At 39.2% G+C, this 121,896-nt stretch overlaps 1 protein-coding gene across 1 annotated transcript; it reads right to left on the minus strand.

Annotated features, from left to right (window-relative positions):
• Positions 1-61,573: 61,573 nt before the first annotated feature.
• On the minus strand, positions 61,574-121,543 carry CPE (carboxypeptidase E). The gene is made up of 9 exons (XM_064449760.1): positions 121,197-121,543; positions 81,567-81,763; positions 79,570-79,737; positions 78,518-78,635; positions 76,621-76,803; positions 69,834-69,973; positions 67,349-67,448; positions 65,462-65,580; positions 61,574-64,329 (listed from the first exon to the last, which is right to left on the minus strand). Exons 1-9 carry the CDS (start codon positions 121,492-121,494, stop codon positions 64,231-64,233), a joined length of 1,422 nt encoding a protein of 473 aa, XP_064305830.1. The 5' UTR covers positions 121,495-121,543; the 3' UTR covers positions 61,574-64,230.
• Between the last annotated feature and the right edge of the window lie 353 nt (positions 121,544-121,896).

Raw genomic sequence — 121,896 nt, forward strand, 5'->3', positions numbered from 1 at the left:
TAATAGCCTTGTACATTAGCCATGCTCTTTAACTGAGGGCTCATTGACCTAAATTCACATATACTTTTGCATTTTCCAAGACCTTCCGTCTTTTGCACAAGTGTTTCAGATACATCAGATCCAAACAGCACTAAACAGTGACGTTTAGGCACCTAAACTGAGCCCAAGGCGTCCCGTAGGCACAAAATAAGCATTTCAGTAGCCAGCCAGCTGAAAAGCTTCCCAGAGACTACAGCTAACATCATGATAGAACTAAGACACAGAAAGAAGGAATTTAGCTAGAAATTCAGAAAGGTTTTACTGAAAACCCTGTCCTGATCTGTCAATTTAAGACTGGCAGCTGTCAATTAGAGCTAGGGTGGAGTGGAAATGATAACTTCAGTGAGGTCAACAGTAAAACTGTTTTGACTGTCATGAAACCAGAATGATACCTCCATCCTTTATCACAGAATTCATTACAGATGCTTTCCTATGACACTATCATTTCAAAATAATAGCACTTAGGAGGCATTTTTCACAACAATGTATGGCAGAATACAACTTATAAATTAATGGAATCCAAGCCTTCACTGCCTACAGTAAATGACTCAAGTTTTTCCCAAAGCAGAGTTTTTATCCTGAAAACAAACATTAACTTCTGACCTTTATAATTAATCAGCCTCCAAAACTCTGGTAGTACAAGACGTCCTTAAGAAAATACATTTCTTTCATCTCTGTGTGGTGGTGTTACATAGCTTTTCCTGAACAAATTGGCAACTTCTGACTCACTCATATTTATGACAAAGACTCTGAGTAGGCAACTTCTAGCACTGGTTCTCAGCATTATATTTCCTTCTCTACTGAAAATAAGGAAGTATATTACGTAAGGATACAACAAAAGATTAATAACTTATTGCCCTTTTGGGTAGTCTGGGATATTTACAAATCTACATCCTTGCTGACACAGTAAAAATACGAACTAGTAATCTTGAGAGACTTACTGTCCCCAGGGCAGCACTGCTTTTAATTTTATTATTGTTATTTATCTAGCCATGGGAGAATTGCAAGCTGGAAGAGCTTGCTTCAGTTAATCCATTTTCTACCCATAGAGGAGCAGGTAACATGTACACTGAGACTTCTGAAACATTTACTTCCCTTTTTGGAGGCCTGTCAACTGTTGTGTGTGCAACAGTGCTACCAAAAAGATTCAGATGTCATTTTGTTTCCTGTGATTCTTTCTCTTTATTAGAAGGAATATTCCCCTGTGCTGGAGGAGCACTTTAATTCCCAACCAGAGAAGAGCTCTAGGTAGTGCTCAGCACCACATCTGGCTGCAGGATCCTCACAGTGGAGGGCTTCCTCCTTCTGCCAGAGTTGTCATGTCACAATAGTGGTTAGTATTTTGCAAAAGGACAGGAAGTGTGTAATCGTGGCATAATGTGAGATTTTATTTAAAACAAAACAAAGCAAAAATAACCACACCCCCAACCCTCAACAGTCCTAGACCTCATAAAGAGAAAAATCTAGAAGCCATGAAACCCAGCAAAAACTAGGAGACAATAAAGAGACTATATTATTTCTATAGCAAAGCTCTTCTGATTTTTAAGCAGGTCAGATAATTGCAGAAGGGCTGTGATATATTGGGTTTACCCGCTTGGATTAACAATGCAGTGTTCTTCAGTATTAAGCAGAACATTTTCAGCAACCCATCTGCATGAAAAACTGACGGTTGAAAACCCTGTCTTTCTGCCCACCTCCACCACTATTCTCAAACCATCTCTCTATATCTAAGTTTGTTCATCTATGCAATGGTTATAACACGTCTGTGGTATGAAAAGGTCAGTGTGAGTCATGCATATGCTTTAAAGTGTTGTTAGAGTTTTATACAAAAAATGTTGTACAAGTGTTTGCCTTATTGTACATATTTTAGAAAGTCTGCAAAGGGAAAAAGCTGCCATAACACTAGCAACAATAATTTCAGTTTTGTTCATTTCAGTGATAACAGTTTTCATCTGAAGGACTGAATCTCCGGCGTGTTTGCTTTTATAGACTTGAGATTAGGGTTTCATTTTTAACTTCACATCTGTGGATCGCATAAAACACTCATTAACTTACTCCTTTACTAAAATAAAATTATAGAGAATCCTGGATAAAAGAACACAGGCCCTTTCCCTTTAGAATTGGCAGTTCCCAATTATTTTTGAGCAAAACCAAATGCAGAGCAAAATGTTTTCCCAAACAACTGAATTTCACTGGCTGGCTCCATACCAGTGAAATCACAATGACCTTTTCTATTTGGTAGACAGTAATAATGTAAAACTACCTGAAATAAGGAGAATAGTTAATTATTCTTATCACATCACAGACATGATGCTAACGCTTTATTGCTAGTGTTCCAAATGTGCACAAAGCAAATGCACAGCTCTTGCAAATAGCAGCACAGCTCGTGCCTATCCTACTGTCTCAGAAGTGGCAAGAAATTTTCTGTGCTTGTATTAAGGACAATGATTTTACTAGATCTGAATTTTCTGTTATGAAGAAGTAGTAATAAGCCAAAACTTCAAATTTTGATAATGTTTTTAATTTCCTTCAGGGTTTAAAGTATTCAGACCACTAAGGACAAAATGTTTATTCAAACCTTGGCTCTGAGGAAATATTTCTATCTTTAATATTAGAAATTTATTCCTATCTGAATAAGAAGATCTTCTGATCTTTCAGAGACAACTCTGACAACACATGTATTTTTATAGAGTTACTGTGTGTACTTCAAACAAGAGATGATCCAGTCAGAGGGGAAAAAAAAAAAAGAAAATTAACCCCAGAAAACTAAAACTGCTATTTATACCACTGGTAAAGGAACTGGGGTCCCATTTGCCTGTGCTATATAGGCTGTGTTCGAAATCTTCACTCAACAAATTTCTCATTAACAGAGGTACAATCTAAAAATAACAGATGGTGCACTTCCGAAATCTTGTGCTCTCAAAGTAATCCATAGTCCCAGCAATACCCACAAATATATATTCACACATATCCTGTAACCCACTTTTTATTGATACATTTAAAAGTAAAATAAAATATTTTCTTTATATTTCTCATGTTTATGCAGCTACAGTACTTCTGATATTCAACTTACTGGAAAAAGTGAACACTGCCAGAAAAAAAAATCAACAAAAACCTTATATGATTTTGAAAAGCCAGGGTAGAAATATAACTTCTGAGCTTTCCTTATCCAAATATATTGACTATTAATATCTACCAATGTTAATGTATAGGACACACTGCTTGACATGAAATTTAGTGACAGTTTTTCCACCATCAAGAGAACGACAATACATTTATATAAAAAATATTAATATCTTTGGCTTTTAATTTCCTTCCATTTACTTTAACTCCTTCTTTCTAAAGTTGCTCCTATTCATCCTTTATACTAATAATATTTGGATCTCATAGTTATTGTTCTGGAATAAACAGTGAACTTGCAGAGTTCTTTATTTATAGCTCAGGCACAATCAGCGTACGATCAGGGTGTCTGGCCTCGTACAATGGTTTCTATATAGCACATAATTTTTTTTTGTAATAATAAATCCAAGTCATCCATAAGTTTTCTTATCTTTATAATGAATGAATGGATATGAGACAAGTCTTGAGAAGAATCAGATGATAAAATATTAGGAATTAATTAAATGCCTGTAGAACTAGTTTCATAGAAAGGGTTAGAAACAGCCATTAAGACACATCTGACAACTTCTAAATATTATATTTTGTAATGCCTCATTTTAGTATACCCACAACATAAAATGGGTAGAATATTATAGGGTCAGATCTTGTTATATAGACTATCAAGTCAAAAATATGTTGAGCAATCTTACCACAAAAATATAAAGTGGAGAAGATTGACTTGTGAAATGACGACAATTAATAATTTGCCAAAATATGCAAAGTATAACAGATCAGTTTAGTTAATGCACATACAATAGTTCCAAATATGCTTGCAATTGTTCCATTTATTCATTCACTTTAACCTTTGAAAATACTAACATTTTTCCACTTAGTTTATTTTCACTGCTTTAAGTTATGCCACTTCATTATTGCTGCAAAATATCACAACTCACTTATTTTCAGGGATTAGGATGACGATGAAAACTCGTGATGAAGTTGATGGTGAAAAGTTCAATAATATTATAGAATATTAACTCTTCTGCTGTGTCATCCTTCGTGCAGCTGTATTGACCTTACTTTCCTTATCTTCCACCTAGCCATATTTACAAATACCCTTATGTTTGACCATTCCCTTTGCTTCTTAAGGTATTTCTTCAGCGTTTTCCTTCTTTTCTGGTTTTCAGACCAAATGCAGATATTATCATATGTAATTATATGGAAATTAATATCATCTGATTGATGCAGCCAAATAAATCCTTTCTTTTCTTATCACAGCTCAAAGTCCAGGTATGGACACTAAGCTCTATGTTGTATCATAAATTTTTCTTTCACTAGAAATATTTTTGTTGACTTGCATTTTCCTAGATTAGCTCCACCACTTCTATACTACCAACAAATTGTTAAATTTCCTAGATCTTATTATATAACTCCCTAGTGCTCTAGCTTGTTTGCCAGTAAAAGCATCTAATTTTCTTACTGTTTCAGTAAGAAAACTACTGGCCAGAACATTACTAATTTCACTGACTGCACAATAATAAATAAACTTTCATTAACATTGTAGATTTATAGGTTGTGTCAGCTTGTAGATAGCACCAATAAACATCAACCACATGAGATTTCTAGTTTGTAAATCATTTCTCTCTCTCTTGTTTCTGCTTTTTGTAATACTTGGAGAAGTATGTGATGGTGTCCTGTACTGGTTAACACACTGACAATCAGCAGAGCAATTACAAGTCATACATTCAAATTAGCACAATGAAAACATCTAGATTGTAACATATGTGGTCTTGCTGTCCAGCTCACTGGCTCCCACTGCAACTAAGTTGCCCCCCCAAAAATGGGGGGAAGGGTTTGGGGCTGGTGGAACGGGTTGGAAATGTCAGTTCTAATTGAACAAATTATTTCAAATCATGCAAAAAAAAAATCATTAAAAAAAAAAAGCCAAACAAACAAACAAAAAAAAATCCCAAACCCAAAGCTTTTATTCTGCTACCTGTCTGAAGCTGGAAGGATCTAACCGGCTGGAGTGCCGCAGCCCCTGTAAAGCCTATTCCCACCAACAAATGTTTCTAAGGAGATGTTTGTTCCACTTTTGAGTGCGTCATTTTACTTTAGCAGAAACCCCTAGTAACCTCAAAAAGTTGTATTTAATCTGGATGAAGGCATATTTTAATGTGGGGGTATTTTCTTTTTAGCTGGCAGCCATATAATTGTGTCTTTCTACGGAGATTTCTGTACAGTAAAGTTATTTCAATCATTTAAGAAACCTCAAGATTTATTTATTAAAGGGTATCTATCTTTCATCTTCATTGAATTTCACTCTGCTTCAGTCTGATAATTGGGTTTTCCCGTTGTATTTTTTGTTTGAAATGCAGCTTGCCTGCTGGATTAGATAGCAGCTACTGATACCTGCTTCATCAGCTGCACTTCACTACTGAGGCACACTGATGGGAGAGATAAAGCACTGCACCGAGCTCAGTCAAATAAACTCTGTAGCAATGTCGTGGTTTAACCCCAGTCATCAACTAAGCACCACACAGCCACTCACTCACCCTCCCCTCCCCAGGTGGCAGGCAGGAAAGAATCGGAAAAAAAATGTAAAACCCATGGGTTGAGATAAAGATAGTTTAATAGGACAGCAGAGGAAGAGAAAATAATCATAACAACAACAATAATAATAATAATAATAGAATATACAAAATGAGTGATGCAAAATGCAATTGCTCACCACCCATTGACAGATGCCCAGCCTGTCCCTGAGCAGCAATCGCTGCCCCCCAGCCAGCTCCCCCAAGTTTATATTCTGGGCATGACATCATATGGTGTGGACTATCCTTTTGGCCAGATGGGGTCAGCTGTCCTGCCTGTGCCCCCTCCCAGCTTTTTATGCCCCTGGCAGAGCACGGGGAGCTGAAAAGCCCTTGACTAGTGTAAGTACTACTGAGCAGCAACCAAAGCATCAGTGTGTTATCAACATCGTTCTCATACTAAATCCAAACCACAGCACTATACCAGCTACTAGGAAGAAAATTAACTCTATCCCAGCCAAAACCGGGACAAACAACTATTACATTGCCTCCTCCCCCCGCCCCAGAAATGGCAATGAGCCTGACAGAGAGGTGGCTGGGAAAGACTGTGACACCTCTATCACAGAGAGGGGTGCTCTCCACCAAGGTGACACTGCTGTGGAGCCCTGGGGTCTGGGGTGCATGCGGGGCCAACGGGACTTATCGCTCATAAAGGGTCTGTCTGTCGCCTGAAACTTCTGCTACCTTTTCTTCTGTTTTCTGCATTGGTGCTTCCATATCTGAGCAGGTAAAATGATCTTAAAACTATTTTCCCAGGGTTAGATTTTGATTGCCTGAAGAATAAAACTGGGCCTCTCTTTCTGTGTAGGTTAAATTTCTGCAAACCGCTAATACTAGTTCAGCAAGCAGTAGAAACAACTAAAACCCAAATCTTGATCTTTTTTTACCTCTTTTCCCCTCCTCATTCCCCCCCCCCACTGCAAAAAAAAAAAATATTCAGACAGTTCTATTTCTACTTTCCAGATGTGTACAACTGGATTAAATTCTGCGGAGAGCTTTTAAAAATCATAACAAGCCAATGGGTCATGGTCTTCACAGAATAAAGGAAAAAAATGTTAAAGCCTCATTTCTGAGACCAAGCAATATGGCTGCAGCAGCTGCAAGGTCACAGAGATTGAAAGAGAACCATGAAAAAGAAACCACAGCCACAAGAACGACAGCAGAAATTACTTGTAATTTTTTTCCATCATAGCGACTGGAGAACTGCATTCCTTTCTGTAAGCAAAGCTGGCTCGATTGCTATACCACCAAAATTGTTTCCCTGGTTTGGGAATGAAAAGTCTTTCCCACCTCTGTGAAAAGTTTTTAATATTTGAATCAAGATGATTGGGAAGATTCAACAGAGCAAATAATGCTCTCTGAAACTTGTGAAGATTATTTACTGTGACAGTTATTCATTCTGAAAATAAAAGTGCCTTGGATGAAAGAACAACACAGGCGACACTGGAGATGTTACCCAGAAATATCAAAACCTGTTTTCCCTCACCAGCTTGGATTCTTTCTGCCAGTTCTGTGAAAGGTAGCAAGATGAAGAGAGATGAGTCAAGCCTATACAATCAGCAGGAAAAGTCTGATCTTTTTTCCCCCACCTCTTTTCAAGAGCCTAAATAAATCTAAGGCATGAGAAGCAGTCTTAAGGTCAGAGTAAAACACGACCACCACAAAAAGCTTTGTGAAAAGGTATTTGAAGCAGAAACATGAGCTCGCTTAGCATTTATGACTTCAACTTTCTGTGAACAGCCTTAATTAATAATAAAATTGCTGATTTTGTCAATACTGACACCTTTGAAAAATACTGGATCTCTTTACATGACTAAGTAAAAATAATGCTATGTATTTTAGGTAAATTTTCATATACGATCAAGTCTAAATGAAATTTTTTCAAATAAAAATTACTTTATTTACTAAAATCAAAGCAGCAATGTGTTCATTTGTTTTTCTTTTTATACCGTCTCTGGGACTTAAAAACATGAGAGAAAATTCCTAGACCCTTTTATTGTACTCTACCAAATAAAGGTAAGAAATCCAGAAAGCATCAATAAGTAACGGTTTCTTTTAAAAATTATTTTGTTCCTTAAGGAACTATTTTAAAATTCATATGAAAATATAAAGGTATACAAAGGTACCCAAAGTGGTATTTTCTAATGAGATAGAAAATTTAATTGGAAGAACAAATCACCCTGGCTTAGAATAACATTTTACGCTATATAAACTTGCATTCAGTGCACGAAGAAACAAACATTTCTTGAATGTACAAGTGTTTCTGCAATGAAATTCTGTAATTATATACAGCTAACATGTTTGTTATTGGCATTAAGACTTTAATGTAAAAACTTCATGCTTCCCGTCAACAATTAATCCTGTTTAGAGGAAGATAAATATAATAGCAACACTATTTCATACTAAACGCTTAAATGTCTAAGGCTGCAGGGAGAAATAGCTAAAACTATAATCACTTTAACTTACTCTCTCAATGAAGGTTTTCCTTTAGAGGTTTGCTGCTCAGAGTGCCTTAAGCACTTTGCCACCTCTGGCAAGTCCATCCCACGACTGCAGGGGTGGCCGCCGTGAAGGCTCCACACAGAGTCGGCCCTGGTGAGTGAGGTGAGAGACAGGAGCAGGCGGTATGTGAGCAAGTAGAGCCTGACACCAGCACAACCATGCTTTGGGAAAAGGGCAAGGGAAAAGCCCATCCCATCACACTGGAGGACCATCCAGGCAGCACGATGCAGCTGAGGGGAACTTGAGCTGAACGCGGAAGAGCTGCGTGGATAAACTGAGTCCAAGTCCTTGCTAGGTTCTTCATCACTGCATGAGACTTTCTTTCTGCTTCTAGCTACTACATCTTATTAAATACCAACATGGAGACAGAGATTTGGCAAAAACCTGGCTTTACTAACCCAGAGAGTGGTCACTGGGCATCAGTATCCATTTGAGGAAAGAGTTTGCTCTGTCAAAGTTAGCAAACAGCAGCTTCAGTGTGTAAGTTTTGTCCTTGGTGATTGATTCTGCATTTAAAATTCTGAAGGCATTCATATTATTTCTCTAGGAGACAGAAATCGTCCACTGAGTTTTTAAATTCTTAAATCATAATTCAAGTTTTAAGCTAGTTAACCACACCTCAGGCCAGATCTGTACCTAGGTCAAAATTCACCGCTGGCAGCCAGACTCACTAGTATTTTATGCCTCAGTTATGATCTAAGGTGTCATTATCACATTTTAAAAATTGCATTTCTAAAATACAGGTACCTAGTCATTCTGTTATATGCTTAACCCCATTAAAATGCTCACAGCTCAGAAATCTTTGATCATGTAGAACTGGCAACAGCTGGTTTACAGAAAATCAGTATCAAAGTTACTAAATAAAGATGATTCACTCTCCGCACCGGTTTTATTTTCAGAAGTGTTTGATTCTTGATTCTCCGACTTGTTCTTACTATGCATCATTCATGCTTTAATATTAAGATGTTCAAAGTTCTCCGGGATACAAGGTCAGGAAAAGTGGCATGTGGCAATGTGATATGTTGCTGAGCCTCAAGCAAGTGATAGAAATGAAGCAATGCCTAAGATTTATTCACATTTTCATGGTGACAAATGAGAACTGTATGTATTCGCTGGCAGGTAATTTAAGTGGAGACAGATAGCTATGGGGCAAAGCAGAGCATCCTGCTGCAAAGGGTCGCATACAGCTCTTCCAGCATATGAATTTAGTCTTTAATCTTGTCTGGCCAAATCTGGCTTTTTTAAAAAAAAAAAAAAAAAACTCAGTTAAGGAATATAATAATGAGATACAAACGGAAAACCTTTTTACTTGCAAGAGTTGTACAGTGTTACACTTTTTACTCAAAATAAGAAGGAAACCTGAGTATGATCCAACCATGTCAATGCAAGGGCAACTATTTGAGTGCTTAATCCATTGTTCACTGAAACTGGAGGAAAAAGACACTTAAAAATTCTTTAATTCTTAATGGATATTGAACTGAGATTTAGGGAAATGTACCCCCCATGCAGAGGGTCCCAAATAATATCACGAACATAAGAAAAAAAGAATACTTTACTGGCAGAAAACTTGCTTGTGACAAACAGTCACTACTCACAGAACATAGTTTAGAGATTTTTTAACAATTGGCTTTGATTTAAAACTATGCTTAACTGTCAGTTATGTGTGAGATACATAGGTTAGTGTTTTACCCTCTGTCAAGAATTTAAAGTCTTAAAAAATGAGAATTTAATCTGTAAAAGTAACTCCTATAGGTATTTTTGAAGGTAACAAGCAGTCTTCCATCATCACCTTTGTTATCCTTCAAATTTAGCAAGGGTTATTCTGAGAAGGATACAACCTTAAAATTATACTGGCCTGCTGTTGTGATTTACTGTCTAAATTCGTGAATAATCTTCCAAAGACTATATTTTCAGGAGTGCCTTTTCAACCAATATGTCACTTGGGATTGAATTCAGGTGTAGTGCTAGCAAGCAAATACCACAGGCATAAGTTTAGGGTCAAATTTCAATTTGATGTGGATGCTAATCTTTAAATCGGCCTCATGCAAAGCCAGTGGGAGATCAGGAAGAAGTTTATTAGCTCACTGCAAGAAATCAATATTACTCTGGCCTTGTTTCCATATTAATACCTTGTTTCACTAACTGGCATGGTCTTGAATCACAAGCTAAAAAGCTTTTCTTCATACTTCTGTTTTAACATTAACTTTTCACCAGTTTTCTGCATATGACAGCAGTAGAGTTAAGCAAAAATGTATTTTCATTTTAGTATTTTTATTAAGAGAATGGAAAAATGTCATATGGGATTGTGAACATTTGTGGTTAGGCCCTGGCAGATGTTTTAAGATCTTAGACCAAAGAACTTAGAGCAAGGTAGTTAAAGGAACTAATGATTTTGAAGCAACTTGCTTCCGTAGGTTTGATGCAGGAAAACTTTATGGCAGTGTTAGAAAGTTAACCTTTCTTGGTTCTCTTCATCTTCAGCAGAAAGTTCTGACTACAGATCAATTAAGATCGAACTGACAATAAGCTGACCAGCAGCAAGGCATAGTTTGCACTAGTGGCAAAGAAGGGCTACTTTTATTTGCAGCTCTATGAGAAGTCAACTAGAATCTTTCCTTTGACTCTCGATTGCTCTGACAGTCAAAAGCTACTTAGCACTTTCTTTGCAAAGTGCTTCAAGACTAACAATACCTTAAACCTTTAGCAAGTGCTTAACATCCAGAAATTCATCAGCTGAAATAATATCGAGCAAGTATTTGGTGACCCTTTAATTTTCTTTCCTATGTAAATAATTCTTTTTACAGACTTTCATACAACTCAAAACATACATATCAATGTCCTGAGGTACTGCAGTCCAAATTAACTAATAGTGTTGCTATTCAGTATTTAAGCTGAAGTCATGGTTCATCAAAGTCTGACCTCTGATGACAAGATTCTCAAGTTGAGTACAGACTAGTTGATAAGAATCAAACTTCAGATTTATTTCAAGACCATTAATCTCAGATTTGTCTTTCTTTATCAGGTGACACATTAGTTTGTTATAGGGGAAAAAAAGACTTGATTATACCCATCTTAAACAAAAACCTTTCCTGAAACAAAATGATATCTACTAGCTACTGTTAAAGGCAAGCACATTCCTTAAGGCAATGTCAAAAATGTCAGAAAAAATTTTAAGTTTCCTCTAGAGTTAATTTGCTTTAAAAAAAAAAATTGCTGTCATTGTTGCCTTGAATTTAGAGTTATACGCTAACAATATAACTACCACCAGTAGGCACATGAATGTCAAGTGGAATGAAAAGATCTTTTAATAAGAGTATTTTGGATAAGTCCTTTTCAGGCAAAGTTATTCTGCCCACTGTTAGCTTTCCAGCAAGAACAAAGTGTCCTCCTTGCTTTAACCTTGGGCGTCAGCCGTACTCAGTAGACAGCTGGATTGCAGTGCTGAAGAAAGGCAAGGAAAGGATCCATTTGCAACAACTATAATTTATCAGAACAGTGAGAACTCCCCTTGGGTGAAATGGAAGGTAGCTAAACAATAAACTATCAGCTAGACCTGCAATTTCACTTTAGCACCAAGTACTGAGGAGATGGGTTGTACTTCCTATCAACAGTTAAGCAGAAGAAAAGAAAGCTGCAAAAGATCAAGCATATATCTTAGCAAACACAATACGATCTCAGTCCTACAAAGTACCTGGGTAGAAAGCTGAAACTGAGAGAATTTCACATGAGTAAGAAAATTCAGAGACTGCTTCTGTTCCAGCCTTTCCAGCTCTTCTCTTCCAGCTCTCCAGTTAGAGTTCCTTTCCTTTTCCTTGCTTTTCATTCATTGCTAGTTTTTTGGTTGCTATTCAAAAGTAGCAGGTTTGGGGTTTTTTAAAACAAAATAATAAGAAAAAAGGTTGAGCAGAAAATTTCCCAAGTATTTCAATGAATTATACACAGCTTTAGTTGTTTACAGGCTGATGGTCAAGTAGGTACAGCTAGTCTTCCCTCAGATGTCCATCCTTTCATTTTCATGCATTCTTGCTAGAAAGAGAATAAATGGAATTATCTTGAACTATGGAAACTGCAGAATGGATAAGTAAAAAGCAACACTAAATATTTTGTGTGCTTAATTTTATCACCTATAATAAGATGTTAAGCTTTGGAGACTTTAAAAAAATGAAAGGAATGAGAAGTGCTGTGGGCAAAATTATATATTTCGCTATTGAGAAGCAGCTAGTTTACTGAAGTAAATTTATGTTCTTCAGGATAAAGTATACAGGTACACTGGTAGAAACAGAATTCTTCATAAATCCAAAGACTGGACAAAATTTATATCCAAACTTGAAAATCTGAAATATGATAATTTTAAACTTGATTCATTACAGAATTAGAATCTTCTGTTCTTTGGACTTCTATGCATCTCAGCTAGCAATCTTCTGCCCCTAACACTTGGGTAATTACAGCTGTTCATTAGAGGAGCCACTCTTTCTGCATGCGAAGAGGACTGGACACCTTGGGAAACCTGCTCTGTGTTCACAGTTTTTAGGGTCTACAAACAACAAACTCCAGCTGCAACACAGACACAGAACCAGAGCTCTAGACCAACGTGTTGATTCTATTTATGTGGTAATTATATATAATCATAGCAATAGGAATCACAGAAAAATACCTCTACATTTTCCATGTCTCTCTTCTTCTTCTACCCTTAATGTCAGCCAGCCCAGTCATTCATTCCTCATTCAGTATTACTTCCAGAGTTGGGTTTCATAGTCAAGAAGGGCTTCCTTTTTTTTTAGCTAGATATTTGCCAAATCAATCAAAAACTCTCAAGACTGTAGGGAACTCCTCTTACCAAGATGCCAGAGAGTCAAGGTTTTCATATTTAACATTAAGAAAGTTATTAAACTTTCTCTTGGTCTGAGGTCTTAGGTGTTCCATTTACTTACAGTGTAGAAGGATGACGTATACTAGTATACAATATCATATAGGATAACATATTTGAAATAAAACCAGCTGATATAAGGTATTCAGCATCTCTGTGGAAGTTTGTGCAACAAACCAGAATTTCTTAAAATGAAGACAAATGCATCTGGGATTTGCTACAGCTGGGCAATCTGATGGGGCTTCTTTTATGATGAGCGTGTAAGAAATTGTTTAGTGTGGCGATAAATACAGGAATTGGTGAAGAACATTACCACCACGACATCAGGAAGCATGTCATATCACAGCCACCAGTAACATGCCCACAAGCTGGAAAGAATGACTTTGCCATTACAGATCAGACTTCTTTTACCAAAAAAAAAAAAAAAATTCATCCCAGAAAAGGGAAAAGGGAAGGAATGATGTCTTCATCTCCCTGGCTATAGCCCAATTTCACTGTAAAGGTCATGCAGTTTCCCATCCATTCATGGTGCTAAAACACCACCAATGCTTTTTATTTCTCCCACTCACTCTCTTTCTCATTGCCCTTTTAACCTTGCTAATAGGGTGTAATTACCCAGGTGAATTCTAATCTTGTAAAACATAGCCACGGTCTGGATGCAAACCAAAAGCGATGCAAGATAAGTGGAAATGAAACATTTGCCACCCCCTGATAAAGAATAATAGTTCTTTGCTTATGGTAGTCAATCATCTGATTTACAATCCCCACAAACAATCTTGTTAGGGGATTTTTGTTGGGGTTTTTTTGTTGAGGTTTTTTTTTTAATTTATTTCCTGCTATTCTTTTGCTCTCCCAATCTGTATACCTAGCTTTTCAGAACAAATTATAAAATCTGAGAGCAAAGAGCTTCATGTTCTTCCCTGGAGATATTCAAAACTCGCCTGGATGCGTTCCTATGCCCCCTGCTCTAGGTGTCCCTGGTCAAGCAGGGGGGTTGGACAAGATGATCTCCAGAGGTCCCTTCCAACCCCTGCCATTCTGTGATTCTGTGATTCTTGCCAAGAGCATTTAAAAACACGAAACAGAACATCTACAAAAATCTTTTTCTAATTAAAAAAATAATATGGAATGATATTAGCTGAAAATTGGCCAGAATAAATACTTGATCTTGTGACTTTATATTTTCTGTTCATAACACGCAAACTAAATAAAAATTTGAAAATAATTCTTTCATTGATAACATGCAAATAATAAAACTAAGCTCCTATTTAAAAAATTTCATACATTTTGGTACGAAAAGTTTCTAATGCTTGACACGTAACAATCCACTTTTATATTTTTAATGTAACTATCTGGTGAGCTTCACTCTGAAAGATGTTCTGAAAAGTTAGACTTAAGGAATTTCTATCATTGTCTGGTGCAGGAAGTAATATTTACAAAAGCTGCAGGTGAATACCATTATTCACATTCAGATGGACATACTATACAATCAGAAAAAAATACAAAAAGAGTAGGAAAAAACCTGCATGTTTAAAGATTCCTATACACACACAAAACCACTTACCACTACTGATGCTTTTCAGCTATTTTCTAACTTCAGGGTGCTGAGTTTGGGGGAAACATTCATTTTGGGAATAGGATGACAGTGTCTCCCTCATATGAGATCTACAGTATCTCTGCCAGTCCCCCAGACTTTTCAGTGCAATTCTGTAGTTTGGCATCACAATATCAAGACTTGACTTTACATGGAATCTCAAAAAATGTTTTCTAAGTACAGCATGTATCTCAACTTTTTACAGGCAAAAGTTTAATGATGTTATAAAGAAGCAAACTCCTACTGTTTATAGCCTGCAGTCTTATGAATTTAAATATTATTTTAAAACCATTTATGATCATCAGTAGACACTACCTCTTGATTTTTGACCACTGTACAGATAGTTTCCTCCTAAATGGGAGAGGTCAGGCTGTCCTCAACTAAAATGACTACAGTAGTTAACCCACAGACTTCTCAACTTCTCATCTAGGAATCAGGCTGCCTTCATTTCTGGTAGACCTTAACGCAGTGTCATCCTCAGATCTTATTCTGAGGTACGAAGCACTGTCAGAAATACCATCTTAAGCACTACCCCATGGCATCCCTGGCCCTTTCCATGGCTGACCATTTATTTTTACACTGCTGTACAGTGGTTAACTGCAACTCAGTTGTGCCAACGAGCCAGGTCTGGGACTGCACTGTGAACCACATGAGTAGCCTGAAAACAAAATTTATTAAATAATGCCTACTAAATCCTGTTTATGTTTTTTCACCCTGAGGTGTTTTGCTGCAAAACCCTACAAACAATTGTGTTGGCACTGCTGAAGAGGTGGCAACGCAGTGAGGGCTGGGGATAGCGATGAGATAATGAATACTGCCCAAGCTAGTATTGCATACAATACTTCTGATCAACAACATGTGTGTAATGACCTCTCTGGAGAAATAAGTGGATAGATAAGTACCGGAACAGCAGAAGACAAAGTCTAACCTGTGTTGAGGAGGATATAAAGGCAAAGACATTTGCAAAGAAAAGATAGGAGAGAGGGGAGAAAGACATTAGAGACAGAAGGTTAAATCCTTTCTCTTTTTGTGGCAAGAGCACACCTCTTAGTACATGCATGTCATCCTAATACATAAGAAGTGATAATAGCGTCAATAGATTTACAGAATTAAAGCCAGACACATGTTTAAGAACTGTCTTGAAATAAAGTCACAGTTAGCACCTTTGTTTAGAAAATGCAACATAATGCTACACTCCTTTTTCTTCCTAAACTGCTTCCTAAGTAAATTACAGAGGCATTTTACATTAATTGTGTTTATTTTTTAAAGAATCAATGTTTGAAGCTACAATATAAAAATCCCAGTTCTTGCTTTGAGAAGTACTTTTTGCAGAAAAAGCAGGAAACACAAAGGATGCACCAGTTTTTCTGTAATAAAGGTAGATCCCTCCACTAGCCTTTTCTCTGTGCTGTAATCTATTATTAAACACTTAAAGGTATTGCTGATAGAATGCACTATAATAGCAGCGTAGCTGGAAAAGAGTTCTACTTCTTTTTCAGGATAATTTATTCAGTATTGGGCCAACTGGAAAGGTTTTCAAAGACTGTCAGCACCATTAGCTCTTTTCTGTTGAGGCAAAAGCAAGAGTATTAGATCCGTATTGATTTGATGTTATTCTGAGACTGTATGAGATTTGGAAGCTGAAAAGAATTAGATATGTGTGTGTACCAGAGGGGTGGAAAAAGAAAAAAACAACAACAAAAAAAAGCCAAAAACAAAACAATACAGAAAACTTATACAGGCTCTGAAAGCAATTGATCTAGGATTTCTTATCAGCACTTTGATTTCATTCTTTGTATTATTAATACATCTGGATGAAAAGTCCATTGATGCTTAATTTAAAAAAACCACCACCACCCCAAATGAATGAGAGCCTAATATCATTTATATTTTATTCACATTTATTTGATATGTGGTCTTTTATGTATTTAGAGGTCTTAGGTTTACATCACAGAACTAATCAGTGTTACAAATTACAAATTCCTTGCAAAGAATATTTTTGAAGGGTTTCTCCAATATAGATTTTGGCTGTGGTTGCCTCATACATATTATCCTGAAGTGTTTAATTACTAATATGTCTAGGCTCAGTCAACAGCCTGTTGTGGGGCGCATGTGTTAATTTCGTCTAGATATATATATGAAGTATTTTTGACAGTCTATAGATGACTAATTACAAGTCTCAGAGGTTGCAGACCCTTTGCACTGAAACATATACACTTTATAAAGAAATTATACTGTTGAATAATGATAGCTTGAGGAGTTTACTCTTAACCTGAATTATTTTGTGGAACTATTTTATAACACATCCACACAAACAGCTGTAACCATAACTGAGATGACAGCAAAGTGAACACCGTCTCTGAATGGTTCTGGTAACCAACCAAAGCCTCTCACATCAGTTTTCACTTGAAAAAGATGATACTCTCAGCCACTGACAGGAAGAAAAGGCTTTACTTCCAGTCATGGAGTTGTCTGCAAGTTAGTCAAATACATGGGATGAAGACTGGACTACAGACATGACTTTTATACCCCAAGGAAGGGGAGGCTCTTTGTAATTTTATGGGAGGTATATCAAAATTTTCCACTGAAAATTTAGAGTTAAACAGAAGGGAAAAGCTGGATCTGAATGGAATCCCGGGAGGGCTCCAAGAAAGAATTTGGCTATAAGTGTGTTTCACAAGGAGCGGGATGCTTCTGTGTAAAGCAGCCCAGAGCGAGAGAGAATCCCAACCCCAAACAGCCACAAAAGCATCTGGCAGAGAGCTAGACCGCACGAGACATCTTTTTTGTTTGATCTGTCACCAAGCAGATTGTAATGGTGGGGTTTTCTTTCACTTCATTACCTGTCCGAATAAAATTTGTAAACTATATTGTTTAGTATGTATGAAGTGATAACGTATTTTTATCCGTATTTTATCTTGTAATACATTACCATCATTTCCAATCAAGCAGTTAGCATCAAGATATTCCTCACCCAAGATGGAGCAAATTTACAAAGGTAGATTTCCAAACCTTGAGATGTTCCCTGCTCCCCAGAATATTCCTTTTCTGCCAGGATAAAAGCAGTACAGATCTGTCTGAGACCAGGTTTTTCCAAGACAGGAAATGGAGAAATAGAACAAGAAAGAGGCATGTCTGATTTCCCAAAATCTCAAGGGAGTTTGCAGTAGACTAGATCCTTATTTAGAGAAATAACTCTGATTCGTGGGACTATTGATACTGTGTCCAGAAAGAAAAATTATTATAATAAATATTCATCAGTACTTCTTTCACAACTTTATCTTTGAAAAGTGACATCAGTGTCGTCACATGCTTTTATCTGATCACTGGTGCAGAATCTGACCCGCATTAGGAAGATAAAATTTTCTTATTGGCAGACAAATGAGCTGTCAGGAAATTCTCAGCCCTATAATAAATGACATCTTGATTTGTTCATCTTTAAAGTGAAGGAAGAAGTTCAGAGTTTTGGTAGGCGAAAGACAGCATGTTCAGCACGTTACATCAAGGACCTAGCATACAAGGGAGACATTAAAAGTTAAGCCTGCAATAGCAACATGAATTTCACAAAAATATTCCTGGTACATTTTTCCTAAATATCAGGCAAAACTAGATATTTATGATTAGTGTATTTATTTAACTTTCAGGAGTGTTTACTAAATATATCCTATAGAGTTGAACTGACTTCTTTACCTCCTTTCTTGAAGAGTCAGCTTTCTTTTACAAGTAAAACCTAAATTTCCCGTCCATTTTACAGTAAACAGTCTTGGCTGCTGTCATGCAAATCAATAAATAAATTCATACGTATATTGTTACATGGCCTTCAAACCTGTCAGACAATATTGTGCAGCTTTACCTGATTTAAGCATTTTGCTGAAACACTCTGAAAGGAAAGCCCTGCATCTTTCATGCTACTTCCATGAGGGTTTTAGAGACTTAAAGACAGTGTGAGAAAGTTGTAGCTGGATAATAACCATGCAGGGTGACATTTTTCTAGCTTGATTGCCTATTAAACCTACATATTCATCTATTTTACATTTCTCAACCCCTATAGGCATGAGACAAGGTGTGAGCCACAGCCCACTGACCTCAATAGGTGCATTCCATTCACTGAAATGGTGTTGGACAAGACTCAGAATGAGCACTTATTCACTCTTTTACTGATGTTGCAGGTTCAAATGTAGAAAGCCAAACTAGATTGCCAGTTTTGAGAAGATGGTCCTGTAGGACTATAGTTCTAATTTACTTTTTTCAAATAGGTATTTGTTAAACACCTGTTTTATACTGTAAGCCTACACTTCTATAGTTAACAATCTCAGACCTATGTGAGATTACTACCTTACTACCTATACAATGTCATACTTGCACATGGGACCTGAAACACAAATATAAGGATAATGGAGTATGGATTTATTGACATCAAAGGGAGCTGTGTCATTGATGTTAACGATGTCACCATGGTTCCTACTTTTAATCTAAAGTTAGATGAGAAGCATAATAAAAGAACGAGAGCGCATGCCACTGGGCACCAGTGGTAAGGAAACAGAACTACTATTCTTTAGCATAAACTTGCTGAAGAAAATAGTATTGTTTTAAATCCCACTACAAATCCATAGCAATTTTTATTAATTACTAAATTTATGACCTTGTTGATGGTTCAGATCCATGTGATAAAATATGCATTGACAGTATGATACTTTGGTATCACAATCTTAAATGACATACTCTAATAAAGAATATATTTTGAAAATATAATCCAGTTCTATTATTCATATAACTTATAGTATATAATCATGCTTAGGATTTTTTTTAATAGATTGCCTCAGAATTTAAACTGCAGTCAATCAATCGAATCATTTTATACATGTAATAAAGTGTGTTTTGGGCCCCTGGTACTTTGATAGAATTGCACTGGATCAGATATATCTTCTCCCTCAATAAAAAAAGAACACTTCGATAAATCTATTTACAGAAATTATGTCAACATCAGCCAGTGGCACTGCAAAAACCAGAAACCTGTGAGTACTTTGGTCTTCCAAATGGTTCTTCCCTAAAGCAAGTGGATTGACATATACTTAATAAACTATTTGCTTCATTGCACTGCCAATAATAATGTGTTCCCATGTACAGAAATAGGCTATTACAAGTATTTTACAAAATGCTCCAACTTTTCATCCTAACCAAAGATGTATTAAAAAAAAAGAAGTGAAACAACGATTTATTAAAATAGTATTGCTAAATTTTTAGATAAATCCCAATGAGGAGGCAGGTGGATATTTTGTAGAACTAAATACCAGTGAGAAATAGAAAGGAAACTCCCTGTGAGTGGGAAACTGGATGGATGTCAATATCTGTGCATGAGCTGGCAAGCTATCTTGAATAACTGAACTACTCTGAGTAGTTCTCCTGGTAGTTCTGTAAGCAATTAAACAATAATTATCTACCCATATCTGAAAAAAGAAAATAATGTATTTTTTCAAAGTTAAAGATCACATGGATGAGTTGATGGCTTTCTGACAGCAGACTACTAGCAACCAACAAAACTAATTCCTGGTATATGCTTCAAAGTAGATTCATCTTGTTTATTCACCTTGTGAACTTAAAAAAAAAAAAAAGGAAGAAATAATTTTGTACTTGGCAGAGACATTGTTCTGACCCCTTATGAGCAAATGAAGTCATTATGCAAATGTACAATCATGTCTGGCACAAGGAATTTACTACAGTAGAAATATTCATTTCATTAGCTTATCACATTGTGCAATTTGTTTTCCAATGCATGCTTCTGCTTATTATTAATAATAAATAAATCAAACGTTCTGTTTTGTGAAAGTCTCACAGCTAGACCTTCATAAATCTAAAATGCCGATAGCTATCAAGTATTGCAGATATGCCTTAGTGAGAACATTCCAACTGTTTTGGTCATACTGTAATTTTTGCTTCAGAAATCTGGTTTTAATAGGATTTTACTAGGGAAAATTTTGAGTCGTAATGCTTGAATTTTAAACTCAGACTTCAAATTACAAAGTGAATGTGGGAAAATAGGTGGAATCTGTGCTGCTAAATACTCCCCATAAAGTTCACACCCTTGAGAATATTTCTAGTACCACAAAAACATTCTCACAAGTGAAATAATGTTTCTTTGTTCCATGTTAATCAAAAGTCTCCAAGCGAGACGCTTTTATAGATGGAGGGGGAAAAAATCTTTGAAAGAGAAAAACATCAGCCAGTCCATAAATCAAAAGACATTGTGGCTTTACGGAGAGGAATAGTCACTGTAATTGCTAGCATATTACAGAAGAGGAAGTAGAGGTGTTCTAAAGGTTGCATGGGCCCATCTTTAAATTTTCTTGTACTTTGTCAAACAAACAGCACATGTGCCTATTTTGAAAATGTGATTTTCAGCTCTTCAGAACACTCTCCATGTCCAAAATATCAGTGAGCAGCAGGACTGAAATATAAAGCTATCTTTTTGCTCTGGAATCGTTTCTAGTGATCATAAAATCTTAAAACATAAAGCTGGAAGGGAAATAGAAAGTTAATTAGTTAAGCTGTCTACCTCCACCAAGCAGGATCAAACTGCATGTCAGCTATTCCTGACAGATATTTCTCCAACCTCGCTGTTAAAGCCCTTAGTAATGAAAATCTTTTGCAAGAACCTATCCTAATACTCATTTAGCGTTATGATTAGCAGTCACATTTTGCTAAAATCTAACAGAATCCTTTCTTGCGGTCGTTAACGTATTGCTTCTTGCTCTAGCCACAGCAGACAGCTTTAGAAGAAACATTTTACATATTTGAAGACTTAACATGCTTCCTTCTTGTCTGCTCTAGGTTCAGCAAAGGTTTAAGAAGCCCAGTCCTTCCCCAGTTTCATAAGTTCTGATCATTTTAGCTGCTCACCCAATGACCGTCTCCAAGAGCTCATCCCTCCAGAAAGGGTGGTGCCCCAAGGCTGACGCCACAAACCAGCTCCAAGGCTCTCTGAGTAGAAGCTAATGCACACCCTGTCACGCCTGCAGCACTCCCCACTGATAGATTTTACTATAACATTAGCTGTAAATCAGCTGTAAATCCTGTCCTCTGCCCTGGGGGAGAGATGAAATACCACAATGCCCTCAATGCTAATGCTTATCTCAAAGTCTGCTTGAAAGTGCTTGCTGACTCTCCCAGGAGGATGCCATCTACAAAGATAATAAGAACACTCTCTAAGCTACTATCCAGTTAGCTAATTAAAAGAGTTGACAGTGGGGCGCAGAAAATTGCTGAGTATAGTTTTTGAGTCTGAATTAATCTTCTAAGAATTCATCTTAGGTCTTGACTGCATTTCCTTTGCTTATGAAAATATCCACGGCTCTACCAATAAAACAATATTTAGAATAGAATAGAATAGAATAGAATAGAATAGAATAGAATAGAATAGAATAGAATAGAATAGAATAGAATAGAATAGAATAGAATAGAATAGAATAGAATAGAATAGAATAGAATAGAATAGAATAATTACAGTTGGAAGGGGCCTGCAACAATCATCTAGTCCAACTGCCTGACCAGTCCATGGCTGACCAAGTTAAAGCATGTTGTTAAGGGCATCGTCCAAATGCCTCTTAAACACTGACAGGCTTGGGGCACTGACCACCTCTCTAAGAAGCCTGTTCTAGTGTTTGACCACCCTCTTGGTAAAGAAATGCTTCCTAATGCCCAGTCTAGTCCTCCCCTGGTGCAGCTTTGAACCATTCCCAAATGTCCTATCGCTGGACACCAGGGAGAAGAGATCGGCACCTCCCTCTCCACTTCACCCCCCCTCAGGAAGCTGTAGAGAGCAATAAGGTTGTCCCTCAGCCTCCTTTTCTCCAAACTAGACAAGGCCAAAGCCCATAGCTGCTCCTCATAGGACGTTCCTCCTAGGCCTTTCACCAGCTTTGTTGCCCTCCTCTGGATGCATTCAAGGACCTTCATTCACATCCTTAGGTTGTGGGGCCCAGAACTGCACACAGCACTCGAGGTGAGGCCACGCCAGCGCTGAACACAGCAGGATAAGCACCTCTCTTGACCGGCTGGCTATAGCGTGTGTTTGCACCCCAGGATGTGGTTTGCCCTCTTGGCTGCCAGGGCACGCTGCTGCCTCATACTGACCCTGCTGTCAGCCAGCACCCCCAGATCCCTTTCCGCAGGACTCCTCTCCAGCCACTTCTCTCCCCTGGTGTTACTCCATCCTAGGTGCAGGATCTGGCATTTGGACTTGTTAGATTTCATCCCATTAATCATAGCCCAATGCTCCAGTCTATCTAGATCCCTCTGCAAGGCCTCTTCCCTTGAGAGAGTCAACAGCACTTCCCAGTTTGGTATTTAATACCTTTTCTCTACTGACAAGAGGTATTAGCCAGCCCTGGGTGGAAATTAAATAGATTTAATATATTTTTGACAGGCCTGCATTGACTACAACTTACATCATTTTGTTACTCTCCTTTTTAAAAGTACTTAAAATACTTGGCTTCATTTTGAGTTCCAGTATTTTTCCATGCTGAAGCAAAGCTGACTCATCAATAATAATTCCTTTTCAGTCCTTAGACACTAACTTTATCATTTTGTGCCCTTCTAGAGTAATAGCCAATGTCCCTGATGTCAAAAAAATATATTCAGTTTTTCTGCTAGGCAAACTGTAAGTACTAACAAACTCTCTGCTTGATCCTGTTAGATCATGTCAAAAAAAGAAATTATTTAATTTTTCACTTAAACCAGAATTAGATATATTGACATAATTCTATATATTCTACATAGCTACACATAACACTAGTAAATTATTTTAAAATAGAGGTTAGAAGGTAAATAATAGTTATATTTTAGGAGTGCCCAGGTAAGAGGAAAAAAATGAGTATTGGAAAAGAGGGATAAATATGTAAGATAGAAGAAGAAAAAGAAGAAAAGGAGGGGGGAAAACTGTCAGCTAAAACTGTCAGGAGAAAGAATCAAAAAGAAAGCAGAAGGCATGACCAAGTAGTAAACTCTATAAAAATCCACTTAGGCAACAGACAACAGAAATAGCCTCAGTCACATTTTTACAGGAGAAAAAAAAACATCAGCATAACAACAACAAAAAAAAGGTAAAATAAAAAGAAAGGCAGATGAAAATAGAACAAAGTATTATCAAATCTGGATTTAAAGTGGCTTTTAAACTGTAACCATGTTCAAGATTTATTCTTTAGGGGAAAACTACTAAGAAAAATGTTCAAAACTAAAATAATTTTAACAACTTCAAAAGTGTTTAATTTTTGTTTTGCAGCTTCAACTAATATAATATTTCTCATTTATTTGTCTACAATAAAACTAATTCCCCAAATTAGCACAGCTTCACCAAAACAGAGAAGAAAAAGAAAGAAACAGATTTAAGGATACCAAGGTCACTCTTCCTTATGTTCCTTGGCCACAGACTGCTTCTGAATCCATTACAGCAGCAGAGCTGGCAGAAATATTCTGCTTAGCTTCTCATTAGGACTACTATTGGTTTACAAAGCCTTTTTCTACTGGAGAACTAAGCCCTATGTTCTTAATTTTTTCTTTGCTGCAGCCATATTTAAAATATAGGAAATTCTTATCTGGCATGAAGGAGGCTGTCCAATTTACACCTAACACATAATATGCAATAAAAAGTTGACATGTGTCTATAAACAGTTATGCATAGAACACCCTGACTCTTTTATGTATGCCAGGCATCAGATGTTGTAGCATCATCTTATACTCCTTCTGTGGAAAGCTTCCCTCAAATTTCTGTGATCCTTACACATCCACAAATCATTACTAAAACATTTATCTTACAATCTGCAATGTTCTTCAGGTTTTTTTCTTTCTTCACATCTCTGAGTCTCATGGAAATTTCCAACAGTCCTGAAATAGTGTTTTGTACAGTCCCCCAATCATTGTACTTGGCAGATCTTTAATGACATTGCTGTTGGTATTTTGAAGATCATCCAGTGACTTTTGCAGAGTGCCTCTGTACCCCAGAGACAACGCGATACAGCACCCTCTCTGAGGGTGGCACTGCACCATCCTCGCTCCCTGATAAAGCAGCACCAAGCAGAGCAGTGTCTTACCCAGATTCTTTTTATGTTAGTTTTACTTATTCTGATAAGTAAACAGGACAAGACAGAATCCAAAGCATGTGCAAAGGCAACCCTTTAAAAGATCAGTTAAGGAAACATAAAACAATAATTGGAAATTAGAGATTATGATGATAAACTGAAGTTCTCCTAGATCACATTTGCCAATCTGATAAAACAATGTTGTTCCATCCCTGCCACAAATTAATATGAAAGCATTGCCTGCAGAGCCCAATTAATCTGCTGTGGTGAGAAAACCGATCAACAAGCACCCACTAAAATTAAGAACACAAGTGAGATTTTTCAAGAAAGAAGTAAATAAGGCAATAGGGAGGATATGAAATTGCTGACACTGAATTTTTGCATCCAGCAGTCCTTTTGCTTGAGCCAAAAGGCTATTTGCAGACAAATAGTAAATACATAAAGCCAAGTAGTAAGTGTCATGTCATGATGCTGTTACACCGCTTTTTTGTGTGAAACAAAATGCTTTGCAAATGTTAACTACACTTCAGAAATCCTTTATGAAATAAATAGTTTTTAAAAATAATTTAGAGAGGGAAGAATAATATCACACAGAAGCTAAACAATACAAGGTCACACAACAAGTCAGTGAAGGGACTGGTCTCTTAGTTCTGCTCCTGAATTACGCAATGATTTCCCCAAGATACCTCAGAGTGATAGGAATAGGAGTATCATAGAGGAGAAAAAAAATTCAAAGTATGTTCTCAGTCTTCGGTTCCATGAGGCAGGAGGGTCGCTAATTACTACCAAACTTCTCCATCTGGTATTGAGCAGAGGACTTTATCAATGTTCATTTTCCAGGTTCTTACATAGTCACATTTCCCCTTCTCTATTTCTGTCTGTAGCAGCTTCACTGTTCAGATTCAATACTGAGGACTCTTGACGGGGGGAATCTGCAGGGCTATCACCAGAAGCTTTTCAGGTGGATGTTAACATACTAATACTTGGGAAACTACTTGCAAAACCAAATGTAATGGAGATAAGCTAAGAAAGAAAGAGTAAAATTATTTTAACATACACTCTGAAAAAGAATCAGTCACATTTACTAACAGAAGTTGAATTAGTGACTTTCTCACATCTTCCTACTCATTAAGGCAAATGTATGATTTGCTATTCTGAAAGCACGATAGCTTGCTGATAAAATAGGGGAGTTATGACACTGGTCATCATGGAAGCAGTTGCCATAGCAGCAGTTGCCATGTCACTTGAACACAGAGCATCAGCAAGGTTTGGGAAAAGCACGCTGTGTGCTGCACAGTACTGGCTTGCTCAAAGTTTGACGTCTCATTCTTCCATGCTTGCAAAAGAAAGATACTTTAAGTGAATTAGGAGATGTGCACCAGCCTGCCAGACTAAACCTCAAGTAATTACGAAGAATAGAAAAACTGCTCCAGAGTATGTGCTCGGTTATGTGAATATGTGATTCAGCGTACCTACAGGATATAAACCCATTGGCAAGTAGTGCAGAGGACCTGTCGTTGGTGCTATATGGGTTTTGGGGTGCTTACGCCGGATGAGCAACACAGTAACTCATGTGCTCCTGAACTCAAAGCAAAATGTAGTGAAAGGAGAGGATCACAAGAAGATCACTTTGAAAGGCTATTTTTGATCCAAACAAAAAGGATAACATAGACACATCATTAGCTCCAGTTGAGATGGAGATCAAATTGCATAAAAATCATGTGAAAGTTCCTTTACTAGTGTATTGGAAACATTGTGAAGAAATCTCAAAACTCTACAATGGCAACATTTCACAATCAATTTAAGGTAATAAAAACTGTGGTGACTTTGTGTGGTGAGCATGCTGAGGCAAAGAAATGCTTGAGGGCTGCCAGATGCACTTTCTACTCTAATTCTCCAATTTCAGATTCTCTTGAGTATTGAGTTGGGTGCCTACGGGAGACAAGTCATTTTGCTGCTACAAACTTTTTATGAAACTTCGTTCCTGTAGTCCAAATTAACTAACAGGATACACAGCCTGTGATTACAAATCTTCTTACTGGAATTACTCTCAAAACTTATTAACCCCACAGTCCGTGTCAGAGAGTTGGACGAAAACAGGACAACTTTTCTGTGTTCCTTTAAACATAATTGCCTGGTTTTTAAGGATCGGTGTAAACTTAGGTGTCTCTGAAAATTTAATTATGGAGGGAAGGAGGTCAAGATCAGAAGATAAAAACCAATTTCTCTTGCACACATATGCTGTGACATACAGTCTGTTTCAGTTCCTTCACCAGAACTATTTCACTGCAGACAAATACTGTGCAACATTAGAAATGATCTAATTATGCTAGTTATGGAAAATCACTAGAAGCTAACCATCTTTTAGAGTAGGTGGAGCCTCCTACATCTGAACTGAATTAAGTAGGATGAGATGGACCTCCACAATCTGCTCTCCAAGTCTAGTCCTTGGGAACTGTCTTCTATCTCCTTTTATAGGAGCTAAAAATTGATAGGCCAATTTCCCAGGGGAGATAAGCAGGGAAATAGTTCTTTACTTTCATCAGGATTTTAATGAATGTCTGTCCCCCCTTTTAAAGAAAAAAAAAAACACAATCGAATTGTCAGATTTAGATTAGAAAACATTGTAATGAACGTTTATAGTTTATTAAACCATTACAAGGACATAGCATACTATTTATAAAGTGCCAGATTTGTACAAACACAGAGATTTGGCAGTCAGCATGAGCAATCATTTCACTTTTCTTCCCACTTCTGGCCCTGACACTTTGAGGTGCTGAATGCTTAGGCATCTTGTGGAAAGCCTGGACAAACTTTCACAATTAGATCCTTCCAGGATCAGTCTGAATGGTAACTGCCAAGTAATCCTCCTAGCCATTCTCCTAAGCTACTGTGAAGCTGCAAGGCTGCTCCACAGAGCCTATTTCACCCCAGCAGCAGCACACCAGATTCCTCCTACCATGATTTACAGCCTATCTTTGGGCTTTCCCAGTGCCTCCTGCCCACTTCACCCTGCTGGTCTGAGAGCCTGGGGAGCTAGGAACCCATCTCGACAACCAGACATTTAGGGTCCTCTTCTTTCTCTCTGTACAGTGGGAACTAAAATGTTGCATTGCTCCACTGGATACCTCAATAACTGCTGAGGTAGGGCTTCAAATCCCTCCCACTGGAGGTAAAGAGAGAGGATATTTAAATGGATATTTAATAAATAAATAAATCAACTTACTAATATATTGCAGAAAGCCTGCTGGTTACTTCGGGATTTTTAAAGCTTGCTTTTAAACTGAGTGGAGGGAGGGGGTTCCAGGGTTTATTATTCCCTGCCCCAGAACCACCAGTGTGTGGAGATCAGCACTCCTGTTGGAAAAGAAGCAAAAATCTGTGGGACAGAGAGACACCAGATAAATACACTACACACAAAAAAGTGTGGTGTTTCCTTTAATACCTAGGAAACTGAAAATGACAGTATCAAGCCACAGAGTGACTTCCGTTTGTGAAGTAGCACCCTTTAATATCAAGGAGCAGGAGTGTCTGCCTTGAGGTGGAAATGAGGCAGGGAGGCAGAGCCTGTTGTGGGAGGGGAAAAGTACCATCTTGGCTTCTTCAAAGGTCATCCTTACTGAGCTCTTCATCAACAGGCAACTTTCTAAAAATAATGCAGCAAGCAGGATCACTATCAGAGAAATGTGGAAAATAACCCTGATGTTAGTATACCCTGCTCAGAAAGTCATTCCTAGATGCACTAAATTTATTGTGCCATTGGACATGGAGACATCTTTTAATCAAACAGTAAAACATGGAGAATGTGATAAATTCAATCTAAATGGGGCTTATATTTGCCATTTTTCTTTCCATATGGACAAACGCTTCTAGATGCAGAAGAGTCAAAAATCTGTAATTATTAATAGCTTGCTTGGCTTCACTGTTGAGGTTCCTGGACTGGTTTTGGTTTTTTTCATTCCATTGACATTTTTAAATAGAATTAGGTCCAGACAATATGGAAAGAGAAAAGTAAAGCGAAGACTAGCAATCTTGCCTCTCAGGTACTGACATTTTCACAGCTACCACATATTTACAGTTGACACAACATTTTTGGTGTAAAAAGTCTGATCTTTTGTAAGAAGCTACGTAACTTCAGATTCTGCAGTTTCAGCTGGACTTTGCAATATGTGCATTAATAAGTCCATCGTAGGCACAAAACTACACAGACATGCTTGTGCAAAAGGGAGATGAACCCGGACAAATCAGCTACCAAAGCACAGGAGATTATGTGAACTGTAAACAATTCCAGCACAGCTAGTCACAGACCTCTCAAACACTGCCTTCACTAAAGTTGTATTTCTCAGCCTGTTTTGCATTAAAAAACATTATATTTATTTATTAAGTTGTAAATGGAAACCATTGTGGCAATATGCTATGGAATGATCCTTGGATTTATTTCAGAGAAAAGGCTGATCCTTAAGTTAAATGCATTGAGAAATGCAAGGGTATTATACCAGTTCTATTTGAAAGCACCAATTAATGATAGTGTAGGTTCTCAAATTGGATATTTAGGTCGAATCTAAAGGGGAAAGACCTCATAGGATGTTTCAAATTACAGCATTAAAATAATTGTCTGATGTTGCTTTTGTTAGTTTTGTGGGTTTTTTTGTTTTGTATCTTTTCAAGACCAGACTCGGAATTGGTTGGGTTTTGGTTTGGGGTTTTTTTGTTTGGTTGGTTTGGTTTTGGGGTGTTGGGTTTGTTGTGGGTTTTTTTTTGGTTGGTTGGGTTTGGTTTTTTTGTTTTGTTTCGTTTTCTCCAGCAGCAGAGGGGAGAGGTTTAAACAATACTGCTTTCTAGGTGAAAAAAAATCTGCAATATGCTTTAGGCTAAAATGTGATTTGCTTTGCATTATTAAGTTATAGTTGTAAGAACAACAGCTTTAAAAGCTTCCCCTGAATCCGCAAGATTCTTCCAAAAATCAAAATAAATTTTTGTTCTGATACCCAGTTCCTGCTGTGAAGGATCCACAATACACACTGTGCAGAACTGACACAGATGAAATCTCTCTGAATAAGCGTTCACTAGTTCAGCCGATGAGCCCTTCTTGTTCCATGAGCTTCAAATGATGTAAAGCATTCTCCTTCACTATTTTTGATCTCCAGAGCACTTTATCTGAGGAGCAGGCTGTGGCAGAGGAGCTAGCTCTTGAATATAGCCAATTTTTTATCACCTCTCTGACAATTAGGAGTTAGTTTGTTAAAAGATTATTAATATTTTAAATATACACTCACAGAGGAAAAATATTTGATTGGAAAAATAATTCCAATGTTGAAAGGCAAATTGCCCATAAATTCAAGTAGAAAATAGATGAGGTCCTCAAAGTAGTTTCCATGGAATCAGTGAAAACTACTGACGTAGGAAATAAAATTCTGTTCCAAAAAGTAAAGTCATTTTACCCAAGGGCACTGTAGACTTCACTGGTGCCAAAGAGCATCAGGAGGTGATGACCATACCATTCTGGGAAGTCCTGAGTCAGGACACAGTATCAAGTGGTAAGACTGTGAGTGAGACAGAAATGTTTAAGATTGTATTAGCTCTTTATTCCCATGAATCACAGAGGAGCTGATTTGTTATCAGCAATAACAGCCTTTCTCCCTAAGAGAGGGGGACGATACAGGAAGCATATGCTCCAGGCTATTTATGAGGATGTTGCCAGAAACGGGTGTAACATTTTGAACACTGTGACCTGCACCTTTAGATTATAATTGTACGTGAAGTCATAAAGTAGACAGAAAGGACATAAGAGGGATATAGAAAGGAAACATAATAAAAACGATTAATACGTGATAGTTTCCAATCCATTATTTTCTCAGGAAAAGAATAAAACAGCATATTGCAGAGCTCTTGAACTCCGCCTTTTAGTTCCCTTAGTCAGGAACAACTAAATTCAGCTCAAATTTATGTTTTATCTATTGCAATGACAAACATCTTATCTAGCAGCAGAGTTAACATTTGCTCTAGAGATAGCTGCATATCTCTGGCAATAATTCGGGAACAACTGGGTTATAACTGCACTGCTGGGGTCTATGTCAATTGGGGCTGCCAATACTTACTTTCAGATACCGAAGGGCTGCTTATCCTTTTCTAACATCATTCAGAATAAACTATCAGTGAATTTGTGCCATTTCCTTCATAACTTAGGAAGTAAACTTCTTCGTAACATAGAAGAGTAAGCTGATGCGAAGCAGCTGAAATGCAGTAACATTTAAGATTCTGCTCACATTCTCCTCAGTTATATCAGACATACAAAAACTATTTTAATGTAATATTCACTACCAATTCCTTTTATCTTTGCTCTGAAACTCCCCAGATCTACTTTCTCCAAGGCCCCAAGGGTCACTAGAACTGAGGGTATTCAATGCTTATGACTACATTTTCTCTGGGTTCATTTTCTGTATTACCCTTCTTTCTATATCCTGTCCAAATAATGGAACTGACTATTTTACTAGACTGAGTTTTTAATGACAGATGGGCTTCAACATCCAAATGCTAACATTTAGGTCCTTGCAGAAAACATTAATTTTTACTTGGCTTTCAGATGAGCAGTAAGCACAATTTAAAACAAAATAAGAAAAAACTTGGATAGAAAGACCTTAAAGAATCTAATTTATGTAAGAATGAGAAACATGTTAGTAAACCTATACATATTTCTGGATGAATTTGTCACAACTAAACTGCTTGCTAGAGAGACCTGGAATTCTCATTCATTTAATTTTCCATAGAAAACTCTTATCCTACAAAAAGTATCTTGAAGTACCAGTCAAAAATCCATGAGCTGTTACACATCAGAAGTGGCTGTGGGTTTTTTACCAGACTGGATGATCAGCTGGCACTGCTGCCTGATCATATGGACTTCTGCATAGGAAAGCAGTTTTTCTTTGCACAAATACATTAAGCAAGAATTTCAGACATAAAACCACAAATAGCATTGATGTGGTGTTTAGCAAAGAGGAGTTCTCTGTTAAGACCTTCATTCCAGTTACTTATTATGGAAGAAACAGATGGAATTCAATTTTTGCCCAACTGTTATGAACCATGAATATCTTTTCAGTCAATGCTGAGGGAGTACAAAGATGTAACAAAACAGTCTGGAGACCAAAATATAAAATATTATTCAATATGCAGAAAAAATACAACCATCTCCTGCTTTGTTGATTCCACCGTGACTTCCTCACATATTCTAGGCCACCAGCATGCAAAACTCTAGTTTTAGACTTTTGCTGCTATATATGTTCCGGCATAATAATTTCAATCGAATTAAAAGCCCTAAATCAAAACCACTGAAATCAATCAGCACATCTCCTTTGATGTCAAAGGTTTCATTGGCCCTAAGAAATCTGATCTTCAGGTCTTTGTTTGCCGTTCTTGCAGATGGTCTTTGGCTTTAGTCTCGGTTTTCTTACTTGCCTTTCATACTGTTCTGCCATAGCCGCTTTTTCTTCTTTTTACTTTTCCTCTAACTGAGGATATGAGCTTTCTTGTTTGCTTCTGGTGGCTGAACCCCATCCTTCATAGTAATTATACTTTTCTTTTGGGGGTTATTGTAGCTTCTGGTATTGTCAAAGCAGAAATATTTAGTTGTAACACCACTGTATGCTTTCCATATTACCTGTGAGAACCAGTTGCATTAAATCTGGTTTACATTTTCAGTCATTTAAGGGTGGGGGGGGTGGGGGTGGGGCAAAGGGGGGGCATAACCTAAGCTAAAAAATATGTTCATAGTCTGTTTTCTCCATGCTGAATCCTTCTCCCTCTGAAGCCACTTGGAGGTGAGCCACTGATTTAAAGAGGAGATTGATAGGGCTCTAAATCAACTTTTCCAAGATGTGCCCCCATTTTTTTTAAACATCGCCCTGATTATTTTCCAACATTTTCTTCTACCATTCTAGAATACAATTTAAATCAGAGAACTCTCTTTGTTTTGTGTCAAATGTTTTCCTGGAAAATTCATAGTGGGGATTTAAAGGAAGAACATCAGTTATACATGCAATACGTGTATACACGTTTTTCTTTTGAACTCACATCTAAGGTGGTCTTCAGTACTCTATGATTTTTCCTATTGTACATGAAGTGACTCATTCAGACTTTGGCACTGTTCAATATTTTCCTGCTGTTTGAAAAAAAAAAAAGTGAGTGTGAAGAGGCCTGTGCAGACTGGCTCCATCTGCACTTCCTCACCAGCTCCCAGGCTGTCGGAAAGTCAAGGACAGCCAACGCTCTCCATGTTCCAGCATCACTTGCTCTTAATGGGCCATTGTTTCCCTAAACACTATTATTGTTTCAGGTTCTCACTTAAAGGAGATGTACGTTTACAGTTACTTCAGAAATGGCAGCTCGCTCTCCCCGCAGAAGCAGTGCCTATAACTTTACCTTTTGTGGGGGATGACTGGCTGACACCACTGCTGGCTGCAGTTAAAGGTAGCTGTAAAAAGCTTTTTTATCTAGGAACTGTTAGGTTTTTTATTTCCCCTCATGCTCTGTGCTAAGCTGTGAGGTTTGCATAGCCACCTCTGCCACTATAAAGAGGAATGTTAAGTTCCTTTATAAATTAAAAGATGTTTCATAGCTAACGTTTGGAGGAGCCAGGAGAGGAAATTTCTGTGGAGCTACAGAAAGGCTTCTGCGGGGAGTAGGCAATCAGAGCAAAAGAATGTGTCAAATTGCTGTATAGATCATTAGTTAATTATAGGTCTTAATCATCTGCATATTGCAGAAAAAAAAGCCATGCTGCAAATCAGATCCACTCAGCCAGTTTATAGAGTGGCATAAAACTGAGAAGTAAATGTATGGGTAGTTCATAAACATAATCATCTCTAATGTGGTGGCACTGCTGCACATAATGATATTCTGAAAGCAAATCTGATGCATGTGACACAACTTTAATAATATTGGGGAAAACAAAATGCAGATGTTCCTAAAGTTAAGGAATTTCTAAACAAATGTACAGAACATTAAAAGAAAACATTAAAAGAAAATAATTTACCACCTGCGATAACCTGAGCAGAACATTTAAAATGAATATGTATACTGTCAGAATTGCTGTGCTGTTACAGGGTGGGGGGAGGAAGAAAAAAAAATCTCCCTCAAATGATCCTACATTCATCAGCCTCTATCATTATCCAAGGCTCTCACCACACTTGGCTCACAGGTGCCAGACCACAGCACAAGCCAGCAGTTGGAGTCCTTCACCCAAGGACTTTCAGCTGCTGTGGAGCACCCATTATGCCCCATTGAGTCCTTCTGACACTTACATTCATCCACAGAGGAAAAAAAAATACACAAATTCATATGACACGAAATATAAACAAAAAGAATGAGATTAAATTCCTGTTCTAGGAGATTCGCAGAATACTCAGGTTATGACTTTCTAAACAAGTTTTGGGAATTGTCCACAAATGCCCTCATCCAACACCTAGTGGAATCAGGGGGAATTCTTCCACTCATCTGAGATGACTTTTTTTTTTTAAATAGGGACAGCCTATATCAGATTAAATCATTTTTGTGGAAATCTCATGCAGATCATTATGAACTGCCTTCTCATGATGATATTTCTTTCTCTTTATTTTTGTTAAGCAAGGTATTTCTGCTCAGTAGGATTTTGTAGCCTACTACATGATGCAGAGACATGAGACAGATATTAAATAAAGCTAAAAATTGCTTGCTCCCTGCCACAGTGGGGTCTGCCACTACCAAGTATGAATAACATAAAATAAGCAGCATCTATACATCATAATCAGTTGGGAAAACCCACTATTTAACTTGAATTAACTCGTGTCCACAAATTACTAAAAAGTGCACAGCCTATCAACCTAACCATACAACTGAGCAGTGGAAAACTGTCGGTAAGACAAACAAAGCCAATGAAATTGAACAAAAACTTGTTTTTTAAGTAACCACAAAATAACCTTCTGGATCTGTACTACTGATGAAAAGATTTAAAACTACAGCTGCCAGCCCAGCTATCTGCTGGGAAAACCCATGGGACAGCAAGGCTGTATGACAGCAACTGTTTTCATCATCACTAAGATGACCGTCCAGCAGTTAGAGTCTGCAGTGTACCCGCTCATGCCCTTCCTACAAAATATTCGTTTTCCAGAATAAAGTCTGCTCTAGAGCTAAGAGAAAATAAACGCATGAACACATTCACTAGTGTGTCTTTCCTTGGACCAAGCTTCACAAGCTCAAAAAGAGATGGGTTTATGATTCTGGAATAGTTAAGGCCCCTCTGTTGAATTCAAATTAATAAACAGAGGAAAACATGTTGGATAATATAGAGAAGTCAGACCACTGACTTTCCAGAAACAGGAAGTATTTGCACTTGCAGCAATTTCCAGGACCCTGTAGCACAGGAAATGTAGCAGGCCTGAGCCTGAAAACCCTCTGTTCTCAGTTGCATGTGTCAAGCTGAGCCAGGTGAGGCTTCAGCCTACATAGAAGCTGTCTATTTGCTTTACTGAGCTGTCCACTTCCATCTTCCAGCACTTTTACTGCGGCTGAAGGGATAACTGAGGCATGTATTAGTCTGCGCACACAAACCACCTAGGTTGTGTTCAGTGCCATATCTGCTAATTTTTCACCATGTATTTAGATGTGTAGTGTTTTGTGGCAGGAGCCATCTGTTTGCTGTGAAGAACAGCTAATGAAATAGGTGTCCCATCCCTAACTGAGACATCTGGTTGTCACTTCACTGTTAATTACAAAGAAAAAATCTTGCTTTTCATGTTTAATAGAAAATGTGTTATTACATTTTTATTTTGGTTTGTGTGGGTTATTTTTGTGGGGTTTTTGTAAAGATCTCTGATGAGACAAATAACACACCTTTGCAGAATGGCAATAGAAAAGTCACTGTAAAAAGAAGCTTGCTTACCTCCTTCAAAAGCACATTTATATTCTCACACCACTGGACATTATGTACATAATACCTAGCAGGTGACAAGATCCAAGCTGAAGAACGCCAAAAATTAAGCTGCTTTATGACCTTTCCTCTTGCGTAAATGTCTTTGTATAGTGTCTTATAAGGGAAAGGGCCTGATGAATAGTTTTCAGTAATAAAGAGGCACTATATTCATGAGGAAGCCAGGGTTTCTCTTCTGAGTAAAGTAACTTATAGTCTGCAATAGGACAGATATCTGAATATAAAGTAACTGGAAGACTAGTGGCAAGGGAGGAAATATGTATTTAATGGAAAGAAAATATGTATTCTGGTCCAAATAACGTGTCCCCTACAAAATTACACAGTCTAGCTGATGCACTAGAATTAGATTAACACAACATCGCTCATTTCCAAGTGCAAAGGCTGCATATAGAAAATGCTTAATGACAAGACTAAGAGGAAACTTGCTGAAGCAGTAAGACACAGATGGCCAAAATTCAGTACTGCAACACCGCAGGAGTCAAGTTGTGCTAGGGCTGAGATGAGATTTCCCTGTGTGCTGATCTGCTCTGTAGAGGACAAAGAGTGATTGTGCCTACTCTGGAGAAAAAAGGAAATGTTAGAACAGCTATGTGCAGCAGATTTAGGGATGGAGATGTGCCAGAAGAAGGTTCAAAATTTGTTTCTTTTGCCAATAATGAGAAAGCAGACTGAACATTTTAACATACAGATATCATTCTACATGTAGTTAAAAGAAGACAGAAAAAAAACTTTTAAATCTCTGTATCCAAAGACCCTGGTGACAAGGAATACATTAATAAATTATTTGGTGCTGCTGGATTTAAACTGTAGATGCTTTGGGTTTTCTTTCCAAATTAATAGCGTGACTGTGTCAAGATGCAAAAATTTCTTTTGCTCTCACTTCATATGAGCAGGATTTAGGGATTGTTTTAAAGTAAAGGATATTCTGAAGGAAAGGTGGGGTTAAGCACTAGGGAAATCAAAATCATCTCGCTGGCTTTACTACGAAAAAAATTTGGATGACATTGGGGAAAGTCATTCAGTTTTGGTGGATTGCTTCTTTACCTACTTAATACTGAGATTAGAATAATATTTCCTTTCTTCTGCTTTTGTGTGACTTGTGTATTTCGCTCCTTCGAAGCCGGTATTTTCAGCAATACTGGCTTCTCCTAGCATAATAGCTCACAAATCTAAGCTGGACACTTTAGGAATCATAATTCTAACCAGAGGCATGTTCGTAAACCTATCATTTGCTAGTAGATTAATTGGACAGCAGAAGAAAAATAGCTCAGAGGTGAGCATAACAACAACAAACAGGGACTCATTTTTAACATTTCTATATGAACACTGTTATTTCCATACAGAACTATGTGTGCTATCTTTAAATACTGCACTGAATGCAGATGTAATATGTTTATCCTCACAGCAGGGTGGAATTGCTCAGCTGGCATGAGGCATTGCAAGTAATATAAAGAAAAAATGTTTCTGGATTACAGATATTCATACTAAAGGTTTAAATGGTCCCCTGAAATCAAAGTTGATAAGCAAGTTTGCCCTGCCATAAATCTTGAATACAAGGTACAATTACTGCCACTTCAGAGCAACAAGTATTGCCCTTTAATGTCATTTTAGGTTATTGGACTCTGTTTTTCAACTACGATCAGCGAAATAAGGTCTGAGGCAGGCAGAGGAGAAACAGTGCATTTACTTCGAAATGGAGAAGCAGAGACAACACAAAGTGTTTGAGCAGCACTTTCTAAGTAGTGGTCCATTACATCTGCCATCAGCACGTTTTCAGATGTGTTCCTGAATGAGGGAAGATGGTACATAGTCCCAAGTGATTTACCCACGGTATGTCAGAAGCACCTTAGTAGAGTCATTTAAAAATGAGTGACACGCCAGTGTTTAACCTTTTTATTCACTACAGAGAGAGAGAGATGACTACTTTGGTTCCATGCATGTAGACATCTATATCCCAGACACATTTCAGAACCTTAGAATGAGACAAACTTTCTAGACGTTTCTCGTCAGTTTTTTCAAGATATTCAGAAAGCTATGAAATACTTTTTATTAAAAAGCATCACTCAAAATCGCTGGAAACTCACTGCTCTACTATAAGACACTTCTATCGCTAAATTCAAGCCTATATTCAAATACCTATTCCGGGTGCTGCAGATTATTGATATTTCATCACAGAAACTTTTACAAGGTAAGTTCTACAGCCTTACAGAATTAAGTTGAAGACAGTCATAATGAAACATGGAATTAAACCTATAATCCATATTTGATTGCAGGATTTTGCAATTGTCTTATTCATCATGCTCAGCTTTCCAGTGCTAGACCGTAGGATATGCTCGAAAGTCAGCATTGTAATCAAACATCCAGACTCATAATCCCAGACATTGACAATACACATGTGCCTTTATGATCTGTGATTTTGGATTCATTCAAAGCCCAGCAAAGGTCATAATCAGTGCCTTGTCAGTACTGGCGTGCACTCAGCTAGCCGAAGTTTCGGTCAGCATTAACGAGATCAAGTACTTAACAAATGTAACAGAAAAGTAATGTTTAAGGAGATTTAAATATGGTTGTATCTACATAAATTATGGACCTAAGTAGCTCATGTTTAGATGTAAACAGAGAAAAAACTCTGACAGAGAAACAGGATAAATAAACTGCAAATAAGGTTTCTTCCTAGTGTAAAAATAATTGTCGGGGTTAAGAGGTTTCTACTATAAGATATTACTCTAGTCCAGTGATCACTTTCTCACAAACTCAGCGCTGTACTTGGTTACCAGTGGCTCCTCCTGCCCCCAGAGTTCTTCATCTCCTTAACAAATACAGCTTCAGCAAGCTCTGTGGTCAGCCTCTGTGTGCACTGCCTCTGTCCTTTGCTTTTTATTGCTCTTAGGTTAAATACCATAATCTCCCTCTAAGAAAACAGCTTTTAAAATATACATCTAACCTTAGGCACTTTTCACAAAATAAAGAATATATGTGGATAGGCACGTAAAAGCCAGACAAAGAACAAGACAGAAGTATATGCAAGTCATACGTTGTAAAGATGATGATGACTGGGCAGTTTGATTTTCAAGTAATACCTCAGCCAAAAAGTACCAGTATTTCAGGTGGGGAGAAATAACTGGATTATAATTATGATAATTAGACAAGTGTAAAGCATCATTGATCTTGAGCACATATTAATGCAAAATATGTGCATTTTTCTATGGTTAATTGTGCAGTGTCCTTGTTCCTCAAACAGGCTCAAGCCGTTATACAACACTTCAAGCTCTAAGATAGCTAAGAATTAAATTGTAGTTAACACTAAATAATCTCATGCTACTCAAAAGCCAGGGCTGCCAAAACTGCAACCTGCAAAACCTTTTTATGGTGCTTATACATGGGCTTTTTAGTTGTGGCAGTCGTCAGCAGAACCAGCTGCTTGTCACAGCTGGAACAGCCACCAAGACCGCCCCCAGAGATGCCAGGAATGAGGATCTGCACTAGAGACTAGAGTCAGCCCCAGGGGTACCAGATCATAGCCGTCAGTGGGGGTAGTGAAAGCTTACCCTTTACCAGGCAGAGTAGAAGCCAGCTGGAAACAGAGATAGCAGATACCCTGGCCTGATGCACGACCTGCAAACCAAAGACAGGCAGTCAAAAAAGCCCAGTTGTCAGCACTCTGACACAGAAGGAGGAGGCTAGGGCTGCTGATAGCATCCTGGTCAGCAGCGTTTGGCTGTGACACCAGCAGAGCTCTGCTGGGGCTGAAAAGTGCTTCCCACACGTACACCAAAAACAGAATTCATTGAGCGGGCCTGACATCCACTAGCTGCTCTCATGAAAAGCAAAGCCACGTGCCAGAGACAGAAAGTAATGTTGCCTGAAATAATTGTTAGAAAAGTCAGCTGCATTAGTCCCTCTCAACAATTCATTCAATAATGGTGCTGAATTCTCCCTGGTTGTAAGCTTGCATACACCAAGTACATCCTGTCACTAATATTGAACAAAAAGGTGCCATGGCACAGATTACTTTTTTTACAAGGCCCTTAGCCTAGCTCCAAACTATTAGGTACTGTCCATGAAAATAACTCCTCAGAATTAAAAATCCAGCCAGTAAAAAATTCTTGCTTCCTTTTCCCAAGTACCTCTCAAAAACAGCTATAAACAGTTCATAGTGCTGTGACTAGGGACAATTGAATTCTAGAGTAAACTAATCCAAGACTTTTTCTGACCATAGATCACTGCTTCCAGAATCATGCAATATAATAAAGAAAAGGATATATACCAATGAATGTGGCTATACCACAGAAATAATAACAGTAAAGGCAATAGCACTTTCTCCATTATTGTAAAGCCTTCCTTTAAGCAGTCCCAGTTCTGAAGATACCATCAAGCATCTTGTTTCACAACCCCTTAATGCGAATAATTTTTATTTCCACCTTTTCCTGCAGTTCAGATTTTTCTGCTTAAAACAACAGAGTGATAGTTTAAGTACAAATCTGGCTGGTTTCTTTTTCATCTGTTTTTGAGATTTCCTCACTGCTGCATAATATGTATATCTTATTTACAGTCTATAACTTTCAAGTACTCTCAGACACAGCTCACTGGCTAAAAATATCTCGAAGGCACGAATACATGGCAAAACCAACAGTTTAATATCCACTGCCTGGTGGCTTTGAACATGCTGAGAGAACTGTGGTTTCATCAGGAGGAATGAAGTAATTCTCCCACTGAACTGATAGTATTCAAAATAGATGTCTTGTAGTGAAACCCACCAGTCCTGTCCAGACGTTCTTCTGTCTCCTTTAAAAGACCATTTAGACAGGGAAGAAAGTTGACCAAATTGAAGGATGCACAAACATGCCAAACATACAAAATTAAGAGCGTGCATCTGCCTGACAAGCTATTCTTCCTTAAGAAAGAGTGATTACTGCCTCATGTTCATCATTGCTAGAAGCATCTACACAGAATGATACAGAGTCCTTCTGGATCATCACAGTCAATCAACAAACAACAGATATACAGCTCTGAGCCATACTAATTCACAGGAACTGACATTTGGACAATTATTTAGATAGATGCAGATGACAGAACAGGAATTCTTTAAATGAGTTCTACCTTTGTTTGAAGTTGCATTCACTTGGTCAGTAAGTTAGAATAAGATTATCATTAATAAATCACCATGTTCTTTTGGCTGGCTCCTGACAAACTTGTATTTTTCAGCATTGCTGTTCTCCAAGTTCCCATCTCTTCATGATTATTTTGCTCCCCTGCAATCTTTCTTACTTTCTTCTGGATACCCTGGGAAATGTCTGGATTCCGCATGATTAAAGTTAATGGGAGCTTTGCCATCAGCTTCAGTGAGCATGAGATCACACTCTGTGCCAAATACCATAAACCTTCCAGTAAGCCACAACACCTGTTTTCCTTCTCCTCCCATGCCCCATTTCTATTCATTGCACATTTTTTCTCTGCTCTGACACCTATTAATCCATGCACTCTATCCAATCCATCATATTCATCTTTCTTCACCAGTTATGTTGTCAGAGCTCTATGGCTGGAATTAGGAGGCGAGTGTGAACTCACTTATAAAAGTGCTACTTTTCATACTGCCAAAATAATGTCAGTGCATCACAGAACACAAGTCCAAAATGGTACACAATATCTTTTCATGCATCTTGATCTGATTTTGATTTTAATTCCAGTCCCACTTGGAAAATCACCACCATATACATTTATTTCTAAAATGTTCTTGTACCCAAGTGTTAAAGCTTTGCCATTGTTCAGTTTGTTGAATTCCAGCCTCCTCCTCCCTAGCAAATGTAATTAATGTACTTTACTATTTCTGCCAAAATGTTTCAATATTTAAACTTTAGCAGTTCTTCATTCCCTGTGCTAAAACCCTCCCTGGGATTTTTAGTTTAAGTCCTCCCAAGTTTAATTAAAAAGACATGTCTTCTAAAAACACCTATTGAGACCAGCAGAACAAGTGAAACTATCTTAGGAAAGCACAGAGCTTCAGCTTTAGATTAATAGTGACTAGGCAGAGCAAAAGCAAAGACGATCATTTGGGAACGATCACTCGGGTCAACAGTCTCAAATACGGATTAATCACGGGGGGGAAGGGAAAAAAAAAAAGCACTTGGGGGAACAGTTGGTTCCTTATTGAAGCAAGACCTACTGCTCTGTCTCTTTAGCATATCCTCTCATTTGTTAAGACCTTTCATTAGTTGTGTGAATGTAATCCACTACTTCATCTCCAAAATGTGTGACAGGCCAAGCAGCAGGTGAAGGACATCCTTTATTCAGCTCCTTCTGACTTTGACTTTATTAGAGTGATACATCATTCAGGATTCAAATTAATGTCTATCCCAAGAGACGTATTGTATGGCTCGATATTTACTCTAAAGTGTTCTTTGAATTTGCTGTCTATAGAAACAAAGTATACTGCCATTATCAGAAAATTTATCTTCCCCTACTGGAGACTGTTCTGTGAAACACAGGCTTCTACTACTGGTAGTTTATAAGATGTAATTTTTTCCCCCCTCCCGCATTTTTCTTGGGAAAAATAAAGTCTGAGCAGCTATAGTACTAAGTAAATAGCAAAATAATGTATTTCCATTCAAAACCTAGCTAAACACACACAGTTCAGAGTACAACAGCTAAATGCTTATTGCTCACTCACTGCTTTTATAAGAAGCTAGAACACTGCCTAAGCGAGGCAATGACATCGGATATTTCATAATAGTACTAGAGGAGCTGATTTTTATCTCTTTGTCACTAATTCCCAAACACAAAATCAAGCAGTTCAATCCAGTCCGACATCAGCATCAGATTGCTGGGGTCTCTGGTAAAGTAATCTGAACTGATGCATCAAAGAAATCGCACTGCAGTCTTGTTGCCTCCACTGTACCATATTTCATTTTTAATCAGCTGACAAATGACATCTTATCATTATTGTTTCTTCTTCTGAAAATCAGACTCAAAAGACTACGAGAAGCAAAGTAGTTCCGAAGCACTTCCACCAGAGCTAAGAGTTTAAACAGCAACATACACGCACACAGAAAACCAGGTAGGTAGATTCTTTTAGATTACTACCAGGTAGATGTAAGAGCAAAGTACCGAAGCACCACCCAGAAATTCAGAAAAGAGAATTTTCTCTGGAGCAGCACTAGCAGCCTGGAGGGACTAAAGGCATATTAGCGCTTCCACAGCAACCCTCATTACAATTCAGTGGCTTCCAGAGCTCCTATTCCTTCCCCATCATCCAGATAGGGGCAGCATTCACTGCAGATGCCCTGATGTGGCTACATGTGTTATTCTGCATTGTTTCTGTTTCCTTATCTTAATTTCTATTAGCAATTCTTCTTTTCAGCCCTGCTAGGCACCTCATTCTTTTCAGTAATCGATATGCTTAAAATTAAATAGTGGTTTAAGCTTTCGGGAAATTTAAAAGTTGGTTGGGTAGTATTCAAATTATTTTATGGGCACAGAGATTGGGAAACATGTTTTTACTGCTATATTTTATCCAAATAAATCCTTTCTAGATAAAGAATATATTATAAGGGATTTTTTTTTGCCCCTACTTATAAGTCAGAAAAAAAGCCAGTACTCCAAGTGTTACTGTGTTACTTTTTTCTTTTTTTTTTTAAAGTTGATTGCAAGATTCAGTTTTAGATGTTATTAAACCATGGAGGGAAAGACCTGCTTCAGGGTAACTGTTATTCTGTGTCACCATGCTGTAAAATAGCACTTCTTGAAATATTTCTCATCTCAGTTTCTATCTATTTTGAGGGTTTGTTCTGTATAGCAATCAACATTAGTGTAATTGATATTCTGCCAACCCCTTAACCCATATTTGTGAATACACATGTACTATAAACCTGAGAGTTTAGGGCAATGCCATTTACTTCAGCATCAACTGAACTGTACGAAACCCACTTGCACATCAATGGAATCACCCATTGTGGATTGGTTTTGTGTAGACAGGGAGTAAATCACCTGATAATCTAATGAGGATAGATTGTGTAAATAGTTCCACAAAGAGCAAATGTGCATAGATAGGGCAATAAATTGGAATGATCGATGGGACAAGCACCACCTAAGATCAAAGACAGGAGGCTGCAGCAAGCTTTTTAATCACCAGACCTTGTACTGCCATTAACCACTTCCAGTAAATGCTTTCTCAGCACTCTGGATTGCAGATTTTCCATTTCTCTCTGCCTTACACCAGTTCAAGTTCAGCAGGATACAGCTTCCAGCAGCACCAGAAACCAGGCGAAGTGCAAAGACAACCACTCCGAAGGTGTGTCTGCTTGAGTTCAACAGCTCTGCATGTTGCTACATGAGGGCTTTGCCACCCTGACTTCGCCCCGAGCTTGTCTGCTGCTCACAGTCTTGTCTTTCATAGGAAGAGTTATTAGCTAAAATTGTGACTGTACTTTTGGGGGACTAGGGCGATACAAGCTGACGCCTCCCCATCCCAAAACCTTCTCCATGCTTTGTTTCACAAACCACCATGGCAATTTTGCCAGAAGACCTCAGCAGATGGAATGAGCACAGGATGCTACCTGTCTCCTTTCATGATCTTATCATTACTGTGCTTACAGTGCCTGCCACTTGGGTTTGTTGTTGGTTTAAGCTTCCCAGTTCTCCCTCTGCCTTGAAAAGCTGCTCATTCTCCATTTGCTCTCCTCAGCTACTGGCTCCTCCACCCCCAAACCCATGATGCCTGTTATTCCCTTCCCAAATTTCTCCTAACATTTATCCTTCCCACACCAATACTCCATTGCCAACTTAACCCCGTATTTTCATCTCTGCACCTCCTCAAGTTTGCAGTATCACTGCCTTACGACCCACTGGAACATTATTCCTAAACCTGAGCTCCCTTCCCAGGTTCCCTCCATTATTTAATCTTCCCCACATGTTTGTTTCATTCCTCAACAGTAGACAGCTGCTACAGCAACTGCTTCTTTCTCATCCATCTAATTATTGTGATGAATCTGTAGGAGATGCCAAAAGGGAGTGCTGAAGTGCAATAAGAAATAAGTTTGAAGCACTCACTGCTCTTCCTCCACCAGATAGAAATGAGGACAGTTTAATTACCTGAACCTTTGCAAATACTCAAATTATTTCCTTTGGTTCTAAAACTTTTTGTAATACTAAAGATGTTTCAGCTACCAGCAGTCAGAAAATACAGCATCTTAGAGAGGAGAGAGAAAAAAATTAAGCAAAAGAAATGCTCTTTTCACCTAATTCATACATACTACGTCACAATTTTATCACAATTTAATATTTTATTGTTTACCACCTCTAATCCTTTATCTTTGCATTTTAATTTCCTTCCACTGAAAGAATTAACAAGCATGCTGACTGTGCCTCTTCAGAAAAAGGCCATCTTAGCTTTATATGCAGCATAAATACAAACTTTGCTTAGGGGGCGGGAGAGAGAATTCAGCATACAATGTCAGCATGATGCATTTTTTAATAATTTTATTTTTAAAAAAGAATCAGTATATTAAGTATAGCAAAATATTAAAGAAACTTTACACTGAAGAAAAGAGCCACACGTCTCCTCTTCTTCAGTATATGAATATTTGTTTTCTTTGCAGGTTTTGGGGGTGGTGCTGGTTTGGGATTTTTTTGTCGTTGTTTTGTTTTATTCTGGTTTGGTTTTTCTCTCTCTCTCCTCTCTCAGCATTTAGGGCATGAAGATTAAAGATTCTCAATGAGATTTTCAAGATAAACTTGAATGCCTGATTCACTTTGAGAACATAACCATTACCGTCAGCTCAGCAAGTTTTTTTAAAAAATCATTTTGGAAAAAAGTTTTTAAAAAACCCATACTGCCCACATTGTATCCTCAGGCACATTCAACGGCAGTCTGAGGTCCAGATACCATAGCTCTTACTGAGCTCATTCACAAGGCAGGCTCCCTGAGTAAGCCGAGATGTCAAGGCAAACGCAAATGCTTGAAGAAACAATTGCTCAACAAAGGGTTGCAGGATTTTCTCTGAAATATGTACGTCAAGTTACTGGAAATGTGGAGGCAAAAATTACTACTGCTTAGATTTTTTTGGATTTGTCTTCTTTTTGAGGTAATAGCCCTGTTTCTTTTCTCCCTGGGAATTTCAGTTAGCTGCTGTGTCTCCTAAACTTGAGACCTTTGCAGATCACCGTAAGCACTATGGGCATTTCTTACTAAATCAGTCAAGATTTGCTTTTAACTCCATGGTTAATCCATTTTACCCTGAAAAACAGAAAGTCAGATAGCAAAGCTGTCCACTCTGAACACTGTAGCTAGCCAGATGTAAAAGATTTGCAGTGGGAATTATCTGTATAATGGGTTTCTCTTTTGGAAATAGAATCCCATAATTAAAGAAAAATCCTTACAGGGAAGGCTTTGAACTTAAAGGAAGGGAACTACATCACCAATCAACCCAAACACTTGATGGACCAGTATAAATCCAGCCTAAACTGAAAATACACGCTACTGGAATCATCATCATAGTCTGACTATACATCTAACTTACAACAAAGCAAGGAAAGAGAAAATTCATATCAGGTTTGTTATGTGTCACATAACAAACCGTAAATAGCAACAAAATGAAAATGACATTTCAGCCGGAACTTACAAAGCAGTAATGGGTTGAGATTCTGTTACCGCCACAGAGAATGAGCTGACACTCCACTGCAAAACAGTTATTTTAGCAATTCAGTCATCCATGACTTATTAGATGCTTCTTAATTTTGATTTATGTTGGGGAACTTGTGATCAAAGAGAGACACGTGCAAATTTTCTTTTTATCATCTCAGTAAGTCAGTCATTCTGGAATTAAATCAGTTTACCAGTGGAGCAAATCTTAATTTTTTATTTTCCTCTTGCTTGAGAAAGGCACTCTGTAGAATTTGCTAGTAAGATCTGTGAAAATTACTTATGTGGAAGACTTATGTCTTGAGGCTAAACCAATTACACTGACCTTCCACTCTTTACCTAATATACATTCTTTGTATGTTAAAATAAAATAACGTATGGAATGGCTCCTGCTTTTCTCCAACACCTGGAACTGTGCAGTACCTTATAAAGCATTGAAATTATCTGATATATAATATTCTGATGACATAAGACTATAGCCCCAAAATTATAGGTTGCCTTGCTTTTCTACACTCAAGCCAAGACCACTCCTCAAAAAAAAAAAAGTTAATTGCATAAAATCAGTTTCTTTAATATATTAATCTCTTGGTCCATATGGAGGTGTCAAGACATCTTTCACCCAAGGCTGCTAACCTTATACCTCAAAGGAATCTCTCACTCAGAAACCAAAAGGACAAATGTCTGTGTCAAAGTGTCAAATCAAACAACAGATGTTAAAATACATTTTTTAACCAGCTGTGATTAAAGTACAGATATTTTTAATATATATTTAATAGGCTTTAAAAATGCATATTTTTAACATGCTGACAATATCACATAATGAAATATTTCAAATGCAAGATGCCCCATGGTATGCGTGCCATTAGGAATGGAGGAATTTATCCTGTGACCCCTTCAGCAATCAAAAGCATCAAAAGTATTTCATGGAGTATTTTCAACTGACTTTTATCTAAGGCCATACTACCCTGTTAGGGAAGGCATTTTCCATAAATTAATGACTTAATTCAGTTTTCACGTTTGCTTTCTGTTTCACTTTAAAAGAAAACCCTGAAGCTAGCAATACTGCAGTACCATGCAAACGCATGCTGGTTTGTAATAGAGGGCTGTATTCAAGGAGAGCTCCACTGTTGACCTCAACTGCAAGAGTGGGTCCCTTCTAGAAGAGAGGCTAAGGAAGGAAGCATAGCGCAGGAGCTTTCATCACATTAGAAGACAAGAAGGAAGAGGTACAGTCAGGATAAATACATGAAAGCAGTTAGTCCTTGAAATGCAGTGCTAAGCGTTTCAAGGACTATAGTTGTAATGTGTACACTTACATTCAGATACGCTGCTGAGAAAACAAATAATTAATTGATCTTATGACAGGGTCAAAACATGGATATAAAGAAATAGAAATACCAAACCAAGCCCTCACAGGATAAAAAAAAAAAAAATCTAAATACTTCTGTTAATTCCCTGCAAGCCAATGTATAAGCTCCTGATCCCTGAGAGTAGGTTCCATACAGAAGCAAGGCGGGAGGAAGGAAAAGGTAGCTAAAAAAAGCAGGTGGGTGGACAGGACGGAAACAATAAACAGAGAGAGGCAGAAAGAGACTGCTCTAGTGGGGGAAATACTAGAAGAATTAACTGGGAGATAGAAAATGAAGACCTGAGAAACAAAGTTGAACAGCTATATGGGATGTAAAAAGATATTTGACAGTGTGGATTCTTAAGGGATAATTGGTTGTTGCCTTGGGTTACGGCAGCTCTTCATACCTAGACACCAGAAATACTGAAGAACTCCATCTGGAGTGTCCCACTAATCCTTCATTGACTGAAAACAAAAACCAGAATTTCACTAAGGAGATTTTCATTCTGATTACACAATAAAGAAAGCTGCAAAGGGTATGAATTGAATCAAAACTCAGATTAAATGTTCAACATGGTATAATTGCAATATTAACTTTTTGTCTTATCATTCAAAAGCTGCAACACAGCAATTTCCCTGTTTGATTCTTGATGACAGCAGCACTACAAAAGAATTAATTAGAACTTCTGCTATGAGCTCAGGAGAGCAGATCTCCCTTAAGTTTTATTTAAATAGTGTGTGAAACAAACAATTAGAAAAAAAAAACAAACAGTAGAGTAAAAGTTTCTTAGTATATTACACAACATTACTGAACATTCAGATGTATTAATCCTTTTTGTGGTGGCCATATTTGGATGAGGCACTCACCTAAATACGCGGATAAGTAAAGTACAGTACAGTGTATGCTAAATATTATTACAGGCTTATCTATGCCTGGGCTAAATCCAGAAAACCACAGCAAAGCATGAGGAAAAGGTGGACCTTGAATATACATGCAACAGAGCTTCCTTGTGTCCCAGAAATATTACTGAGCTATTACACAGGCTTTTGCTCATCGGAAAAAGAGGAAATGAAAAGGGAACATCTGCAATGTCTAAAGTATTCTAAAGGGAGTATACAGGAAGGATGTTTCAAAGCTACTTGAGCTAGTGTCAAACAGGGAGAGGAGATGCAAAACCTAATGAAGGATATTAAACCCCATACTAACATCGTTTACCTTACGAAATAATTATTAAGCTGTGTGATAAGTATACACACAGTTCTGAAAATTATTTAAGAACTAGGAACAAGTAAGAATCAAACTCAGCCAACCTCTACTGATCTAAACTGGCCCTGTGGTTTTTTTCCTTGTGATAGAATATTTGCTCACAATAAGAGTAAAACAGTTAAGGTAAAGCTATTACTTGGAAAGATCTTGTAGTACCTACCTCAAAGCACTTTTTGTTTAATTCAGTGGTAACCTCTTTATGCAGGTATTACATTGCCATCTAGTGTATGCAGTATATATTGTAAACCCCAGGAAACAGTATTACATCGTATATACCAGATGAATTTTCCCCTCAACTGGCTTTCCTTTATGCTTTTTATCTTGCAGAAAGACAGATTTCCTCCAGGCTACTCAATCCCAAGAAACGTATGACCCTTATTGCAAAGAAATTCAGTAACATATGGAAAGCACTACTCTAGAAGAAGCAGCCCTACTGAATCCCATTCTGTTGCATTTAGTGGGTACATCCACTGAAAGTTTTAGGAATTTCAACTGTTCTCACGCAGCAAAGGGAGCTTGGGATTCAATGGTCCTCCCCTGGAGGGGATGCAAGCCCTCACCCCTGACAGCAACACAGCCACCCTGCTCTGGAGTGGAACTGTGTTGAGGAGAGAGGCATGATCCCAATCCTTCTCATGCCACTTTTTATAACTATTAAACTGTTATCAGGAAAAATATAGCAGCTAAACTGCACCAACGAGCCCCTGGTTGGCAAGGAGGTACAGTCCATGTTGCAGTGCAGTCCGATTGCTCTATGTGGGAGCCACAGGGTGTTCCCACCGTACTCACATAGCCCTGAGCTGCTGCCCCAGGTGGCCACATGGGAGTCTCCAACCCTACTCCAGGAGGAGCTCCAGCAAGCCACCCTGTGCAGACTGTTAGCAGAGTACCTGAAACCACTAGCTGTGAACACTGCTAAAGGCATGTCATACCCAAGTTAACAACAGGAGACACTTGGGTGCTTGTAAGAGTGGAGCTTGGCCATTTTGAAGTCTTGCAACACCAAGGACTGAGCAATGTCCCACCATGCTTTTGAATACACAAGGCCTCACTCCAGTTTAAGAATTTGGGCTTTTAAACCAAGATGTCTGAAGCACATGTTTCTCCAATCTTTACAGTAAGATTTATCTTTTCTGGAAGAGTTCTTTCAAAACACAAACAGGCCCAGACAGAATGAAAAGGTTGTCTTATGACATAGTCAAGGCAACAAAGGAACAAGGAAATGCACCGGCACTGTATCCGAGAGCCCCTGGCCACCAGGTTCATGGGGAAGCCAGTCTGGCACTGAGCTCTCCCACCTTCCTGCCCAGTCTTTCGTTGGGCTCTGGGCCATTACAGCAAATGCTGAGTGAAAAAGAAAAAAATGGTTTCACACTCACCCCATCTGCCATTTCCCCTGGGACAGAAACAGGCGCTCCACTGGAAAGAAAGAACAGGAAAGAACCCTTACTATCATCAGAAAGGGAAGTGATGTCTCAAAACCATGCCTCTGCTTTCAAAGCCAGGCTCCCCAGTTATGGGAAGAACTGAAGAAGCTCCTTTAACCCCAATGCCATTTGTAAATACCATGTTTTACAAGAACTGGCTACAGCTGTTCTTTCCAGTGCTTCACCATTTTAAGAAAATATCAAGGGACCGATGTTATGCGTAACCACCAGATTTTTCCTTCTTTTTGCTAGGTGCTGGGGCTTGAATTACTGGTTCTCCTTGTTAACACATTTGCTTGCTTTACTGGTCTTATCATATGATATATTGCATAGGATGTAATAACAATAAATGTATTTAATAGCCTGTAGCCTATTATTTAACCACTACATTACACACTTGCATTTGTTATTACTACAGTTAATATTCAAAATACATTTTTTATCAAATTCAGTCTTGGTTTGTTACCAACCTGCATATATTACTTACAATGTGCTTCAGGATGCAAACACGCATGCAGCCCATAAAAAGCTGAGCTAGGGGAGGAGGCTAGCTAGCACCCTAATTCATTTCAGTCTGAAAGAGCCAAGTTAGCAAAAACCAACTGTTTAAGCTAACCAATGTCATTTTAAATGAAACACCACACTGGCTCTGTCAGCAGATCAGAGAGGCCAGTCTCTTCCAGCTGGGAGGGAGGTGAAGGACAATTAGGGCTGATAACTTCTCTCGTTAGTACAGCTGTTGGGCATTATGCCAAGTGAAAAGGTAGCAAATGTAAATAGAGTTCTAGGGTGATTATAATTCATTTTTTTCTATAAATATGTTGAACACCAATCAAGCAAGATACTGATAAATGTACCTAATTGTGTAAATACTCCCATTCTCTTTAACAGGACAGCAACTCAAGTACGAAAGTGAAGCAAGTACTTAAGTCTTTAATGTAATAATCTACAGCTATAGAACTAGGGAGAGATTTTAGTCCACCTCTTCCATGCCCTCCTATAGGACTGTTTCCCACATTCTATCACTATCCTTAAACTTCTTCCAGCCTTAAATTCACAACTATTCATAGGCAGACTCAGCGTCGTCTAAGTTAGTTCAGGCATATCTGTAGCCTTTTAGCATGTAGTTAGAAAAAGCTGCCATTGCTGTAGCTAGAGCTTGGTACTTCCCCCATTTACTAAAATCAAAGCACTTACTAATGATTACCTGATCGCTAGCTTACTATATGATTACTTAATAGAGTAAATGGATGTTTTCTTCTGAGAACAAGATACAGAAAGAATGTAATTCTTTCTATAACAAGTGGTAGTATCTGCCTTATTTTTCTAAAAGAAAAATGAATTTTTGTTAACTAAAGAAAAAACTGTTCCAAACAGAAAATAGTATATATAGCTGGATCCTTTTCTAATGATTTTGAATGTGTTAGGGGTTTTTTAAGCCAAAGTGGAAATAACAAGATGTTTACATTGCAGTTCAGAGGATAAAGAACTGCTCTGGTTAGATGCCTAATAACATAGAGATTTCAACAACATCCTATTAATGAGCCTCAGTTTGTTTGCTAGCTCTAGCAAGGCTATTCAGCATTTAAGTTGGCAGCCAGCCTTTTATTTGAACTCCACTAGCACGGGACAGATGTTATTCTAAGGAAGTAGAGGAGGGTCAAGAAACTTCTGAAGTCACTGTTCTACTAAGTCCTAAACTAGAGCAGAAGATGAAGCTTGTACCAAGAGCACTTCTGTGTGCCAGTTGGATGTCAAGCATCAGTAGCCAGCTGAAGTGAAATAAGAGGTTTCTCTAGCTCTTCAGACTACAAGGTTACAAAAAAGTCTTTGCTGATCATATGGTTATACATAATTTTTCACAGTAAAAGTTTATGGAAAAACATGATTTCTAGCTATTCATCTGCAGAACTGTTTCCCAAAGGCCGTAGCCTGTTACTGAGGATTTACGGCAGTGGATGGCAAAATTTACCACTGAATTTAGCTGTGAGGGATGTATGTCCTCACCTGGAAGAGGAGGATTTTACATTCTTGTCCTAAAAAATTTACATCTTCCATTTAAGCATCTGCAGTGTTTTGCATGGTAACTATATTTCTTTGTTAATAAAGGAAGCAGTAAAATGTTGGAGGCAAAATTATAGTACAGAGGGGAAAATCTTACTGGAATTTCCTATGGCAGTGTAAGGCTTTTATTCACAAAAGGGGCAGCCATCTCAAATCTAATAACCAGATGTGTCCAGAACTCAGTGCTTCCAAATATTTCAGGTATGTGAGGTTTCAGAATATGACACATTATGCCAAAAATGCACACAGGAGAGGAAACAGGTAATTGGGAGGGAAACGTGCAGTAGTAGCACGTGCCAAACTGCCCTTGCTCAACGTGTGAAAGCTGGGAAAGAGGATCTTTGTGGTAGAAAGAAAAGGGGTACAAGGTCATTTTCCACTTTCAAGGATGGCATTTGTAATCCAGAGTAATTCCACTGAAGTAAATCTTTTTAAATATAGAGTGGAAAATAGGCCCTGGCAGTTATCCCTTTTTAAACACTATGGGAGGTGGAGAGTCAGTTCAGCACATCTTTAAGTGTCTCCTCCTCTCTAGGGACACCTAGGAAAGGGGCCAAACAGGCACCTAAATACCTGGATTTGATGAGTCACAGAAAGTGCTGGATTAAGGGGTGATACAGAGGTTTGTCACCTCATCAGCTAAAATTTGTTTGTCCCATCTCTCTAACACAGGATGCTACCCAGCAGCAGAGGTGGTTTCAGTCGCTACACATTTCCCACTTCACAGAATTTCAAGGGGGAAACATAATAATGTAGTCTTGGCAGTAATAGATGTCCAGATCCTATTTTAAGTTTTGGTCATCAAGTAATAATTAAAGAGTATTTAGGGCATTTATATAGTTCTCAATTTTATGCTTAGATTTTCCACAGCCTTAGAATCCAAATTTTTTATAGCATTTTATTTTTAGATTTTCAAAGCAAGTTTTCCAAATATTAAAGACTTTGGAGGAAAAAAAAGCTGTCACAGGAGGTGTTTGCACAACTTGTTTTTTATCTTTTGGTTATTTTGATCTGCAATTTTATAAAGGGAAAACATTCTTTGGAAAAGTGTGACACGGGATTCTTCCCTCCCCCTTATTTTAGGCTTCTGAGTGCACTCCAGACACAAACACACACACACACACACAAAAAGAGAGTTTATATTTATGTATTCATTGATTCCTCAGATAAATAACTATATTGTATTTTTCCTGACATTTTTTTGTTCCAGATTGCCCTTTTATTCTTTTCCCATTCCCTAGGTAGGTAGAAAGACAAAATATTTGAATAGCTAAAGAAAACTACAGATTTTACGCTACACAGTTACAGCTGAGTCCTCTCTGTTTATATCTTATTCTGACTCTGCAAGTGGGAAACAATTGGGGTATGTTGCTTGAACTTACAACACAGATGAGAGTTGCAAGATTGTATGGGAAAGGCCTGTCATCTCCACAGCTAGTCCCCATCATGTCTCTTCATGTCCCCTCTTTGTAACCTCATTGTAAACTAATCGCTGTGGGCATACACATTACAAAGAGGTAGAAAAGATATTGTTGGTATAAGCAAAATGAATGCTAGCTATTGCTTCAAACTATTTCAGCAAATTACTGCTTGGCTGCACACAGCACAGATTCACAAGTGGTACATATCTTTACGCCCCTGCTAGCTTCCCTACAGCAATGCTAGTGACAGTCACCGTGGACCTTCAGCCTAGCTTCAGCATCCTGAAGTCTCAAGGCATAGTCAAGGTGCAAGGTTTCCAACATAATATCTAGAAGAAATACCTGGGAAATGTCAAAGGAAATTATACGCTGAGGTTTACAGAATTTTAGTGACGGTAATTGTGGCTCTGATGTTAGAGGAGCTATTGCTAAGGGATACTAGTTATTTAGCTGATGATAGGGAATTGTAGCAGAGAAGCCTAATCCCCTGTTTTTAAGCTTCCCTTCCTTCCTCGCCAGTAAGGTACTCAGGTATGAAAATCCATAGTTTTCCTTCATTGCACATTCAGCATTCCCATAAACATGCAGCTTTCAAGTTCTCAGCTTCAGCTGTTGTCAAGAAAGAGTTTCACTGGGTGTGCTCCTGGACGTTTGTGCTCTTAGCTGCTTACCTACAGTTAATGAAGCTTATCCTGATATCTTCTCTCATTACTAAGAATGGTTTTGATTCTAAGATTAAGACTATCCAGGTCCTAATCCAAGACTATCAAATGGTAAAGCTGCACCCTGAAGTATTTGGATGAACAAGTTTTTCAAGTACTGGAATTGATGTGGCAAGGATTAGAGCAGGTCAAACAAAGACATTTCATGGACCAGCCTCTCTTGGAGGAAAAATATGCCTTGCAAGACAAAATGAGAAATAGAATATGAAGAAAACCATGTGACAGTCCTGAAGTCTGAGTCACCTACAGCTGACCATAACATGCTAAGAAAAGTGCTGGGCCTTGTGCCCCCCCCCTCTAGTTTAGTGAGAGAAAAGGCTGTTAATTTTTTATTGCTCAACAGAGGCAAATACAGAGGTCTGAGATAACCCCTATTGTTGCTGTTTTATGAGAGACTAGGTGAAGAAAACACTTCAGGTGAAGCACTGAAATTCAGGGAAAATTAAATCATCTCATCTTTTTTTTTTTGCCAATTTGTCAACAAATATACATGTAATATATGTGTATATTTATATATAGAGAGATGTATATAGATACATATAGATGTATACATCTATGTATGTATGTACGTATATGTACATAAATAGAACATTCTTATTCTTTGTTTCCCTTTTGTGAGTGATTTTTTATGGCTTGCACTATATTCACCTAAGTATCCATTTGTCTAAAAGAAAGTGCAAGTTGTTATGGAGTCATTTACTCTAATAGAAGATTCTTAATGGTATGAGGAACTGAGAGCAAAAGGAAGCAGAAAAGGAATGGAACTGCAGTTTATGATCACACTGGTCTAGCCCCATCTTCAAGGAGAAGAATTCCTGAGCGAAGATCTGGCAGGACATGAAATACAAAGTCTACTCATTGCCTTCAACAATTTCTATCCAAAGGCCCAGAATAATGAGGTTGTTCATTAGAAATGATAAAGTAATGCATGTTCTGCAACTGTATGACCTTCTATTACCAGCAGCAGCTTACTTTCACCTTTTAGATAATAGATTTTGTTGTATCACAATCCCTTTCACATTTACTGACCTGGAAACCAGCACCTTCTGCGGTGCACAGGCCATATCAGGATTTTGGCATGCATCTTGGGGTGCTGGAATGAAAAAAGGAGGTTGTGGAGAAAGAACAATTACAAACTGCTGAAGGGGGGGGCGAAATGTGTGGCTTTGACACCCCATGGAAGCAGATGGATTTGAGAAGAATGGAGACTTGCAATACAAAAAATTTTATTAGATATTATGGGAACTGAAGCTGCTGATGTCATAAATATCATGCAAGCAAGCCAGTCTGTAATTAGTAAATTCTAGGAGTAGTGTAATGCCAGGAAAACTGAGAAACATGTAAGACTGAAGGAGGAGAGAAAGCCCTCTTAAGCATTTTGATTGATTTTAAAATCAAACACATTCCTACAACATTTCAGCAGGTTCTGTTATATTTGAAAATTCACTTCTGAATCAGAGCTAAAAATCTCACTTGGCTTCATTCAGAGCACAGATAGTAAGGGAACCAACCCAGAAGCAAACATGGAAAATCAATACCCAGATATTTTTAATGGCATACAGATACTGCCCACAGAATCCAAGCCTGATTTCTCAGAATCCCGTAATTAATGCATCCAAAAATGCTCTTAGATTGATGAAGCAGAAGCTCAAAGGGATGTGCGATTGTCTAAAGCCTCAGGAAACAATTAAACCAGATGGGACAATCAACTGAAAGGGCGTACCCATGAAGAATAAAGGACTGGTTCGGCCAAGGCACACACACAGCATTTAAACAACCTTTCAAAAGAACAACAGTCTTATTTTTAAAAATGCATGTGATGAAAAATCTGCTGTACAGCTACATGAACGACTGCAAAGGTGAATTAACCTCACTAAGAAAACACTGAACATTAGTTCTGCTTCTGAATTTTCCTAGTTTCAGCTGCCAACTATTTGATCTTGCTCAGTCTGTCTTTGCTAGCCTGTGGGCTCAATTATGTGGCTACATTAATAAAAACTGTGAAACTAGTAAAAACGCTTTTAAGTATAAACATTATACCATAAAATATCAAAAATCTGAATTGATGTTTTTACAAATGAAAGACTCAAGTGGAAGCAGAATAGTAGGCTTTTCAAAATTTTACCGTTTACCTTTCAATAACCCTTTTTAAAAATTATTTTTTAACCTACAGTTTTCAAAGGCACATAAGGCATCTAGGAAGCTTGATCATAAGTGAATTGTTTTGGTACACAAATAGTCACCGCAATCTTTTTACAGTCTTTTAAATTTTTATCTACTGTATTGTTATTTTGGAATTCATAGCGTTTTCTTTTCTTATCTTGGCTTCAATTTTCTCAAACTGAAAATGAGGTTTTTGAGATCAATTAATTTTAAACAGTCTGTGAGCACACCTCCATGTTTAATTGCCTTGCTGAAGCAAAATTCCGCTGGGTAAAAATTTCATTCTTCTGTGAAACTTGTTCAAGTGTATTATATGTTATTATTATTTTTTCATTTGGACTCTCTTTTCCTGGCAAGTATTTATCTGAGAATTCTTAACATAATGTGCCAGCAACTTATGTAAACACACAACTAATAGTACTGAATATTTTTCTTGTTAATTTGAATTTATCTTGGCATCTTGTAATACCATCCAGTGCACTGGCAAACAAATACTGAATGACTTAACTTAGACTGTCCTCCAAATTTTGTTTCTTTTCAGTGGAAATCCCCTGCAAGCTATGTCTAACTTTTGAGACATTACAAAAATGATCAGAAGATTTTGCAGATGTCGAACATCTTCCATACTCCCACATAAGTTAACAGGCATCTGATGTTAAGGCCTGTCAGACATATGTAGAAATAGAGACCTGAAGACAGAATCTGTATTTATTTGGAAGGGCATGTACCATGTCCTGGTATAACAAAGTTCAGAGTCAGTTTCTTTTCATTTAGTCTTACAGTTTCCTGAAGAAGGCACAAGAAAGGACTCCCTTCAGAAGTTTTTTTCTGCAAAAGCCCTACTAAAACAGCTAATAAATAGGATTTTTAGGTCACAATGCAGTAAAAGATTCAGGTCTACAGGCTCCAGCACAGTGCATGAAGGGCATCTGGTGCCTCAGATGTGACACAGGGCAGCCTGCATGCCCAGCCAGCCCCCACCACTGTTGTTTTGATACAGTCACCAGCTACATTAGAGCTGTATGTTACTTATTTTAAAATATTCCTGAAAGCAGTAACCGGACCCCAGGCTTCCCCAGCCTTTTCAGTAAGGTGGCTGCCTGGCCTTCCCCACTGAGAGGCCCCTGCTTTGCCCTCTGGGGGCACCTAGCTCCTTAACACATGGGTCTGGCTGGGATTCACTTGTCTAACATAGCCATCTAATTTAGATGTGATTCATATAACCAGGAGTCTGTGCTCCCGTTATGGAAAACCGAATATGTGCCTTCAAGGATTTCTGAGCAATTAAGGGCCTAAAATAGCCTAGAGAAGACGATGAACGTTCTTGCCCTGCTCCTTTGCTCCCACACACACTTATGTATGTATGTGCACAATGAATTCAAAAGATAAACTGCAATATCTAAGTCTTCTCTGCAGAAAGATCTTCCTGAGCCCTAAGTTTTTATACACAAAACATCTGCAAGAACTGCCTCCCAACAGTTTTTATTACATCTGTTAGAACCTAGTAACACCGGGACTGGAGCGAATGCTCCGTGTTTGCCACACAGTAATAATAAATGCTGTGCAGCACAAACCAGTTGCTTCTGCTCCCAAAGCCGCTTCTGTAGTTTATCCAAAACTTCTTTAAACTGAAAAACATTCCAGCCCCCACAGGAAACACAAAGCATATATGCTGATATGTGCATACACAGGGATAAATATCACTATCATGAAAAACTTTCAGATATATTGACTGAATCTAACGGGGAAAGAAGGCGGTATTAGGTTTACTGCTATTCCTTTTCAGATTGAGTTTCTAAGATCACATCTCAGAAACCATGTCTTAGACCATGTCTCACCTATGGGATCCAGGAGCACTTCCCAGCCTCCAAGACTGCCTGCCACACTCTGATGTGGAGTCAGAGGCATAGGCCAGATCCTTCCTCCTATACCACCAGGGAGGTGTAGCAGCTGTCTTCTACCTCCATTAGAAGAAACCTAAGCATGCAGGCCAAAAGCAAGCTACTGGTGGGGTCCCCATTCTGGACACCTGAAAATTCAGGATGCCAGGGGACTTGCCTCACAGTGCAAGTGCAAACTTAGGATCTTTAGACGCAAGAAAACCCTGTAATCTCCTCTCGATGGGTCTTGGCACAAGTGATCCTTGAGCTGCTCAGGCTGGGCTAGTTTTTGACACACCCAGAGTGAGAACTGGAAGCAGCCAAGGAAAGCCACATGAGCGGATATTTAGTGAGCTGAAGGGAGGGAAGTCAGACTAACTTTGTACTGCTCTTGGCAGCCAAGTCCTCTCTTGAATCATGTCCATAGTTTCTGAAATGTGTTTAATTTACCTCTTGTGCAAGAGGTGCTGGAAGATGGAGGAGGGATGTTGGTTTTGCACCTTTGCACACCAGCACAGGCACGGCGGCAGACTGCAGAACAGATGTTTCTCCAAGTCCATGAACTGGAATCTCACATTACTGGATCGTATTGCAACACTGTGAACCCCTCTATTGCCGCCATGCTGCATGCAGATGAAAAGTTCATCCATCTCTATATTTTGGCTCTAAATTATGGTCCTGACCACATCCTTAGTGGGTGAAGGTAACAAAAACGCCACCCTGATTTACCCTCCCATCTTCCACTGAGCAGAGGTTCAGAGGCTTAGTGAGCTCTGGGTTGCCACTGGTCCAGCTAATCTCCATTATTTCTACTTTAGGTCTTGCAATGACTCTTACCAAGTTCCACAACCAATTCTGCACTTCGTGAAAGTGGACTTCATTTCTTGTTTATTATTTTGCATCTTTCTCCTGGAAAAGATGAAGAACAATTACTACTAATGCAAAATAAGCAGCCTTGGCACCAGATAATCCTGACTACTTAGATTCCAGGCTTGAGGGGCTGATAAAAACCTCACTGAAACTAACCGGAGTCTTTCCAGATTAGCTTTACCTAAAGTCTAAAGGCACAGACATACTGCACTTCTTGAATCCCATAGGCACATAATCCTATTCAGCCCTTTACTATAGAATGATTAGCAAAAAGGTCTACTTATTTCACAATACTAAACTGCTTGCAGTGCATTCCCAGATGTCAAATTCCCTCTACGTTCCCAATGCAGGAGCCAAACTCTTCAGCTTCTCTCTTTGACAATTTCCACTGTGTACAGAGGGACACATGATTACAAAAATCTGTGGTGGCTTGACTGAATATGAAAGTAGGACAAAGATAAAATAACATGAAGTATTAACCATTAATTCAGGGAAAACCTAGCACTGTGATAAATGGTGCCTAATCGTGAATGTGTTTAAGTCATTGCTGAAATATAATGCCTGGGGCATAGAGAGGCAAAATAAGGAGGGCTGAAGAAAGATCAGCACTGCAAGGCCATTTATCTCAATTAAGATACTCCCATTATCACAGTCAGTGAAAGTAAACAGCAGTTGTTTCTAAATATCTCATTTTTATACTGCCTATTCCAGTATTTGCTATACTGCTTAAAACCTTAGCCCCTGGACGCATAGGATTACATCAACTTCTCAATTGTCATTTTCTTCTCCTCCTAAAACAGGCTTTAAAAGTGGAAACTTGAAGCAAGTTCACTCAAAACCCTCATAAGCCAGGAGGCAAACAAACCCACTGGGTTTTTTTATGCCATGACTTTCAGAAAATCTCTCAAGTGTTTTTGTTTTCTGGGTTCAATTATAGAAGCCAGAAATACTGGAAGAGAGGCTGTGTCAATGACCAAACTTATGAGTCAAATTAACAAGCCGTAAATTATTCACAGCAGATGTAGCTCTACACAAAGAGAAACACAAAGGGGGAATGAAATACCTGCAAGATGATCAGAATGAGCTCTTTCCAAGATTCAGGATGGCAGAAAGCAAGTGCTGCAGTGTGTTTCTGGGTCCTGCGTTTCCAGGGCTAACTACAAGTAGGAAACAAGGCACTCCTCCAGTGGAGCAGGTTTTACTGAGAAGCTATAGACGGCTGCTCATGAAAGAGGCAGTCATTAAACTGCTGCTATTCTACAGACTGCGCAGGCGAGTCAAACTAAGCTAGATATGGGAGAGAATCAGGCTCATGGTAACTGTGCCTTTTAACTTTAAACTCCAGCTACATGTCATCCTTCTCTGAATCCTCTTCCCTTCATGGGCTAGTTATTAAGTGTGCCTAACACACCTGTTAGATCTGTTGAAAAAAAATTTCAAAGAGAGAAACTTTGTAGCAATTCTTTCTTACATACCACCTCAGTTTTAACTTATACTTTAATGTATGTTGTTATCAGCTCAGAAATAGCCAGGACTATATGTGAATTGACATATTTCAACATGAACACCACAACTAGGAAAAGGGAAACATAATTCAGACACAGTAATTTTATTTGACTGACTATTATAAACCTGACCACTGTAGTTATAAGGAATGTGTAGTACCACAGGTATGCAAGCGCACTGCATGTATGCTTTCTAATCCTAAAGACTGATATGGGAAAATAATAGATTTGTAAATACTGTGGGAGAGGCACACAGAAGTATATGCCCTGTCCCTACCGACCACGTACAGATGAAGAGCATCTCATGCTTATCCATAGCTTGACTTGAAAACCTGCATGGGAAAAGCCCTCAGAAAGATGTACGCTCCAAAAGGAAGATGTCCTGGCACAAAGTTAACGGGCTATGGATGGCTCTAATACCAGTCTCGTTTCTCTATTCAAACAGCAAATTCATTGGCACACGTACCTAACTGAGGATATTTATCACATACTTTGCAGACACGCATGGCCAAAGAGGTCACATTTTGAACTTGCAAATTACTCACACATTTTACATTTTAAATAAACCTGTAAATTTATTGTACAAGAGTACAGCATGTGCCTTTTTAACCAAAAGCTCAGCATCACACAACACTTTAATCTTCCATTTAAACATACACAGTCCTACAACACAGCTCAGTTCAGCTAGGAAAGCTACATAATGAATTAATTTATTGAGAGCCCTGGCTACGCTGTTCTTAAGGATGTTCACCTACAGCAAGAACAGCGGCAGTGCTTCTGGTGTTGTAACATGTAATCATTTTAACCTGTTCTCAGCACAGTAATAGCAAGCAGTCATCTAGAGCAAAACAAAGAGATCATTTAAGAGACACTACATTTAATTGCAAATTCATGAAACAGTAGACCAGAAGATCTCACACACGTAATACAAGTCAGGATTAGAAATCCGATATGAGATCGCTTTGATGTAATGTCTGCAGTAACTATGCCACACAATGCACCACACAGGAAGACCGGATGCATGACAGGCATCGCACCATGTAGTAATATTTTTTAGATTGAAATTGTTAGGTTTGGAAGGGGTAGAGCAGATTGTTCTGCACAAATACACGCTTGCCTTATTATTTTACAGGTCAGAAACACTCCTGTAGCCATTTGCCCACATGCCAGCAGTCTCTTGTTTTAATTAATTTTTGTACTGTTTGCTTTGATTTTACCTGGTTTAATCTAAAACTGGATCGTTACTTCCAGGCACAGAGTGTGTTTTGTGCTATGTGTCTTAGCCTTTCAAATTGTCATAAACACCTGAGTTGGCATAACCGGGCATCCTTTATGCATGCTGTTGTGCACAGCTAGCCACAAGCTGTTATCAAGACATGTTCAGATATGATACTTCATTTGCCACAGGGCTCATCGCAATGGAGATTTAAAGTTCATCACAGTCTGATGACTTACAGCAACTGAAGTTCCCCTGAAGTTTGGGATTAAATATCTACTACTCAAATGAGCTACATATTACATAGCAAATTCTTGAGCAGAGAAAGTTTATGCCTTTTTATTGCTGTTGAATTTATCAATCTGTGTCAACCCTTAAGCCTGCTACTTTAAAGGATCAAGTGCTATTTTATTAAAGAATTTAATATTCTCAAAAACCAGTATTGTCAGTAGATTTTTAAATACCCGAAGGAGGTAAATTTGGATCCTACTCCTGAACATGTGATTTTTCACTTACAGTGGGAGCATGATAGTGCATTGTTGGTTGGTTCTGAACGGTACTGAACTCCTACAGCATGAACTAAAATAATATGCTAATCAAAACACAGACAGCGACACTAAAAAACCAGGAAGGTAATCTATATCAAACATCTGATCTTGAATTAAAATAGACCAGCAATAGTGTGTAAGCTTTCAAACAGATGAGATGCTTAGGTGCTATCAAGTATCATACCAGCAGTGGTTTCAGAAGAGTTACACCAAACTTGCACCCACTATGGTTCACATGTACTCTCTGAGTCCACAAATTTTACCCATCTTGGACAAAATATGAAAGCAAGGTAATTCAAGTAAACTAAAAAAAAAAAATGGGAGGAAGCAGGATCTTTTTAAATCAAAGTTGCCTTTTGTATCATCTTAAATTATTTTGGGAAAACTTCACCACACCAAGAAATTTCACTTATCTGTCTTGCTTCCAGCTTTAGATAAGACTAACCAGTGGAAGAAACAAAGTTGGAAACAAAACAATTCTTGGCTTGTGAGACTAAATACATGTCCTCAGTAGACTTCCAGTTCAGTCTAAACTGTCACGTTTTTGGAGCTTTCAGTGAACACATGAACTTTTGGTTGATTATCTAGACACCACGGACACATGTAAAGATTGTTGAAAAAGTGGTTATCTAATTAAAACAGAAATCACCTGAAACAATTTTTTTTCCTTGCTGTAAAACAAACACAAGCACCATATTAACAAGATGCACAAGCTCCTCCTCTTCTTCAGCCATTCACAATTTTTAATTTGGATAGTAAGTAATGGGAAACAATTAAAATCTGATCTTGAAATATCGTTAACAGTTTAAAAAGTAAAGCTCTACTATTTTCTGAATTCATTCCATGCCATCTTTAATAAAGAAGCTTATGCAGATTCCTTCTGCTTATGAAAATTACATCAGCTATTTTTCTTACCTATTGAAATAGCCCCAACACCAGAGACATACAAAATGTTATACTGAATTTTAATCCTTGTAAAACAGTATTACACCACACACTGTTGTTATAAATCTTTTCAATAATGTCCATTATAGAATGCAGTAAAGAGCACTGTCTATTACTATGCATTGTCAAATGTTTCTGGCAGTATTGGGAATTGACTACAGCATATTTCTTTTTTAAAATTAAGAGTTAACCTACATATTCTGAACTTGCAAATAATACACAAGAGATTGTACTTCCATATAGGCTGTAGAGACATTCACTCATTTTTTTCTGATTTGTATATAAATTTTCTATAACAATATGAAAGTAAATTAATAACTTATTTATCTAGCTAGGAGGCTAGTAGTTATTTATAATCATATTAATCAAAAGATGACTGAAAGATTCAAAGTAATTATTGTGAAGTGCACAAAATCTAGAATATAGGGACTTTTCACAGTACATTATACTAAGTCAACATATAATAGATTGAAAGCTGTAAAGCCATAATCTTCATTTAAAAATTTAGTGTTTCTGACATCATCTTCCACCACTCCATCAACTCTTCTTTCTCCTCTTCTTTTCTTTCAGACAATGACTCCAGTTCAAAATCAACCTGAGCAAGAGAAACAATCAAAAACATCAGTTAAGATTTGTAGAGAGAGAGAAGTGTAGGCTTTTCAATCATTTATTGAAAGAAGCTGATTAACACAGACATGGGGGTTAGAGAGGTAACTTCCGTTTTATACTAGGTTTATTTCAAAGTCTCTCAGGGCTGATTTAAATATGTGCAATACAAGCATATCAGTACAATAAACATCTAAAAAAGGCACATAGGTGAGCAAAAGTTCCAACAGAAACCAGACATCTGTCTAGTCTTTGACTTGTCTAAACACTTTAAAAATATGGGCCAATGAAATTAAAATTGAATAATAACCAGCCACATAAATCTTCCAGCATATAATAAAACCTATCATCAGTGTATCGCTGTCTAACACCTAGCAATGCAGACCCCGAGCTTATCAAAACACGTATTCAATTTTATGCCATCAAGAAGATCCAGGGAGCTTTTCTGACACATAGCTCATTACTGTAGCTATGATGTGCTCGTGTAGTACATCCTAGCATACGACACATGCTAGAGAAACAAGCATTTATTTTAATTGTGAAGAGTGGAATCCACACCTGTACAGAGGATGAATTAAGAATGCTTCTGAACTCTTAGATGCAACCTAGGTCTTATTCACTATACATGTTGGGTATCTACACAAAGCAGAGCTCCACCACTATCTTTCTGCACAGAGCTGAACGCTGGCTTTAACCTATGCACGTAGCCACTTGACAATTTACATTAAAAATATCTAGTCTCAGTGAAAACATCAACATCTCTTCCTTTATAGGACACACTACTTAAAGATATTCTGTAATCTTCTATCTGATTGGCTATTCACACATCAACCAATTCAAAAAAAGTGTAAGTATCTCAATATTGCCTTCTCATTATAAATAAGACCAAGAGGAGACAAAATGAGTTTACAATGACATTACTCTCAGTTGCTTGTGCAGCAAGTACTAGGAGATTAGATTTCCAGTCTGTCTTCTAAATTAGCATATTATGAAATATTATGAAAAATCATCTCCTGCTTACATGTATACCATCAAGGAAAAAAGTAAGAGTAAGAAAAACAAGTAAGACTTTTTAATATATATGTAATAGATGATAAACCAACATACATGGGAGCACTTACCACAACTGCAGGGCTAAAGGGCACAGCCACTTTTTTAGTTATTGCTAGATAGCCTGGTGCTGAGGCTGTAAGTTTGTAATTTCCAGGCACAAGCAATCTCCAGTAATCACCATCCTTGGCTGTAGAGAAGAAGAAAATAAAATCCAAATAAATATATATAAAACTAATTATGCAGCTACGGAGAAGGGACTGCATATTTTGTCAGTGTCTGTATTCCTGTCAGCCTTTTACTTTTGTTCGTCTGAAAGGATTCTTCTGTAAGGGCTGTATAAATATATCATTACAGATTTTCTTCTTTTCAGGTAACCAAAACACAGATTTGAACTCTGAAGTTTGCTGTAGCCTCCATGAAAGATTTTGCCTGCTGAGGCTGAAGGCTCTCCAGCACACTGAAAAAAAGGACAATCTGGGACATTATTCTTACTTTAGAAGCACCCCCTGGCCAGTGTGCAGCTCCTGTTAAGTGTCTGAGTTTCAGTTTGCAATGCAATGTGGATTTTTAGTGTCCCTCAGTATTCCAAAGATCCAAATTTAAATACATTTTATTCTCATCACACATAAATAAATAGGACCACCTTTCTCAATTTATCTTGCTGAAAAAGCTATAAACAATCATTTCCTGGAATATTCCGCATGTATCACCCCTGAAGCATCATTATCTACATGTTTCACTATCCAGGCAATATCTAGGGCTTTTTTCTTCTGTTTAGCTAAATAAAGAAATGAAAGTTTGAGCCACTCAGGTCAAAGAAAGGCTCCTACTGCACTGAGTCTTACTGCAGGCCATCTCTTTCGGTCACAGAACAGAAATGCATCATCATCTTCTCTAGAAATGACCTTCTCCCATTTTCACAAAGAATCAGATCCAACCTGCACAAGAAGTGGGCAATCATCTAATTTGTCACAGGCTAACACTCTGAACTTCTCTACCTCCATGCAGAATGTCAGAAAACATAGCAAGGCTATTCTAAATGTCAGCTAGCAGCGCCATTTAAAGCATTTGGCCATGCTCTTACTGCCAGTTCCTTAAATACTTTTCCAGCACATCTGCAGCTACACAGCGCACAGAGGGAAATATTACTCAAATATCTGCAACTTCACAGTCAAAACTGTCAGTAGTCAGCCCAGTTGTTCCCAGACTTTTCATAAAACAGAAAGAAAAAAATTACTCCTGCAGAACTATGATAATGGTCTATTCTAATTCCTGGCACTGGAACAAAGCTGAATTTTAACTCAGAAACAAAGGACTAGGGGAAAAAAAGTCAAAGATTATTTATTTTTCTTGAATGTGCTAGAATTCAAGTACTTGTTTTCCTCACTGTTTTGACAACACATGACTTCCAGCCTTATACACCCACAATGATGTGAGAGGATTCATGATTAGATGCTTTTTTGTATTGTAGATGCATGAGCTGTAGCATCGCATGCATCACTCTCATACCTCAAAATATCTCTTCGCACAGCTTATTCCCTTTCTATTATTCCTGAAAATGTATTTCCAGCCTCTATACTTTTTGCCTTTTTATGTACAGTGAAAGAAGGTGGCTAATGTTATCAATCCCGGCAGAGTTGTGAGACACTGCTTGCACCACAAATCAGAAGACCAACTAAGCATGAATAACCAAGAGCTGCCAGAACCAATTCATGCCAGAGATCCATGAAGTCCCAACAACCAGTCTCCAGATACTTTGAGAGCAAAATACAAGAGAAAGATTCATTAAATCCTGCAGGCAACAAGATTCTTGAGGCACAACATGTTTCCCTGGCTTCAAAACTTTGCCCCCATAAAGCTTCAGCTAGTAAGATCTGAAATGGCTCCAGGTTGTCAAGCAGAGTGAGCAGCAGTATATTCTAGCACTTCTTGTTTTCCTGAGGTACCACACTCACCTGATGTAATGTCATGGCTTATCCCCTCCACAGAAATTGTAGCATTTGCTATTGGATTGCCCTGAAGATCTTTAACAAATCCCTTCACTCCTCGATGAATCTAAAATAAATAAATGAAGTCAGTAACACAAGGGAAATCACTGGAAAATTCTTAAGTGTTTTCGTCAGTGAAATATCTATTGATATATTTAACGATACATGTTATGGATCCCACAGTCTACATGCTGACAACTATCAAGGATAATTACTAAACATCAAAATGGAACAAACGGTGAAGAGGAAAAAGAATTCATCTGGTAGTTATGCCAATTTCTCTGTGCAATGCAAGCACTTCTCAGAAATATGCAGCAAATCATAAGATACGTGAACACTGACTTGAAAGTCTTTGTCACTGCGGACTAAGGAATGTGCTGAAAAGCTTTGAAAGAGCCTAAAAAAACCCCAACTTTTTTTTTTTTTTTAAGTTTTCAACAACTGTAAGAATTTAGGGTTAATAATGGACATAACTGCTTAACAGTGAAACATTAACAAGGTTAAATGCAGGCACTTGGACTTTGATGGGCAATCCCTGTGTGAGATGTTTGAGCTCTCTATTGTGTACCCAGAACATCCAGGCCTTTGAGTTGGGACCATATAGTCACAACACTCCCCACATGGCCTGTGAGAGAAAGGTGATGGTGGGTCACGTCCTAGTTCCTTCTTGCCTCTTAGGCAACATACTCCAGGCAGCAGCACCAGCAGCACCTAATCTGTCTGTTCCCAGCATATGTGAAATTAAAGCACTCATTTGACTGCAGTGTGTGGAGAGACCAGTCCTGCCGGTATTTCTCAGCAGACTGAGCTCCTCAGAGGCAAGAGACTGAGGACCAACTATTTTTTCACAGCCTGAGATACGGGGCTCAGCACTGGAGAGAATGGGACGTTTTGAACCTGCGCAGAGATGCATCTAACTGGGAGCCTGGAAATTAAGTGGTGAAGTGCTGTGGAGTTCAGGCTTCTCTCTGATTCTGTGATACTGGAAGACTTCTGGATCACAAATTTTATTCTGAGATTTTGATGTTCCCCTTTACGAACTTAGATGGTGTATTCAGCTGTTATAATTTAGCTCACCGGATTCCTCTAATTTACACTGCGGGAGAAGCCTGACAGAGATTGGCTTGGAAAAGCAGAAAGTACATATTTGCCCTGTCCTCAGCAATCACGGGGGAGCTGGAGCATAGAGCTGGACCACTTAGCCTGTAAGAGGATAAAAACCAATGCCAGAGAGACCACCTGAACTTCAAGCACAAAGTCAGCAGCTCCACAGGAGCAGAGGAAGTTGGCAAAATAATCTCTTACACATTAGTAATTTGAAAATGCGGTGACACTGTAGTTTTCCATGAGTCAGAGAAAATTAACCCATGCACAAAGGGGCTGAACAGTTTAAGATGGATCCCATCATAAATGGGTAAAAACCTGCAGTGCAGATAGAGCTTTTTCCTCAGCCCACATAGAACTTACTAACAGAACTGTATAACAAACATTTCAAATATTCAAATATTTCAGATTTCTGGCTAACTAAAGCATTTCTCCACAAATACATTTTTCAAGAAATGAATGTATTACTTGGCCAGCACTACTGACAAAGTATGCTTCTGATTTTGCAATCCCAGGTGTGCGGCTGTTAATGATATCAGATAAATTTGTGATCTTTAACTACAATATCCAGATTCCAGAAAGTTGAAACTCCCACGCTGCTTGGAACCATCATTTCAGTGCAGCCTGTTACATTGGAATGAAATGATTAAAAAACCCCAGCACAACAAAATCCATAAAAACCGCAAACACACGGAGAGATCTATTTCAGGAGTCTTAACTTATAACAAATCATTAGCACAAGATTGTCTAAACCCATGACTACACTTCACACTCTCAGTTTGTATAATTTTTAATGGAATCATCACACTGACAGCTCTACATTTAATATCAGCAGCTCATGCTATCAGAGCGTAGCAGAATATTTACAAAACCAGGATTAGAGGCGTCCCTCGACACCACAGTGAACTGCCAGGCCGTTCCAGTCTAATCCGTCTAGGCTCCCTGTACATCCAGAGCGATTCACCCCATGTCTGTAGGCACGCTCTGCTATCTGTAGAGAGCAATCCATCTCTCTTAGTACACACATCAGTGCTGGGGGGAATGAATTATACACTCTGGTGATGTATATTTCTTTTCACTGAGGAAGCCCACACAAATAATTTAAATTAAATGTCTGTAACAGCTTAAGTAAGGTGAGATGAATTACATACTATAACACCATCTTTCCTTCCCCCTCTTCTTCCACGTATTTAGAAAGATCACACAGGATTTACCGCCTTGGAGACATATAAGGATTATGGAGCACCAATTGGATTAATATGAAATTTTGAATTAGATGTTCACACCGCACAAAGTTTAGAAGTTGTATGTACAATAACTGATGTTTTGCCATCCTCTTTTTTGTTACCTGCTCGATGTAATTGATAAGGGAGTTCTTGTTGTCCTCCCAGTAGCCCTTCAGAGTTTCTTCAGGTGGGAATTTTTCACAACTAAGTTCCACGGTTATTTCAAAGCAGTTGCTGCTGAGGTAATTGAAATCCTGCATTCCTGCAAGGCCAGAAAAGAGCGTTAGCGATGCATTTTGCATTGTTCTGAAGTAAACAGAAGTAAAGGGGGGCATGGGAGATGCTGGGGCTGTTAAGAAAATAATAGCTATAAATACAGTTGGTGCGGTTCTATTTAATCAGCTTAGTTCTGAAATCAGTGGCATTAAATCAGAGAGACCAACAAGACAATTAATTCCCAAAAGCAATTTCTTCCCATGGGAAGTTTAGCAAAGACTTAACACTTGGCCTATATACTTCTACCTGATATTGTACCTGGCCTGTATACTTTTACCTGACACGTGCTTTTGGATAACTGACATATAAATTACTTTTTTTCCTCTTTGAGAACAGAAAATTATTTCCAAATATGGCTAAAATATTTCCAGATGAAAGTAAAAGGTGATCGCTTTGTAAACCAAAAATAATGACAATTAATTAGAAAGCAAATGAAACATGACAAAGTGCCCTTGAAAAAGAGGTTTATAAAGACTGGTCAAAAATGTGTGGGTTTGTTTTTTTTTCCTGAAAATATAGGGTTTTGATTTGGTAATATTTTACAGGAAAAGCATCTGTTTGCTAAGGGATATTCTTTGTCAAGCTTCTTGGCACAGATTCCAAGTATTTATGATTTTTCACAAAAAAACAACAACAAACAAACCCCAAAATCGAACTTCCTATGAACTTCATTTACACAGAAATTTTTCCATGGCTAGAGGTCTTTCCCACCCACTCAATGCCTCTGCAAAATTAATAATCAATACATTAAGAGAAACATCATTATTTATGCAACTTTAATCATAGGAATTTAAAAATATATACAGTAGCATCATCACTGAGAATAAAAACTTGATGGGAAAGATGTACTCTTTTACACTTCTGAGTCTCTCTTCTTACTACATGGAAATATTGGCTATTTTCTCAAATCAGTCAAGCAATAACCAAAGTGCTTTCCAGTTTTGTAACTGGATCAACCAGCTGGAGAGGGACTGTGGCTGTCCCCAGGAGGGTTATAAATATAATCTTTGCAAAAGCTGATGTAGAATTAGCGCTTGTCTTCCCAATCTATCTAGCTGGCAGAGCCAGTGGATTCTCAAATGGATGACTGAAAAGAAAAAGGCTACCAAGCATTTTGAGCACCCCCATAGAGGTCAATGAGGGATTTAAAAATGCTTCAAACACAGCTAATTCACTGAGCCCTATGTTACCCCATGCAAGCTACACATGTAGTCTCTTCACCGAAGCACCGGTGTTGTGCACTGGTCCAGAAATGTCCAGAGGGCTGATGTCATGCCCAAAGGAGAACACTGAGGGCAGTGAACAGATTGAGTCAGGTGGGATTTTGCCAACGTATTAGGGTGAATCTGTCTTCTGCCAACCAAGCAACGAAACTCCTAACTACTGATAGGAACAGGGACATTTCAGATTCCTAAAAGAACATTTTTATTTCAAAGCATTTTTTAAATGGCTGAAAAACGAGGACACAGAAGGCAAAGGTGCTCCTGGGAGGGATGGCTCTGATGTCCCACCAGGCGGAATGCAAGATGGACCATCCAGCAGTACACAGCGAGAGCGCGGCGGAGTCAGGAGTAAAATCCTGACAGCAGTGCTGACTGCCAGGCGTCTGTTCCAGACACTAGATAATGTTGTTTTTCTTGATTTTTGTCTTTCTTCTACAAGAAACATAGAGTCCATGAAGAGGAGAGCTGGGAGCCAAAGGCCGTGATGTAATTTTACTGCGGTGCCAACAACTCTTGACCGTTACTGCTCCAATTCTCTGGAAATTTTTCCCTCCCTGCCACCTCCCAAAGCAAGGTGATACTCAGGGATGCCCTAGTTTCTCAAGAACAGAATAAAGAAGCAATATATTTTCCAGTTTTGTGCACAATGTCCATATGCTATAGTTTTTTTCCCAGCTCCTGGCCTGGGCCACAGTCTGCATGTTGCTCCTGAAAAAATTCAGCTTGCATCACTGAGCTACAGGTGGTGATCTGAATCTCTGGGATGGAGAAAGGGGTGAAGATAGCCTAGATTTAAACTGTGGCCTACTACATCTAATCTGGAGAGCATCGGGCTGGCTACATACAATTTGCACTCTTTACCTGCCCATTCAATATGTCGATTAGGTGCAACATCCAAAAAAAAAAATCAATAAATTTCAAAAGATTTATTCAACATTGCAGCAACTTTGCTGCCACTGGTCAAGCTCTCCAACTGCCCTATTCCTTATTGTCATGCACATGGCATACATCACGTGCATCCACACCACCACACTCCCAAAGCCTCTCATTTTAATGAAGGATAGCACAAAACTAACTTTCTTGTACTTTAACAGGGACCACTCTCTGAAGATCAGAAAGGCTTAGCAGACCTCAGATGTAACTGATATTCATGCCCTTCACTGCCGACCATGAGTAGGACTTCTCTTTGAAACTGAGCAACAGAAACACTCCTCTGTTGCACTGCTCTACTGTCCTGAAGGACTACTGTGTCTCTATGTTAGTGCTCATATAGATAAGCTTAGAATATAGGATAAAATTAATTCTTCAGCTTTTAAACAAAGGAACTCCAACCTTCATGAAGAAAGTGGAGTGCAGGGTGTACTCCTGGCATCCAGGCATCAGATTACTTGGACTTTACATTTCAAGCACTAAGCTAGTTCAGCCTCTATACACATAAAGACAGTAGCTTTTAGCAGGACAGGATGATTTTGAGCCTTGTGTGTAACACGGAGAACATGTGCCCTCTACAAATGTCATTTAAAGTCCTAAAAAAATTTACCTAACGTTGCTTCCAAAACTGGTAACATGAAAGGGAATTCAAGTTAGGAACAAATTAATTGAGTGCCAAGAGTGATTTGAGAGTATCTGAAAATAAAGAGACACTTAAACAATAGCCTAATAGTACAGCAACGTAAGCTGCTTTGAAATGCTATTTTTGTAATGACATGAATCTGATTAGACTCAGGTGACACTGCAATGACAGAACAGGCATGTGGTTAGCTAGTAATTCATTGCTATCTGCTCTTCTCATTTATATTTCCAAATAGCTATTCCACACAAAAGGTACATTAAAAAAACATTATCAATGTTGAAAAGTTATGCACTCAACAGCTAAGGAAATGCCAAAATTAAAGCTGTCTGTGCAAATTTAATTTGGCTTTCCTGTGCATAAGTGAAATCATTACTTACATACTGGTAGGGAGAAGACCAGTTTTAAAAATAGCGTGGATTTTATTTACAGGTTTATTTTTCCCTGGGGTCTGGTGGCTAAAGGGCCTTTCCTGAACACAGAAGAATGACCTCTTTGCCTTTGCTTACTGCTCTCCGAAAAACCTACAAGGATCAACTAATTACTGGTGACAACCGATACAAAACAAGTGTAAGAGGCATCATGGTCTCAGATTTAGCACAAAGATGCTGTTGGGAGAGCTATATTCTCTGTGCCACTGCTCCACAGAAGAAAGTAACTACTAAGCAGGTAACGGCGAGAAAAACCTCAGAGCAAAGTGCATTAAGAGAGAAGCAAGTGTCAAATATTCCTGTACATTATCTGCTCTCTACACCCCAAAACCTGAATGGAGAACTGCCACCTTGCCTGAGGTTGATGAGGAAATCCTGAGGTTTGACAAGAAGGAAGGACAGAACGTGAAAGTAATGAAGACTTCATCCTTACTTTCAGTTTAAGACAAGGGCTGCTACCAGACTTTTCTGCCACCAGATGTTCAGCCTTCCTACTGAAAGAACCCATGTATTCAGACAAACATATGCAAAAGCAACCCATACTCACACAAGAGAACCACCCATGTATTATTCCTGCCTACTGAGGAACCAGTGAAGACTACTGCTGGCCCACCATGTGGTCGTGTCTTCTACAGAACGTAGAAGATCCTGTGGGCAAATGATATGGGCAAAGAAATTGATGCAGCACAACTGGGGGCACCATAATAAGCTCTACAGGGTGACAGCAACTTTAGTAATTTATTGGAAAGAAAAATCAGCCCTTCCTAGGTCAGAGCTCTTGGTCTGATGAAGTACTGTCAAAGGCAGGAGAGCACAGCCTCTCTCACTTAGCTCAGCTGTCCTCCACTCTCTCCTTTTTTCTTCCCTCACCACTGCTCTGCTAAAGCCGTGCACTCCTTTCTACAACAAACACAGCCCTAGCACCTATTCTCACCTATCATCTATCTCTATTCCCAGTCACACTGCTCCAGTTCTCCTCCTTTCTCTGTAAACTTGTGCCAAGTCCTCTTTTATCTTGCCTCCATTCAACCCAGGCAGATGACACAGTGATGCGAGCCTAACCTGCAGATGCCCACAGGACACTGAGCTACTCTCATGTCCCCTCACAGGACCCAGAACAGCCCACAGCCACCCAAAGGTGCAAACACTTGCCCCACCTTAGCTCCGAACCAGATCAGATGCCATGTAGACAAAGTCTTCAGAGAGTTTCTCTTGATAAATTCTGAACTCTGGTAAGGATATACAATGAAATACTTGTATTTCATTGCAATACAAATGGGTTTTCAATAGCTTATACCATTGCTAACTTTGAGTAAATTAACATATGGGTAGCAAAAGGTCACTGATACAACAGATAACTTACATGCCGCATTTCAGTTTCCAGACAGAGCTTTTCAGACTAAAGCTTCCAAGATAATTTTCAGTTGAAGTAAGAAATGCTTAGTTATTTTCTTTAGCACTAGACATGGAAACAACAGAACTGTTTTAGCTGAATTATTTTTGGGTTTTTAAGTCAGCCTGTGGCAAACATTACCACGGAGGTTCCGCTGAAAAGTCACAGCTTGCCAGCCGTTTTCTACACTTGGAAAAAAAAAATATTCATGCTTTATGGTCCAAAATATATTGTCATCTCTCTATTTTTTATTAGCTGCACCATATTAGGATCGTAGATCCTGGTTAGTACAAGGAATCCTGTCTACTAACTTCTGTGAGAACACATGAGAAGAAGAAAGGGCTCACTTGGGGAATTTGCAGGCTAACGTAAAATAAGATCCAAAAGGAGGAAATAATTCAAACTTTCCAACACGTTTTTCCAATGGAAAAATGTGCCTTTGGCATGTGCAGTTTAGTCAGAATCAAAGCATTTCATCAAAACAATGGAAAGACTGGGTCTTTATAGCATTTTCCTAAGGAAAGAAAGTTGAAGTTAAATATGTCCACGTTTTTATAGTTAATACTTAATATTTCATTAAGATAATTTTTGGACTGGATTGAAAGAAAATTTAACTATTAAAACTCTCAATATTTTGTTTATATTCAGGGTGTTTTCAAATTATGCAAACTCTGATTTGCCAAGGGTGTTTTAATGGTTCCAGTTTAAAGTCTGTGGAAAGCTTCACACAAAGGGCAATTTTTGCTTTTCAGTCACATTCAGAAATGTCAACATTTTACTTTACACCCCATCCCTGGTACCTGTGGTACCACAGCAGAGGAAACACGCTGCTCCTGCGAAGACTGGGGATAACAGCTCTAAGAATAAGCAGGTGATCACTGCTGTGCAAGCATTACCAGTCAATGTTCTGTTTCTAATTTCTTCATGAGCTTGATTATTTTCATCTTCTGGTACCCTCTTTACTGTAACAGGAGCAGAGTTAGGCTACAATCTATGCTGTCTAATGCTTTGAGAGATACCTATGCATTCCAGATAAAAAAATGTAAAATTCATTCAGACACTGTAAATGAATATTAAGAGTAAAGCAAATAATAAAGTTATCTGGTACAAATTGAAAAAGCCAATGCACAGGCAAATCACTCCAATGCAAGCTGAGTTTCTAGCTCAGAAATCCCCAGCTCAGTTTCACTCCAAAGTTTCATCCGAGTTTAGCAGATGAAGAAGAATTTAGATATCCCAAAACCTTATTGCCTCATTTTACAAAGAAAACAACATATCAACATTCTTAGTAAAAAGGAATGAAATGTTTCGTTATTTCAGGCTAGTCTTCTAGGCTTCTCCTGGAAAATTACTGCTGAAGCAGCCATAGTAGCTCTGCTGTTCCTCTTAGCACAGAAGTCTCTACCAAAGTCTAGGGGAACACTACCCGGGCAGGAATCACGGACTAATTAAGCCACAAAGTATGGAGATGCAAGTATCTTCACAGCTGGATTTTGTTCCCATGGAAATCAAAGGCCAAACTCCCATTGTCAATAACACTGCAAAATCAGGCCTCTCCACTTCTTTCAAGGTTGGATGCCTTCATCATTGAGGTTAAAACGAACAGTCAGTAGTCTGCTGTCTCTCATCAGGATTTGTTAGTGGATTTTTTTTTTTACTCTTTAAGAAAAAAAAAAAACCCAACAAAACAAAACCACGAACTCAAAAAACCTTAGGCTCTCACCATAGCATAGCAATCACTCACCTACTGTAGAACTATTAGATTTGCAATGACCTGAACCCTGACTGCAGAAACACTGTAGAAAAAGCAATAGAAGTGGAATATTTTAATAGGCATCACAGTGAGCTTAATGGGATTTCATAGATGTACTATGGTGAGTGATCAGCCTTTGATTTAGCCTTAACTGCACCCACAGTTGTGGATAACCTGGTGGTATTCCAGTCTGCAATTAAATCAGTGAAAACTAAGCTTAAAATAACCATCAGTGACACGAACCCCCACACAGCAGGGCTCACCTCCTGGGACGCTGTACCATGCACCGCCATTAGTTGTTCCATCCACAAAGCTGCTGTCATCTTCATTTTTACGACACGGTGGTCTGTTCGGATCAGACATAGCAGGATTGAAAGAAGAATAACTGCGAGCCAGGCTTTGAAAAATAGCATCATCAGGGCAGGAGCTGTATTCATGAGCACTCCCTAGGGAGGCAAGAAAGTCCAGGAACAAGGATTATTAAAAAGGGCAGTCATACCAACTGGGTTCACAACCTAGGTTACCAGCACTGCACGACAAGACTGCGCCTGGAAATCCTCTGTACATGGGTAAGTGTCCTACAGCATCACAAACTAATATAGCATTATCTTAATAACATTAACATCTCCCCAATACCTCATCAACTGCCTGTACCAGGTTGCCCCGTTATTAAGGTGACTATTCGTATCAGTCTTAATAGTTACGAAAAATAATAATTTAAAAGTGCACCACAAAATCTAAGCTATTGTAGGCTTTAGATATTTTCTTAGAAGAATACACAGTACATAGGCAAAGGTCTGTCTCTAAAGAGTTTTACAATCTGATATTAAAAGGATTTGCAACTAAACTTTGAGAAAGCAGATTGAAGGAAGAGAACCACAAACAATACCATCATATCATGACCATTTCAGTCATGTGCACATCCCCTAGGAGCAGAAATAAAAACCTAATATTGTCGTGTACTAAATGGTAACATCTCTGCCACAATGTGATCCTTTCTATATGGGACCAATACTGAGAAAGCAGAAACAATGATAGTTGTTTCTATTAGCACACTACCGCTTTCAGAAATTCATTTTTTAAAGGTGCAAGTAGAGAACCCTTAGATTATACAGGCAGCACAGAATCATAGAATCATTAAGGTTGGAAAAGACCTCTAGGATCATCAAGTCCAACCATCAACCTAGCACTACTATGCTTCTTAAACCATGATCCAAAGTGCCACATCTTTTAAATACCTCCAGGGATGGTGACTCCACCACCTCTCTGGGCAGCCTGTTCCAATGCCTGACCACTCTTTCAGTGAAGAAATTGTTTCTAATATCCAATCTAAACCTCCCCTGACGCAGCTTGAAGCCATTTTCTCTTTCTATCACTAGTAACTTGGGAGAAGAGACCAACACCCACCTCACTACAACCTCCTTTCAGGTAGCTGTAGAGAGCAATAAGGTCTCCTCTCAGCCTCCTCTTCTCTAGACTAAACAAGTCCCGCTCCCTCAGCTGCTCCTCATAAGACTTGTTCTCTAGACCCTTCACCAGCTTCGTTGCCCTTCTCTGGACACGCTCCAGCACCTCAATGTCCCTCTTGGTAGTGAGGGGCCCAAAACTGAACGCAGTATTCCAGGTGCAGCCTCACCAGTGCTGAGTCCAGGAGCACGATCACCTCCCTACTCCTGCTGGCCACACTATTCCTGATACAAGCCAGGGTGCTGTTGGCCTTCTTGGCCGCCTGGGCACACTGCTGGCTCATGTTCAGCTGGCTGTCGACCAACACCCCCAGGTCCTTCTCCGCCACACAGCTTTCCAGCCACTCCTCCCCAAGCCTGTAGCGTTGCATAGACACATCTCTCGTTTCAGTTAACAGGGTACAAACAGCCCCAGTTAATTTAAGAGCTAAGTTGCCTTGATTAAAATATCCGAGGGACTATGATTCTCTCAGGTATTACATCATTTTTGTGATGTAACTCTACTGAAACAGACCATCATCTTCAAAACTAGAAAATATGGTCATACAGTGACTGGCTTTAAACATGTGATTAATATGCTAAAATAAGTCATTGCAATGCAATGACATGATGTTTGCAAAATGGACCTTAGGTAGCGCTGAAATAAATATAGAATGTAATCTCCTACTCTTTCATTTTATCTTCTATTACATACCACTCCGAGTCTCATCATAAGGATAGTTTGCAACCAGGTCTCCTCCATGAAGATTCGCAGAAAGCACAAAGGGAATATCCATAATCCAGTGAATGACACCTTTTGTTTCAGGAGCAAGCTACAACAAAATAGCATTACCAGCAGTTACAAACTGATAATTCAACGTAGAAACTTATTCAGTTATATAAAGTGGGCTTAATTATTACCACATATATTGTGCAAGACATTTAAATGAATATCAATTTTATTTTGGCTTCAGAGAGAACTGAATCAGTCCTTTACACCAGATTTATCATTATATTAAGTAGATTAATGTGAGTCTAAAACTGGTGTAAATTAATTCAGAATGAGACCACAAATAAAGCAATCTCAATCTTTTACTTCTTCCCATTAGAGCTAAAAAAAGCCTATCAAATTTTAAATCAAGGAAAAGAAACTTAATTCAAAATAAATGGTGGTAGGATGCAGTCTATTCTCTGCATGGAAAGTAGAATTACTTCATCTAATAATCTGAATTTGAAGACAGAATATTGCCTCCATCCTATGGGACTGCAATCACAACACTATATTTTCTAGAACCTCCTCTGCGAGTAAACACAAGAATATAAAAATCCCTCCAGATATATGCCTGTATATTTAAGGCTTAAGCTTAACAAAAAATGCATGTGTTATACGTGAGAATAGCTATCTAGCCAGCAATGTAATTAAGCACAAAACACAAGTGAATTTCTGAAATTATAAAAATGCAGAATATCTGCAAGAATAGCTTCTAATCAAAGGAGAAGGCCACACAATCTCTGGCCTTAAAAATAAAACATGTTTTGAGTGAGGAACTGTCTAAGGATTAAGCAATATGGATCAAAAGGATTTACTGTAAGAAGCCATTTTGAGAAAAACTTCAAGAAGCAACAGACAGATAAATTTAACAAAATATTTAGAAGAACATGAGTCACAAAAACCATACACACAGCTCTCAGAGGCTGCTACATATCTGCTCGCACAACAGGGAAGAGATGGGCATGTAAGTAACCCACTCTTCAACCCCTACTTACCTTAGGATTCTGGTCCACGGCTTTTTTCATGTTTTTCAGCAGATGGTTGTTTGGGCCACCTTCTTTCTCATTAACATAGACTATTCTATCAAGATCAGGGAAATTTCGGTTTAGATCTATCCCTTGGGCATTACTTCGACCAACAAACCAGTCTTTAAGTTCACCAGGCTGAATGAGGAAAGGGAACAGAAAGAGATTACATATCAAGCTTTATATGGGTATCTTTAGCCATACAAATTTAAATAACGGGTTTATTTCTCATTTTCTTGAGCATAAGAAGGGATCATGTAAGAGTAAAAAGTTCTGAAGCACCAAGAGCAAAGCCACCCCTATTGCTTCCCAGAGCTCTGTGGGAATAAAACTAACCTCTGTTTCACTGAGAGTCTCAGAGGAGACGATCATTCTCATAGTGGCACATCTGGACTAAGGATGAACGAAATTACCAGCATCGTCAGATTTTTCAGTGCCTGCTGAGTCTTCCCCTGAGACCTGCCTTTTCCCCATTGCTTCATGCCTATGCTCATGAATTACAGACCTCATTTTAGTGAGCCTCAGGGCAGCTGTGTGTTTACCAGCCAGCCGCAAGGAATGTTTGTACTTGTTACAAAGTTCCTCTGAATAGCTTCAAGGTAAAGAAGGACTTTAACTTTTATTTATCTAATATTTTTATTTTTATGGTGTCTGTCAGCTTTGTTCACTGCAATGGTGACACTGAATAAAGGTACTCTGAGAATTTTTGCAAAAATCTTTTCTTTAAGCTGATTCCCTAAAGTATTTTTTGGGTTGCATTAACGAAATGCTTTCAGAGCACATAGTTTTCCCTAGCTTGTCTCTCTGTGCTTTCAGTACTCTGTAAAGTAGGTTTAGTTTGATAACTGGTTTTAATCTTGGGGTATATTGAACCTATTGTCACACACAGTGCACAGGATCAAGATACTTCTGAATTAGAGTAACAGTGACACTAAAGCAAATTGTATTATAAATCATAGGTAATTTTTAAGGCAATCCTGTAAAAGCAAGTGTACTTTGACTAAGGAGCAAAAGTTTCAAATTATATTATAACAGAATCTCTATCGAGAGGGATTTCAAACAAGTAGAATACTGCACCAATTTGAGGGCAGCTTCTGCTTCATTGCCACAAGAGGGAGACATACGACCGCGTATGGTTTGAGAGAGTTCCGTGGGTTTGGGTTTTTTTTGAAGACTTCATGAGAATCAGTTTAATCAAGTTCTTAATAAGATTTGGCTTATTTAATCATAAAGAAATAGTCACACAAAAAGATTCAACATTTCCCTATTAATTTAAAAAATAAATACACCTTGTAAAAGAAGAAAAATCTTATTTTTGTTTAGAATATCACACGCACCGGAAGCTGCATGTAACAGGGTCCTATTCAGCCTCTATTTGCTAACTATGCTTTAACACATTACATGTTTCTTGACTGAGTCGTCATCCTAAAATACATGCTAAATTTTCTTGACTAATAGCTTGAAGTACCTCATGCCTGAAATTTAGAGTTATTCATATTAAAAAGATGGCTCACAAAGTTTGCTTGTTTGGGGATCAAGCTCTGATGAATGTGAATAATTCATTTAAGTGCACCTACATGAGAATATTCTTAAAGGAAATATCAACTTTCCCTTTTCTACCACTTTTGAAACATCATGTATTGCTAGAAGTTACTTGTTTAGGAAACAGCTCAGTCAGTGAACTTAGATGAATGAATATGCATGAAACATTATCACCATTAGATTTTAAAATACAGTAAACTCACTTACAAAAGAGACAGCTTTTTCTTGATAACCCAAGCATAAAATCCTCCTTGTTAAACAGAACAAGCCTACTGTACCATTAGAAGTACTTCAGTTATGTTGTTCCATTCAACAATCACCACCAGGGGTTCGCGTATCTGTAAAACTGCTAGTCCAAGTGTCATTATGATTCTAAGGTTGATATAGACTTTGGTAACTATTCTTATATATGTAACATTACAAACCTGGGACGCTGCCTTCTCAAAGCCATCTGGGTTCAAAGATGGCATGATATGGATACGTGTGCTGTGGATCAAGTTGATAATAGTTTCATTTCCTTTCTGGTATTCATTACACAAGTACTGAGCCAAGAAGATAAGCAACTCCCTTCCGACAGCTTCATTCCCATGCATATTCCCAACATATTTAAATTCTGGTTCTCCTGCAAGAAAAAGGAAGAACACGTCTTAGAACAACACACAAAAATCACCCATGGACTGGATCACACAGCACACCTGAGATGTGCGCACCACTATTAGTACAACTGGTCATAGATCCCAAGAAGCTACAAACCTCCTTCAGAAAAGCGGATTTAGGTTTTTTCCTAAACTCTGACTAAACAAATAGGAATTTATACTCAGCTCTTTGCTGAAGGCGGAGAAGGAATACCAGAGGACAACAGAGCATGCCAAAATAAATGTTAACCACTGTCATTAACATTACTCTCTTGAGAACTAATGCAACTGATGCCTCAATGCTACAAAAGGGTGTCTTGATTAGGTAGTTTTTAAATATATAAATTGACAGTAACAGAGCTTCTTATCTTTAATGTTTTTTTCAACACGAGGTTAAGCTTATCACACTTCACATGCATTAAACTGCAGTTCTTTTACCAGAGCAACAGCTGTTGGTCCTAGTGATCTGAAAAATCTTATTCAGCAGTTGCTTTGCATAGACTGCTTAGACTTCATGAAGCAAGTGCAGCAACCTAACTCATAAAATTAAACATTCCATCTAACATTCCAATAAACATTCCAGCATTATGCAACTATTTAATGTTGATTTAATGTATATTGTATATTTATATATATTATTAAGTATTCAATACATATTGTCTATATATTCATATATGTTCAATATATTAATGAGTAGTTCAATATTTCCAATTGCTCATTAGTCACATTCTCATGACGCTAGACATGAAAAACACAGAAGTCTTACAGAACTGCGAAGGATGTACCTTTTAAAAGACTATGTTTTGGGCCCTAATTCCAGAGAAGTTTTAGTATAATATAAATATCTGAAAGAGATTAAAAGGATTGTCCTGGAACTAAAATGACAAATGTGTTGTTTTCTGTGTTGAATCTCTTTTTTCTTAACTTTTTCCTTTTTAAATGCAGCTCTGGTGATTCTATGCTCTGAACAGTCTTTGAACACACTTTACAATAGCCTTTAGCACTATCACAGGGGCAAATTCAAGCCAGGAAGAGTGTTACACAAAGGAGAACTTAAATAATTGCTAATCAAGCACACAGCCGTATCTACTTATGACTCTTCAGTCTGTTCTTGTTAACCTTAATCCAGTAATAAGATGCTAGCAGGCAGAGGGCTATTAATACCATGGCTTCTTTTCTTCCAACTAAGATGGTTTTGTATGGATTCATCCGTGAAATTTTTTGTCAGACAGGTTAAAAAGTTTTCTAGTTTCAGTGAAATAGCTTCATTTTATGTGAGAGACACAATACCATTACTTGACTAGAAACCTCCATTTCCCCTTTTGGCATTGAGCTCCTATTCACTGTTTTTTCCTTATCTGTTAATACCACAGAATGCAAGAGCTCTAATCATCAAGACTATGCAGTCAAGCTGATCCCATTAAAACAGATGGATACTATTTAATAAAATACACAGCACTGCACATCACAGAGTCTCATAATTAGAATACTCATGCATACGTATATCGGCATGTTACTTATGGGAAAAGCGATTCACAAACTAACAGGCAAATTTTTTACCGTGGTAAACACGAACATGGTTGCGTTTTGCATTTGTGGTTCTCCCTAGGAACCAGGCTTCACTAAGGAAGCCTGAAAGAGAAATCGTTTCTCCTGAATCCCAGCCCTATGCATTAATCACTTGCCTTTCTCTCCCACTTGAATTTTACCGGCCTGGTTCAAATGAAGAAACAGAAACATATGTTTCCCATACAGTGCTGCTTGCCTCTCTCCCCAAAGAATCATTAACGGTGTTTAGAAGGGTTCATGAAAACAGGCACAGAGTCTACAGTGAATGAAGAGTACAGCCTCAGCTACAGCATATCTTCAGTGGTAATGACCCATCTCAAATGAGTATTAAAAGCTAAAAGGAGTTAATGAAGAGGTAAAGACAGTCACTGGAAATTTGGGAAATCTTTCCTATGAAAAGTGATTGAAGAGACCAGCCCCATTTTCCTTAGGAAGAATAACAGGGGACAGTCAAAAATACCAACCATTATGGTATGGAGGAATTGATCTGGAAGGCAGTACTTCCCTACACCACAATACAAGAGACAGTGATTTTCAGTGAAAGGGAACAATGGTCATTTTCAGACTGATAATGAAAAATAACATTACTTAAAACACAAAGTGTGAAAGGAGTAGTCAAAGAATCCTGTTGGCAGTGAGGTATCAGCAGAACACCAAGTTTTGCTAGCAAACCAAGAGTTAAAAAACTGATCCAAAAGTGAACGCAAAAGAATGAAAAGGGAAAGATAACAGAGAGCTGAATAACAGCCCTGCTTCAAAACTTAACTTTGTGTTCAGATTTTAGCTCCCCTCGGCATTTTCTTACACTTCTCTACAAAGCACAGAAATCCATCTACTGATCCTCTGGCTGCGGAGAACAAGGCCGAGCAGTCCACGTGCATGGGAACTGTTCTCTGTCAGCTCCCCAGCGCTGCCCATTTTCTCACCTCTGGGCACAGCCGTTGAAGAAATACTGGGTTTCTGCTCAATATCATAAGATATTGAATTTCAGACTGCATCTGACAATTTTAGGAAAACTTCATCATTTCAATAGTGTAATTTACATCTAAAAGAACAATGCAAAAAATGGGTCCTTCTCATATCTAAACTTTGCAGCTGCTCCAAGAGAAACAAACTTGATTTTTACTGTTTATTCCAGCAGAAACAAATTAGTGCTACAAGCTGACTGCAGGGGAATTAGCAGTTTGCTCATTAGCTGTCCATGCCCACCACAGGCAAAGCCAGGGAGTCCATTCTGAAAAAAGGGACAATGTTGCTAAAGCCATTAGTTATCATCACAGTGCCCAAAAAGCCACGGGAGCTTCCACAGGCTGCTATCTGCTGATATAACTTTGAAGTTAATGAAGCGCTTAATTTGCATTTGCATTTCAGCCTTTCAGGTTAAAGACTCCAACTCAGGGTGTACCTTCTGGAAACCTTTTTTTGGAGTCACTTTTACTTAAATCCTTTCCTAACAATCTTTTTCTCTAGGACAATGAAGTCCAAGCTGGAGGGCCACTGCTCTGCTGGCGGAGTTAACCAAACCCAGCTGCCTGAGTTTTAGTGAATGACTCTGCAATGCTGCCAGCATCCCAGGCCCACTATGGCTCCCAAAGGAACCGGCTCCTCCTTCTTCAGCCCCATGGGCTAACACGGATACCTCATATGCTCAGGATGCCAGCTATCCAGTCCTTAAGCCAACACTCCTCACTTTATGGGTTCCCTGGTCTTTTCATTGAGTATCTCCTGCCACACCATCTCCAAAAGCTTCAGGCTGTTCTGGAAAACAGCCTGCCCCATGGGGAAAATAGCCTTCAGTCACCTCTTGCTAGCATGTTACTTAGCTAGAGGAAGAGCTGCTTTTCCCATTAATCCTTCAGAAGCCATTTAATGCAGACTTTAATCACCCTTCATAGGATTCTGTGACTGTAACTGTCTCACAGAATTATTTTTTTATGAAAAGACTCTGTATATCTCAATTTGATGATGAACTTCTCAACGGGATCTCCAAATCAGTAGACACACTCCTGGTTCCACTGCAGAGAACTGGAGATAGGTTTAAGGGAGAAGCAGCATGAAGAAATAGAACTGTTTTTTCTCATTTATATGACCCCCTTATTTGACGCCCATAAAAAAGGGAAAATTGTTTTAATGGATTCCCATGGTCCGGGATATGACGAACACAAAGGAGTATTTCTGTTGTTTGAATACTTAAAGTTCTTATTTAGTTTTATTCATTTTTCTGACAATCTTTTTGAACTATAATCTCTCATTCACAATAGCAAAAGTATGTCTTGTGTAACAATGTAAGCATGACATTTGTAAATGCTTAAACCTAATTTCAGCCCAGGTACAGAGGTTTGTGATAACGAATGAATGCGTGGACACTAACATCTTTCGGGGCAAGTCATAAGAAATGAAATGCAGCAATCAAGTTTATAAATACCTCAGTATCCCTGGTGAAACCTATGTCATCACATCATTATGGCTTTTAGAAGGCTTTTACATCTCTCTCAGATTGACTGCGTGGTACATTACAACCTGATAAACGATTGAGGAAAAAGTATTTTAAAACGTCGTGCCTTTCTGGTGCCTGACAAACGTTGTGAAATGTCACCATTTGCCTCTGTAGTTACTGTCAGATAAGGTCTTCTCCAGTTTCCTAGGAATAGCATGTACATCATTAATATTAGACAGGTCATCCAATTAAAGATGACTAACCACTGCCATTTTCAGGTCAGGCTGAATTTGTACAGTAAAGATGGTAATTTTCTAAAACATAGGAACAAAAAGTTTAGCACCAGCTAATTATATATATTGAGTCAAGGTAATGTCACGCTACCTGTCATGGTCTAATGTCAAGCAGTTAACCTTAAAATGTACAGTATTTCACTCATGGAAGTGCAAGCCACATGGAAGAAAAAAAATTCTCTCCTGGAAAGTTTACATGCTTAATAAACTGTTCTGCAAATCAGCCTCAAATACCCTCAAAAACTAGAGTCCTTCTGCTTTCCTGTATTTCTTACAGAAAAGCCAGTATTGTTCCTGAAATAACACACTTAGTGTTTTTGATTACTTACAGTTGCTTGTCATTGTTGTTACAGCAATCAGTGAACTTTTCTTGTAGATAAATGGCATGGAAAATCTCAGAACCCCTGCTGGCAAGAAGTTAATTCATTAAATGTGATTGAAGACTTTCTTATGCTCTACATTTTTGTTAGTAGTTCAAAGATAAATAAATTCTCTGAGATTAACTACATGGAAAACCAAGGATTTGGGTGTCTCCTTTGAATATGAAAAAGGTAAGAGAGGGAAAGAAGAAAATAAATGAGAAGGTGAGATTGAAAAGTGAAAGAATTAGAAAATTTAGATTCCTAACAACCTATAAACTAAATGTCTACCACCTGCCTCAACAGCATTTCAGTAGAAATGTTGACCTCCACAGCTTGTGTGAGAACAGTATTGAAAGACAGAACTGCAATGCAGTATTAGTTTCTAAATCATTGTATAGGCCTTATATCATTTTAGGGCGACATTTACTAAGATGTAGCATTGGTCTCACCTTGCTGAAAGAGAAACTACTGGAAGTTTCACAGGTGGCTTACATGAAAGGAGAAATGGGTCAACACTGAAGGCCTTTGAAAAATCCAGTCTTTTACTTTCTTGCCATTAACTGATAGAAAATACAGTGAGAAGAAAACGAGAAGAAAAGAAAATCAAGGCTCTCTTGGCAATCTCCTGCTTTTAAAAAAGGCATGCATTTTTTAACAGCTATGATTCAGTAGTGGTCTCAAGCTCTTTCTGGATATTTTCATAATTATTTGAATGCAACTGCTTAAAATGTCTGTACAGCACATTAAACCTGGAGCGAAAGGTCTCAAAGAATAGCTATGTTTGTGCTGGCCTTGACACGTACAGATTAAGACGTGATCTCCATTCTACTCAGTGGAAGGTCTGTCGGTTCAGCTTCAAAAAAGGATCTTATATGTCTTTGCGCTGGAAATGGAGTTCTCCAGACAGATTACCTCATCCTCAAGACAGTTATTTCCACCAAAAAGGTTCTGCATGACTCGATGTTTTCTTCAGGTTTCCAACAGCCCACTCTCCCCCCTGCAGATACAGGACTTGGCAGAGCCTCCCACAAGAAGTGGGCAAAGCATCTGCTCGGCTCCCCCAGTCCCCACCTACAGCTCTTCGCTGGCTCATCCCGATGCTGATTTTTCCACAACGCCCTGCCCTTACATCTGAAGCCTTGCACAGTGTAGTCTGGTATTTTGGGTAAAGCCCACTTCTTTACCAGAGAGTAGAACAGGTTTTGCCTACTAGATTTGTGTTACTGCGCACAAACTGATGGTGCTATCTAACAGAATTGATGACGATTCTTTAAATCATAACAAACCATTTGGAAAGCAAAACAAGTTTACTTATTTAACCAAAACCCTTAATAAGAAACACTGAAATGTGATATGCACAAACCCCTGATTTTCTGTGTTAAAAAGCGCTCTCTGAAGTTCAAACCAGATTCAAAATTCAACAAGATTTTAGAAGTAACAAATAGCCATATATACACACACAACTGGATTAACCAGATTAGTTTTACACTGCATTGCATTTTTCATGCTCTAGACAAACTGAATAGGACTTTGCATTTACAGAATTCATTACAGCGTTACAGTGGCAGGTATTGTTAGCTCAGCATTGAAGAGGAGATTCCTCTGAAGCCAAATATGAAGTGGACTGTCCTGAACCATCCCTACCGGTCTGTGGCAGAGTACAAGATGTACATTTTTTCACCTCCCAGCTCTTACTGCGAGGAGAAAACCCAGACCAAAACATACCCCGGGATTCTTTATGAAGGACGCTGGCAGTACAGAGATGACACAAGTTAACTCTCTACATGTCCACTGCAATGCTGGGTGTGGGATACAACTGACTGAATTAGTCTTTTCCACTGTGCTCACTAAGAGGGGGACTTTTCCACTTATAACTACGTGTGACCAAGTGAATTTTCATTTCAAAGACACTCACTGTATCCCTCCAGTTTCGGTTGGCACGTAGAGCAAAGATACTTCTTTAAACCATCATCAAAACAGACCTTCTGATGAAGAGGAAGTTGATATATAATTAGATGTGTATTTATGATGGTTCCTCATCAGGTTCACTTACCAAGCTTTCTTCAGCAAACTTTAGAATCAGCTTTTTCACTTCAACTATGAAGTACCTGCCTGCCATCAGAGTACTTCAAAAAGACTTAGCTTGTCTACTTCATTCCTTTTGCATGCAACAAATACACAGTAAATTTCAAAGCTAAACTAGTTCAAATGCCTCCTACCAGCTGGAGACACATTTGGGCTCTGCTTTTCCTCATCCTCTTTTCATGAAGACAAGAAATAAAAGTCAGAAATAACCCATTTATATCCAGATACCAGACTCTAAAGTCAAAGAGGTAGGCAGAAATGCTGGACAAAAAAGGTGAAGAAACAAAAGTAGCTCTCCCTTTTTACCAAAAATAAACAAAAAAGTCAATGAAAAGGTGTAAATAATTCTTTTCCAGCAAGTTATACAGGCCCAATTCAACATTGCTGCGCGGCTTCACTGTGCCAAATGGGTGGCCAGAAGCATGGAAGTGCAGGCTCGAGTTTGCTCAGAGGCTATTTCCAGGCTGGAAATGTCAGGCGCTGTGGTTTCCCCAGCAGAGCAGAAAGGAAAACTGAAGAGGGCTGAGGGAGAAGTCAGGCCAGGGTTCCTCCTCTGTGGCCTCATACCCCAGTACTTGCTGTGAAGCTGTGCTTCAGGAGGAAAGCAAGCTAGGGCAGCTTTCAGGGCTGTGCTACCTTGGGTACCAGCGTGTGCAAGGGACATGCACTCACAGAGCTCATCTTCACCTAACAAAACTCTTTGCGTTTTCTCTCCGTAGAGGAGAGCTATTTCTGACTGAAAAGGATTACAATTCCCATCATGAGTACGTCTGGATCCTTGGGAAATACACTTTCTGTGATTAAGGATGTAGGAATAACTAGTAGTAAGCCCCCAGGCTTCTTCCCTTGATTTCCAGAAGCCTTTCTGAGGCATTGCAATGGCACTTGTTACGCCAATGAGGCTACACATAGCGGATGCTCCTTCTTTATTGGTAACTGTAACATTATTTTATTCCACTGCTGTTTTGTCACAATCTGACACTGTGTGAAAAAAAACCTGTGGGCTGCAGATCTGTGATTCAGACGGATGATGCTGAAGTGCATTGATCACTGCTAACAGATGGAGAGGGATAAAATCTCTCCATAAATGTACATCTGCAACAAGTCCCTTGTGTAGACAGCATGTTACAGAATAAAAGGGGTTTTTGCACTAGCATATTAATTTAGCTTCCCTTGCTTACATCAGCCCTAATATTTATTGACCTTAGCTTCTGTGATTACAGGCCACTGAGTTTACAGAAAGGGTTATAAAGTGCCTGTTTAAAATAAATTGCAGTAAGAAAGACACAGGCAGACTGCAAAAGCTAATTATGCTGTTATCTTGCTCCTCTGTGGAAAAAAATTATGAAAGATTGACTTGTGATGACTAACAGAGGACACCATTTACGTCTGAACATAAATGACCTGATTTACGTCAATAGCCTCAGAAACCAACAAATAGCCAGGTAGCTTCTTTTAGTCCTAATACTAGTTTAGCATCACCATTTTGGTACAAAAAAAAACCCAAAACACCAGAATTCCATCATTTTAGAAGTTAGGGGGGTTTTTTTGCCACAAAAACTGCAGCTGCTTTGCAGGCTTAAAAACCTGGTAAACTGTGTGAAGCCCTAATGAGAGTGTGGCTTATTGAGACCTGTTCTTTTGCTGCACTTCACCTCCAGCCTGATTTTAGCAGCTAATACTCTCTCAAGTTTCTGCATTTAAGGTATGAATGCTATGTGATAGCCAGCAGTAAATCTTGATTGTACTTGTTGAGATAGCATCAGTTAAATCTGGTCAGTAGGAAGCAGAAGAAAAAAGGTTCAGCAGGTAGAAAGTGATCAAGATCGGTAGTCCAACACTCCACCTCCAAACACTGGAACACCTGGCTTCAGAATTTTTCAACGATATATAAAATTTTATTTAAAATTGGTATTGTACCTTAGTGATCTATTTATAGCCAGTTTAGGTAGAAATGCACACCTGGGTGCTTGAAGATCTCTTCACACTCACTTTTTAGAAAATTCCCCCGTATCACCTTAAGCATTTAAAAAAACAAAATGAGAAAGGGTGATGATTCCTAGCAAGGTGGTAAAAGGAGAGGAAACTAAAGTGGTGCAGAGGCTAATAAAATCAAGCTTGTTGCATAAGAGGAAGAAGTGAATCATCTAACAGTCTGTTGACTCAAGAATAATGATGGAGATGACAGAACCAGACAAATCCTTTGTCTCAACAGCAGATGCAAGTGGATTCAAAAGACTTTCAAGACATGTTTTGCCTTTAGATGAGGGGGCTCCAGACAAAAAAAATCGCATATGGATACTGACCCCATAAGTGCAAGCCACAGCACAGCTGTATAGCTGTGAGATACAGAACAGTCTTCATAAGATAGAAAGAAATGCTTAACAAGGTATCTGTAATGGATACACATCCTAGTGTCCTAAAAATAGACACTTTTTTCCTCATACAGGGAACAAACATAAAAGCTTTGTATTTTCTCAGCTTTCCTCAAAGCTTCCACTGGGTTTTCCCTCCAAAGAGCAATAAGACAGTTCTCCACTAAGAGAAAGGGGAGAGGGGTACCTGTTGTCCACATGGTGTACAGTCAAGGACAACAGAAGTCACAATCCTGCCCTTGAACAGCACCTATAAGTGCAGAAAATGAACCGGTGGCTGAGCAGCTACGTATTTTATAATGAGCTCTATGTATGGCAATAGAGCTCTGTGCAATTTGATACAAAATGAAACTACCTAGGGTTTATTCTAAGTGCAAGCAGAAAGGTTAGTTCAAAGTAAGAAGGCACATTCCCCACAAAAGGGTGAATAATAGCCATTTCCTACAATAATACCCACTATGCCTCCAATACGCCAAGCATATTAAAGTGCAATGACCAGCAGGATCAAAAAATGAGTAGCCTTTCCCAGCACTAATTATTTTTTCCTCTGATGATTGCAAAAAGCTACAGCAAATCCATCTTTTGTGGTCCCTTTCATCTCACTTGAAACTTTCTTTCCCTTTTATGTTACTAGCAGTACATCAGACAAGCTCTTTCCTGCCAAGGCAGGAGGAAACATCACATTAAAGAAAATGTACATGTTATCTAAGGGCAAATTCCTTCACTAATAAGAGTCCAAAGGGCTTTTGTTACTGGCTTCAGTTGTATCTGGCATCAGTTTGAGGGTATTCACCACAGTTCCTGTGTAGTCCTTTATATTTTTTAGTAAGTGTAATAAAACACTAGGAGCTGAAATGTTTTGCCATACTTCTATGATTCAGACCAATTAAAGCAGTGAAAGTGAGAGGAAAACTGTGCCCTACCTTCCAGATTTATTTCCTTTTATTTCAATTTTATGCAGGTGTAGAAGGCTGGTGAGGTATAACGAAGAGGTATAATAAAGTGTGTCACTTTCTTAAAAGCTGGTTTAATGCATTTTGTACCTTTATTTATTAACAAATATTCTGAGATTGTTGAAATTACTTCTCTCATACATACTGTCATTCTTCATGGCTAGAGACCCCATGAAGTAGTTAACTAGGCAGCCCACAGAGAAGAGCGTAACACAGCCAAACAGCATCCCCTGATAAGCCCACAGCAATATTTTCACTTTGAAGTTTCAGGCAGTTGGGGCTTTTTGAGAAGAAAAAATTCTCTAATGAAGAGAAAAGGAAGTCTAGGAAATATTGATTCCAATCAAACAGGAAGAAGATGTGGTGTCTGATCCAATACGCACTTGACTAGCTCTTAATACAAGGACAGTAATTCAACAAACAGGGGAACAGTACTGGGTAGTTCGGATACAAAGCCTTTTCTGACCCTACACAAGCACTTCTCTGCTCTTGCTTGCGTATGTGGGCACGTACATCTTAGTGACACACACACACCCCCCTCACTGAGAGGCTCAGGCACCAAGGAGGTCATCCCCAGGTCATGAAAATATTTTTCATCTTTGTGTTCACTAATATCTTCTAGATCTAAAGCACACTTCTAATTTTAACTAAAGAAACTGCATTTGCAGATATTCAAAATCATATGAAAAGACAGATTTGGCACAGTTCACAAACAGAATCAAAACCACATGACTCCAAGGGAGAACGAAGCTGACCCCTTTAAGAAGTGACCCAGTATTCCCTGTCTTTATTAACCCTCTTGTACCTTATGGTTCAGTAGTTCATTTTTATTTAACCGATGTGAAGGAGAAGCCTTTATCATCAGATGATTATATTTCTGCATTAAAATACAAACTTAAAGCTGCTTGGATTGTTCTACAAAATATTAGCTATTCAGTCTTTGCCATATTTTCTACTTTTTTTTTTATTTGTATTTTACTAAACTTTCTCTTTCATCCTGGGTTTAACTTGTATGATCACAGTGTGATGACTGCCAAAAGCATGTTTCAGTATATTTTTTTCCAGCTGTCTGCTAAGCCGTAAAGGAAAAAAAAAAGTTACAAAATGTAAAATAATCTATAAAATTGTGTTCAGATTATAAGAACACAGAAACGGGAAGGCAAAGGGACTGAAGATTGTTACCACATTGTCCATTAAAGACTGCACTTAACGAAAGGCAACAAATTTGGGAAAGAACAGCCAGTGCATAAAACTCCCCAGGACATGCTATTAAGCCAGCAGGTAGGAACAATACTTTTCTCCCCAAAACATCTGAGTGATATTCCACCTGATATGGCTCTTCTTCTAAACATAAAGACTTCTATATTTATACAATAAAGACATTTTCCCTTTTCACTTGACTAGTAGCAAAAACTACCATTGAAATTACATTGAGAGCTCAGTTTTATAATTTTTTCCCTTTACTTAGGATTTGAACCAGCGCAGCACATTAAACATATGCTTAACTTCAGAATATTAGTGTCAGAGGGGTTAGTCTGGAATGCAAAGTCAAGCACATACTCAGGAGTTTGCCAGAATAAGGCATTACAGTCTCATGCAAAAGCTGTAAATTCTGGATCAAGACTTTATTTCCGAAAAATTTCTTTCTGGATGCAATTTTTCCATATTTGGTTTCTGCCCACATTTAAATACTTTTTTTATCTTTTTAAGCAAAAGCTTTTTACCTATTTATAAATTATCTGGGGGGTAAAAACATATAGGCCCTATTAAGACAACAGTTTTTTGCAAAGGTATTTTCTTTGCACTTGTGCAACCCAGAAAACAAATTAATTTTTCACGTTAAAATTCTCCAGTTGGCTTGTTTTCACTGAGGTCTTCTCTTCAAACCAGATATGAACCAACATATTTCTAAAAACTCGAAAACTCCATCTTGCAGTAGGCAATATCACATTTAGAATCATTACACTATTTGAAAAAACTACTTTTAAAAGGTGCATATGAAGCACCAGTGCCAGGCACACAGATGTAGTGGGGTGTTGGTGCTTAACTGCTCAGAGTTAAGCTCTCAGAGGCAGACTCAGAGCTGGTAACCAACTGCAGAGAAGCACAGTGAGGTTAGTAAAACATTAAGTCTTTCTTTCTCTTGTTTTGCTTAAAAAGGGAGACAGAAAGTAAAATTATATTTATGTTATACTACTGCTATACTAAGACAACTATTTCAAACTCCTCAGTGTTAGAGAATGACATTTTTTTTACAGAGGGAAAACAAAGCAGCCCTTAGGAGTAAGGCTATGCTGGGAACGAATGTGTGCTAGGCTCTGGGGGCAATCTTTATTTCCCCCACTGGACATGGTAGTCTACTACTGTAGCCCATGAAAGCAACAAGCTCAAAGTCAAGGTTTGCTCATAAACTATGTCACATGGGGAACAATGCCGTTATCACATCTCATGCTGTTCAGAAGGCCCCACTAGATCCAAATAATCAACTCAACGTGCCAAAGGAAGCAGGATATGAGGGCAAACCTAAGCCCTTTATGGCAAGAAGGAAAAAAAAAAAAACAATCCTGAAAACCCAAGAGATAATTTCAGGAACCGTAACGGTTTCCTGACTAGGAACAGCTCCCAGACTTCCATCAGGATGTTGCTCTGTCACAGCTGCAAACTTACAAATTACCAATCTAAAACCTAATGCCGTGTAATGCAGGAAAGCAGAATTTATCAGGCTTTCCGAGCTATGTATTATATATGCCTGTTCTGAGCAGTTCATGCTTTGGTTTACAGCTCTTTCTAACCAGGCAAAAATAGTCCGACCATGAAGTTTTTTTCCCTGAAAAAATGCTTATCTTAGATTGCTTGACAATGGTAAGTGGCTTGAGTCACGTATACAAATATGAAAAAATTCTGTGGAGTTGTACTGATACCTAAACAACAGGCATTTTTTAAAAAAGCCCATTGGTTGGAGCCAACAGCCCTCTTTCTTGGCATGTACGCAGGCATGATTACAAAGGATAGTTGCAGTGCAGAAAGTCACACAAGGATCTTAACTGTGGGTTACTCAAATCTGCCACTCCAGCAGTGCAAGACTTTCGATACAAGTGTTGATACTATTATCACAAATCCTTAACAGTCTCCATGACAGGACAGACACCATTGTGCTGTCAGTGAACAAAGACTGTACCTGCCCTCAGAGCATTTGTCATCTAAGCAAAAGGAAAAAAGAGACTAGAAGCATATGGCAAGCACAGGGCAGGCGATGATCTTACCACAGATCTCATTAACCCCTTTTCCTCCCTTACCTTTAGGAACTGGTGTGACAAAAGTAAGTATTACGGAGAGATCTGAAGGAGGGCATCAAATCACGACCTCTGACGCTGTTGTGGGGAAGTTGTTTGCTAACACAAGTGCTTGTGGTAGCTCCACAAGAGCAAGTACAAGGAAGGTGGTTTGAAAATCTGCTCAGTGGACAACAAAAGTGATCATTAATGGCTCAGAAGTACAAATTAATATTCTAATGTTTACTAAAATTTTGGCACTTAATGTCTCCACAGCAACAAAATCAAGTACCAATCCTGAATGATGCTCCAAGCCCCTGGACTCAAGGAAACCTCCAAAACAGCCAGAATAAGCTCATTTAGCTCAAACAGACGACTGAATATGAAAACATTTTTTTCTTAATGAACAGTTCCTTTTGCAATGTAAGGAAAAAAAACCAAAGAAACAGACAGGTTTGTATAAGGAAAGCAAGACTGTCCAAAATGAAAATCAGTTCAGTGTACAATTTGTAGAGAAGCAGGTGAATTTTGGCAGAGGAAGAAATACATCACACTCACTTCTCATTACATCACAATTGTTCCTGAGTATATTGTTAATGTTTCCACTAAACAAACATTTAAGGGTGTTATTATAACATTTTTTGAAGTCCGGGCTGCTGTACTGCAGAGCTCTTTCTTCATGGATTTTCACTACCGAAATACCCTAACAGATGTCATTTTGGTATCGCATCGATGCACATGAGAGAAAGCAGGATGACATGTGATGTTCAGCTGCTATTTGCTTATCATCGGGCTTTATAGCTATATGTTTCTATTTAAAGGAAGGAAGGAAGGAAATGTGCTTTCTTATGGCTTTATTTTAGGATTGCTGATTTGTGATTACACCCTCACGAATCCATCTACAAAGGAAAACACAAGTTTTGTGAGAAGCAATGTCACACCTAGTGAATATAACTTTTTTTTTTCAGGTAAAATAGACAAAACTAGAGAAGAGAATGTTGTCTCGTTACACCCTTGATGTGTAGTTTCATTAAAATCACATGAATATTCTAAATCTCAACATAGAAGAGTGAAAGACAAAATTTTTTTTTTAACCAGGTAAGTGAAGAAGGCAGAGAAGCTAGCAAGGTCTATGTGGATTTTGGCACATAGGACATAAAGGACTGCCGTGGTTCAGCCCCAGTCGGCAACTAAACACGACGCAGCCGCTCGCTCACTCCCCCCACCCCTCTGGGATGGGGGAGAGAATCGGAAGAGCAAAGGCAAGAACACTTGTGGGTTGAGATAAGAGCAGTTTAATAATTAAAATAGTAATGATAATAATAATGATTATGATAATAATAATGATAATATAATAAAAAGGAAAAGAGGGGGGAAAACCCCCACAAGCAATACAACCGCTCGCCACCCGCTGACCGATGCTGCAGGAAGATTTTGCTTTAAAGTATCCTTCAAGGTTTATCCATTTATTTTTAGATAACTAACTCCTGATGTCCTTTGTAGACTACCCCCTGATCTGATGAACCTTCCAGGAAATTTTTCTTTATCACTTTGACCACTGTAACAGTTCCTCGCACTGAGCTACTTGATACTTGTGTCAGTTGATGTAGGTTTCTCACTGCCATTTTCTTTCACTTCTGTTTTAATGTATAATCTGCAGACATCATCTAGTTGTACACAAGCACCCTGTCTTGGGGAAAAAGGGGGCACAAGAGCAAGAAAGTGATGTCTGCACTGCCTTTCACAGCTGAACCCCCGATCTGAATCAAGGTTTCAGGATGAGGCTGTTTGAGCCAGGAACGGCCACGCTGCTCGGAGGGGCACCACTCAAGGGTGACACTACAGACACCTCAGCTAGCTGTTATGCCCCAGGCGGGTCTCAGGAAGGCAACAATCACAAACAGGTGAAATTCTGCAGCTTGACTACACGGCACCATCAGCATAAAAAAATGGACTAGCTGTTCAGTCTCCCACTGTGGCTTACATGGATTGAACCCCTCTTCCCACACAAGAGTTTTTAGGCCTTTTCCCTCAACTCCATCTCTCTTATGGAGCGGAAAACCTAGCTACAGCTAGGCAAAGCCTCTTTTTCCCATAAGGGAACAACTTAAAGCGTCTGCAAGCATCCTGGAGAGCCCCTATCCAAGCACCTGTCAGAGGAAAAGGTCCATGCCACAACGATTTTATTTTTAAACTGAATCTGCCTGTTAAATTCATCAGTAAGAGAGTAAGTATTCCCATTCATAAATATTCAAATTTATTATGAGAGTTCAGAGTCACATCTTTCTTCATATGGAAATTAGAGTCTGTAACGGTTACTGTTTGAGTCTGCAAACTCAAAAAGCAGTTCTGGCTTTTTGAAGGGCTGGAAACATTAATTCATGAAAACGTTTTACATTCTACAGAAAATGGAAATGTTTTAGCACATCTGAGATTTGGCAAAACAGTGTGTCAAGCCAGGTGACTTGAAATCCTGTGCCAAATTGCCTACAAATTAAAGAAGGATCATTACCTGAAGCAGTGAGACTCTGATTCGATACTGCACTTAAACCTTTTTCTGAGAGTGAGCAGAAAAGTAGCCCGAACTAAGTTCAGAGATGAGCTTTCACAGAAATTACCATAATGATTGATTGATTTTAACTTCGGTACTCACTTCTTAATAAAAGGAAGGCCCAGACATTTGAAAGTGCAAAACCTCCGCATGTCCAATGTATAAGCACATGTGTAAGAAGTATGTGGATAAGACCTGGGTAAGTAACATTTCCCATTTTTTTATGTTCAGTTTGGTTGGTTGGTTGTTGTTTTTTTTTCATACATGTGGTGCTAGCTGTATTATTTCATTTAGAAAGAGGCCTCTGCTCTTTGAAGTTTTCCATACTGGACTTTTTGTTATGGTATAGTTCGGTGGTTTTACCGTTTCCGTTTTGTGGTATGGGATTGCTCTATTACTCCGAGATCTGACTGCAACTAGTTATCAGTTATAAAGGAATAACAGATGGAAAGATGATGGACACAGCTGAGTTTGGGTGGCAGCAAACTAGTAATCTAATGAACCATGTAACAGATGTGTCTTCAATAAATAATTTACTCTGAAACCGGTGCACCTTCAGTCACACTGTACATTTCAGAGCACTAGCGAGGCAAGACAGATTCCCCTCAGTGTACATTTCTGTGTTAAGAAATATTTTTCCGTTAAATATAGGGAATTTAGATTTTACTTTGGCATCAATATGCTATACCTGGGGATACCGGATACTGAACCTGCCACATTTTGCTGGCACAAATTCTTCGTGCTAATTTTTCTTACACAAACCCTGCTGTAGGTAATTTCACAGAATTATTCTGGAAGCAGAATACCTGGTGGCAGAGCAAGCTAAACTCCACTTCTTAAAAGGCCCTGTTCAATGCAAGTCAGTACACAAGCTTTTAAGGATCCTGACAACTTTGTGCCCCTGCTATGCAGGGAAGGCTAGGTATGGGATTTGATTCTACTCTGCTAGAGATCTATTTTGCTCTCCATTGCATGGTGCACCTCAATTGCCTTCAAGAGGAATAGCGCTATGTCTTCATTTTTTAGAGTAACAAACATCGACACACAGCAGAGAGAAGACAAAATTTATTCATATATGCCCTGTAGTATATATGGTTATCTACCAGAGGAGCAAAGATATAGACAGTAGGAAGAGAATCTATGACTCATTATCACCATGCTTAATGTGCTATGCCTAATTTGCCCTCAAATGTCTCCACAGGATCTGTACGTTGCAGAAACTATCCACAAAGCAATGAAGCAAGTATGGGACCGTTCAGCATGCCAGAAGCACCCTATCAAGGTTTACGTAGTAGCTATAAATCCTAATTTACACCGCAGTGCACACAAACTTCATTTCACATCATAAGACGCTTGAAGTAGATATAGAAAAATAAGCTTTTTCTCCTTCAAAAATTTTAAGGCTATGGTATTACAACTATTTTCATCAACCATTTATATATGTATATGGTGTTGCATTAAGACAAAGTATGTTTCTTCCAAGAACTTCCAAGCACTTATCTTCCTTCAGAAACATTTTTGGGTTTTTCATTTGTCTTATCCTTCTGCTGAACGTCAGAAATGGAGGAGAAAGAGAGGCACGTTTAAACTACTAACTTAGAGGACAAGCAACAAACACACTTTAAAAAACTCTTAAAATGAAGAAAACATTTAATACATGCTAGTATTTTCCTCTAGAAATCACTGTGGAAATACAAATACTGCCATGCTCCTGTAGCGCTTACATGTTCTTCAGTTTGGGGAATGGGAGGCCAGGTTTTCCTCAGGTTAAAATATAATGCAGAAAATAATCACACTGGACTTTTTCCACCAAGTCAAAATACTTCAGAAGTTATTGCGAACTTCAGGGAGAGTTAAGCTAAACTGCCAAAAGAGGTCGATTGTATAAAGACAATTATAAAGAAGAATACAAGACCAGGATAAGTACCCCAGGCAGACAATAAAATGAAATAAGAAATAACGTACCATGTCAGTTTCTGAAAGGTGTGAGTTCAATTCTGCTGCGAGGCTTGTAAGTGAACAAAGGGAGTGGTCTCACAGCATCACCGTGGCTGGAAAACAACACTGGGAAATTCAATCACTTACCCAGAAGGCTATTCCACGATTCAAGCTGACGTTTTTCAGAACAGCAAAGAAGTCCTTTGAAGAAATTGGAAGTCCTCTGAAGTAAAGGGGGAGGGAGAGGGAAGTTACAATGCATGGGACCCAAAAAGAGGGAGGACAACAGGCAGAAGGTGCAAACCCAGCAGCCTGTGCTCAAACAGTGCTCTCTTCTGGAGCCAGAGAAACAGAGGTGCCAGGTGCTGAGCAACTCAGACACACAGCCCTCAGATGAGCGCTGCCTCAGTGATGCATGTTGCTGGAGATGGGACACTTGCTGGTCCAGTTCAAGTGCCACGCTCAGACCCAGCGACAGGCAGCACTGGGCCACAAAGTTTATGTTTCCATGACCTCATTATAACCTAGTGACCACGGCATCAGCTTTCCATCATCATTCACCATGCAAGATCACACCACCTGGAGCATCCTGCTTTTTCACATCATCTAATGTTGCAAAGAACTGTTATGCTGGTAATCAGAAGTAAAAAAAAAAGGGGGGTGGGGGGAGAACCATCTTCATTGGCTTATCATGTCACCACAGACCTAACAAAACTGACAGGCACTGGCCTAAAAACAAACGGGGAGGGAACACTTCTAGGAATTTGCTCATATTTGGTTTTGTAATTTAATTTCCTAACTTGAATATTACTACAAGTTTTTCCTGTCTTTTTTTTATGTGACTATTTTCTCATTTCATGTTTTCACCTTTTTCTCATAAACCATCTCCTCACTACTAAGTTTACACAGTTGATTACTTTCTCTCTGATTACACATTCTACACTGAAAAGTAGTTTCCTTATGTGACATCACCACTGCTTAATCTTAATCCTTACCCTTTGGTTTCCATTTATCCACCCTGAAAAATATTCCATTTGGCACCCTAATTAGCAGTTACTCACTGGAGACCTGTTGGACACCCAAGAGAGCAGCAGCTAAGTCTCCCAAGTTACTGCCAAACTAATATTCTCTTTGTGGCCTTGGCAAGTAGTAAAGTGTAACTAGTTCTCAGCCTCGCAGAGAACCATGATGTTGGGGTTTTTTTTCAAGCACTAGGCACTGATGGAACATCATGTGCACTGGGACAAAGATGGGACATGCATTGTCCCAGTTTACGTGTCAAAAGGTGAAATTATTCTAGCCGATACCTCTACAGGCTTAGTGCCTTAAAATTACACATTGCTCTTTCTGAACTGTTTTTAACCTCCCTCACTTACATTTTTTACATTATATCCATCATCACAGCATTCTTACCCCTGAAAAAAAAACACTTGCAACCAATTTCTACTTCCACTTAACTAGCTGTGCAGTGCATAACTCTGTACAAAAGCCAGCTCATTTTTCCCATGTTGTGTTGACTTTACTGCCCTGGAACAAAGCATCCATCTTTGTTATAAGCAGAATAAACTTGAATTAAGGAGAAAGTATCCTTAATGTCCACAGTATGGACCAAAATTATGTTTCCATTACAGATCACTCTCAAAAGTCAAATTACTCAAAAAATCATATATACCATGATTTCACTTTTACTAGAATTACGAAGAGTTCTGCCCAGTTCTTCCTCTTCTGGTCATTCTAAAAATGAAATATAATACCACAGAGTGTATCTACAAACACTGCTTATGATTCCTGGTTCCTGAGGAAATCCCACAGAGACAAAGGTTTGAAACCATAGTCATGACATTATGACAACATAACGAGTTGACATGTCAAATACAGTTCAGCACTTACATGGGAAAAATCAAAAGGTCAGGAATTTCCTTCCAGAGTTCCGTTTAAAAAAACCAAACAACAACAAAATAAACCACCACCACAAAAACCATGTAGGCAGGGAAGGAACAGAGAAAAGCCTTCAAAATTATAGTTAAGTTTTATATTAATTTCCAAAGGTTTCCTTGAAAAAAAGAAAACGTTAAATCATAAGAAGTACAATTTATTAAAGGAGTCAAATTGAATATAACAATATTTATTTTAATTATTAGGGAAATGTGAAAAAATCCATTTTACAAAGGTCAGTAATGTAGTGGCATCAACAAGAAAATGAGAACAGTCAACATCATCTGAGATATCATCGAGGGACATTATTTCACACAAAAACACCAAGGAAAACCTAATAACAGCACTTCAATAATGTCATCAGCATTGACAAAGCAAGACATTTTGACAAAGAAGATTTCTCTGCTTGCTTATTTTCACAGAATACCTGGATATTACAATACCTTCAATCCCATTGGGAATGAATGCCCCACATTGTTAAAGATCCTCTCTTTCTGAGGGTGCCAACCTCCAGATTATTAGGAAACATAATAAAGTTGTATCTGTCCTCATTAAAAATTCTGTGCTGCTGCCTTAATGAATGGATTGTTTTTCCTGTTCTGCTCTCCAGATTTCAGTTTCAACAACCTTACTGCATGAGGAAATCTTGTACGTGGAGGTGCGACAGCAGCATGGACAAGTTTAACCTAAGTGGGTGACAACAGCAATGGAGATGCAGATTTAAGCACAGGCTAGCAATACAAATAAGCACACAGAAGTCCCAGTCAACAAAAAAGACCCTCAGGAAAAGCTCTATTAACATAGAGGAAAATCTCTACTAATATATTTTCATGAACACCATTGGATTCAGCCACTTGACTAAATAAAGTATACTTTCTGGTATTACCGCCCTTTCAGTTATTTGGTAGACACCCTACAAAGGGATGGGTCTGTGCATCTCTTTTCTGAATAAATTTGTCCTTCACATATATATTATAGAATCATTAAGGTTGGAAAAGATCTCTAGGATCATCAAGTCCATTTTCTGTATATCAATAATTAAAAGTAAGGAAATTGTCCTTGAATGTCTCCTTAACTCTTCATCAATTTTAGAGTCTGTTCAGGTCTTGCTAAGTAGGCTTGCCATGATCCTTCAGAGTAAACAATACTGAACAAACCTTACAACATGGACAGATCTTTTTAACCGGCATCAAAACACTTCTTTCTCTTTTGATATATTCTACAGAAAATCCTTCCTAGAATAGTGGGCACTCAGCAAACATTTTCTGCTACTGCATTATAATTGTTCACATAGCAACACACTAACACTCTTGGGAGAATTTTGTTTCTTTTTATCTAAAGAGCTTTCACAGACTTTAACATTTAGGTAGATTCATTTATTTCTTTTCTCTATTTGTAGAGAAATAAATAAAACAGTACTCAAGATGCATCATATGCCTCTAACCTATCTGCTCTTACCCCTTCAATACATGAGAAAGTTTTAGAAAGTTACCTTTGATATTTTTGTTCCCATTCTCTAAGACCACTTCCTTTTTAAGGTTATTTATGTTTTCCCCCTTTGAAATGACGGAATTGCAAACAAAGCAAGCTCTTGACTTGAACGGTTTAGGCTTAGTAGATCTTAAAGGCTTTTGAGCCCAATGTGAACATTTGAAATTCTGTTTTCTGGGGGTATCTTTTATTCTGCCACCTACCAGTGGCATTCTGGTTTGTCTTGATCCTCCAGTGAGACAGGAGTGCTGTGCCTGCAGTGTTACAGATACTGGCCTTACTCTTGCAAGTCAAGCTATCAGGCTGACCTGAGAAACCTCCCCTGAGCACACTCCAACTTTTATAGAGTTGCCACAAAGTTCAAAAGATCTTTTTCTATAACCTATAATAATGCTTGAATTTTTGAAGGATGGGTCAACATACACCAGGAAATCACTTGCAAAAAGACTTAGTAAACAACTGGAGAATTTTTATGCACGAAGAATGGCAAACTGAGACTTGAATTTCAACTCTACTTTCATGCTTAAAACTCTGATTAGTAGGTGAGTAATTTTACATGATTATTCACTCTCATTAAAACTTACTTAACCAAACTACATTAAAAAAAAAAAAATCTCTTTCTTCAGGGTGAAACATTGCCACTGGAGAATTATGACCAGTCCCAATACAGAGTCTTGACTGATCCAGGAAATCAAGGAATACAAATGAAAGAGACAAGACTTGTGAATTTTGACACTTCAAAGTCCAGAAAATACATTTTTCTTTTGTAAGGCTTTGAAAATAAAAAGTAGATTTGGAACAGGTTTGTTTTTGGTGTTTGGTGGTGGTTTGGTTTTTTTTTTTATTTCCCCCAAGAGTTTAGTAAGACTGTTTTTTGAAGTAGTCTGAAATTATAATTGCTACTAGGGATAGCCAAAGAAACAGGGGGGAAAAAAAATCGGAATATCAATTTTGCACACACTGCAGACCACTAAAGTTTTGCTAATAACATCAGGAAAAGCAAAACATCACAAATTAGCCATATTACTGACTGGTAATCAGGGAAGAGCATGGGCTTCATGTATTCTCTCTGTTGTTAACAGTGAGCACATTGTTAACAACATAAAACAACTTACAACACACGATAAAGCATAATTGTGTGTTAATTTGTATCCATATAATCTTCAGATGATCAGGGATTCATTCACTTATCAAACAGAAGAATTAACAACATCTCAAAACCACTGGCTGCTTCTTGGCCTGCCCTGCCTATAGAAGAGCAACGAAGCTGGTGAAGGGGCTGGAGCACAAGTCTTCTGAGAAGTGGCTGAGGGAGCTGGGGTTGTTTAGTCTGGAGGAGGCTGAGGGGAGACCTTATCGCTCTCCACAGCCATCTGAAAGGAGGTTGTAGCGAGGCGGGTGTCGGTCTCTTCTCCCAAGTAACTTGGGATGGGACAAGAGGAAACAGCCTCACCGCAATTTGTGCTAGGGGAGGTTTATATTGGATATTAGGAAAAATATCTTCACCGAAAGGGTTGTCAAGCACTGGAACAGAGTGCACCGGGAAGCTATTGAGTCACCATCCCTGGAGGTATTTAAAAGATGTGTAGATGTGGCACTTGGAAACACGGTTTAGTGGTAGACTTGGCAGTGTTAGGTTAACGGTTGGACTCAATGATCTTAAAGGTCTTTTCCAACCTAAATGATTCTATGATTCTGTGATAACGATTCAGAAGTCTCCAGAAGACTTTACTGCTGTGGCCAATGAATGCCATCAATGCTATTTTAAGAATATTAAAATTTAGTATTCACCATGTTTCTTTTCACATTTAGTATCGTTGCTTTACGAAGAGGTAATTGCAGTGTGAAGATGAAGGTCTGGAAAGTTTACCAAGTGTCTAGTTTCTAATGTGGAATCCTATCTAAAATAAGGACTAGCATAAGTTCTTTCAATCTTTAAGTTTACTTTCTCCTCTTGAGTATTAAGTGAACTTTAAAGATCAGCTCAGCAATTACCCCACCGATCAGTACACCTTCACTTCCACATTGATAAGCTTCTACTACAGCTCCCAAGAAACAGATGCTCTACACAGGCAATGGTTGAGAGATTTGAACCCTTCATTTCTGCAAGGACCTTTTGGAAGACTTTTGATATAAAAATATACATGTACACATGAATATGCACATGCCATCATTTAGGATTTTAACCTATTGTAAGATATTTCATATTATTAATAATGGCTTATGAAGGCACATATAGCCCACCCTCTTGTCTTGCTTCCATAGTACTTACCAGTTTAGGTAATACATTAAACTCTGGATCCCTTGATGTCACTGGCAAAGCATCACTAGATTTCATTGTATGCAGAACTGAAACCCATATAGATTTTCATGCTATTTAATTTTGACTGCTTTACTGGAAGATGCTTTCATCACCGTAAACCAGTTAATGGGGAAATTGCAAGAAATAACTCTTGAACATTCTTGAAATGCATTTAGTGCACTTCTGATAAACTGTTTCAGAAATTAAACATGCCACCCAATTTGCCAAGTAAACACAAAGAGAAATTATGCTGCATTAATCTCAATGTGTTTTTTTAAAGAACAGAGGGTAACACAAGGGCAACCAAAGGGAAAGTAACAGAAGAGGATGACAACTGCACTGCAACCTACCCCCCACCTTAAAGCAATCCCAGGGAAAAGTTTGATCCACACTCCTGTTGAGTCTGCTCATGAAAATCTCAACCAAATCAGCATTTTTCTGTAAAAATATTAATGGTGAAATTATCACAATATTTCATGTGCTTCCTTCCATTCCTATACACTAGGTAAGACCCTGCACACTTACTGCCTCTTGTACTCCCACACCCTTATTCTCCTGGTTTCTATTCAAACACTAACTGCCACGACAGATCCCTGTTTATTACAGGCTGCAGCAATCATCTCATCAGCAGCTGAACCACTGATGTCATTATTTGTCTATTTGTTTTATGTATCTAAATGTATATGCAATTTCTATCTCTGTTCAAAGCTTTGAAAGGGACATTTAATCACAGAGCTATAAATGCCATAGGAGGATCCTTGCCTGTGGTTTCTCCCTGGCATTTTTAATGTACATTTCCTTTCACAGCCCCAGCTGCTTCAATTTTCTTGAGATTTTGCTGGAGATCCTCCTACAGAAAGGGCAAGCTCTGCTCTAAACCACAATGTTAAAAACAGATTGCTGACTAATGTTGTAAATTGCAGCTACAGCTTCTTTCTAGATAGTATAATCTTGACACACACAATAATGCAGCCTTAAGGCTGAAGAAAACTGGAAGTCTGCAGAATCTGCAGCAAAAAAACCATTTCTTTAGTACCTTCTGTTTCCTCTCCTCTATTTCACCTTTACTGTATTTTGAGAGGCTGCTTTTAAGAGACAACTGCAGTGAGTAAAAGAAAAACTGAGGGAAGAAAAAAAAAGACAGTCAAAAGAAAGGAGGAGGAAAGGAAAGAGAATAATGTTTTAAATAAATCCTTGTATCAAAAAGCTTTCCAGAATGCTCCCAGTTTAAGTTAGAACTGGGAGCTCATTAAGGTTTCAACCTGCATTTTTTTATACCAGCAATAGGTTAAGGTCTATCTAATTCAATGTCCATGCAATTAATTTTAATAGAAATAGTCTGGGAACTGCTCCCAGATGACAGGCAGCAGCAACAAGCAAATTTTAAGTTGTTCAGCTCTGGATGTTCACCTACCCTTTGCCAGGTACAGCTCTCTTCCTAACTCTGGTTAGTAGAATGATGCCTCACACCAATCTACTTTAGGCTGGAAAAACCCATGTGATCTGTGTTATATATTTAAAGCAATTTAAAGTAAATATTGCTACAAAGTGAATAAAGAACTTAGAGACACATGCTCTGTTCCAAGCCACTACTTAGAGAGCAGATGAATAAGAGCAGAAGTCAATGCCACCAGTCATTAGAGAGGACACTAAACAACACTCAAGCAGGACCTGAAAGAGGAGACTCCACCTCCTCTGGCCCTGTCAGATTCATAATTTTGGTTTAGATTATCCCAATCCTTTCAGTTCCTGGGAAGGTGAAAATGAAAAATAGATTGGATTGCACTACTATCTCCAGTTTCTGTGGTGTTTGGGCAACTAAGACATCAAAGGATTCCCTCTCACAGATTCCTGCGAGCTCTGCAAGCATGTACTGCTCCAGGGTCCCAGAGGGTGAACTGAGGTACAGGCAGAACAAATACTTTCCTCAAAGTTGCAGAGGAAGTCAAAGGTACAGATGGGCACTAAATCTCTGTCAAGTCTTAGAGTAATACCTAAGCACTCCAGAGAGACCCTAAATAGCAATTTCACTGGGATTACCGGAATAGCACTGGAATGCTATCCAAAGGTGCAATTTACCTGGGACAAAGCTTAGGAAGCATAAATCTAATAGCAGCTCTGTTTAGATTTAAGCAGAGCATTTATGGAGCCTTTTATCGATTCTTTGTACAGGAGACATTTCACCTTCTGATCAGTCAGCTGCTTCGAATTCCCCCATAACACAAAATTCTATTAATTAAAGTAACCCACTGAATTATAAAATGTATTCTTAAAATAGACCTATTGGACCTACAGATCTATTTTATTGTGAGAAGAGCTTCTCATTAGCCACTTTTGGCTGGTTATTTCAAATGCACATTTCCATATCATTAGTTTTCAGGGCTAACAGTAAAATAGATCACAAAATACATGATAAATTGATCTATGTTCATTCCACTGCACATTAACAGTAAATTTAAAGAATTGGGTTGGACACTCCAGACAAGAAAGCCTAGCTGCAACTATTTCATTTTCAGACAGTCCAAGTCATCAGACTTTGTGACCCAGTATAACATTAAGTAGCCCAAACACAATTCCAGATGGTATTGCTTCTCAATTCGATCACCTTTCCTCACACTGAAATAACCTGTGAATAGTTTAATCAGCTGCAGTAGGCTCATTTAAGTGCTATGGAAATGGGGCAATAGAAGAGGCATTCCACCCTTTGACATGAATGGAATGAATAAAAAAAAAAGTTCATTCCCAGACTATAAATATTGATGTGTCAAATTTCAGTATCTGGAGAACTGAAACAAACCAAATACTGCAAAGGCATGAAGTAGCATCTGGCCAAAATAGATGGCTCCAGAAATTAAGCTGTTAAGTATACATAATTTTCAAGAAACTATAACTTCTGATTATAAAAATGGAAACCAACAATTATGGCTATGCCTACAATGCTAAGAGCACCCAGGAGACCTCTCGCACCAAGCAGCATTGGTGGCTTACACCCTCGCTCCTCAGGGCTAGTCCCTTCTGATCATCCCCACAGCTGGACCCTACCAGGTGTCTTTAAGAAGTAATTACTTGTGGCTTTATCTACTTCAAAGTCCCTGCAATCATGTGAGGGCTGTGTCACAGCCTCTCAGGCTGATTTTAATAGCATAACGCTGTGCAAGTGTGTGTCATACCCTGGGTCTATTGCGAGAGTAGGTAGACCTAAGCGATGCTGTGAGACACGACGAGGTAACACTGGAAGACTGCTCAGGGATAACAGCAGCAAGCAGTCCTGCAGCAGTCCTGTCCGTATCACTGTGAGGTGGTTCTTGGGGTGAACTGATCCCCAAAGTGCACCCAAGCTTTGTCTCATACAGAACTGGATGACTAGCTTCAAGAAAAACCCAGGGAGTGAACTGAGTTGCAAACAGGGAACTGGGGTCTGGAGCGTGGGCTCAGGAGATAAGTTATTTGGCTTTCTTCATGTGCCCTACATTCATCCTGACAGAGTCAAAACAGAACTAAGCTGTAAAAACATTAAGCATCAAATATAATAATTCTAAAGCTATTTAAAGGAGCTAGAACATCCACAGCTATATATTTCTTGGGTCTTGCATCTGAAGTGGAATTATAGGAAGAATTTATTTTGGCATGAAAGTCAGAGCTCCAGAAAAAAAAGCTTAAAACCTAAAGAACTGAGAAATAGATTCCCAAGTCTTCATTTCATTTTATTATCCTACTACACGGTACACCACCAATAGCCAATGAATATCACATCAATACACTTGGGGACAAGTGTTACACAGCTGCGGACACCGCTATGAATGCTTTTCTTTAGTAACTGCAGAACTTGAGAATGTAAAAATGCTTCCATCCCTATGCTTTCATAGTGTTTATTATGAAGATTTAACTTCAAATACTTTTAAGCCTGTCCAGGAGAACAAAGCCTCCAGCTAGTTTTCCCTCCTGCCACTTTTCCTATGATACTCAGCCACAGACTACACTGGAATTCATAAGTTCAGACAGGAATTTTTTTCTGGCTATTATTTGGTCACTCTTCAACCATCCATCTCTGTCTGGGGGAAAACTCTTAAGAATTACTAAGTATCATGATAGTAATTATCAAAAAAAAAAAATAGTGAAAATTTACAAGCATCTGAGGAATGGCAGCACTATCACATAAGCTCCTTTGGAAGATAACTCCCACTCCAGAGTGGTATTAAGGAAAGCAGATGAAGATTCAGAACTATTAATAGATTGGAGATAATGTTTATCTTGGTGTCTACAAACTGTCTTTCTTATCAAATACTTTGCTACAGAATATGTTTTCAATGGTATATAGTCAAGCTAAAAGAAAATATTTCTTCTTGAAGGCATGGACTCTGAACTAACTTAGAGGGGCACTGTTTGGTTAGACCGTATTTTGTTCATTTAACTCTACGACATACTTTTCCTTAATACACAGTAAGATGAACAACATGATGCCATGCTTGCTCAAGGTGGTGGAGCTCTAGCTCCCCAGCAGCTTCACAGCGTACAGTGAAAAGGCTTGTTTTTTGAAAAAGAGAAACGTGGCTGCCTCCACATCCACACCTAAAGAAACACGCACAAGTGCTTGTTTGTGCAGTGAATACTTCAAACGTGCATTGACTGAGTATAAAACAAACTTCTGAAATTCCTTGTGCTGCTTCCCAAAGCCCCACTTCATCTCTGTACAGGCTATGACTTTTCAGAATATTTTTAGTGCATAAGGCAGCTTTTCAATGACCTCTTAACTCTTGTAACTCGTCTCACAGCATAAATCAAACCATGTTGCCCAACTCTTTCCATAGCAGAACTGCACCTTTAAATACCACTAATGCCAGATGGTCTCAGCATATAAAGCAGCATGAGACGACATATTAACGCTACTCAAACAAGCAACTTGTGCTAGCAGCAGACCAATGAAATCAGTCTCAGGCTGCTAATCTTCTCTGTCACCATAGCAACATCTATTTCAGACAATTCTTCAATTTTCAAGTCAGATGAGCTTGTTGGCTCTTAAACTTCGCTATTCAGGGGGTCTTCTGTAGTCAGGTACTTTTTCACTTTGTATTGGCTACTGTTACAACATGGAATTTATTTTTATCAGCTGGTCCATGGAGTATCAAGGAACAGATGCTCCTCTGTTTCTGTTTATGTACAGACTTTTCCACTAACGATTTGTACTATAAGATTTCCACTGAAGATCTGTACCATTTATTTCCACTGTGGATTTGTTCCCCTAACTGCAACACATTTCCACGTACAGTGTTAAATGTACCTTGCAAATATAGATACGTCTGTTGTGACTCTACCTACCACACTGAAAGAAAATCAATAATTGGTACCTTCTTCATACCTCAAGGCAAATTTTTAAACAAAACAAAACTGGGTATCTGCAGCAGGTAGACAGGGAGACAAACTCTCCACTCCTCCTCACCTTATGCCCATTAGCCTAGCTGAGTCAGCACAAATACTGGACCTGTTTGCTACTAGGAGAAATCTGGTAAGAAGCAGGTAGGAACTGCATCTTAAAGGTCGATCAAATGCTGAACGACATGCTGTCTATCAAGTACATATATATATACATACATCGGGTACATGGCATAGCCACATGCTAACCTGCAGCATGGAGGATGAGAACCTGAGGCACAGGGAGAGGATGTTCTTGTCCAAAAAGACGAGAAATAAATGGCAGAGCCAGGAAAGAAGTCGGACATCCTTTATCACAAAACCACTTCTCCTGTCTGAGAAACAACTCCCTACAATGACCATGTTTAAACATGTGATAGCCCAGCTCCCAACCCCACAGCCTTTTTCTTCTCTCTATCCCAATGTACTGATGTCACCAAAAAGAAAGAAGAAAGTTCATTCAGAAAGGCACAAACTTTGATTACACATTCCTTAACTGCAGGGTATTACAGTACCAAAGTCACACTTAGCCCTCTTTTTTAAGGGCACACATGCAAGTTGGCTTGAGCATTAGGATTTATAAGCCTCCTGCTTATAATGAAGATTCAGATGTACAGCTCCTAGTGACTTTAGTTTGATCTGTGGATGCTCAGCAGCTGGGTGGGAGGAGAAATTAAACCCCCGTCTAGTTTATATCAGTTGAAAATCTGACATGGAGAGTCAGCTTACTATAGCCATAAAGCTTCCTTTGAAGTGATAATCTTTCTTATGTGTAAAAAGTGTATATTTAGATTGTAGACTCACCCTGATTCTGCTTATAGTTCTAAAACTGTGCTTTTGTGCAATAAGCCAAAATGCAGAGCCAGCCAAAACTACAAAACCTCCAGTTCAGCATAGGGAAAAACGGTTAATGTTGCATGACAAATTTGCAGGGAGTACACTGTTCATAACAGTGAAGGACAGCAATGAAAGACAATCACACCACAGGCTCCCTTTACTTTTGAGGGACACAAAAGTAAAAGGACATTCAAATGGCATGTCCTGCAGCTAGAAAACTCACGCTTTCTTGATACCGAAAAAATCTACCGGATCATTAGATTGATATACCAGCAAGGATGCCTTTGCCAGGAAAACAGCTCATTAAACCTTGGCCAGTTGGATGTCCCACCTGATCAAACAATTCTTCCCACTTGGCTTTAAGGCAGATCCACGCCTAAGGATAAGTATTCAAAATGGCATACGATGGCTGTTCTCACTGTAGGCAGGCTCTGCAGCCAGAGCAGTGTCTTTCTTTGGCTGTACATGAGGCAGCTCACACTCCATGGTCATGAACAGCTCCATACAAAGAATGACTATCTCAGCTTGCTCCATGGGACTTGATTTGTGAGTAAACAAGGATGTCAGGTTTTGCTCATAATTCAATATGAACAACTACCAGGAAGCACCTAGTAGCTTATACAGCTATAAATGTCTCACTTCAGAAAAATAATTAATTAAAAACGTTTACTGCCTTCGAATTGCCAACCACGGGTTTACGATTAAATATTCTCTCTTACCTGGCCATTGTAGCTACACAGACACGTTTTTAACTCATGCCTTCATACTGAACCAAACCCCTCTGACGATCACCTTGCTACCTGCTGCTGTCATGGGAAGATGGGTGCGGTGCTGATTCAGCCAGCACAACATTAGCACACTGCAAGAACCCTCCCCTCCAAAAGGAAGGGCCCTGTGGACCAAGACCGCACTTTTAGTCTAGTATCCTCATCCCCAACAGCGCACCTGAAAGGAGTAAACAAGATGACAACTTCAGTGCCACAGGGCAGCTATCACGCCACAGTACATACCTTTGTTTCCATATAATATGGCAGAACTCCAATTCCAAACTCCTAAATCCCAGCAAGTCAAGCGGCTTTCTCCAGCACTGTAGTTCTGTAGAGCTCCTAACCCACTCCCCATACAGCACTAGCTTTCAGCCTTAAACCTGAAATAACACAGGCAGATCTATGTAGCCAAAAGAGCTCAGATTTATGTCACACTGCCAATCAAACCTCCCTACCCTGCTACCATTTTACGGATAAGGATTTGGGGTTTTTTTCAACCTTTTAACTACAAAGACCCTTGGTGTCTTCATTTAGCTTCAGCCTACAAGAAAGTAAGCTTCCAGCATAACATTCTGATCCCTCTGAATTCGCTGAACCCTGGCTTTTGATTTGCGACTTACTCCAAAGCAAAGTATATGAAGTATACACCCTTTATGCCACTGCTCCTGATTCTACCCATTATTTTAATTCACTGACCCCGAAGTCTTAAAGTACACACTGCAATTTTCGCTTTCCTTGATTCCACAACACTTTACAAGAATTCACCTACAAACCTTTCCAGTTCCCCAGGCTGGGATTCATCAGCTCTCAACCATAAGCTCTTGCACATGCTCCTAAGTTAGAAGCCTGCCCAGTTTTGGCTCCTCCTAGAGTCAGTAGAGAAAACAGACATGTTCAGAGAGCACTGCAGCCCAACTAAGAGGTCTGCCTGCTAATCATCAAAGATTATAGCATGTAGACTTCTAAATCACACACCACATGTGAAAACAAAAATTAGGTAGAATGAATAGAGAATTAATTCTAACTTAGTTTTAATACTAAACTATTGGCCGAGCCTAGTAGCAACTCTATTGCTACAACCAAAAAATTTGTGTTCATTATGAAATAGGAAGACCTGTCTTGCCATAATTACTGTCTGTGTAATTTAAAAGGCTTAAGATATTGATCACTAAATTATAGAAAAATAAACAGTTTCTCCTGAATAAAGTAAATTAAGAACTAATATAATAGCAAGGCCATTTTTTGATAAATCACATTATTACAATTTACTGCCTTTAACAAAATGTTTCATGAAATCTTCGGAAATCACTGTGCTTTATGCGCTTCTCATTAATTCTCTGGAGTTCACGTTGATGTCACCATAATAAAGCATCCCTTTAATCCCAACCAACAACAAAACAGGCCCACCTCCTGTTTTCATTGGAAGCTGCTAAGGCATTCTGCAGATGTGGGAGGTGATGACAACTCTTCTCTTTAAAAGAAATTAAAGTAATTGACTCTTTCAAAAGGAGTGTGATTGTCAAGACCAGCCTGGGTCAGACTGACAAATTCTGGATGCTCTGCATACTCAGACTAATTTTAAGCCTGAGAAAATAAAACAACTGTCTTCTGTAGAGTCATGTTTATTCTTAATGGTTACAGCCCTTTTTAGTACAGCTTGGTCGCCCTTTGTGTTATTCTAGCAAATAAAAGAAACTTCTGAGATGCAGCAGCTGGGATCTATAGCATTTTCACAGGTAGCACACGGCTTCTCTTAACCCTTGTTTAAATGATCTAACAAAAAGGGAAGCCTTTAAATACCTCAGCCAGTGAAGCAATTTGGAGGAAGGGTATTGTATCTCTAGGAAACACTGCAGAGGCTGCCTAGCACAGCTGCCTAACCACACTTGCTGTGAATTTCCATTGACTTCAATGGGAACGTGAATGGCATTAACAACTAGCTGCAAATGTGATCTATAAATGTGCCCACATCTCCCTGACTTTCACCAGTTTCACGAGCACATCTTTCTCTTGGTATTCTACACCTCTGTTTTTAGCTGAACATTAAAACTGAGACAGGAAGGTAATTCAGAAATATTATTTATTTAAGAAAGAAAATCATAAGGAAGAAAAATCTATTTTCAAAAAACTGAGTGTTATCACATAGATTCTAAAAAATATGAAATTATCCAAGGCTCTTAAGAGAGATGCTTTTAAGAAACTCACTCAGCACTCACAACCAGCCATCTCATTGCCAGCAAATCCGACAGCCCTCTCAAGACCCATGCAACCTACAGAACCTGTGAAGGACGCTGGACATCCCACTCTGAACGCAGGCAGAATCAAAATTGTGCTGCCAGAGGCTATCCCATGCCAAATCCTGGCTGGAGGACTCCAGAGGGACTACCCTAAGAGGCACTACAGCCCATAAGGAATTTCTCTGGAAAGTTAATTACAGCCTCTCAGTCTTCTGCAGAATGAGCGCAGTACAACCAGCCCCAGATCTGCACTCCCAGAAGACGAGTTGGTAGCACGTCCCCTGCGGCGTTTGACGGGAAAGCCAGAACGTCCTCACAAGCTCTGAAAGGAAAATCTGTTCCCCCATGCACACAGGAAAGAAAAAATCCAAATGCAGAAGGCTACATGAATAATAGCTTCAACCACGTTTTATTCTGCATTTTATTTTATACATCCCTGTAGAGACGCCGGCAGCTGCCCGGCTCACACTCTTGGTTGGGCTCTGCGGGTGCTCTTGTTACCCTGCGGCCCGAAGAGCGGCTCACCTTTAAAGAGGATTGCAAACTTAAGCCGTGAGAGAAGCAGTGAAGCTGAATCACAGCTGACAGAAAAATGTGACCGCATAACACGGTCAGCACAGCGTCTCCTGTACTGCTGATAGAAACTGGTTTGCTTATATCCACCCATTTACAGCCCCTACCTTTATGCAGTGCAGCAGGATGGATATGATCTCAGTGCACCTCGCATTTACCAGCGACCAGTCCTGTATCCTGCAACACCTCCCTCCAGGGAGGGAATACTGAAGAAGCGGCCATTGATAAAAACTGGCATTTGCTTAAGCCTCAAGCATGCAAAAATTAGGTCTGCTCTCTAATATCTACATTTAATAACAAGCTCTTGCCATGTACAATTTGTATTAATGCTCTGCAAAACTGGGAAATTTTAACAGGGCCCATCAAAGAGCTCACAAGATCTTTACTTGCAAATTCCAAGCGTAAGGAAAAGAAGCTTTACAAAATCAAATGCAATTAATTCTAAGTGATAAAATTAGAACGGCCGCATCTGATGACATCACCGTAACCAGGAGACGAGCTGCACGCTCTCTTACCACCACCACTGCTAAAACGCCCTGCCGCCGACTCGAGGGCTGTGTTCGCCCATCTGAAGCGGGGCAGCCCACAGGGCCCACGGGCGATGTCGAGTGGTCTCCCCCCTCCCAGGCTACCGCGCTAAGGCAGCACAGCAGATTGCTGCCCACGCTGGGCTGAAGTCACGGCAGCCTCCTACACGTTTGCTGCTGTTTCTCTTTTTCAAAGAGCAGCACTTGCCCGCAGTTCTCTGGAGTGGCTGCAAAGGAATTTAAATTACAAACATTTAAAAAATATTTCAAAACAGGGTTGGTGCAATGGTGAAATACAAACTTTACAAGCAACAATTTTTTCCCTGTGAATTTGTCAGCTTTACTTACCACAATTTCTTATCACAGAAAGTATTAGCTCACATGGCAGGTGCCACAGCTGAATGAGGGAGTGCTTCAATGACAGAAAAAAACCCAGATATGGCTCCCGTATTAGCAGAGAGATCTTGGATTTCCTCATTCATTAATAGACGGTAGAGGCATGATTTCACTTCTCTTTTAATCACCCTTTAACTATGTTTTTGCAGGATGAAACAGCTCCAGCACTGTAGGGCTGGTGTGCGAGAAAGTGAGAGCCTAACGCTGGGCAACTTTGGGGGGGCCAATACAGGAGCTGCGATCTGGGGAGTCAAGCAGTTTATTTGGGCTCAGTGCCAGCACTGACCCACCCAAGGCATCTCCTCACCCTTCCAAGTGGGGTCTTTGATAAAGTGACGGGTCCAAGGATTAATGCAGCTGAACTGCACCTCGTAAAATCGCCTGATGTCACGCCCATGGGGTCCTGCAAATGCTCCCAGTCACAACTGTGCCGCTCAGCTGACGCACGGCGTGCTCTCGCCCCAGCAGCTCACAACGTTTTGTCATTGTTCGAAACTGAAAAGTCCAAAGTCAGTCATTTTCTAGAAGATCAGATGTCTCACTTGGGCTACAAATAAACCTTTTCCTTCTATTTGACATATTTTTAAAAACGCTTGTGGGGAGGATGAACAATGAAATCATTAACATTGAAAAAGCCTTCTAAATTAAATGCTGCTTTGAAAAAAACATGAAATATTTTGTTTCCAAAATGCCATTATCCTGATATTTTCAGGATTTCTGTTTCCTTTTCTCTAGCATGAACAATTTGATGAAAATACAACAAAATGATCCGCAAATTTGTGACAAGAAAATCTGTATTTTCATCCATCCTTTCTCCCCTCCATTTAATGCCAAAGTAATTTTCAGAGCCTACATCTGTAACACGCGTAACCAGTCAATTAATAAGCCTTACTTTGAGGATTTCTTCACAAAACTAAACACTGAAAAATAACCACTATAAAAATCTTAGTAATTAATTAAAAAAAAAAGAGTTGAGAGAAAATTTTATCTGCACTTTTTTTCATGTAAAGAGAAAAAAAAACCAACCCAAGAATCTTGAAATTGTCAAAATGTTTCATTTTCACGTTTGAAGTGGTAATGGAGGGGACCGGTCTCACACCACCAAAATCAATGGCGCAAATGAGTCAGAAGTGGCAGCATGCCTACACAAGTGGCTGAACATTAACGGTGGAGGAACTGCTTTTGGCATTAATCAATTCTAAATGTATTTCATTGCTATTAAAGAATACAAACTTGTGCCCCAAATGAGCTTAGTTATGGTAGTAAATAAAGTCTCAAGAGATCAGCATCCATTGGGTGTTTGTTCAACAGAACATCAGATATCCAAAGCAAGAGCCAATTTCCGCTCTCAGGAGTAGTCAGTGTTCTCCTGCACCTGAATTAAGGCAAAATATTGTTTACTTTGTCCAAGAAATCACCTGTGCTTTACTGTCAACTGTCCTCTGGTTTCCCTTGGTGCATCATCAACTTCCCACAATCTCTTTCGCCTTGCTTTATCTCACCTTGCCATTCATCATCTTCTGTCAACTTTGTCAATTTTTGGCAAGCACAAGGAAAAAAAAAATGTATGTATGTTCTTACATAATCAAAGCCACTCCACAACGTTCCGCTCACTTCCAGTCTAGGTTCATACAACACCTTCTGCACCTAACCACGGGAACAGTCTCATTAAAGTCTTCCTCTGCCTTGACCTTCTAGTCCCCACCGATTCAAAGTGAGGTTATCTGCAAGGAAGAGCTGCCTCAGTATAAAACTGTTAAAGTTCAAACATCTTCAGCTCCAGGTTTTGCTTCTCCTTATTCAGGGCCGCCTTCTCCATCAGTGATTGCAAGCTCTGATAACCCACACGGGTGCAATATCAGCCTAAAGAAACTGCTGCCACAAAAAAAAAAAAAAAAAAGTGAAATATTAGAACAAACTCTGGCATGAACCAGAAGGGAAACAGCTGGCGTGGCATTCAGGTCTGCAGAGAAGGCAGCACATTAATGTAGGATCAGAAACTTTAGGCATTCTCACACTTCTGGCATTTAGCACGCCCTTGGGAAGAGCTGAGTGAAGGCCGTGCTCGTCTTCCAAGTGACTAATCTGACTTTCCAAGATTTTCCAAGACACTTTGTACGCTTATACATAAAACCAGACTGGCTCATACGGAGTCATTCCTCTTTCCAGTGCAGTATCAGGACTTTAAAAAAGAATCCTTATGATGTATATTTACCCCAGCAAAAGATGAGGTCTTAAAGATTTGTTCCGGTTGCTTCATTCACTAAGGATTTGGTTCTGTTGCTTTGGAAGTCTAAAGCACGTTTCTAAGATTTTCCTATTTCTCTCATGCATTTTTTCCCAAATACTGTACATACATTAAAAATGCATTTTCAAAAATAGCTAATATTCTAAAATTAAAGTTGATTTATATGCTTACATATGATCAAATGCATTCACACAACACTGCATGGCCATGCAATATGCGAGATTATGCAACATATGCATGTATGTGCAGTATTTGTTTTACTCAGTACAAAGCCTCTTTACTCAGTACAAGCTGTCTTTACTGATGCTCTGCTGACGCTTTCCTGAATTAGTCATCAACTTGCTCACTAAGTGAACAGAAACATCTTTTTTTGTTTTCGCAGCAGCTCACTAGAAAATTCAGGTACCAGGTACCACCCCTGCACATTCACCAGGCTTCTAGAAGCATGAGCTCTCTACAGACTGTAAACTTATGAGCCACAGTATAGATTTCATTTATACTTAGATGTATTTTAACGTAAACCCTGTGACACTCAGAATATCTTGTAGGAACAGGTTACGTTCAGGAACAACTACTTCTTAGCCTATTGTAAAAAAAGAGAAAATAACTATGTGTGTGTGTGTGCCTGTGACTCTCTCTGTCACTTTTTTAACAGTAGATGATGATAAATCAGGTCCTGAGCCTGCAAATTTTTAAGCACACAAAATATCCTTATTGCAGTAGTTGCCCTGGGAATCAAGTGTGGATGCTCAGAGTGAGCGAGGATCCTCCCTCAGGTAAGAGCTGCAGAATCAGCCTCGTATTTCCTGCTGAGGCTGGTACAAGGCTCCACTTCTTTTACTGCTCAGCTTAAAAAAAACTCCCATAGAAAAATAAACAGTGCTACCTTTTACTACACAGCAGAAGAAAGGGCATGTTATTAAGAAGAAAACACCTCCAACACAACCGCAGGTGCTTAGGCTCTGGAACAGAGAAGCAGGGATGTTATCGGTGCCTTTACAATTACGGCAAGGAGCACAACCACAACTAGGCATGGGGTACGGATCATTGCCCTTCCTAAACAGGTCCTGTGTTTCTCTCATGGGCCACTGCAGACAGCGAAAGCTGCAGCAGCTCTCCGCTTTTTGAGAAACGCTCAGTACCTCGCAGAACGAGATTGAGGATTTAAATAAAACAATTTATTTGCTCTGGTTCAAAGCCTGGTTAATCCTCTGCAAAAACCAGCATTTTCCAGCATCCACCACTAAAGGTTGCCAGGACTCATCACATTCCCTGACATGTGATCTGGACACTACAACACGCAGCATTTGCATCTAGAGGGCTCCCTTTTGTGAGGGACCCAGCACATTCTAGGAGACGCTTGACATTCACGGTAGCTCGTATGGTGGACGCAATCCATAGGAAATTTTCTTTTCAGCGGTTTGTTATGGCTCATTGATATAAAGTTGGATTCTCTCTTGCCTGGGCTCAGTGACAAACCCTTTCCCACGTCCCTGATGCCAACAGGAGAATCGGCGTGTCTCTAGGAAGAGGCATGGCCCCACCTCAGACTGCACAGAGTGCTCTTCTTGTCCCTGTTTCAGCTGCCTTGACAGAGGTGCCAGATAAATGAGCTGTAGCATCTGTTCCCTGACAGTAACACAAAGTCACAACAATAACCGTGTGCAAATTACAGAGCGGCGACAGATTAATTCTTAGCTTCAGGATCACCCTTCGTATCGAGATGGCAACACACCACCAAGAAATTTTTCAAGTTTCACTGCAATTCTTACATTTGTCATTTCAAGGCAATGCTTTGCTACCCTGCCTTCCTCTTCTGTCTTCCTTACGTCCGATACCCTATGACCCCGAAGTTTTATCAGTAGCCCTAATAGAGTCAGCAAAAATGTATGTCCCTTGACACCCCCCTAAGACCCTTGAGGATGCAAAGCACGGTTATATTCAGGTCCTAAAGCAGAACATTAAGCACAAATTGTATAGACCAAATCTCCAGAGACCCACAGAATCCACATCTCCACCTAAAAATCACAGACTTCCAGGCCTGTTCTGTAACCTACTGAGGGAAACGTGAAGACACGACTGCAGGCGGCTTATGGTTGGGCCTCAGGTACTGAGCAGCTTCCCAGATTAAGCCTTTTCACATACAGACGCACACGATACGATCAATTCTGAAGTTGGAAACGATAAAAAATGCACCCTTGCAGGCGTAAAACAAACGCACAGTGTCAACCGCATCCCTTTTTATAAAAAAAAAGACGTCTCAGACCCCAGGTACACATAACCACGTACCCCGAGACATCTGTGCACACACGCCCGTGGCCTGACACGGCGAGGCCGTTCCCACCGGCGGCCTGGCCACGTTACAGGGCTCGCGCAGGCACGTTCATACCTAACGCTTTTTTCCGCGACGGTCTGGTTCGTGCCAGGGGACGGGGAGGCCGCCGCCTTCCCCGTCAGCACATCTGCACCAGGTGCTTCCCCGGGGCGCGGAGGGGCGCGGAGGGGCGCGGAGGGGCGCGGAGGGGCGCGGAGGGGCGCGGAGGGGCGCGGAGGGGCGCGGAGGGGCGCGGAGGGGCGCGCCGGCGTCCCCTGATCGCTGCTGCTGCTGCACCTTCCGCTATCTCACAGCGGTTCGAGCGTGCTTCTCTCTCTAACGGGGCGCTAAATCCAACGGCGGAGACATAAAGACGCTGAGCGCCGGCGAGCGCTCGCAGCCGGGGCCGCTACTAGGGCGAGGATTTTAGGGACAGCACCTGCCCGCTCCGCCGGGCCCCGGGCAGCGCCCCCGGGCAGCAGCCCCGCTCCGCCCCGCCGGTACCTGCCGCCAGGTGCGGGCACCGCCCGCCGCCGCAGCCCCCCTTACCGGGCTCGTGCTCGCCGGGGCGGTCGGAGACCTCGATGACCAGGAGCTCTCGGCCCTCGGCGCTGCGCCCCACCGTGTAGATCCTGCTGATGGCGGGGCACTGCAGCCACACGGCCACCAGCGCCTCCCGCAGCTCGGCGTAGCGGTGGTACTCGAAGGAGATGCCCTCCTCGGCGCTCAGCCGCCGCCGCCGGCTGGCGACCCCCGCCCCTCCCGCCGCCGGCTCCGCCGCCGCCGCCGCCCGGCACGCAGCGAGCACCCCGCAGAGCGCCAGCAGCGCCCGCACCCGCACCGCCATCCCGCCTGCCCGCCGCCCCGCAGCTGCCGCCGGCCCCGGCGGAGGGAGGGAGGGAGGGACGGAGGGAGCGGGGGGCGGGCGGAGGCGGCGGGCGGGGAGGGGAGGGGAGGGACGGGACCGGAGGCGGAGCCGCAAGATGGGGGCGGGAGCCGCTAAAGCGGCGTTCGCCAACCGATCTCCATGTCCCGGTAGAGAAAAGCACTGGGAGAGCCCATTCCTCAGTGGGTTCCCCAACGGGGCGTGACTTCTACGTTGCTTTATTTTATTAGGTGAAATCCTTTTCTTCTGCTTGGAGTCCACGCAGCTTTTGCTTTACCTGTTAAACTGTCTTTATCTCAAACCATGAGTTACCTCGCTTTTACTCTTCCGATTCTCTCACCCGTCCCACCGGGGGGGAGTGAG

The sequence above is a fragment of the Phalacrocorax carbo genome, chromosome 4 (genome assembly GCF_963921805.1).
Source record: "Phalacrocorax carbo chromosome 4, bPhaCar2.1, whole genome shotgun sequence".
NCBI classification, from domain to species: Eukaryota; Metazoa; Chordata; class Aves; order Suliformes; family Phalacrocoracidae; genus Phalacrocorax; species Phalacrocorax carbo.

Excerpts from the sequence above, each read along its gene's own strand:
- CPE (XM_064449760.1), bottom strand. The coding sequence starts at position 121,494 with ATGGCGGTGCGGGTGCGGGCGCTGCTGGCGCTCTGCGGGGTGCTCGCT. Across the intron at positions 79,738-81,566 it reads TTGAGAAGGCAGCGTCCCAG|CCTGGTGAACTTAAAGACTG; the intron begins GTTTGTAATGTT and ends TTCCTCATTCAG. Across the intron at positions 67,449-69,833 it reads TTATCAATTACATCGAGCAG|ATTCATCGAGGAGTGAAGGG; the intron begins GTAACAAAAAAG and ends TATTTATTTTAG.